Source organism: Ambystoma mexicanum, chromosome 10, assembly GCF_040938575.1.
Source record: "Ambystoma mexicanum isolate Mex_15411 chromosome 10, UKY_AmexF1_1, whole genome shotgun sequence".
Lineage (NCBI taxonomy): Eukaryota > Metazoa > Chordata > Amphibia > Caudata > Ambystomatidae > Ambystoma > Ambystoma mexicanum.
Window position 1 is genome coordinate 987,941,282 of NC_090932.1, and position 144,179 is coordinate 988,085,460.

Genomic DNA, 144,179 nt, shown 5'->3' on the forward strand with positions numbered 1-144,179 from the left:
TGCTCCATTAACTAGTCCTTGATCCATGTCAAGGTTACGTTTAAGCATTACTCTGCAATTTAAGGATAATATTAACATCTTTTCAAAGCCTGATGTGTTTGAGATTGATTTTTCTAAATTATTTAGTCTTGTTGTGGCTTGGTCACACATGGGTAGTGTCATACCATGTACATCTAGTTTGTCTGTGGCGCTAATTTCCATTATTGGTTGCATTTCTTTACTTAGCATGATTTCATTGAATTTGAAACAGCTTGCAGAGTTGGCATTAAGGCCATACAATTGACATTTTTGTGGGCTAATTGTTCCATAACATCTGTAGCACATGCATTATCGCCATAAAGTGCATTAATGTGCCGGGTTTTCAATGTTGCTTCTGCTTCTTTAGAAAGTATACCAACTCTCAAACTTTTTAAAATGTTGGCATAAGTTAGATCTGCAGATTGGCACATGTTTTCTGTTAATTCTCTGTATTGGAAATGTTGCCAAAGGTTGACATTTCCAATGCTGCCAACAGTTTTACGGCAGAGTGTGTGCCCTAATCTTTTTAAAAATAGGTTCACTTTTACTGGTGTTAATTGAAGCAGATCTCCAAAAACAATAATGTGTTTTCCTGCAAAGAGCTCTTCATAGTCTGTTTTGAGTACTTCTTATAATCTGAGGTGAATCAAAGCTAACATCAGGTTGGAGACCATGCTCACTTCATCTATTAGTAGCATTTTCATTTGTTTCAATACTCAGCGTAATTCCATTGCAGCTTCTGCATAAAGTTTGTAATAGTCTAATTTGTTCTGGTGTTCTACTGGTAATAGTAGTAATCGGTGTAATGTAACACCACCTATGTTGTAGGCAGCTAAACCTGTGGGGGCAGTGACAACAGCTGACAGTTTGTTGTTTGTCAATTGTTGAAGGAACTTACTAATGATTTTGATTAGGAATGTTTTGCCAAACCAGCTTCACCACTGATGTACAGTAGTATAGGTTTATAATTATGGCAGGAACATTCTTTAGTTTCATGTTTTACACCATGTGCAATTTGTTTTGTTACTTCTTGAAAAATGCTACTTTGCTCATTGTTTAGTTTTGATTGTAGTATAGGTAAGTCTTCCTTATCTTCATACTGACAAATGGTGTTTTCTACTTCTATCATAGCTAATTCTGCCTCATTTGTTATTAGTGGTTCTCCCAGTGGTTCTTGGCTTCCTGTTACAGAAGGTTGACTACTGTCAGGAGTATCCTTATCTAGTTGAGCTTGGAGTTCTTCTTCATTTTGCTGTTCATTGTGCAACATTGTTTTGTACTGTGTAAAGTTTACATCAGTTATAGTGCTTTCATTTGCTTTGAAAGGATCCTCATATGAGTCATAGTTATCTAGTAATTGTTCTTCTTTTCTCCATGGTTTGAAGAGTTGTAGCAGGGACATGTAATATACTTCTTTATGTTGAGGAGTCTTCTATGACAATTTGATATGATTAATTAAATTTGGTTTAGTGAGTTTAACTAAGCTGCCTTCACAGTCTGTCACTCTATATTTACCTTTTTTTTTATCGGTTTCCATATTATTTTTGTATGTGTAGTTTTGGGCTATTTGGTATAGACACATGTTTTCCAAAGTATTACTTCTGTTTGGGTAGTATGTGTCCAATAAATTGTTTTTTAAAATGTCTTGGCTGTTGGGATCATGTTTGGCTATTGTTTCTATATCTTCATATGATTTTAGAACTCTTTTTCTAGATTTAGCTGGACCAAGACTTAGCCATACTATATTTTCAGATTTACCATACAATGAAGTACCAGTTAAACGATCAGCTGCTTCATAACATCTGCATTCTCTATGGGTGAGCATTTTTATGCCCAAGCTGTATAATTTCTGAGATACTGTTTTATCTGATGACAGGTCATTCCAGAGGTCTCGGAGCTCTGTCTTTTCTGCTTTAGTTAAGTATGCTGTGACATATCGTGCAACTGCAGTAGAATTGTCTGCAATGTACTGCACATCTATGTTTGCATTCCATAAGTGGGCAATGATTGCATTATAATCATTGATATATTTTTCTTCTTCTTTTCTTTTTATGTAATATGTATTTTTAGGTGACTTTCCTTTAACAGTCTGTCTAACTGAAGACATGAGGTTGTTTACTTGACCTGTATTTGTAACTGGTCTAGGGAAACCAAATCGGCATTTGGTGTAGTATTTGCCTTTGTTTTTGTATTTGCGACGACAATATTTTCCACATTTGTGTCTTTGAAATTGTAAAATTTGTGCACAAAGATCACTATTTGTGGCTTCTGATGGAATTTCACAAGTGACATATTTTTCAATAAACTGTAAAACAGTGGCATCACTGTCTTGACCAAATTTAGGAGCATCTTTAATCCATAAAAGCATGTGGATATGTGGTGCTCCTCTGGCTTGGTATTCTTTTCTCCAAAAGAAGTGTTGCACTCCTCCAAGGGGAGGAAAAGTTTTATTACAAATAAAATGTGGCATAGCAATGAAGTGATGGTGAAAATATCTTGAAACATTAACAGGATCCAAAGAACAAAGTTCTCCATGTGTTAGAATATCTATGTTTGTTTTGTTTTTATTTGATATGCGTAGGAAATCATGTAAATCTTCCCATGCATATTCTGCACAACTTAATGTAACAAACCAAGTGGGTGGGCCAAGGTTTCTGATCATACAACGTACATCTCCATGACGTCGAAACCAGTACTCTTTAATACCATGCATATTTGCTAATAGATTTGTAATATTTGATTGTAAAACCTCATCCTTTTGTTGCACTTTCTCTAATAATTGTGTAGCTGTCATATTTTGAAAGCGTGATCCTGATTTTAATATGTGTGCAACTCCGTAACATAAAGTTGCTAGTTCACTTTCAAAGAGTAGGTGGAATATGTATTCCACATTTTGTCTAAATCTGGGATCTTCAGAATACATCCGTAATGAGCGGTATTCTGAAGATGATATTTGAATAGGTCTATCATCATACCTTCCTCCTTTGCCAGTTGGAAAGAGTAGAGGAAAAGCACGTGCTTCTATACTTTTTTCCCATATACTGATTGGCGATCCTTTTGTTTGATGCATTTGGTAAGTTTCCAGTACATCTTGTACGGTGTCATTACAGTGCAAAGGATGAATTGTATACTGGTCTAAAGTATTTGATATTGTAGCAGGATCTAGTAGCTCAAATTGACCAGCTTCTTGTGTTTCTTGAATTATTTCAGTTGTATCTTTCAAGTTTTCTTCAATATTAATTTCTTTGTAATATTCATTATTCTCTTTAAAATATTGGAAGGCTTTTCTAACTTTATATAAATCTACCAGCTGTTGCCATATTTTTTTATCTTTTGTAAGTACACCATTTACTAATATAATTAAAGATTGCTGCATTGGACGTTGCACTCCTAGAGTATGTACATTTTCTTTTAGATTTAATGGTAAATAAACTACTTTTCCACGAATGCCTTTTACCAATTCAGAGGGAGGTAATTTTGCTGTTTTTGGTTGAAGGCGTATTATTGCTTGAAATGGGTGTACTGTTTGAATTATGATGCTCTCATATAAATTAAGTTGTTTTAGAGGTTTTGGTACTGGGTATAATTCCAAATTATTTGTGATAGAACGTGAAGGAGTTTGGTTGTTGTCAAGTTTTGTAGTGCAATAACTGCAAAGTATTAAGGGCTCAGTTATTTCATATTTGTTTTCTGCTAGAAGGTAGAGAGCTAATTCAAACCATTTAGAATCTTCATTGTCTTCTATTTTGTATGATAGGTCCACAGTTTTTGTGTTACTTTTATAAAAAATTCTACGGCAACATACACATACATGGTTTGGTACTTCAGCTGATGTACTTTTAAATTTTAGTATTTCTTTTTTGTATGTGTTTAACAAAAGGTTGCCATGTGTAGAATTGTTGCTTAATTGGTTTAAAGCTATTTCATTCTGTAAATGGCTTTCACTTCCAAAATATTTTTTCTGGATATAGTGAATTTCTTCAAGTAGGTCTTTTGCTGTACCATGTAGAAGGATGTTATTTAACTTTGCTAGTGCTAAAGCAGGACTTTTAGCATAGTACAGTTTATAGACTAGATTTCTTATAGTTGAATGATGTGTTGATATCCTTTTGATATCATGGAAAGTGGTTTTACAAGTAGGTCCTGTAATGCAGGCCAATGAATGTCCTTGTAGTCCTGTGTACTTGCACACTGGTATCTATATTTTGCAGTAATTTAATTTTGATTTTGTCTTTGCTTTTTACATATTTATTGAGGAATTGGTGTAAAGATTTGAAACATTGTTTGGGAATGTTACACATTGACGTGCATGGCCATTTGTACACTAGACGTTCTGATTCAGTTGAATGGAGGGGTAATTCTAAGTTTTCAGTACTTCTTGTTCCATTATGGTATTATTCACTTTTTCATAACCTCGACCACTGCTATTTATGGCAATTGTATTCGTTTGCTTTTGGATAAACGCTTCTTCATTAAAATATGGTTTTCTGCTCGTAGTGTGATCAATTCACCTCCGCAGATACTTAAGAAGTTCTTTCTGTTGACATTTCGCTTATTGAGAAGTCTTTTTTGTAATTTAGTTATTAGTTTTGTTAATGGTTTCATTTTGTTTAACAGTAAAATAAATACATTTCTTTTGAGAAGAATTGCACTGTCCATCAATGCTTCTAAGATTAATTTCCTACGATAGGTTTTAAGCTTTGAACCTGATTTCTCTCCTGTTTTTATAAGATTTTGAAGGACTTTGTGATGGTATATTTTGGCTAAAATACTTTTCTTGGTATGCTTACTTTGCACTATATTAAAATTTGAAGAAGTAGTTTTATCTGTACTGATAGCTGATTTTCTGTTAATTGTTTTTTGGTTTGTTTTACATTTTGATAGAGGAACCGAAGTTGTTGTACTTGAAACTTCTTGTGTTTCACTAAATGATTGTATTAGCTGTTTTGTTTCAACTTTTTTTACAAATTCTGCTAGAGATGGAGGCTTATGTTGGACACCTTTATTTTCATTTGCTCTAATTTTGCGTTGCTTTCTACAGAGTTGTCTTTTGGTAGGCATTCTTTAGGGTCTGTTGAAATAAATAAAGAAGATATGGGTTGGGGTGTTCTGGAATGTATGTGTGCTGTGTGCATGAGTGTTTGAGTAAGATGATAAAGATGTATGTAATGGTGTGTGATTGTGCATTGGGAACTAAAACTAGTAGGGATAGGTATTCTTGAATTTATGTGTCACTAAACTGGGGTTCAGATGACAAAAAAAAGTAAGCTAGTGGTGTGGAAAAGTACAAATAGTAAATGTAATGTATACAATTAAAACAGTTGTTTGTTCTATAATATGAAAATTGTAGTGGTTCAGTTGGCTAATTTGTGTGTCCAAAAATAGAAATTTGTGGGCCATTCTGGTTGTAAATCGCTGTTTACGACATGGAAATTTTTCGTCAAAATGGTACAAAATCTCTATTTTAAGAAACCAAAATAGCTGGTATTAATGTTACAGTATATTTGATTAATAATATAAATAATATGGTGATATTTTAATTACTTTTTTTTTTAAATTAACAGGTAACTTCTTAGTTTTTCTTTCTTCTTCGAATTCGGCTGCTTCTTTTCAGGAAACTGGTCTTCACTGCATCTGTGAAAGCTTCAAATTAGTAACTTTGTTTGTATATAGCACTGTTTTTAATTTAGATATTGATTTTTTTAATTGAAATCCTCAGTGCCTTCTGTAAAACCATTCAACTAATTTATTTACATAAGATACATTGCATCAGTTCAGTACATATGATATGTTCTTAATGAACAAATTGTATTGAATGACTAACTGTAGCAAAAATAAAATATCTTTACTATGTCTTGTGAAATTTATAATATATTAGTGAATACCACTATTTCTGTAAGTAAAATGTTCTAGGTAATAGCGCCTCAATGTCATGTCTAATTTAAAGTAATTGAGTAAATAAATAAATAAAAACAAAAAATATGAAATTGTATAAGTATTTTTATAAAGGTTTAAACATAGATTGTGTTTGCATGCAATTTTGTTTGAATATATGTAGTCTATATATTTCATTTAAAATTTTTTAGTTTAACATGATTTGAGTGTGTGTGTATAAAGAAAGTAAAAAGTATAAAGGTGTATAAGTGGTAGTTGATTTTAGGAAATTGAAAAAAGTACAGTAAATTCATTTTACAGATTTTACAAGGTAAAAGTCTGTTTGAAAATGTGTTCATCTACCGTAGCTCTCAACTCACACGCTTTTGGAGGGTGTCACACGCCTTGTAAAGGGTAGACTCACCCGGCAAGCCTCCTGCACGGCCATTCATTCCAATGGGCGTCTCACCCGCTAAAAACAAAATCGGGTGATTTCACCCGCCTGTAAAACAAAAATGGTTGAGAGCTATGTCATGTACTATACAGAAAATATGCATACCTGAAGTTTGTGTTCATGCATATGGATATACATGGAGCTGCAAGTAGAAATCTTGAAGACTTGTACAGTATTTGTGGTAGATGCTGCTTGCCAATGATATGACACTTGTACTCAGAGAGATTCAGAGTACATTTGCAGTGCTGATCTGTAATGATGCAGTTAGATGTAGAGGTCTTAAATGTGATTGGTGCATGGTCATGTGATTTTTGAGGTACATCCAATGAGGGAATGGCAGAGAGAGTGTAGTGGAAATGGTAGAAGGGCTGTTCATGTTACGATATGTCCGCGGACATGGCGGTAGTTCCCGGACATCGGGAGTTACATCCGGGGATTTTTGGGTTCAGAAGTCATGCAAATGAGAATAAGCACTGAAAGGGATTGGTCAGGAAAGTTTGGTGGGTGTGTTGTGCCAGGAGAGATTTTCTGAGATACTCTTTTTGCTGAGAGAACAAAAGATAGCTATGGCTGTGTGTTTCAGAAAACAGATTGTTTGGATTTTAGGAGATTCGTGGATACATTGGTTAAAGGTGCATGCAGAAAGCTGTGGAGTAGCTGTAGATCTTGGATTCCCACATGTGGAAGAACACTGGCATGGAGTATGTGGAATGAAGTGGTTGGATTTTCTACCTCTCTGTGCTACTTTGGAGACAGAGCAACATCCAGACATACTTGTAATTCATTGTGGAGGGAACAGTTTAGGGCATGTGACTTGAATTTCTTTGCAATTTGCTATGAAAGAAGGACTGAGGAAGGTTATGGACATGTTTCCTAATTCTCAAGTGATATTTTCACGGATTGCGCAGAGACAAATGTGGCTTCGTTCTTCTTCATTTGTTCCACAAATGGAAAAAGCAAGGCGCAATGTTAATAAGGCTGTTTGTGGCTTTCTAAGAGATTTTGGCATGTCTTCTTTTCACAATGAAAATATTATGTTTTGTAGTACATACATTTTTTGCAGAGATGGAGTCCATCTTACTTATGCTGGCAATCAGATTTTTCTGAGAAATGTACAAAATGCATTGCAACCTTTTTTTGGAATTACAACAACGATTTTGAAGTAGATGTTAAGCATTTACAATTTTTGACTTACAAACACCACCCAAAGGCTCTTTTCAGAGCCACCACTTCTTTCCAGAGAAAATTACAATGTTTGTGATGGAGTAGTAACCCAATTTTTTTAATGTTCGCGAACTGTTTGCGGACTTCTAAAAAATACAAAGAGCCCTGCTTCATTTATTTTCACTTCTATTTTTTAACTGGGAAAGGCGGCTCTGAAAAGAGCCTTATTTATTTTTGATTTTTGTAATTTTGTACTTTTTTTGGTTTTTCAGACACGACACACTAGGAGAGGAGGGTAAAGGAGGGTAAAGGGGGGGACACCAACCACATGGATAAGAAAGGGCGAGCTGATTGAGGAAGATGTAGAGTGGGTTTTATTTGGGTAGTGAGCAGGTCTTCTCGTGCTCTGAGACGATAGTCTCAAAAGCACTCCGAAGTCGCCCCCCCTGCAGAGTACTGTGTCACAGTACATACATACAACTGTGACCCTCGAAAGGTCATCAGCATTCTGTATGGCCTGTGAGGCAGCTTGAGAAAGACGCTGTCCCACAGAGGTGGACCTTGTGGTGATAGGATCAGAAACAGAGGATGAAGTAGAGGAAATAAACCTGCTATGTTCTTCGCAAGGTACAAACCTGCGAATAGCCCCAGAGTGAAATGACCTCAGGTGTCGCTTCATAGTAGTGGTCTCAAAGCTGTAGTTACCGTGCTTCCCGCGACTGAGTATCATTTTGCACTCATTGCAGGTAACATGGTTCGCACAAGCCTTAGGACCATTCCCATGAATGGTAAATAACCGCCACACCCAAGACTCACGCCTAGTGCGGGTAGTAGGGATTTCCTCTACCTCATTCTCATCATCCTCTTCTTCCTCCTCCGCATCCTCAGTCCTGTTCCCCTCTTCAGGCCCTTGGGGAGGTGGTGGTGGTGCTGAAGCAGGTGCAGCACCAAGTGGCAGTTCAGCAGCCAAGGATGCCATGTCGATGATGGTGTAGTCTGCAGGTGGCAGCAAAAATCACTGTGTTATGAAGAATAGCCAGAAACACAATGGGAATAAGCTCTTGGGCGTGGTCTTTTATAGGGGTGCTTGTGCGCGGTCCGTGGACATGCGCACTGTGCGCGGACAGATCGAACACAAAAAAAGGATCGGAAAGTTTCAAAAGGTATATAGAAACTCAAGATTGCTATGTGGGACTTGTGGCATGGTGAGATTTTATTGAAAAATATTATGGATTAACTGAAAATGTACTTTTAAATTGTTCGGGGACACGAACAGTGTCCGCATTTCAGGACACACGATGAGCGTGGGCGCGGTCATATGATCTGTTTGCGAACTAGTCTGCGAAGGAAGCGCCTGTCCGCAGGACACCAAGTGCACAGAGATTGGTTAGCGCATGCGCATTGATGTCCTACGGACACTGTTCGGGTTCTGAAGTAATTAAAAGTGCGTCACACGTGAAACGAACATTTCAGGACACCGCGTGTGTTCTTAGAACAGTTTAAACTTGGTAGCGAACAGTAAGGACACATATAGTGTTCTTCAGGACACGTGTAATTTAGTTTATGTACGAACATTTCAGGACACCAATTGTGTTCTTAGAACACTTTCAATTGCGTAGCGAACACTACGAACAGTTGTACTGTTGTTCAGGACACATCATTTTTGTTTATTTACGAACATTTCAGGGCACCAATTGTGTTCTTAGGACAGTTTTAAGTTGATAGCGAACATTACGGACAGATATAGGGTTCTTTAGAACACTTTAATTTTTGTTTCTTTACGAACATTTCAGAACACTCGCACTGTCCGCGGACACTTTTATTGTTTTTAAAAAAAAAAAAACGAAACTATTCACAATACAATATAAAAATTAAACTTTATTGAACATATATTAATAATTTATGACAGAGAAGGTGAGGCAGAAACAGAAACAAAAACAGGAGAATTTGGGGTTTCAACATGATTGGTATTAGGTGAGGAAGGGATGGAAATCTCATCAAAACGTTTTGGATTATGGAGAGGGTTTGGGGATAATTGACTGGGATATGGTGAGGAGGGACAAGTACATGTGGGGCAATGGTATGAAGTTTTTGTTTTAAAATGATCTTCAACAAAAGTTTTCAAATTATTAAAATTGGTCAACAATAAATCAATTTTTTCTTTTATGTTGTCAAGCGTGTTTGCCATAACAGCTTCTTCAGAGGTAGTTTCTATTTTGTTATGCTCTGTATAAAAAAAATATATATATGTTAAATGTATACAAAATAATAATATTTAAATGGTTTATATTATAAAGTGTTTACCATTAGTTTCACTATCTTGTGACATTTCTTCATGTGGGAAATTGTACTCTAGCCATTCCAGAGTACTAGACATTTCTGTGAGAAAAAAAAAGAAAAGATAATATATTTTTTAATCTAATACAGAAAGTTTATAAATATATGAGTAAAATGAAGTACGCTTACTATTTCTGGTAAGATAAGTCCTATGTATTCAGTGGGTCTGGTCTTGTTCTCAGTTCTGTTGTGTCTGTGAGGTAATTATGTTGGAAGCCAATTTATGTTCTTGTGGTATATTCCATTTAAGAACATATTGTATTTAAATGAATGGTTAGTGTGTTACATATATGGGTTACATTTCTTATGTATTACTATATATAATGTGTTTGTGTGCTGCTTTTTGAATTTGTTAATTGTTCTTATATTATGATATAACAATCAAACATACCCCCCCAACCCCCTCCCCCTCCCACAGTTTTTAGGTAGTGGTACTGTTCTCCAAACATGTCCGCGAACATTAAATAAGTTCGCGGACATCAAGTTCATAAGAAGAGATCTAGTCAGTTCCATATGACATGTATATAAAGTCAAAGTCATTATTGTTATGTTTTGCTACTAAAAACCTATGAAATTCAGTGAAAAAACTTTGTTAAAGGGACGTTATGGTTAAGTTGCGCTACTAAAAACCTATGAAATTCAGTGAAAAAAACTTTGTTAAAGGGACGTTATGGTTAAGTTGCGCTACTAAAAACCTATGCAATTCAGTGAAAAAAACTTTGTTAAAGGGACGTTATGGTTAAGTTGCGCTACTAAAAACCTATTAAATTCAGTGAAAAAACTTTGTTAAAGGGACGTTATGGTTCCAAGTAAAACCGAAAAACCCTTGAAATTCGGCAGTTATGGTAAGCTAAGCAACCATAACTCGCGCCGCCACCGTGCACTGCTAAGACTAACACCCAGGACATCAAAGATGACATCACAAATGTCATTGATGACATCACTGATGACAGAAGGAGGGACATCTCATTAGTCCTAAAGATAAATTACTGAAATAAAAAAGGATTCAAAGAGAGATAAAAACAAAATCGTTTTTTTCCCTCCATTTCTAGCTTTTGGATGGAAAGGAAGGAAGAATTAAAAGGTCCTGGTTCTTCTCCATTATAGAGACGTGTTAATCGATTTTTTTTTTTTTTATATGGATCTCATGAATATTTTTAAACATGTGTGATATTATGAGTTACGTTTGGGCATATTCTTTAAAAATAATGTGAGGGGAATAATTTATTTCTAACCACCTTTCTAAATAGGTGCTCGCTAGGGATTTACACTCACAAGTAAGGATAGTTTAGATTTTCTCTAGGGTCAGATCTTTCAGAAACCATTAGAAGTGATTCTTTCATTGATGTGATACTACAGATAAGTTATGGTAGCAGCTTCATGCGTATGATTTAACGTGACGATTACTGGAATAGATAGGACAACCTATCTATGCCAGTAATGGTCACTTTAAAGCACATGCATGAAGGCTGAATCACTTCATGCACACCTATGTATGCCATTAATGGACACTTAAAAACACATTCATGAAGGCTGAAGCAATTCATGCATAGGCTTTAAAGTGACCATTACTATCATAAATTGGGCTACCGATCTATGCCAGTATTGGTCACTTTAAATCAAATGCATGACGCTGGTGTCACAAACAGTGGAAGATGATGAATATTTAAATTATAGGGTCGTTAATATTTTTCATAAAAAAAACAGAGCTACTGAGGGTTAGCTAGGGAGCTCGAGCCAACCACAAATGGATCGGGGTGGTGCAGGGCTGTGGTACCCTGAGAATTCCACAGAAGCATGCTAGCAAAAAAAGCATTACGCTGCTACCACAACTTATCTATGCTAGCAATGTTCAGGTTAAATCACATGCATGAATGTTGAAGAGGCTCATGCACATGATTTAAAGAGGCAAGTAGTCGCATAGATAGGACAACACAACAAATCACACACCTGACACACTTAATGCATCTGATGTTGATTGACCATTGTTGGCATAGATAGGTTGGCCTATCATAAGACACCCTATCAATGCCAGTAATGGTCACTTTAAAACACATGCATGTGACCATTAATGGCATTGATAGGTTGTGGCAACATCTTCATGCATGTTATTTAATGTGACCATTACTGACATAGATAGGTTGTGGCCAGTTGTCCTGTTTTTACTTTCAAGTAAAAATGGAAAAACATATTTGAAGTTCAAAGCCCAGACTATATTCTTTGAAAAGCAGTGCCCGAGACCAGAAGTAGTCCATCTGGTACAATAAAGGACTATTATAAATGAGCAACTAATCCATTAAACCAAAGTGAACAAACAGATGAGGAGTCCAGATCGCATGGTTGTTCTAGGATGAATACATATTTGCATTAAGGAATTGTAGTTTCTGCCTTGTAGGAACAGTTTTATAAACTTGGTCCGGTCATAAAACATGAATCTTGTTTTTCAGAAATCAATGCCTCAAACTGATTGTGTCCCAGCCCAGCCTCAACTTCTGACGTATGACTTGGTTATAAACGCCCATCAGCGTATGTCTGTTTTTTATGGTATGGCATCTCAAAGAGCCTAGGCCTTAGGCAGCCTTTTAAGTTAATATTAATCTTAGAGGGGACCTCTAATACACATAAATAAAACAAAAACAAATTGCAATACATGGATTAATTTAACGTGGCACACTAATGAAGTCAACCTATTGCTCATTATTTCTCAATGTTTTATTTGATGTAAAAAGTGAAAAGAGATTGGGATACAGAGAAGAACTCCTAGACAGTAAAAGCATAATATATCTGAACTAGGGAAAAAAATATATAAAATACATATATATATATATATATATATATATGTATATATATATATATATATATATATATATATATGCAAATATATATTATATAATATATATATATATATATATATATATATATATATATATATTATATATATTTGCATATATACATTTACATATATAAATATCTTTATTTTCATATGACATGTTATTTATACATATAACATATCTCTGGATTCTGGACTGTTGTATGGTTTCAAACATACATACCTCAATAATACAGTAAGTTCAGTACATAAATGACAGTGAAAAATGGATTTCATTCCCAATCTGACCGGAACCTCCCATTGCACATGACAAAATACATGGGACCTATCATAATCAAGAGCGGGATACTTCGGGTGTCAGTAATTGAATGGAGCCAATGGTAAAACCCATCCAATGAGAGACAGCACCATCAAATGAGGCTTCATGGTTCAAATGTATCAAGTATTTCAGCCCAAAAATACAGTAAATAGTGAAAAGTGCTAGGCATACTGGCAGATGGGGAGATCATGTTGTAAACGAGAAGTACTAAAGTGGAATTATATGTTGCAAGTACCTGATATGGATCCCCTTTATAAAGCCTCTTTTAGAGAGAGACTGATGCAGAAGCCTTGTCCAAAATGGAACCAAATTTCATGAGACAGAACCTGAACGCAGAGGAAAGACTAGGGGCTGAACTGACTGGGTGAATTTGGCTTATATATGCATGTCCTTAAATTCCAGGGAAACCCATGTAAGACATTTAAACTCCTTTAAGGGAATAATTTACATTTATGACTGGATTTGTGTAATGGTGTACACCATGTTTACAGATCTGCAAGATATTATTTAAATGTTGAACTGTGGAAACCATAGTACATACAAAGAGACATCCTGACTGAAGCAATATTCTTAAATTTTAGGGGGAAGGAGGTTATTTTGTACACTTTAGTATCAAGAACATGACTCTGCATTAAGAGGCCTTCTAATGCCCAATACATACAAAGTGTTGATCTGAGTCCTTTTGCAAAGTTATATTTTCATGTATGTGCGATACTTCAAATAAATATAGATTATTTTCACTCCAGAAATTAAAAGCTTCTATTTTAAAGCCACACCTGTAGAGAAAGCAGCTCAACATCACACACTGTATCAAAACCGTGTATTGTAAATACATTCCCACATTAGAATGCCAGCAATCACACCATTCAGAGTAGGATTGTTTTGTGATAAAGCACGTTATATATGATGCCAATGTATGTGTCTCTCAGATGCAAACATTTGTAAATGGGGTTAGAGAAACTGAATGGAAATGTACATGATAAAGTGTTTCTCTGATCACATCAATTGTCAATGGTGTTAGAGAAAATAATGTACACTATATATATATTGTCAAATGCTGATGAAAATACTAGATGGCATGGTGGCCGACAAGTGTTGAAAATGTCCATTGCAAATGATTGTCTAGAAGAGTAATGTTCAGATTTGATTTCAAAAGACTGCATTTCTTTGTGAATTGTTACTTAGTAGGAAGGCTATTTTTAGGGGGCATCTCAATCCGTGAATATGCAAATTAGACAGGTTTCTCTGCCACCAGAAACTACCTGAAAGTGCCATGTTTAGCATCACATGCTATGGTTAAACAATCGGTGTCCTGTTACTTCACTCGAATTCCATATTCTCTCTCACACGTCCAGGACTGATCATATATGGCCATCAACAACCAGAAAACGCAAGGTTCAGCTTCAAATGGTTGAAGATGTCCAAGTTCATCCATCAAGGCCAATTTGTCACCAGCTAATGGCAGGTTCAGCCATATGTGTGCAGGAAATAGCAGCGCAAGTGCGGACTCATCTGTCCAGATTGTTTCATGTAAATAATGTTTCTTTAGGCTTAAATTCACGTATGCAAATGATATCATAAATGCACATTTGCAATGAATATAAAAAAAAGAAGAAAACTATTAGAACCTTTTGGATGCACAGGGCGCTATCAGTGATAATAACCAAATACTGGGGACGGCTTGGGAGATTACGGGCCGAGCGCTCGTACAGGAATTCATTTCACTCTGACCTACTTTGGCACAGGCTGGTGGGGTCATTAACGATACATTAGCAACTGGTACATAACTGCATTTCAAGCAGCAAGTCGGCTTCTCCAGTCCTCCCCTTGCCCACTGCCTCCAGGTTGTGCCACCTGCTCTCTGGCACTGGCTTCTACTCACATCCTTTCCTTATCCTGCCAAAGGGCTGACATACCGACCTACCGAGCGAACTCTGCTCCTCGCTGCTATCCTCTGCCCCAACAGCCTGCATGACTGCCATGGAAGTGGAAGACACCCCTCCACTTGCACATCCATGGTAGTAATATGACTTGTGTAGTGTATTTATTTAAGTATTGTTTTATATGAAAAAGAATTGCTCTTCGTTGCTGCTCTGTTGTCTCTCTTGAAGGACTCTTAGCACCCTAACATTGTGCTTGTTTGCTAATGACAATAATGCTGAATTGTGCGGGCTATACCAGGAGCATAATGACAGATGGCTTGCCAAACACAGTGCTGTTGTCTAATTGGATAACACGTGTTACAAAACATTGTTTGGTCAATTAAAGCCGAGGCAGGGTTAAGCTCTATAGTGATAGGTCAATCTTTCATATAGCAATCCAAAGCATTCCTGAAGCTTAATATTGCTGTTATAATTGTCCAATTTACGGGTCTCAGAAAGACGAAGAGCCAAGTTGTCCTGACGTGATTCGAGCATTGATTTGCAAGTCGCATGCAGATATGAAAGGGACGTTTTTAACTTACCGCACTATCATACCAGCTGTAGTGGCTATGTATAGTACCACACTTTAGTTTTTCTATTAAAAGTGATGGGACATGTGATACACTGATACAGTTGTCCAATGCCTCTGGAGATGCGTGTGAGAACGGTCTGCTCCTTGTGGCGTTCATAGGAGATGGCCTGAGATACAATATCTGCTTTGATGCATGGACATGCGCACAGTTTATTAATCTTAGCTGGATGTGACATTCTGAAAACCCATGGTCTATTTTGTGGCGAAAATAGAGAACCAAGGACTATTTTTGGGTTGATATTTTAAGATGTTTTCTGTACAGATTATTTAAGAGTGAAGGAAGACCACGGATAACGAAAATCATCTCAAGTTTTTAAATAATATATTTTTTTAAATATAGTTTTTATTGGCATTTTTTAAGGTTATTACAACAAACATATCATTTCAATTTGGTTCCATTCCCAGAAAAAATGTTCAGTCAATAATAGATCTGGATTCATCCAGGACATGGGCTAGTAATTCCATATCGTATATCGCCCGAACCTTCGCAACCCATTCCTTCTCAGGCATGTGCAGGTTCCTCCATTTAAGGGCCAAGCAGCTCCTGGCTGCCACGAGCATGACCTGCAACATGTGGCCCTGGGTGTCCTCCTGGTCATCTCCCACCTCAATGCCAAATAGAAGCATCCAGGGACAGAGGGGCATAGTAACTCTGTCAACACCCCTGATCCAGGATAGGACCTCTCCCCAATATGACTGCACCCTTGGGCAAGACCACCACATGTGCATGTAGTCCCCCTTTTCCTTTTGGCATTTCCAACAGTGAGGGTCGTAACCCGGGCTCATTCTGGCTATGAACTGTGGGGGGTAGTGCCATCTGTGTAAAACCTTTAGAGCTTGGTGTCTGTACTGGGGGGAGGTTGTTGAGCGGTGGGCCCAGATGCGCATTTTAGACCACCTTTTGTCATCTATTGCCGTGCCCAAATCTTTTTCCCATTGTGTCCGTGCTGGCGGGGGATCCCTAGGTATCGAGAGCAAGAGGAGCTTGTACAAATGGGATATGATCCCCCTGGAGCCTTGTGTGGAGATGATCGTTTTCTCGAAGTCCATGAGGACCCTCCTGAGGGTGTCACCCACCCCATGAGGGTTCGGAGAGGACTCCCTTCAGTTGAAGGTAGCGGAAAGGTGATAGCTTTCCCAGCCCCAGGGCTTCCTCCAGATCCAGAAGGGGCATGAAAGAGGTGCTCACCCATAAGTGGCATGCCCTAACAAGGTCCGCCTCGTACCACCTCTGATATGCGACAGGCTCCGCTACTTTGGCCAGGAATGGTGGCGCCATAATACAACTCAACGGAGATGGCCAGGTTGTTAGCCATCTGTAGTAGCTCCCCTCCTTCCAGACGACCACAGAACACCCAGTACCGGGTGGTCCAGAACCCGCCTGGGGATGTGTGTTCTACGGACCTAGAGCCACTCGTCGAGTGTGACCGGGGCGAGTAGCCTATTATCCAGTGCCACCCATTGCTTTTCTGACCCAGGGTTGAAATGGTCGACCAGAATCCTCAGCTGGAAGGCCCTGTAGTATGTGTCAAAATCTGGGAATCCCACCCCTCCATCTTCCTTGGGCCTCGTTAGGATGTCGTAGGAAATCCTATGTTTCTTTCCCGCCCAGAGGAACCTGAGCAGGGTGCGTTTCATTGACTGTAGGAACGCAGTGGGGACCTGAGTGGGGAGCATCTGGAAGAGGAATAGAAATTTGGGAAGTACCACCATTTTCATCAGGTTGAGTCGTGCCATCCATGAGAACCCCAAGACTGTCCACATCTCTACATCTCTCTTGACCTCTGTCCACAAAGGGGTGAAATTGCTCAGGAAGAGGTCCTTTGGGTCAGGTGTGATTTGAATTCCCAAGTGTCGGAACCCCTCTCTCTGCAGTTGGAAGGGGAGACCCTCCACATACTCCTTCTCGGTTTCCGATAGTCGACCCCCCATAAAAGCCACAGATTTTCCCAGGTTAACCTTGTACCCCAAGAGTTTCCCATAACGCTCCAGTGCCCGCAACACATCAGGGATCGTCTGTGACGGTTTAGTGACATAGAGGAGAGCGTCATCGGCGAACAAGCTGATCTTACAGTAGGAGCCACCCATCTGAACTTCGGTGATAGCCTCATTGTTACGCATTGAGATCGACCAGGGTTCCATGACAAGGGTGTATATCAGGGGGGATAGTGGACAACCCTGTGTCGTTCCTCGCCCTAGGGGGAAGGCCTCTGATTCCATCCCATTGGCGGCCACCCTGGCCATGGGGGTGGAATATAGTGCTGCCATCCATCCCAACAACCTCTGGCCCATCCCTATTGCCAAGAGGACCTCCCCCATGAAGGCCCAACTTACCCGGTTGAAGGCCTTTTCTGCGTCCAGGGACAGCAGGAGGACCCCCTCGTCTCGGGTTTCCCTTGAATGCAGCACATGGAGGGTTTTGCACATGTTATCCGAGGCTTGTCTATTTAATATGAAGCCCGTCTGATCTGGGTGAACCAGGCGGGGCAAGCATTTCTCCAGGTGAGTGGCCAGGATCCTGGCAAAGATTTTAGCATCGAGGTTCAAGAGGGAGATGGATCTATAGGAACCGCACTCTGTCGGGTCTTTTCCTGGCTTGGGGATTACCGAGATGAGGGCCTGTAGGAATGTGGGGGGGATCGTCCCTTTGTTACGGATTTGGTTAAACAATTTGGCCAAGGGTTCCAGCAATATGGGCCGGAATTGTTTGTAGAAATCAGCTGTATACCCATCTCCCCCCGGGGCCTTGCCTGCTTTAAGAGTCTTGATGGCTGCCTCCACCTCCTCCACCGCTATATCCCCCTCCAAGCCCTGCTATTCGGCCTCCGTTAAAGGGGGCAGCCGGTGTTCCTCCAGATAAGCCCGGATCTCCCCCAACGATTCCCCCTCTTGTTTTTTGTACAGGTCCCTATAAAAGTTTGCAAAGGAGCCCACTATCTCTGCCTTTTTATTGAAGACCATACCCTCCACATCTTTAATAGGCCCAACCCGCCTCTCCAGTCTGCAACCCCAGGCTATACGTGCCAGTAAGGTCCCCACCCTATCCCCCTTTTCGTAGTACCTTTGTCGTGTATATCTCAGTTTGTTGACCACCTCTCCTATGAGGACCGTGTGTAGAGCCTGGCGCTTCTCACGCATTTCTGATAGGAGGGACTCCCTGTCAGCCCCCTCCTGGGTAAGCCTACTCCGCAGGCTCTTGAGCTCCATCCGTATCTTGGCCTCAATGAGCCCTCTTTCCCGCTTACGCCTCGAACCCTCAGCTATGAGGAGACCACGAAAGGTGGCCTTCGCCGCCTCCCACACTGTGACCATATCCGTCACCCCATTGTCGTTCGTCTCGAAATATGCCTCCATTTCGCCTCTCAGGAAGTCCCTGAAGACCGGATCCCTCAGGAGCGTATCATTGGACCGCCACCGGGCTGACCTGGGGGACAGGGGGAGCGACCAGTCTGCCACAAGAAACTCATGGTCGGACCACGTTATTGCCTCAACCCTTGGGGCTGTAGCTAGCCCACTCCCCTCTTTAGAGGTTAAAAGGAAATCAATTCTGGTGTAGGTGTAGTGTGGGGGTAGAAGAATGTGTATCCCCCGGGCTCCGGGTGTGCCACTCGCCAGACGTCCTCCCAGTAATGTTCCCTCAGAAGGGTCTGGAACGTTAGGTTATCTTTAGTTATCCCTTTTGGTTCAGTTGCCCTTGCCGTCCACCAGTCCAGCCCGGGGTCTATTATAAGGTTGAAGTCGCCCCCCAGTATCATGGCCCCTTCAGCCCATTCATCCATTACCCCTAGGATCTGGGTCAGAAAACCTATCTGGCCTGAGTTGGGAGCGTAGAGGGTGGCCCGGGTTATGCGTCCCCCTTCGTAAGTACCCTTAATCCCCAGGAACCTCCCCCCAAAGCCTCTCTTGGTTTCTGTATTAGTAAGGTGGAATGTTTTGCTCAAGAGAATCCCCACCCCTTCCTTCTTCGAGCTTCTGTGGGAGGCCCAGAAGTTGGCTCCAATTTCCCTCCCCCTGATGGGTGATTCCCTCCCCTGTCTGTAATGGGTTTCATTGAGGAACAGCACCATTAGCTGTTGTTTGCGGAACATATTACTGGTCAGTGACCTCTTGTTTTGAGAGTTGAGGCCCTTGACATTGAGTGTGCCTATCTTGCCTTCAACCATTGTCGTCTAGGTAGTCCATCTCTAACTTCACCGTAGTGTAATGCTTGCGTGCGGCCTGCTGTAAAATAGAAGATTCTTGTTCGACTGGCTAGTCCCCCCACCCCCCCGTAAACCCCTCTAGGTGTTACCATTTCGACCTTGATGATGGTCATCATCCCCCCTCCTCCCTTGTCCCTTTCCCCCTCCCCCCTCCCCCTGGTCTTGAGGCGTTCGTCCATGTCTCCCGATCTCCTTCGGGGACGGTCAACGAACCACCAAGGACTCTACCCCAGCCCCGGGTAGTGTGAACATGTGGATAACCCATTCTCTTCAAATCAGAATGTACGTGTGTGAACCTTTAAGCAAACATGTGGGGCGTGACCTTTCTCCCGAGGTCCCCCAATAACCCCCGTGTCCCCAGGCGCGGACCCGACGCGCAGGTCCATCGAACAAGACAATAAACATTGTGGAAAGAAAAACAGTGAACAGACCCAAAACCCCCCGTGGGCCCAGCTCGGCGCCAACGTGGTGCTCCTCCATGTGGCCCCTAGTCACCGGCCCTAGAGAGCCAGCGGCGTAACCCCCAGCAACCGTGGTCACTGGGAAATCTCATGCTCAAGTGATGTTGCTGTCATTTCAGGTGGTCCTCAGAGGCCGATGATGGGTGCCTGGTTTTTTGGAACTTGCGCGCCCCCTTGACCTTGGTCTTGCCACTGGGTTGCCCCAGTCTGTCGGAGCCCCGCGGCGGGTTCCTGGCCTCACCCCCTGATCCGCCAGACGGACCGGCACGGTCTCCCACCAGGTCACCAGTGGCCCGCAGAATGTCCTCCTCCATCACCAGGTGGTGTCTTTCCCCCGACCACTCGAATGCCAAGTAGAAGGGGTGGCCTCAGTGATACCTGACCCCCTTACCCTGTGACCATCTGGTGAGGGCTCCGCATTTCTTTCTCATTGTGAGGGTGAGGGCTGAGAGGTCCTGGTAGATTACCACCTTAGAGTCTCCATATTGGATATCACTGAAGTTCCTCGCTATCTCCAGGAGCCTGGCTTTGTCCTTGTAGTAATGCAGTCGGGCCAGCACCGACCTCGGGCCCCTACCTCCTCCGCCGGCTCGATGCACCCTGTCGAGTTTAATCTCGGTGTCGGCCTCCACCCCCATGACGACTCTTATGATATCGTGAACCTTGCCTTCCAGTGCCTGTGGCCTCTCCCCTTCGTATTCCACAAGGCCAAAAATATGCAAGTTGTTCCTACTTTCCCTGTTCTCCATGTCGTCCACCTTGAACCGTAATTCCTCCTCCCTACGATGTACCTCTTGGAACCTGGCCTCCATTTTCATCTCCCGGATCGCCGTGGAGAGCTGGTTGTTCTCGACTCCCTCCACGCAGTCTTCCAGGGTGGTGACTTTAGTGGTAAGGTCGGCCAATTTAGCACCCATGTCAGTCTGAATCCCACGTATCTCCTCCAAGATCATCTGGATGTTATTTTGGATGGCTCCCAGGTCGGGAGGCCGCACTGATGGAGACCCGGCGGCCATTTTGTCCCCTCCGGCCGCAAACTGGTACTTGGAAAGGGCCTCCTTCCAACTCATGGGGTGCTGGTTGCGGCAGAGTATGGCAACTGTCTGCCGCGGGGCCCACAGCCATGATAGGACTCGTGTAGGGGGAGAGACCGGGAGAATCTGGAGCTATCCACGGTGGGGAGGTGCCCTCGGAGTGACTGTCTATGGATGTGCCAGCCGAGTAACTCAAGGGTTTCAGCACCAGAGGGAGAGCGGGTTTATCCCCCCTGTGGTTAGGGAAACCACTAGATGGCTGGTCATGGTCGGTGGGGTCCCCTGTGGCGGGGTATGGGGGGACCCTTTAGTCAAGCGGCGCTTGTGGGGGCCAATTCATGAAGTCCTGGCCCAAGGGCCTCTCACCTGGAACGTGCCATCTCCAATGTCCCAATGTCCCCCAGTCGGATGTAGTGGTGGCGCGCTCCCGCGACGGCCCGGGCTGGTGAGCTCTGGTGTGCGGATAGGCGGGCCCGTTCAACTCTGCCTGTGGTTGGGTAGAGTGCCGGGGTGATGTGGGTCTGTGTTCAGCTCCTCAGTCGTCTTCGTTCAGTGTCGAGCGTGTCCTCACGTCGGTCCCGCACTGCCTCGCCGCACCCGGGAGCGGGGCGCCAGAGGCCTCGGGGCGCGGCGGAACCTCTAGGGTCCCCTGTCCCCGACTTCTCCTCGCTCCAAGTGGGTACACCCCCCCAGGCGGCCGCGTTGTTTCCCCAATCCTGTACTCTGCTGCGGCCTTGGTGTGCCTTGGCGCAGAGACCCCGGTGGCCGAACTCGGCCCGTGGGTGTCGTAGAAACTCCTGTTTTGACCCCCTTGGGAGGCAAGGGTTCACAAAGCCTTTTTTGAGAGGCTTGTGAGGATTGGGCTCCTTCTTCCTGCTCAACTCCGCAGGTTTCCCGGGGCTGGGTGCGGAGCTATCGGCTCAGGCGGCCATCTTGCCTGCACCCCCTGGTGGCCTCTCTTAAATAATATTTTATCATAGATTCCTTCCACTTCCAAACGCAGACAAGTGTTATTGGCACTCAGTTAAATTAACTCTCCCACAATGAACAATACCTAAAGTAAAGAGGCAGAAATAGCTAAAGGCAACTAAACTAAAAAATGTATTCTACATGCAAGCTGAATGTATAATATATGCTCAATTATGAACTAGATTAGTATAAAAAGGAACACTTCAGCCAAGAAGAGCTATGTTTAGGGCAGGTGAGGAATGTGGAGAAGGTCTGAAAAGATTTTTGGGAGGTTGGGGGGGAGGTGTCCCACGCTTTAGAAAATTACCCATCATGGATATATGAGCTGGTGAGCATTTACCCCTTTTACTGCAAATACATGAATTTGAAAATACTCCTGTTGATTTTGTACACACAAGGATTGGCGTCCCACGACTGGGAACAAAGGACCCACTTTGCGGAAGGCAGGCTGTAGAGGCAATCCCCTTACCCCCCCCCACCCCCAATTCCCCCCAAAGATGCTCTTTTGTTTCCGCCCAACTCTCCCGGTCCTTTTCTGGGGTGAGGTTGGAGATTTGTTCCGGGGAAGCACTCCAGAGACCGCGTATAGAGCAGCAATACATTCTGTTACTTTCATCTTTTTCATTTATACTTTTATTTTTGCTGCTTACAAGAATTTTGATCTGCAATTAGTTCGTTTTACCTTTGAAATGATACTGCTTCATGTCAAGTCTGGGTTCTTATTCGTGAGATAGTAGAACATAAAGGAGGACGGGGCGTTTTACCCCTGGAGGAATTCAACACCTGTGAATGCACACACATCTCTCACTCACTTGCTTAAACCTCTGAGCTATCTTATCAGAAACGCGAGTGACGGGGAGAAACAGAAGCAATGGTGCAGGTATGCGCTAAGGGAACGATGCTAAATAGTGTGACTGCTGCTAACTTTAGGCCAGTGCAATTACTCTGCTGACGGCCGGCCTCTTCTCTCTCGTTCCCTCAAATCTGAATTATGTAACTTTTAAGTGCCATTCTTTTAATGAGAAAAAGTGCAAAAGAACTTGCTGGTTTTGATTCAATAGGGACATTTTCATTGCAAAATATTTCCTTAAATGAAAGTAAAGGCACCACATGAAGCAATAACAAATTAAACTGAATATACCTTTATTTTTTCAGCGATCCCTACTTCGCTTCATTCTATTATATTATAGCCATGGGGGCTCATTATGAGTTCCCCAATTTGGATAAAATTCGGGTAATTCTTGCATGCCGTTATTTCCGGACCGGGCAAACACAAGTTTGCTGGTGAGCAGTGAACTACTGCCAAGCCTGACCTACCGGAAGGTCATTTCCCTACCAGCAAATAATTGCCAGAATCACTGGCACCGCTAGTACCGGTGCTGGTGATTCTGGCAATCTCATCCCATGGAGGAATGGGAACTTACTGTCATCTCCAGTGCATGTAATATCCTAGTAATATCAGGATATTGGGCGGCGGAAACTATAAGGCAGTTTTGCCAGTTTCCCATCGGAATTTCAAGTGGGAAACCGACACAACTGTAACGAGGGCTTAGTCCTTTTAGTAGATGCTGCTGAGTATGGTTTATATGCAGAAAAGTGAGTTTGGCAGCATTCTGTCACGGTATATGATAAGACTAGCCTTTCCTGAGCCTGTTACCAAGTGTTTATAACTTGGAGAAGAGCATCTTAACTTTGAGACCTGGCTAAAATAATGCAGGGAAAGGAAACCTTATAACAGAAGAGCGCTTTGCTCCCAGTGTAGCTGATGTCACAGCCATTCCACCCTTGCATCCACTCTCCGAATCAGTATGCATGGCTCCATGTTACAAACATTGTAACAGTAGGATAAGTATTGCAAAAATTGAAACACATACTAAGACCAGTGGAAATGATTTACATAGTGATCAAAACTTACAACCCTTTTATCACAGACATATTTGTCAAATATTAAGACCTGTCATCGTCCTTTTGTTCTGAAAATATGCTTTGATATGAAGCAAAGCCGGCTGGTAACCTCACTGGTTATTTGTGCCTTTCCCCTTTTTCATAGGGGTATTTTGTGAAATAGTCATGCCTGCATTTCCGTCTTAAAGAAAAGATAACCTCTATCAGAAAATAATTTACATGGGAAGTCTAGCTTTTGTAATTCTGTTGTGTTTGTTATTTATATAGCACCTGTTCCCCATTTTTATGGCCTCCATGCGCTTTGTGGCGGGAACGCCCTCAGTCAACTCAGTCCATGTGTAGTAGGTTCCAAGTGTTTGAATTAAAAGATGCATGTGTGCATTTTGCCAGGTTAGGACTTAGGTGGGCTGGCTAGGCTCCAGTAAACTGCCCGGGGGTCAGGCACATGGGTGGGTTCTGTTGGTGGTTTAGGATAACATGCTGGTGCTGAAGATTCGATGTGTGCCCAGCTAGACCGAAATTGTTTGTAGGTTGTTGCTGTATACTAATTTATATTTTATTAAATGTATAGATCACCTTTCGCCAAAGGCGCTGTATAATAAAAGAATCAAAGAAACAATACAATCATAAATGAAACAGACAAATACTGATGTACATCAACAGAGAAAAGCTAATCATTTTGTTTATACTTTTAAGAAACTAAAGACGCAAGTAGATACAGTTTAAGATTATTCTGGAAAATAGAAAGAGATGGAGAAGAACAAAGCGAAATGGGGAGGGCATTCCAATGCTTAGTAGCTAAAAGAGAAAAATAACAAAAACGAGATGAAGCACAAGGTGGGTTAAGAAAAGTCAAAGAAATAGGTTCTGAGATTGCAAGGAGCGCAAGGGAGCATAGAACGAAAGTAGAGGACATATGGAGGCCATGAGTAGACTTAAAAACAATTGAGAGAAAATTATACAAAAGACGAGATTCAAAGGGAAGTAATGAGAATGAGAGTAAACAAGAAGTAATAGAGGAACGGTGAGGTAGAGAAACAAGAAGACAAACAGAAGAATTATAGATAGAACAAAGAGGGACAAGATGACAGGTAGGAAGGCCAAGTAATAAAGATGAGCAGTAATCAATACTAAAGAAAACCAAGGAAAAAATAAAAAAAATTAGTGCCGTAAAAAGATAGATAGGCACGAGCGAGACAAATGTTAAACAAAGCATAACGAGAGGAACGAGCAATAGAGACACTATGGAGGGAAACAGATAGAGAAGAATCAAAGATAATGCTCAGATTGCGCTCTGAAAGAGAACAGGAAAGATTAGATGGAGGAATGGAAAGGAAAGAGGGGGGAGATGAGTGAGAGAAATGGTAGACAGGAAAAGAACAGTACCTCAGTTTCTGCAGGATTTAAATGTAGGAAGTGAGAACACATCCAATACTGGATGGCTACAAGACAATTTGAAACAGTGGAGTGCAGGTCAGAATCAAAAGAAAAAAGAGAGAAAGATCTGTGTATCTTCAGCGTAAAGTTGAAAGGAAAGGTTAAAAGAAAAGATAAGGCTGAAAGAGGAGCAGTGTTGAGAAGAGGGAGTGAAGAAGATGAATGTAAAGCCCAGGTAACAGAGTAAGTCAGTTGCTAGAGATAAGAATGGACCAGTTAAGAACAGACCCAGAAATACCCATAGTGGAAAGAGAGGCAATAAGGAGGGAATGATCCACAGTATCAGAAGCTGCAGATACGTTGAGAAGAATAAGGATAGAAGAAAGCTTAGAGTGGAGAGCTGTGAGTAGGGAATTAGAAACACAAAGAAGTTCAGTTTCAGTCGAGTGAGAGGGACAAAAGCCAGATTGCAAGGGGAGTCGGGGGGAGAGTGAAGACTGAGATAACCGGTTACCTGGGAGTAGGCTGTCTGGTCAAGAATTTAGGAGAAAAAGGGTAAGAGAGAAATAGGCTGAAAGTTAGTAGGAGAAGATGGATCAAGAGAAGATTTTTTAAGAATCGGAAGAATAAGTGCATGTCTATAAGCCACAGAGAAACAACATTGTAGAAAAGAAGAGTTAATAAGGGAAGTAAGATAAGGAAGGAGATGGGGTTAGACTTTGGGAATAAGAGAAGAAGGAAGAGGGTCAGAAGCTCTAAGATGAGCATGAGCTGTAGGATGAGCTGTAGGATGAGCATGAGTTAAAAGAGCAGAAGTGTTGAGGTCTGTAACAGGAGAAAATGATGAAAAACAGTACAGAGAAGAAGAAGAAGAAGAAGAAGAAGAAGAAGAAGAAGAAGAAGAAGAAGAAGAAGAAGAAGAAGAAGAAGAAAGAGAAGAAGAGGATGGAGAAGGAACAAAAGCTAGTCAAAGATTTGCTACTTTAGATGTATACTACTTAGCGAAATTAGATGAAGAAAGAGAAGAAAAAGCTGAAGGATCAGGAGCTTTGGGAGAGATGATAATGTGAAGAAGCTGGTAGATACATCGAGTGTGATGAGTGTGAGTTCAGAAAAATAGGATTTATTTATAGTGAGTAGGGCAGAATCAAAGGAAGAGTGTAACATTGTGAGTGAAGTAAGATGAGAGGAAGAATGAGAGCTTTTCCAAAGCTGTTCCTCTTTACGCAAATTACGACAGAGAGAAATGAGGCTTGGAGTAAGCCAAGGTTGTGAAGTTTTGTGAGTAGGAGAACAAGAATGGGAAAGTGGAGCCAAGGATAGATTATAAAGAAGAGTGAATAGTATTAGCAGTGGAGTCAGGAGAAAGGGAGGAAACTAAAACAATTGGAGGAGGGAGAAGCACTCAATGAATAGAGAAAGGAAGGAGAGTCGAAGGAGGGGAGATTATGGTGCATACACTTAGTAGAAGAGGGAACAAGGGGGACAAAAAGGAAAGAGAAAAAGAAAGAAGTAAGTGATCAGGGGCATAGAAAGGAGAAGAAAAAACAGAAGAAGAAGAAGAAGAAGAAGAAGAAGAAGAAGTAGAAGAAGAAGAAGAAGAAGAAGAAGAAGAAGAAGAAGAAGAAGAAGAAGAAGAAGAATTATTATTAAGGCAAGAGCCAGACTGATGAGAAGAAGGAGAAGGAAGAATGTGCAAGTGATAAGAATCCACTGGACAGAGTAATAACGGAAGTGAAGAATTATCACCAGGGAAGTTAAAATCCCCAAGGAGAAGAAAAGGAGACGAAAACAGGAGAAGATAAGACAAGAGAAGAGCAAGATGTTTAACAAAATCAATAGATAGGCCAGAGGGGTGGTAGACTACAAGATGAGAATCAGGGAAAGGATTAGAGAAAGAAGATATTTTTTTTGACAGAAAGCTAAGAAGATTAGAGCAACAAGATAGAAGAATCCAAAAGGAATCAAAGAGAATTCCAGTGCCCTCCTAACCCGCACTTGACTGGGTGGGGTGGAGGTGGGAGAAGGAAATTTAAGAATCATGAAGAAAGGCTGAAGTTACAGAGTTATCCGGAAGTGATCCAAGTCTCTGTAAAACAGAGGAAATGAAGATTACAACGTTGAAAAAGATCAAGAATAGAATGTGATTTAATGCATACAGAACAAGCATTTAAAAGACCAAAATAGAATTGCAGAGGAGCCTCAAAGGAAATAGAAGGGCAAGACAAGTTAGAGGCATTACGAGAACGGACAGAAGATAGCACTGGAGAGGTGTGATGGTTTATCGTAGATCGGAGAAAATTAGACCTAAGTAGAGAGAAAAAGAATGGCAGAGGTGTGGAGGTCCCTCAGGGGTTTCAGTGTGGATGGATATGTGAGCTGCTAGACCAGAATAGCATAGCCATAGCTGCATTCTAGGGTGCATTGATGGGTGGCCATGCCTGTGACCTGTGTCCACAGATGTGGTGTAACATGGGCTTAGATGGAGTTCTACTGCAATGTTATTTTTCGCAGTCCAATGCGATTGGCTGGTCTTGCTATTCGTGGTCTACCTGGAATGAAAGTCTGAAAGTCTGAGCAGTGAGAGAGGGCCCCAGTGAGACAGAGAGGTGAGGAGAGGATGATAGTTTGCCATGGTGTGCCGCTGCGAATGGTGCCAGCATCCATGGGGCATTGGTGGATAGGAGTGTTGTTGTGTTTGGGTCAGTATTTCTGTGTGCCTATTGATAGTGTAGAGTGCAAGAGTGTTTCAAAGGAGGGCGGGACAAGCCAGGTTTTAGGTCCTTTCTGAATGCCAGGTGATAGTCAATATTGTGAATATCCAGGGGTAGGGAGTTCCAGATGATCGACTCTTGGACAGAGAAGGAGGATCAACCCAGTCTGGAGGAGTTGCAATTTGGGACAACCAGGAGAGATGCTGTGCAAGATCTGAGAGTCTTTGAGGGGTGTTAGTGAATTATTTGGGCTTGAAGGAATTCGGGTTTGGTGATGTCGATGGCCCGGTGGATGATGCACATAGCTTTAAAGGTAGTGCGTCGACCAATAGTGAGCCAATGGATGACTCTTAGTGTAGGGCTTAGTGTATATGTTCTCTGGGAGGTAGGTTAATAAGCAGGCAGGCTGCAGTGTTTTGGATTCTTTGCAGTTTCCTTAGCTGAAACGCTAGTGCGCCTAGGTAAAGGCAGTTTGCCTAGTCTAAGTGGAGAGGATGATGGAGATGATGGTGTAGAAATAGTGAGGATAGGTGAGGTAAGGGACGATGCATGTCATTGGAAGAAACAGGTTCTGGAAATGGAGTTGATGTGTTGGGAGAGGGATAAATCTATGTACATTGTGCATCTGAGGTTTTTCACCAAGGTGGAAGTTGTCGGTGGGGTCCTAGGTATTTCAGCCAGGGAATACGTTGGGGGAGGAGTGCTGTTTTCCATCAGACCTGGATTTCAGTTTCCTCAGGATTGAGGATGAGGTGCTTGGTCATCATCCAGTAGTCAATATCAGAGAGGCATGATGACAGATCTAGGTTGTTGGAGCCTGGCGATTTTGGGATTTTAAGGATGATCTTGGTGTGGTCTGCATTGTTGTAGCAGGTAAGATTGTGGGAGTGGGTGAGAGCAGGCAGAGGGTTTAGATAGATGTTGAAGAGCAGGGGAGATAGGGATGCTCCTTGAGGACCCCTTTTGTTAGTGGTCATGAGGTGGAGGTGAACGGGTGGAGGAGCATTATTTGTGAGCGATTAGAGATGAAAGAGCAGATTCAAGAGAGGGCAGTGTCTTTGATTCCTAATGAGTGTAGAATGTCTAGGAGGATGGTGTGAAAGTTTGTATCGAAGGCGACAGAGAGGTCAGGAAGGATGGGTACAGTGCAACCTTCTGTAACCACTATTCTTTTTAGGTCATCCCAGATGGACAGTAGGGAGGATTCTGTTCCTCTGAGCTGTCTGAAGCCAGATTGAGCAATGTCCAGGAGGTTGTTGGCTTCAGTGAAAAGGCCACTCTGCTTGTATGTTGTGCTATCCATATCATTGGTCATGAAGCGTGTGTTGGAGATGGGCTGTTAGTTCTGGGAAGGAGTGGGTTGTGTGTAGGTTTTTGAGGAGGGGTTTGATATAGGAGGTTTTTAGGGCTTCTGGAAAGGTTCCCATTTTAGGAAGTGGTTGAGAATTGAACATGCAATACGTCCTGCAGTGGTTGAGGCTAGGATGATTGTGAGGAGAGTGGGTGGGCAGAGGTCCTCAGGGTAGCCTGATGGGTGGCTTTTTGATAGGAGTGAGCAGAACTCCTGCTGTGAGATTGGAGAGAAAGAGGTGAAGGTTTGTATTGAAGGGGGGGTACGATGGGGGTCAGGCTGTGGGTTGGTAGGGGCAGTCATGTATTCCAATTTAGAGATGATGGCATAGTGTGTGTTGATAGCAACATTGTGGAAGTGTTCTGATAAGGTGTCACATAGGGATTGGGAGATGGGTTGGGGGTGTTAGAGCTGGCCAGGGAGTTGAATTCGAAAAGTATTCTATGCAGTTCCATGCTTGGGTTGCAAGAGTTTAAGATTCTGTTCCCATAGAACAAAACTTTAAGAAGTAGTTTTCCTTGGAGATCAAGGAGCTCAAGTGAGCTAAGAGGGGAAAAGATGAGGGGGGTTAAAAGCATTCCAGAATGACTATCTATTTTACCAAGAACCCCCAACAATCCCTACAGTACGCCTTTTAGTGACATGTCGTTATCTTCTATTCTTTCACCTGTTCTATGTCAAAACAGTCTTCAGCATCAGACATTCAGCAAACACAAATAGAAATCACTCAGATTCTTAGATGTGCGTATATACATCCAACCCAAAGGCTGGGGAAAAAAACATGAGGAGGGTGAAGGATCATTGGTCCCTATACATATTGGATAGGGATAGTATGACTGGTATGCTGCCCCTAGTCAAAAGGATATTCTTCTTAAATTTCGAAAAATGTATATTACTTCACACAAACCACTACAATGCGGCCTATGCTAAGCACATGAATCTAAGCAGAATCGCAAACCTCAGAAATAAATACAAATAGAATATTGGTTTAGAGAATTTCTGAACTACATCTGTTCTATTCGAAATCTCAAGTTTACGCATGTGCCAAACAGATGTAGGAAATTGTGGGACTTAACGGAAAAGTAAAGTGGGATAATCTTGTTCCCAGAGAAATCTGCATTTCGGGAACAAGACGATCGACTGAGAGAACATTTTAACCCTACAAAAAAGCCTCCTTCAAAGAAACAATTTGCTTGCTTCATTAGAGGCATTTCTCCCAGTCCCAGGTACTGTGAGTACCACGTCATTACAAAAATTATTTTGTACAATAAAAAAAGGCAATTTACAAAATGATTACAATGGCATAATATCCTTTTGTAATAGCTAATTTTGCAAAGAAACACAGACAACCTCCCCAACCTAACCCCCAAGATATTTATTTTCCCATCCATATAGTGGTGTAGCTGTCCTCACTGGCTGTAGTGGCAATAGGAAACGCAAAGCTGGCACTCCCTCACGCAAAGCGGGAACAGCCAGGAACCGCTACCGTTGCATGCTTCCCAGGCGCTAATACATGCACCCTCAAAGCAGTGTGTTTTACCCCCCCCCCCAAGAAGGCTTGTATCCCGAGGACCCTGCATGTGGTCCCCCATAACTGTTACTGGTGCCCCAACAACTTGTGTATGAATTTTTGAAACTCGGGTGAAACTCAGAAAATCTGCGTTCGAACCCCCATAAACCATTCATGCACCCCACTACACTGTGTATGCTCACCCCCTCATTTAGTTTAGAGCGCCGGCTGCGTACACACAACCCGATCTTACCTCTGCGTGGTGAATCCTATGTGCAAGTGTCTGTACGCCTGCTTTGGGTGGTGGATAGTATGTGAACTTTCCTGGCCATTTCCCCGCCGAGAGGTTGCACTCTCGGATCAATGAATACGTATTGTTCCATGCATTAGTGGCGTACGATGGACTGCCTGTGGGAGATCCCTCTTCATGCCCAGATTTTTCTTTGTTCTTCCTCATTTTCAACCCCCTACCCTGCCCTCTGTGCAAGCCACGCCCATGCTCTGTGTGGTGTCTCACGCAAGGCACTCGGACTCTCGCAGTGTCATTCCGAGCCTGCCTGAAGTCCCCGCAAAGTACGAAAAAGTGCTGAGTAGTCAGTTCCATGAATCACCAAAAAGGATTTTGCATGCAGTTAGGCATGCGAAGTCCTGATTTTCCATTCAGATAATTCCAGGAATCGGGCCCATATGGTGTAAAATAGAGAGAAAGAGAAACTGAGAGAGAGAGAGAGAGAGAGAGAGAGAGAGAGAGAGAGAGAGAGAGAGAGAGAAAGAGAGAGAGAGAGGGGGACAAGGAGTAGAGCAAATGTGAAAGAGACACAGTGATCGCTAAAATGCCGCATGATGCACTTGGCACAGCTAGTTGTTCTTATTTTAGTTATCTCTAATCTGTCATAAAGTGCATATCTTAGCCTCAGAGAGCCTTACTTAAATGTTGAAACGATGGCTGTCCAGTACTATAAGAGAAGGCAGTAGTCTAGCAAATGCCCCTGTGTAGCGAAACGCAATGGGGGGAGGTGTCTTTGCTCCTGCTCTCTATACGGCAGACGAGAGGCACAGACACCCCAGCCAAGATTCTCTATTGTTGGTAGCAATGGACGAGCAATGAAGGCCTAGCTTCTCAGGAGGTGATGTGGGCTGGTTCCTAAGAACAGTGTAGTCCCCAAGCACCCACAAAGGAATGTCCACACACTGTATTAGTTAACGCAGTCTTTATATAAATAAGGTTCAATGTTATATACACTATCACGATAATACACTTTGTGCTCCGACAATTCTAAAATGGTAAATATATACAGTTCTATGTGGTACCACGATTACTCTGATTCCATTAAAATGCATCAACTGTACTCTGTTTAAATAGCATATGAATCAACACAGGAAAACAATATCAATCATGAATTTAGGAGGAAGACAAGTTGGTTAGACAATTGGCAGAATACTGACCCTGTTTACCTAGGCACAGTTCCGTATGAGGATCCCCCCACCTGGGCAACCTGTAAATGAAGATGCACTACAAGCCCAGTCCATATATTGTCTATGAAAGTCTTATCTTCTTCTAAAGTTCTGCAACCCAAATGTACCTTACGTTGTAGAGTTCTTTGTCGGGGAATCAACGGGTCCTTCTTGAGTGCACTCCCTTTCAAGCGGCAGCCAAGGGTGGTCAAAATTCTGAGATGAAAAAAGGGTGAATGTTGTCATTGAGGCAGCAGCTTCGGTCCTTGCAGTGCAGTGATAGATTGAAAACGGGAGGGGTGTGGTGCACCTCGACGACGATGGTTTGTTGCCGTAAAGAGTTAGTGCAGAAGTTTGGCCCAGCAAGGGCATCGGGTCATCGGCGTCTGGCGTCAGAGAACGGGACGTGACCATGCCTGGCTTCAGTAGCTTCGTTGACGTCTCTGAGGACTTCGGGTGGTGGGAAACACACCAGCAGATTTTCCTCGGTTGTCGGTAGCCTTGACTTTCTCCGGCAGGACGAAAGCGGTCAACGATGATGAACAAGGGAGTCCTTGGATCAAATGTTCTTAGGTAAACGGGTGCACAGCGGCTCCAGTCGGCGATGGCGGTCATCGACGGTGGATGGCTGCCTGGTGCTTTTCTTCATTCTCCTCGGTGGTCCCTTTCTCCGGTCGGCAGCCTTTCATATGTCTGTCTGCCAGGGAGCTTTGGCAAAGATCAGCTAGTGCACTATGGTCCCTCATAGCTCGGGGAGAGGTCTTCTTACCAGGTCCTCTCTTGGATCAGTTCTTGAAGACACAGCAGCTTTCAGACTACACATAAGGGACCAGCGGTTCACCTTCTTCTTCTGGATCGGCTTCAAGAGTAAGCATAAAGTATCAACTTCAGCTTCTGAACCATTTCTAGCAGTGAGAGGCCCCCAGATATACTGTTGATCTCCCATTCATTCTGCTGGGTCACATTCAGGCAACCAATCATTCAGAAGGTCATTCAGGCAGTTAATCAGGCGCACAGTGTATTCAGGCCATTCTTCTCCATCCAGAAACTCACAACCCAGAATGTGGATTAGGACAAGTACCATTCAGCACTACACACTGCATTCATACCAGTTTTGGGCAGGGCTGTCTCAGTACATTGTGTCAACCAGCAGATACTAGACACCCATAACACAGAATACATATTGGTGACACACTCCATTCACCCAGGTCCCACCACACGGGTGTACCCACAACATACGGTTGTTGGGAAGGCTCCAGCCAGTCTGGTCGGCACTTCCCCACACTACCATATATGGAACTTCCACCCAACAGCCAGTCAGAGGGAAGGGACAGAGTCAGGGCTTCCCGGGACTCCGGGAAAACCAAGGTAACAGGCGATGGGAGGCAAGAGGCAACGGGGGTCATCTTGTCTCCATCAGGAATCCAGTGATTCCAATGACAGGGCCTGGGCATCCCAAAATGGAGGACGCTCAGGGCCCAGGTCGATTCAGCACGGAGCTGCCACCAGCCCTTACTCTGCTCTGTGCACCACACACAGGTGCCCAAAAACATACACTAGTTGTACAGGGTTGTACTCCCACCCATGGGTGCCATAAGGGTATCCCAAGGGTCTGTTCACCAAACCAAATACAGGAAGAGCCGCACCGCCAAGAGTCCCACATGAACTTCTGCACGGAAAACAAGTCAGAATACATAATAAAAAGCAATAAAGGACAAGGTTTCAGAGGCCCTGTCCCTCTGATGCATTCCAGCATCACACTCTGCTAAAATGGATGCCACGTAGCTACAGCATATAAACACAAACACAAGTGCAAAATACTACCGGTAGCTGTCAAGTCCTTGTAGAGGATCAGATGTATACATCAGCAGGAGATCCCGCCCCCTTATCTCATTTGTATTGGAGACATGAGACCGTGCCTTGTCTGACACCAGCTGTGTACCAATACTGCAGCGAGTATTTGGAAGGAGATATCCATTGAGACAACCGTATTGAATGTACACATGAGGTTATGACGGCCTGCAGGAATAGATACCTGAAGAAATATGAGAACGAACTAAGATGGATGGATGACATCACAAGAAAGTGTGCAGGAGGTTCTGAAGTATCAAATGAAGACAATGTATGGATCCCAGAAAAAAATAACAAAGTAAAGAATTAAGTAAACCTTAAAAGTATAAAGAAGAAATGTAAATGGCCGAAAATGCTGAAGAATGCAGAAGCATGAAGAATGTATAGTACCTGAAAAGCAAGGTAGTCATCGTATCAGATAGCTATAAGGAGTAAATAGAATGCAGGCAAAGCCACCATTGTGTAGAAACTGGACATTGGTATCATCAAATAGTAAGCCAAAGGATCATTGAGAATTATTGAAAAGCTATGTTGCAGTTGAATAGCAGGCTAGTAGAGCTGCGTGGATAGGCTGTATTTGTAATTGTTTATTTTTAGAGCGCTTATGCACAGGTTAAGTGCTTCAAAGTGTTTCAAGTCTGGAAGGGAACATGGGAGTACAGTTATCATTCTTAGGCCTTGAAGATTCTGAATGATTTACAACATTAGCTAGCATGCTATGACAAAGGCATATATATTCATGAAGTGCTTGACACTGAGTGAGGGAGCAAGGGGAGCGGGGAAAAGACCAACCTGGCCAACATTTAGGGATTGCTTTGTAGTTGGTCATCAATGTGCCTATGCATGAGTAATTCAAGCAAGGCCCAGCTAGGGAGGGGAGACAGAGGGATCACCGTACAGACCGACTTGCACAGCCTAGAACATTCAAGGTCAAGGAATGTGCAAGTGCGCATGAAAGGAAGTGCAAAGGAGGGGAAGTGGGACAAGTGTGCCCTGTCTAGCAGGGGCCCGGGTTAAGTGCAGAGTGGGAGAACCTCTCATGGAGCATATTGCAGTAGTGCCAGGCTAAGTTCAGACGGTCGCAGACAAGTGCAGGACTGGCAGGTGAGCCTGGGACGTGTGAGGTTCTGGAGGTGCAAAAAACACACCCTGGACGTTGCCGACCAGGAACCCAAAGCTGCACTCCTTGTGGGATAATATCCCAGATCGAATATCTCATCTAGAACAGAAGTTATGAGTCACATATCCATAACAGTTGAGGCTTTAGATTTGTAATTTAGATGGCGAGCAGCATACAACTGTGCTCAATAGTTTAACACAATACGTAATCATTAAAGTGTGTATTTCAATATTTCTGTCCACCTGCTGGAGTAAGAAAAGGAAAAGGACCAAACTGACTCAAAACAGGTTAAAACAGGAAGTATACAGGTTTTATATAAACAAAAGCCTCTGTCTGTTGCACTGTTAGCTTCCACAGTGCACCATGAAGAGTGTCGTAAAACACAGTAATTCAAAATACAACAATGGTACGGTTTGAGCTATAAAAAGTTTGGGTAAACCAAAAAGAAGGTGAATCAAATGAGTATGACAAGTTGGGTCTCAATTATATCATTGGTGATAACATGTACAGTTTCCAACATAAATCCTTTTGAAATTTTCAACATAAAAAAGCACTCCTAGTTGGTATGAGGTGCCAACGCGTTTCAGATTCCATTAATCCATCTTCAGGGCCGGATGTGCTCATATTTCATAATGTATTCAAGTAGAATCTCTTTCGTTGGGTCCTAAGAATAATTCAAATGAACTCATCAAAGGGTATAGTGTATTGTGTTTCAAAGTAACTAATAGGCTTAGTAAATACACTAACCTAGTGATTCGAGGGAATTGGACTCAAAAGGTGTTGTCGGGTCTGGAGAGAGTCGCCTCCCATCTAGATCATTGGTAAATGGTGGCGGGATTCAGGTCTCATGCAGGTATCTGCAGGTAAAAGGGAAAAGCCCCGATCAGAGCTGATGGCAGATTCATACTAAAGCAATTTAGAAGTCGCACTGACAGACTGTTCTGCCGCGCGAAAATATCGCCCCTGTGTACTAGCGTGATAAGCTAGTTCGAGCGCGTATATTAATAGGAATGAGAATCTCTCCATAGGGAGTATCGTATTGGTTTGAAATTCAATTGTACTTATTGGATCTCTGCAGGGAGGATAAACCGAGCGGCCCGTCGCCAAGACGAGTCGCTCGTAAGTGAACATAGATAAGGTGGTTATCACGGACGTCACGCATGCGCGTTGGAGCTTAAGCCACCATGTTGGTGTGGGCAGTAAGCCGTACAGAGCCGTATTGTGAGCGGCGCTGCAATAGTGCCAATCAGGAGAAGAATCAAATTGTACTCGCGCATCTGTATGTGTAAGTAAAAACGTCTGCAAGGGCAAAAAATTGGGTCATCTTTAATATGAGTAGTGGGACGCAGGAGGGGGGGCGTCACAGTTCCAGTCGGACTGTGGGGCGCCCGCCCTCCTGCCGGTTAGCTGGCACCCAGAGGGAGGAGCTAGCAAGCATACCGGCTCCTATCAAAAACTGGGTCGAACTGAAGAGAAGTGATCAATGGTCAATCTACATGGGTACTTACAGCTTTTCTCTGCATGGAATACCCCTAAAGAGTTTGTCATGCTGAAGGTCTCTAAGCCGTTTACATTCTATAGAGGCATACATATTCACATATATCTGGCAGATTGGCATATACACATATTGGCACATTCGGTTTATATGGCATCTCTGTGTGCCCTGTAAATTCAAGCTTATGTATGTAAAGTCCCGATTCAACATTTATAGCAGTAAAGGAGGAACAAAGCCTCAACTTCTAAATTCACATCTGTAACATCAAAGGAAGCACATAAGATCAAATTCACAGTTCATACCGCGAGGGGTGATACAGTCTAACAGATCTATCCATATGATTTCTCTCTTTAGCAGTTTTCTATGGATATCACCTCCTCTAGGGCCAGCCTTCAACTGTTCAAGTATTAGACATTTCAGTTGAGCTATCGAGTGCCTATACTCCAGAAAATGCACCGATACTGGGGATTTAAGGCTCTTTGTCCTTATATTCGACTTATGCTCTGTCCATCTTAGCTTGGCCTTTCTCATAGTGATGCCTACATAGTAAAAACCGCAAGGGCATTTTAAGGCATAGACCACATTTGTGGAGTCGCAAGTACAGGAATGTTTTAGTGTGATTGGCTTCCCAGTGTGTGGATGTGAGATGGTATTGCCAGGTAAGATGTTGCTGCAATGTTGGCAATTAAAGCAAGGTTGTGTCCCCTTAAATGTCTTTGCCATGGGTAGATGTGTGGGTGTTTCAGCTCTGATCAAACTGTTTCTAAGTGCTTTGCTATTGATGTACACGAAGGTAGGTAGTTGTCGAAGGAGAGGCTGAGTTTGAGGGTCCATCTGGAGCATCGGCCAGTTTTTTTGGATAATGTTCCTAATTTTCTTGCTTTGGGTCGAATATGTTGTTACATAGACCAAATGTTCATCCTTTGGTTGGTTTTTCGAGGTTAGTAGAGTGTCCCGCTTCATCAGAGATACTTTTTCCTCAATGCCAGTGATTGTGGCCGGATTGTATCTCCTGTTTTTGAATTTTTGTCGTAATGTGACAGATTGTTTTATGTATTCTGTGTCTTAAGAGATGTTTCTGCGATAGCGCATAAATTGGCTAGGTGGAACACTGTCCATTGTTCGATGTGGATGAAAGCTTGTAGCTAATAGTAGACTGTTTCTGTCTGTGGCTTTTGTGAAAATCCTGGTCTTTTTATTGAACTTATATTTGTCTAATTCAGTAGTGCCGCCCACCCCCCAATCTCCTCAGGCTCTGGAGGTGCACCAGGGACCAGTCAGGTAACTGAGCAGGTTGGGGAAGAGAAGGAGGGAGGGAAGGAAACAAGTAGAAAGGAGGTTAGCAGGGGTGTGGGAGAGAGAAGGAGGAGGAGAAGAGGTAGGTCCTAAGGAGTTTCTGGAACTTAAGGAGGTCAGGCTCAAGGCAGAGGGAGGTAGGTAGGCTGTTCCAGAGGTCTGAAGTCAAGAACTTAGAAGCCAAGGTCAGCTATCTGCTCTGAAGAAGAACAAGTGTGCAGAGGATAAATCCTCTCATGTTAACGTGCAAGAAAGAACACAAAGGATGACAAGTTTGAATTCATTTAAAGCTTTTAAAAAGCAGCATAATGAACCAAATCGTGGTCTTTTGTCACGCGAGTCAAGGATGGAAATAGAGTTTTAACTTGGATTTCCATATATAATAGCGAGAGCCCTCACTCCTTTGCATTCCCAGAACGAGAATAATCTGCAAGACCAAGTACAAAGACATTTTCATGGCAGAAGGCATGGGTATGAGAGATGTTGGGCTAATTTGCTGGTGAGATAGCTTTGTGTGCCCTGCAATTGCGTCTTGGCTTACGTGTTGAAAATAGAAAACCAAATGTTCCAGACACAGCACAAGCATGCCAAACCAATTGTATTAGTCCATAAAACAAAGGGCCTTATAGCTTGAGAAACCAATGAAACATGGTGTAACTGATTTGTCTTAAAATGACATGTATGAAGAGGTAGGCACAAGTTGTCCACCTGATAAAGGACAGCTAATAACAATCCTAGCTCCTATATGACTGTATATCTAGATGTCTCCCTTAACCAATCCCGACCCTTGATAGGTTTTACACTATTGCCACATAGTATGACATCACTCTTACGCATAATGAAGTATATAAATTATATTTTTTGTGAAAATCATTGAGAGACTGAGCCTACGTACGTGGATGATCATTGTAACCTTTTTGTTTTATATACTTGTTAATAAAACAGTAACTTGCCGTCTTCTTGAGTTTGTCAGATTATTTGGACTGGATTATTCTATTGTAATCCCATCCAATAACAGATGCAAGGGCCATATTCACAACCTTAAGACACTGTCAAGAGTTTCATTCATCACGTTTCAGTCATGTCATGATAAACTAGTGCAAGCAGAGTGAGCATTGAGCTGCTTCACCAGGTAAGTATGATCCGAGAGAGTGAGGGCATAGAAGCTAAAGGATGGGTAAAAGGTATTAAAAAAGGACAGGAGAGTAAAGAGGAGGAGGATGGATGTAGCAAGAAAAGCAACTTGTGTCTCAGGGTGAGTGAGGTGGAGAATGTTAGCCGAGACTACCAGCATTTAAGGGAGCGTAGGTCATGGATGTCATTTAAAGGTCACTAGGGGTAGCAGGAGATTACCCTAGCTGCCCTTTTGGTCCCCCTGGCACTGCCCTTGTACCCCTGGCACAGTGGGTGCAAGAACAGTGTCAGGAAATAAAGTAAACATGGCATGAGCCTGTTGTATTTCCTGTTGCGTGCGAACAGGCCAGCGTGGAAGACCTGACTGAACACCACATCACTCCTTCTTTATCTTTGGAACACAAGACATAACGGTGTCTTGTCATTATGAATTTTTCCTTACAATTGTCAAATCCGTTGGATACAAGAAAGTTACAAACAATGGCATACCATGGTTTATGACCAAATGTTATGCGTTCCAAACATCCACAGGTACTCGAGGCACAGAAAAGAGGTAAGGTTGGTTGTATGTAGTTCGTTAGTGGCTCCACAAATATTAAGTTGGGTCTATGGATTCAAAAACCTCATTTATGTCACTGTAGGATAGACCAAGACATATGTTCAAATAAACCAGCTAACCCAGCAGTGGGTAGCGTGTTTGTCAATATGGCATTGGCTGGAAGGTTTGTAAAGCAGCATGGAAATTGCTGTCCAGGTAAGGAGTTGCGGAGCTATTCAGAATCGAATGCCATATGTTAGCTCGTTCTCCAATGTTCCTCCGCGCCATTCTGTGAATTTAAATAAAGCCATACAGGACTGTCACTAACTTACGGGGCTAAATGGTTCTATGATTTCCTTTTAAACTAGCAAGGAACAAAGGTACAGGTTAAAATCTACTTACATCTGCGTGTATGTTATTCCTGCAAAATTACCAAACGCCAACCTAATTCCACTCTTCCTGTTCATTCGAACGTTGTGCAGTGATGAAACCAACTAGGTTTGTTTTATGAAGACTAGACAGTCTGCATGGAGCCACCGTCTTGGAGTAAAAAATAGGCATGTAGTGAACTCAATATTATTAAAGTGGTACTACTTCAATTCAAGGATGCGTTGTTCAGTAACCATTATTAATCGTTTCTCTGATTATTAGTGAGTCAGATCTCTGTTCCTCCTTGTTGGAAGAATGTTGGTTGTTCAATATGCATAGGCCAACCACCTAAGCCTAGTCAAATAGGACTACATCCAGGCTCCCTATTTTTCCTTGTTGCTTTCATGTAATGTACAGAATATTTGACAAATGGTGACCTCAATTTAGTTTACACAGATTCAGAGTGATCAACAAAATAACATATATCACATTCATGTCATGTGGAGAATATACAACACATTGATAATCTCAATTACAATTGCACAGATTCAGAATGATCAGAGAAATACCATATGGGTTCTAAAACATAACGATCAGTAGAACATCTCTGGAATTTCTGGACGTATTGGTCTATTTGGAACAACATAAATTGGAAACCACCGTTTTCACAAAGAAAACCGACAGGAACAGCCTTCTGAAAGAAGGTGGCTACATGGCAATGAAAAGGTGGTTCTCAGAATGTTAGCCAATCAATGTGATTACAAGATAAAGTCCCCTATTTCTTGGAGCTCTTTCTGGAAGATGAGAAGAGATGGTTCTCAAAGCAGCTCTAGAGGCGAGCGTGCCAGATCCTTGCAGTGCCTTTCAAGAAACACAGTTTCAGGGTTTGGTGTTTTTGTAGAAGTGGATTTGCAGCAAAGTTTCTCTTTGCTGCACTCTGATCTACTTCATCTCTGCACCCGATTCGATTCAAATTGAGCTTGCTCCTTTGATTTCAAGGTCAATAAACAAGTATTTAAGCACTGGCTACATTCCATCATCTTTGAAGCATGCACTTGTTACTCCAATGCTTGTGAAGCCAGCACTGGACACATTTGTCGCTGCCACTATTAGAAGCGGTTGGTACTCCGCAGGTCAGAGACTTTTTGAAAAAAGAAAACACATTAGATTACCATCAATCGGGTGTCATGCTGGATATGAGCAGTGGATCAGTGCTGGTGGTAGTCTCTGATGATTTGGACAAGGCTTGCTGACAGGTCTTAGACAACTGTTCCAATACTCTTAGACTTATCAGCTGCGTTTAATACTATCAACCATGGTCTTTTGGGCAAACGCCTAAAAGAGAGTGGTGTTTCGGGGTTTAACCCTGTTGTGGCTGAAATAAATTCTCTCTAGTTGATCCCACATTGTGTCCCTGCCTTCTTATAAGGCAGGGTACGTCTCTGTGGGATGGGATGTGCCACATGGCTCGGCCCTGTTGCCTTTTTTATTTATTGTATACATAATGTATGCATAAAACCTTTGATGGCTATCATCAATTCTTTTTGATTTTTCTTTTATTTATATGCAGATAATACTCAATTGTTTTTTCTTACTGATCAGGATCTCACTACATCTGCTGCAGGTTTCAGGAATAGTTTATTTGATATTGGCCAATGGACTAAACAGAACCAACGTTTTGATTGTCAGTCCCCTGGCCTCAAAAGGTTTCTGGTCTGCGGATTGTGGGGCATCAGAACTTGGCCCTTTGTCGACACTGGTTAAATCGGTAAAACATCTAGTCCTAGTCCCCGGCACTTCACATGAGTGCCAGATGCAGTGCGGGCCACATGAAATTTAAAACATTACGGAAAATTCTTCCTTTTTTATCCCAGAAACTTTGTGCCCCCTTTATCTCGACATCTATGGGGCAATACATAACTGTAATGGGTCATTGCTGGTGCAGCCGAAATATGTTAACCGCCTGCAAGTCCTACAGGATTCAGCAGTGAGGCTGGCAACTAATTCTCCCAAATTGGCTCCTGCTTCCCCACTGCTTAGAAATCTGCATTGACTTCCAGTTGATTGCAGAATTAAATTCAATACCCTGTGCCTAGCACATTAGACCTACTATGGTAAAGGTGCAAGGTACCTTCAGGTAAAGCTTTGTAAATATAAACCATCTTGAGCACTGCACTCTGCAGACAGGCTCTTCTTGACTGTCCCTCGATTTCAAAAGAGTATGGTGCGCACGCATGCTTTCTCTGTGGCAGCACCTAAATTCTGGAATAGCCTCCCATTGCCTCATAGGTTAACTGAAAGTTACCTCGCATTTAGGAAATCTTTTAAAACGTTCCTGTGTCCACCTAGCAGGTAGTTATCTGGGTGCCTTTTTTAGCTGCTTTGCTAATTTCGTTGCTCATTTCATCCAATTTCCCCACTGCTGTTTTTCATGTTTGCCTAGCGCCAGGATACCATTGGGTCTCAGTTGTGCTTTGTAAGTTCTCATACCATACCAAACCATACCATACCATAGATTTGCTTCTTCCTGAGACAGGTTAGTCCACCAAGCAGTTCAGCAAGTTTAGATGGTGGGTCTTGAATGTATGCACACCTGTTTGAAAAGGCATCAATCTTCATTTGGAATCTGATGCAGTGCGATGAGGATGGGGGTGATGTGGTGAAAGTGGCAAGTGCGCTAGATTACATGACCAACTGCATGATGTGCCGGTTTCGTTCCTGCAATGTGATTTTCAAGAGGTCATTTAGGATCTGACTTCCATAGACCAGTTCAGATATAAGGGGTGCTTCTACCAATGAATGAACATAGTGTAGAGGGATTCATGGAATTATTTGCATGTAAAATGGGGATTTGCGGGCAGAATGGCACGCAAATCCCTGTTTTACATGCAAATAATTCCATCAATTGGGCCCTAGGTGTCTACTGTTCATCAGAATACAAATTTGGATTTGATCACCTTTATCCACATGCATGATGTCATGTTGCTTTGAAACAGCACTAAACCATAGTGGTCACAGAGAACCTGACTTGTCCGGGAAGTAGGAGTATTGTGTCCCCACCATGGATGACCAAACCAGGTTGCAAATACTGTACTGTATTGGCAATCTCTGTTAAGGAATGGCACTTCTAGCAGGAGCCTGCCACCAACCTATGGTCGCAACGCTAGCAGTAGTTTGAAACTGAACAGTGGACCCCCTTACGCCGAAGGGGGTGAAGAGGACTAGGGCTTTGCTGAATGCATGGAATGGGAAAACAGGGAAAAATAAATAGGATTAATGTTGTGCTCTAGCACCTTGAAGCATCTCATGTGCTAGATGGAATCACCAATAATGATCTCAGACCCAAATAACTGGACAGACTCAAAGAATATGGTAAAGTATTACTTTGTCAGCTTGAACAAAGTAGGGCACTCTAGCGAACAACAAACTTTAGTCTGCACACTCACCCTTCACTTTTGATTACACAAAGGTTTTATACCTCAACGTACATCATCTCTGATGTCATCCTGCATAACAAACTGCAAAAACTATTGAAGGGAGGGATTGGTTAAGGGAACATATGTACCTATATATCATATATGAATTAGTAATATTACAAGATGCCCCTTATCTAGTCGGCAGGCCTTGAACCACCTCTAAATACATATCATATAAATGATACCAGATTAACAGCAGCAGTTTGGTCTTTGCTACATCAGTGCTCTGATTTGTTGGCATTCTCTCCCAACCTTGAACATTCCACTTGTTAGCAGCACGTAAGCAAAACAAAACTCTGGTGCAGAAAGCAACATCAGACTACTACCCAATTGCCCAATTAGTCCATCATTTCTCATTGGTCAGGCCCCAAGACAAGGCTTCTTCTTTAGAGTTGACTTTGAAGCCTGTTCTCTGTTCTGTGAAGTTCGAGGGAGTGCAGGTGCACCATATCTTCAGCTTGATGAATAGCCTTTTTTTTCCTTCTTCTGAATCACAGATGTGGAGACCACAGTTTTGAAAAAAAAAATCATTCTATTTACTGCTATTTGATTTATATAAGCTGGATGTCATTACTCCTCTTGGCCTCTGGAGACTTGCTCACTCCATCTTCCATAGGCTTTTCACAACTTTGATTGTCCAATACATGGCTATTACAGATGTTTTTTTTCTTTACCAAATCCAAGAGAAATATGTCTTACGTACATGGATTATCCTTTTGATTCCCCTTGTGCCTTACAATTATTGCTTGATATGGCATCCTTGATCCCAGGACAATAGACTCCTCTGTATTCCTCACACAAATCTGTTCTTTCCAGCGCCACTTGACACTGCAGCCCATGTCTGTCTCTTAGGTAGCTTGATTGGTTTTAACATGAGTCTGGTGTCCATCTTTTTCTAATGGCCACCTTAGCCACATTATGTTTTCTTCTGGCGCAAGCTAAATGTCTCAACTACCTTACGTTTCTGCATATATACATTCACTTCATCTCTCCTCACTTATTTCTTTAGTGTATATGATTCGTAGTCTTCAATTAAATGTTTCTCTTATTACTTCACTTACATCTTTATTCTTTAAATATTGTCATATTGTTTCAGTGTGTATTTGTGCCTTTCCCTCATGAGGTCACTCTAAATTCATCCAATTTCACTTATAGCTCTTCGATGCCTGATTGTGCGTGCAGACATATTTTCAATGCGAGGGCACATTCAATACAGTTGTCTGAGTGCTTATCGTCACTCATACACTCAATGCATAATTGGGATACTGCCTGGTGTCCCACATAGGGCTCTTCTATTATGTTCCAATATGATGGAGGTAAGGGGGAGGGAGCTAGAGATAACATGTACACCTGCTTTACTACAAAGTTCTTAAAGAGGATGTAGAAAAGGAAAACTGGGCAAAGTTGTGCCCCTCTGCTGTCTAGCACATTATGGATTTAGTTCTGCAATTTTGTCTGCTTCATTTAGCACTTAGTAGTAAGAGTGAGTGAACACATGCCTTGCTGATCTCACAGATTGAATAGAGTCAATTGTCTGGGATTCATTGGATCCGAAATATCCCACTGGAGTTTTGCACTAATCTCCATCACGTGAGCTTCGAGGGGTGCATTTAACTTTGGTCGGCCAATCAGAACTAATACATCTTTTTTCAGAGTGTTGTCTGCTCTGTGGAAGTGTGGTGGCCCTATCGACTTCCCAGCTCACTTTAATTTTCCATTAATGTATTTTGTTTTACTGTAAGAGTGTAAGAATGCAGACTCAATCAACACTTGTTGTCTATAGGAATTTTAGTGGAATGTATTATAGTTCAGTGGAATTTTTTTAGAGGTATCTTCGTTTTTTATTGGCCATGTGTGCTTATTGTCCCTCTTGTCCCTCTTTTTGCAGTCTTTGTGTTGATCAAACTCCCTGTGTCTTCTTTTACTCTCACTAGCCACATAAAAGTTATTCCCGCCTGTGTCATCCAATAATAATAATAATCCTCTTCTTATTTTACTTCAAAACAATTTAACAAATTAAATAAATGCCTTCTCTTCTTTGGGGGTGGGCTATTAATACCATTTAGCTGTGAGTTACTGCTACAATGCCTTGTGTTACTTCTTCCATTTTTTCAGCTTACCTTGCCTTTTAGCCCATCAGCACCCACCAGATTCCTGCTAGGAAAGTGAACATCAATCCTTTTCTCCCTCACTTGGACCCTGCCCACAGCCACTTACAGACAAACTAGTCTCTCACATTCTCTGAGCGGTATACTATCCTGAGTATTTATTTCTTGGCCATATGTTTTCCTCAATTGTACCAAAGTCATCTGGGTTATGCTTGGACTCTCCAAACAGGTTCCCTCGCGTGGCACACTTACGCCTTCTGACAGGGATAAGGCATCCGACAGTATGGTTTATGTCACTGAAACCTTTCCCCCTCCACATGCTTTGGAGTACAGCTCTCATCAGCACTAACCAGCATAGCCAATGGTTATGGATAATGGGAGCTGTAGTCTGAAGCCTCTGGGTAACTATGAGTGTCAGACTCCTGAGCTAGGTGGAGCAAAGGCTACGTTTCCCCAGCAGGTTGGACAATGCAAAAAAGTGTCATCCTGGCTATATTGTATTGTTAGTTCTTATTCAGGCTCTTCCTTCGGTATGTCAGAAAGGTCCTTCTGGTGCAGGTTGTTATAGCTTCCTCTAATATTCATCATCCCTTCTCTTGACTCTCTCTCTCTGTCACCTCCCCCCTCCTCCACTACTCTCTCCATCTCATCTCCTCCATCTCCATTTTACTCCCACTACTAAACCTCTAGTCTTCTTCTTCCTCTCTGTTCTCCCTCCTTCTCCTCTCCTCTTCATCTAGACTCTCCCCTCTTCACCTCTCCTTCTCACTGCATTCTCTATCCTTCTGCTGCTCTTCTCAGCCACTAAACTCTCTCTCTCAGTCTCGTCCCTGCCACTCAATTATGCTCTAAATTCCACACCATTTGCACTGCTTTTTTCACTTAGATACTCTAGAAATTCGGAGTCACGTGAAAGTGGGATTTGTGTCAGCTGTGTGTTCATTGCAAGCATATTTGGTGAATGGATAATTGGGTAATCCCTGCGGGAACTAACATTTACCCCAGTGGGTTGAATTGTGACAGAGTGTTATCAGCTCTGCACAAAATCGATAGAAAGTAGTTGTACCCCATCTTGTAATGACCTCTTTCTTGGGATCATCTGCTTCCCTACGCGCGCCTGTGGGTTTTGTGGTTGGCTTCTCTCAGATATAGGGAGATGATTTTCTTTCAGCAAGCAAAGGGTCCACTGGTCAGAGAGAAGCATGTTATGTGGCTATCCATGTAAACAAGTGTTTCAATCATGCCTCACTCCACCATACTCATTATTATTGATGCTTGGTTTTTGGAGTTCCATGGTCGTGGTTCCACAATCAGTTTCCAACTCAATCTCCTGGCTTCCCTTTTCAGAATCTGCTATATGCTCCTCCAGGTACTGGTGCACCTTCTGTTTCTGTGGCTAGGAATAGGAAGGATGAGCTGAGGGGTCACCTGTTTTCCTCCTCTAGGTCTTGCATCATATATGGTGCTGTGGTCCAATGGCCCCTGTGTCACCCCACTTCAATCCCCTAGCCTCTGGTAGGTGCCGTTTTCACAGGTAACAATGCAGGACTTGTTGGAGAATACCAATTAGTGGATTGACCTTGTAGTTGTAGAGGAGGTCATGGGAACTCAGCAAGGAGTGATACAAATGGGGAGAGGATGCAGCCTGTTGTGCTTTTAGGAGACTGAAGCAGTATCATGGGGAAAGAAAACTCCTCATGTTCACAAATACAGTTTATTTCTTTGTTACTTTATTGACACGTGAACACTAGTTGGCCATTTGTTACGGTTGTGTGGTCACGATGTGTAGGGTGCAATCTACTGTGATTGCACCCCCACCCCAGTCGAGCACACAACACGGCTATGCGCTTTATGCTTTATTTGTGGCTATGTAAAATAATTTTGAATGGATTGAAATAGCTTTGTGCATGCATATTGTAGTGTGATTTATGTATATCTATGTGTAATCAATAACATGGTATGTGTATATCACAGTTTGGCCTGTTATATTGTGAACTTGAGGAGTTTGTTTCCCGTGATGAAAATCACTTGCTGATTTATGTCTAAATTAGACCTATGAAGTTGTGTGTTGATACTGCTATGTTTGAGCTGATTTTCATAGGAGAATCAGGGACCATGGTGTAGTGTTTTACAGTTAGGAGACTGAAGAGCAACAGGTGGAGAAGACATTTTCTGGTCCCCATCCAAAGGGTCAGGATGCGAAAAAGGCTTTGGATGTTGCGTCTGTTCTTACTGTGACTAAGTCACTTTTAGCATGCCCATTGAGGGGAATATGGGAATTCAGGAGGCCAAGGGGAGCTACCAGCTATTAGATGAAACCTCAGGTGATGAAACCTATTGGCTCGAATAGACCACCACCAGAATTTCCTCAGGGTCCCATTATGAGTCCTACATTGGACGCTCATAATTACAGGACACAGAATTACAGAACACAAATCCAGGATTCAAACAAAGAGCTTAATGTCCCCTTTAGTTGCCCGTTTTCTGGAAGAATATCATGGACCTGAAGAATTTAAATGGTGGGCAATTAACAAAGTATGGGGCAATGATGGACAAAACAAAGCGGTTAGACAATCCCAAAGAGAAACATGATGGCTCTATCATACACAGAGCTATCTTAATGGGTTAAATACCCAAGAAGAATGGCACCAAGTTGTATAATTGCACACAAAGGGATAATATACCAGATGGCAGATATAATTGGGGACAACGTTTGCAAGGCATCTATACCACTGTCCATACTAATTCAATAAAGATTGACCTAACGGAACCACACACACATATTATCTGCTGTTGTATTTAGGTATACTATTGTGGGACAGAGTGATATAGTGCCCAGGGAATATGGTATTCAATGTAGGTACATAATTGAGGGTTAGAATGATATAGGTGTCCTAGGTAGGCAATATAGGTCCCAATTGGGTGAAGACAGAGGGTTAAGTTACCATGAGATTAGTGGCCTTTAAAAAGCTATGTGGCAGCGAGAATGCTGGAATTGTTCATTATGGCATTGACTATTATAAGCATCTAATGCAAACATGGGCTTGGCAACTCTGTGTTAAAACATCGGCACTTGATCTTGCCATACAGTATGTTCTGGGTACACATCAAACTGTATATAGTGGTTAGATGTGAGCCAAAAGGTTTTGTTGCCTTCATATTGGTATGCAAACCTTAGATGAAGCTTTTGTGGCGTTTTTAAAAACAAACTGAAAAATATAGGACAATGAATGGAAATATCTTTATTTTGAAAACCAAGAAAAAATGAAAGGAAAACAAACAGAAAGATAATTATTTTGTGCACGATGTCTAGTCACTATAGTATTGTGTTTGCAGTGAGGATGCATAGATTTCAGCTACAGGTTGAGAAATGGACTCAGAGATATTCCAACATGGCCCTCTCAATTGAGAGGCGGTTTGAAACATATTATGAAAAGTGTTAGTCCTTCTTCTCTTGTGATGGGGAAAAAACTTTTAATGCCATTTTTTCGAGCAAAGTGGCTGTTTTTGCCCTGAAAGACACTGATTTGGGTGTTTCACACTATAGAAACAGATAAGTTTCATTCTTGCTTTGAAAAAACTCCATTTCTGGTCAAATGTAAAAAGTGATAAAATATATGAAATATATAATACATTTAATGGACCAAAAGGGACTTGTGATTTGCCCTTTGAGACCATCATATTGTTAGTCTACATATTTCTATGGTAGTTATTATGTGAGTAATTTATCTATTAAATCATCCATTGACCATGTATTCATGTATGCATTACACTAGAAATAGTCCTTATTAACACTATGGGTTTGCTTAAGCTTTAATGGTTCCATGTTTACTTGAAAGCCATGTGAATCATGTGCACTTGTCATTTTCATATAGCAATGAGTAGTGCTTTTAGGTGCTAGAGAAAGATGTTCTCCTTCTGTCCATTGTGAATTGTGCGCTGCAAGGCAATGTCTCAATTTGAGAATGTTAGTGATAGCTTGTTCTTAGAAAGAGACATGTCACTGTGACTGGTACAGTCCCTGCCATAGCATATGTCTGCACGCACAAAGTGTAGAAGTGTACACAGGCCGACATGCCGTCTCCTATGAAAACGCTTCCTGTGCAATGTATAACTGTGGGGGTCTCTGTTGAGTAGATTCTGGCTGTCTGTCAGGAGAGCAGGAGACTGTGAGAGGCTGATTGAGTATTTGCAGAGATCAGAGGGGGAGTTCTGCATTACGAGAGAGTGTCAGACGACTCAATAGACCAGAGGGGAGTCTCTGTTTTTTGGATGAATGAGGACTCTGATGGGTGGGAGTCATGATGTGTGTGGCTGGGGAACTGCTGATAGAGAGAGCTAGTTGGAAGAGGAGCTGTCCCATTAGGGGTTAAGAGAGTTGTGTGTGGAAAGGGAAATGCTGAGAAATTATATGTTTTGCTATTTGCTAATGCTAGATAGGCAGTAGGCTCAGCTGAGTGCTTGAGAAGTAGAGAGGCCAGAGGGGCTGGAGAAGTTGCAGTAGTTCAGCACCCATGTTTAGAGGTTGCAGATTTTCTTGCTTATTTAGTAAATTGCAGTATTTATATCATACAATGCAAGGCATGAATAAAGTGTATTGTGTTTGGAATTGAACCGATTTCTGTGTCTTCTTTTTGTGTCTCATTTTGTGTCTCTTTTCCCGGTGTGTTTGTTAGTTCCACAGCAGAGCAATGTTGCTGTAGTTTCTCAAATGTATTTCAGTAACAGAGTGCACCGTTATTTTTTAATTTTCACAAAATGTCTGTCACAAGAATTCCTGAAGACTGGCAATTAAGTAAGGATAAAACCTGCTGGCATAAAGGAATGAATTGAAAAGAAAAATGCATACATCTGACCACCATGAGACTTGTGTTTGCGGTGGAGGTTAGTGGCCCTGCTGTACCTAACTAGGTGGTGTATACTTTATTATGGCACCACATATACAAATTAGAGGTTAGTACCCTAATTTGCACCATGTTGTTGCAGGTATGTTTTTTTTTTTTTTGATTGAAGAAGGAGGTGTCCACGCTATGCAATCAGCAATGAGCACACGGTAAAAGCTCTAACATTTGAATAACGGGAGCAAATGAGATAGTGTGGTGGTTTGTGGACAGGCAGTGTGGATTTTAATAGTTTATATATGTGTTTATGTCATTTTAGAATGTATAAAAACAACAGAGGATGGTGTAAGAGAACTAGAAACATATAAGAAAACATCTTATGCTACATTTATGCCCTGAGGAAGGCGGACACCAGCTCTAATACTGAAATAGATGTTTAACCGTCAAAACTAAGAAAATGTGAAACTTACATACTAAGGATTGAGTAGCTTGTTCATCTGTGTTTGTACTCCCCCCCCTTTACCTTTAGTTGACAAATGTTGAAAATAAGATAAGTTTTGATTGCAAATTTTAAGAATAGTGGTGGTTTCAACAGTTTGTGTATATTGGCATAATGTTATAGATGCCTTTGGTTCTTACTATTTAAGACCGGCGGCACAGATGAATTGGGAATTTGCACAATTTAAACTTGTGGATTTGCACACACGTTTTTTGTAATTTGCACAATATATTAACAACGTGGATGCGCACACATTGTTGACAATGTTAGATGAATTGAAAATGGTTTGAATTGAAATAAAACAATTTTAATTTAAAAAGATACAATAAAAATATATAAATAAATCAATTCTTATTGAGCATTTTCCTGCTGTATTCCTCTATCACTGCTTCAGCCCCAAATTAATTAATTAAATTGTGTTCCGCAAGGCATCACATCTTGTGGTTTACTACAATGGAATGAAATATCCATTGTGTCTCCCAGCAGGTTATATCTTTCAATGAAGAATGAGGGTGAGCGCCCACTAATGTTATCATGTGGGGGAAATCATGTTGGGGGGGAAACCCTAGGAATATTAGCCCACATATATGCAAAGAATGTTGAGTCCTGACCGCGGATTGACAAGTGAAATTGGACTTTGTGGAGAGTTCACTAACAATGTGCAAGCCACAGAGCAGTGCATGATGATGAATACATGGCAGAAGGAAAAAGGACAGAGGCTCAATATCCCACAGTGGCCAAATTAGTTGTACATGTCCAGTTAATAAGCAAATCAACTACTTTTAAAATGCTGGACAATTTGTGCATCCTTAAAACCAGTGGAGATATCCTGTACACGCGCTAACTCACAATTCTATACTCACTCATTAATAGCTCAATACCTCTCTCATTTGCATCCTGTAGAGATCAGAACTCTTAGCAAGTCCACTACCAGCCTCTGTCAGCCATTTCAAGATCAGATGCAGGTTTAGCAATACATTAAACATTACTAATAAAGCTCATCTAACTCTAAAATCTACTTTAAAGCTGTCATCCATTTCACATTCGGATACTGGAATTGGTGTTTCCTCATTTGTCTAATCTCTGAAAGCAGCTAATCTGGCTGCTCTGGCAACACCATACTTTGGGTTAATAATGAATCCCATTTGACTTATTATTGGGATTATCAAAGAGGCCTGCAGCGTGAATCTCAAATCTACTCTCTAACACCAACCCTATATATGAGGAAACATTATGAGTCACCAATATATTATCTCACCTTTGTGTACTATTTGATAAAAGACATGTTTAAACACAGTAGGATTTACCTATGCATTACTAACTATGGATCCTCCAGTAAGCAATATCAAAATTTAGAAAAACATCACAATCATTGTTCTTTGGCCATCTACAAGTACTCACAGTCAGCATGATTATTTCTGCTTACTTTGCACCACAAAGGGCTTCGCACTATACCATTCACTTGTCAATCTTCATTGAATTCAAAAGTGCAAAGAAGAAATTACACATGCCCAATTATTTGAGCACCTTGAGAGCCTTGCTCTTAGCATCTCCTTCCTTAAATTGTCTTGAATTTCTGGAGTGTTATGTTGGCTGTGCAGTCCTCAATTTCACACTTGCCCTCTAACACAAAGGAAATATGGCGATTCAGGGCAACTAGTGCAACCTGATTTCCAACGTAATGCAGATAAGCTTGCTGCATCCTCACAAGGCCTCTGGTAGGGTTCACCAGCCTTTGCTCCTCATGGAGTTTCAGAGACTTGCTTTAGCACATCCCCGGCCCAATTTGAAAAAACACATTCACACTCTATGTCTCGTCAGGCTAACCACCTTCTTCTCCCTAGCATCATCATTCAAGGCCAACACGAAGATTTTCGCAACTCAGGCCCAGATGAAAATAGCGTCTACTACTTGTCTGGTCCCTCTACCAGTTACAGCACTTAGCACAATTCTGCATCACCAAAATAGATTAACATTGGCGCCTTTGTCACAATATCAGTATCTAGAACCTAATTCGTATGTGTATGGGGCCAAACACAAAGTCTGACATGACAACACAACAAATAACATCCATAGTCGATATTGATGTATTCCCTCCTTTTGCTAGCTATCACTGAAATTTAGTTCACAGGTATGATGTACAATGTTGTACTCCCCTTGAACACACTATTCTTTACTAGAATAAAAACTCAGAAGGAGGCAGAAGACTGGCACTCATGTACACCAAGCCAATCTCTATCAAAGTTAAAAAGCACCCAGTTTCACTTCATTCAACAAACGGTTAGTGACATTTTCACTGACACTTCAGCAATCTGACCTGGTCCTATGTATGCTCATCATGTCTGACCTCGCCTGCATCTTAGCTGATTTCAGAGTACGGGACAAGAACTTCATTTCTAAATCTTCCCAAGGACTAACTGCAGATTAGGTTGCTGAGACTTTGTCCAACTTCTCTAGCAACCTACCTATGCAGCATGGAGAAAACTAGACTGACATTTCTGCAAAAAAGACCTATATTGAGTGAATGTATCTAGTATCAAAGCCCCATCCGGCTATCAATATTTGAAAATTATCCCACCAATATCCCCGAACCCACTTGAAAACCAAGTCCACCTAGATGATTCAGAAGTCCCCACAACTATTCAGGCGATGCTTCAACCCAAAACCCAATCCCTTCCTATAAGCGGGAAACTCTCCCGGGATAAAAAAAAAATACAAATAAAAAAATAAATCAAAGCCGACTTTGCCGTTCTGAACTTATATTTCAACAAAGATCTCCACTCAGTAAGGAGTCCAGACAGAACTTTGAGAAGACTTCAGATTGTGTTGTTTGTGCAATATATATGGAGGATTAAGAAAGTCATTCACGGCAATCAAAACAGCCTGTATATTATATATGTACTTATGCATCTATTTAATATTGTATTATTGTTTGTGTGAACATAGATTTCATGATTTCATGATTCGGAGGCAGTCAATTTCTCTGTCACGCCAATCCTTATCTTGAAAGACCTAACACCGACATCCAAGACTACACAGTCCTGTCTCCCCTTGCCACAATTATGTAAGGACCAGAGGCAGTGTTCCCAAACAAAGATATTATTCCTTCACAGGCATCATCTAGCTACTTTATTGGACAAGGTAATGTTCTGGACACACACTATCCTGGCACCTATTCATTCTAAACCTCAAGGAGATGTTGGGGGGCATCGCAGGGGCGAGCCCTCTTGCTGAAATTGTAAAACATATCCATAGCTCTGTTGGAATAATTAGTATTGCAACATTATATTTCAGATGTGTGCTGGCAACATCCAGCTACACTGTTTGACGATTATCCCCAGTAGGTGGATTGCCTCTTGATTTTGCACAAAGGTATGCTAGGTAATTGACTTTACTCAAACTTCTTGGTGATAGAGATCCTACTGTTTAGCCCATTCAAGCTGATCACTTTAACTTTCCATTAGCCGAATGCATTAGGATTGCATCCCACCCCATTTTTCAAACTCATAATCTGGGGGAAATCTGACAGATAAATGGATTAATGAACTCTGCATTTCATCATATGAGATTATTGACACACACGCCATCTTTTTTTTTTTAATGCCTCAAATAATTGGATTTTTTATTATAGTAACTTCATCACAACTTGACTGTTCAATTGCAATCTACGCCTGTCTCCCAGTAAAGACAACTCATAAATTCCAAATAGCCCAGAAATATGACGGTCATCTAATTTTCTTTCATGAAAAGATTGCATCACATTGACATGTGATTTACACATATAAAACAAGAATTTACTTTAAGACACAATGCCTAATGCACAAAGTCATCTATGGTCATGAAGCCTTCAATTTTCAAAGGCACCACCACTCTGTGAGCCAACCAGACAATTAAGATCAGACACATGATCTGTTGGTCTGGCACCCTTGAAATAGGCACATCATGGCTACTATATCCTTCAACATCAAGGCTCCTCCCTTCAGATCTCATTGCCACCACATCTTGGCTTATACCCTCCCAAACGAAGTTCAGACAAGCACTAAATACTCTGATCCCTGTAGCTTATTGTCCATAGGCAATCCACGCCTGCCATACAATCCTTTGCTCCTTCATCTCATTTTCTACATAAAGTGTTCTAAAATGGCAGCAAGGGGGCCTTTATTAATATACAGAAAACACACGATACATGTATTAGGATGTTCACTGTATCTGCAACATATAAGCAGAACCTAGGTTTTGCCCCACGTGGCTTAGCAATAATTTCCTCACCTGTTCAAGGGTTCCAGTTAGCAATAAGCACAATAACACATATACAAGTATACAGTTATTTCCATTAACTTATAAAACAAGACTATTATTATAAATTGATTAGTTGGAAGGTTAATCCGAAAACAAAAAATAACATAATAGAACCATACTAGCTTCTGAAACAACTTCACCAGCTTGTGCCAGTTGGACTACAACCCTGAGTCGTCAAAGTGGCCCCAGCAATATGGGCACAGAATGAACCTCCATGTCAAACCACAACTTCAACATGGAACCTTGATAGCACCTCACAAAGTACTAACACAACACTTTTCTGAGGCGCACCTTCATGTAACCCACACCGATCGGATGCATCTGATTAGGATGGTCTTTTTGCTGCATTTTCACACCAGTGTCCTTTCCCCTCCGGCCCCCCAACCCTAACACACACTCTCACCACACTAAAATAACGTTCCAATGAACCCTGCAATGAAAAGCTGCCACCAATGTGGAAAAACGTCTTTCACCAAATGCGGTGAAACCGTTGCATGGACATGTGCAGATACCAACACACAGGGCAGCACTGGCATAGCACGTAGAATGCACATCCCTTTTCTTCTCTGCTGAACGTGTGGGGCCCTCTAGCTGTGGCACTAGAGTATCATTGTAAGCACAACACCACTTTTCTGTCAGGAGTCCCTGTGAGGAACACTTCATGCTGTGCTTTTGTAGTACTTTAGCGACAATACCACTTTTCTCTCAGGGGCACGCATGTATTGCTCTGGATTTAGTGCTAGATTGGTGCTTCAGTGACAACAACACTTTTATCTCAGGGGCACCGGTAGGATACTTTGGATACAGCCCTAGCGCAGTGCTCTAATGATAACAACATGTTTCTGTCATGGGTACTCTGTCTGCAGCACTGTGTACTTTTGTGGCAGCACCACTTTCTCTCAGGGGCTCTCGTTAGGCACTACGGAAACAGAGCTATACAAAATTGCCAGTGGATGGCAGAGATGACAAGCAAGGCCTCACCCCTGGGTAAATAAGACACCATCTTCTAATGCTGTCTATGCCTACTGTAACCCACAAGGAATTGTTTTTGTATTACAGGTGTGGGCTTGCTCCCCCAACAAATTCAAAGAAGGCAAGGAGTTTCTAAATGGGGACACTTCTGCTCTGGGATATTATTTGAGCTCCCCTTACCATGACCTCTGATCAGCCTTGGTTCCAGTCACTAACTCCACCCTCTCAGAGAGTGATTTCATGATCAGCTGTCAAATGATGGTACTATGTTCTTACATCGACTGTTAAAAAAAAGAAACATAGTTGAATTTGTTTCTGATCGTTTTTTGATGAAAGAAGTAATTGCATTTTTTTTTTGGTTTTGGGGGTGTTCCCCCATGCAACCACGGTTGGGTTGCACCCAAACACACCCTCCCCTATTATTTACTTCTTCTTTATCACCCCCTACCCTTTCTGTCCCCTTACTCACACCCCCACCACATTTTTTTTAATTTTTTTGGGCGGGCACAAAACTGTCAAAATAAATCTCATAAAAACAAAACGGGTGATGCAAGAACGTCCTACCCACATTCGAGAAAAAACGTGCCTCTATTGGTTCTTTTAACTGTTGCTCAAACGTGAGCCCTCTCATATACATTTCAGAGCATGGCAGTGCGTACTGAAATCAATAATTGTTCACCACAGTGGCAGCAGCTGGCCAATGGAATGCAGTGATGTTACATCTAAAACAAGGGAGCCAATACAATTCACTGTTCGTCGGCTGCAGCAGAAATCGCATAAATACACAAGGCACACAGGTTGCTAATAACCACAATGTGAGCGTTGTAAACGGGAAACCCTTGAGCCGCTTTTGTATATATTGCAATTGACACTCACGCGTGTCTCTGGTGATCACAACTTCTAAGCAGAGTGGGATGGCAGGCTGTCTGTCATTCGTGCCATTTGCATTAGTTGACGCTTGCAGGAATACTATGCACCTTCTCTTCAATACACACCTCGATGTGGTTAACGAGCCAAATGTCGTTTGCGCAAGCACAGGGAATTTGGAGTTTGCAGACTCCACAAAAACAGGACTATTAACGCAAAGAGATAGCATAGAATCGATTTGAGTGCACATTAACTGAACGCAAGTAATATGTAACACAGAAGTTAGAAGATACCAAGATATATAACAACCTAAATTATTTCACAACACCTAAATATTTCTTACAAAAAGTGCAGCAATTACTGGCAGTTCAAGTTATAAAGAAAGAAAACTATTACCAGATCAAATTTGGATGTGACTAAATGAGATCCATATGCGGGATATATAGGGAGACTCCAGGACATTGAGCATTTGAAAAGTACACCAGAAGTGATAATGCATATCAAATGCCCTGATTAGAGAGCTTGGGTTTAAAACACTGATTTAATCAGAAGGTATGGTTTGTTCAAACTGTTTTTGGTTTAAAAATACATTTCCTTAATGATGGGTCATCACATTAACTAATTACATCTTTATGACCAGTTTCTGAGAGTAAAGAAGTTATTTAAGCTTATCTGAGACAACATTGAGTAGTCTGCTCCACCCACCAGCAGTTTTCATACCTTCCAGGCATCTACTTATGCACCCTAGGACAGCTCCAAGCAGACAGCATTGAGAAGGTTGCTCGTCACTTGACCAGGCCCTGCCACTCAGTTGCTCCGCCCACCACCTATTTCACCAATCATCCTGAGGCATCGACATTGCCGGCATCCTCAGCATAGGATGCATGAAGACAAGGCCCTCACCTGTTTGTGTCTGTTCATGCCTGATGGGGTCAAGGGCCAGCCTCACTATCCTGCTTTCCACCTACAAAGCAGTTGCTACTACGGCTACTTGCTAAAAGACATCACCATGTGTCTCCTTCATCCACACCCCATCCCCACTCTGACTAGGGGACGAATGGCCAAGTGGCCTGGTAATCCTGGAAAGCTACCCCAGCAAACCTCATCAATATCACCTTTGCCCCCATCAAACACCCATTGACCACACACCTTCTCATGTTGATCAATGCTTGCTCAGCAGTCAACTACGCTGCAGTGTTTGCAAAACTCATCTCATATAACAACCTTGATGAACTGGTCATCCCACGAGCTGGCCAGGGTCGTTTGCTCCTTCACCCTTCAACACTGCCTTGCGGGAAGAATTACATTGAAGATTGTCTGATGCATTGTTACACCAGCATCAGGTAATCCCTGTTGGCTACTGGCTATCTCTGGTGCACTTTTACCAATCTAATATTGCCGCCGCCATTTGTCTCACTATCCTTCTTTGTGGCTTTGGCCTGGAGCCTGCCTTGCAAATTCCCAATTGGCTGCCTGTGCATTTCTAAGGCCAATGGAGGGATCCCTGTTTCAAGTTCCACGTTTAAAGGCCCTCTTCTACCCTGTCTGGCCTATCCAGCCTTGGCCCCAGTGCTGCTCTATGCTCTTGCCCTTCCTGACCTGCTCCACCTTTATCCATTTGCCTATTTTCCAGTGCACGGATCTCTGCCCCTCTGGCAGCTCCCCATTCAAGCTACTGGCCCTGAAGGTAAGCGCTGCCCTGGAGGGTTTCTCCCGCGTCCGTTTGTCTGGTTCCACTTTTACACCCGACTGAGCACAGCATGCTGGCACCATGATCCAGGCCTCTCCCTGCAACCTCTCTGTTTGTTTCTTTGTTTATTATTTATAATGCACGCCAGACCGAGTATATCAGGGCGCAGAAGGTTCAAGAAGTTTTCAGCTTGGTTACAGTGCTGTACAATTATATACAAAATCAATACAGAACAACATACATAGTCGGAAGTATATACAGCGTGGAAAGCATATACAGGGGTAACTACAGCAATGGGCGAAAGTGCAGAACAGTCTTGGCAACAGTGCTGTGCAAATGTATGCAAGATCGATACAGGTACAAAATCCAGAGTCCGAAGTCAGAGGTATATCGGGAAAGGGGGGCATGTGCAGGAGTCAGTGGTAGTTACAGAGAGGAAAACATGTGCAGGTGGTGCTGTTCACATCAGATTGGCCTCCTACATGCTCTGAACCGCTAACCTGTTACGTTCAATTTACATCCTAACTTTCTACTCAAAACTTGAGGTCCTGCCCCACTCTGTGCTCATATCGGACCGCACTGAACTTTTAACTTCTCACCTGACAGTATGCAACCTCTTTATCCCATTGTCTTCAATGGTGGCGATGCTGCATACTGCTCCAGTCTCTCACCTGCCTAATGTCAGCAGTTACTTGATAAATTATGTCTGCAAAACCCAGTGTTTCACGACAACTGCCGGCTTGTGTAATTTGTGAGGCTTTTCACCTCCGTCCTAGAAAGTTCACTTCTGAGTGCTGTCATCTACTCTTTATTCTTAATGATAGACCTTTCACATTACCCTTGAATCTAGATGCCTAGAATCTGCCGACTTTACCAAAATGTTGCATTTTGGCCGTGTTCCTGGGTGATTTGTATATTTTGGTTTCACTCAAATGTGGGCATTTTGGCTGTATTTATTTTTTCAATTCGATCCTGGGTGTTTTGCATATGTTGGTTTCACTCAACTGTTGGCAATTGACTGTATTTTGGAAAATCAAATCCTGTTGCTCTAAAACCTTGGGCTGAGCTAAATTGCTAGGCTTTTGCTTATCTACTTGCGAAATTCAAGTCAGACTACTACTTGTAAAATACTACTGTGTCAATTACTAGACCGTTTACCTTCACCTTAACTATCATTCCAGATGCTTACATTGCTGGCTGTGCCTCCATATTTACCAATTGCTCTTGCGCCCCACTGCCTATTGTATCCCCCATCTCTCTTTATTTACTGCTTAACTTGTATATGACCCTTCTTCGCCTGACTTGCTGCTAGCGTCTCCCTGCAACTATGGTGCTCTCCATCTCTCCTATGTACTCTAATTGCTACACTATCACCTTTCCTACCTCTCTCTTGAAGCATGGATGGAAACACATTTTCTCCAGTCCAGACCCACTCTTCTGGGCAGACCTTGGAAGTACTCATCTCAGCTGATATCTCCTTCTCTAACCCACTCATTACTCCACCCTCCTGTTCTAACCATACACTCCTCTCCTCCCATCTTGAGCGCCTGGGCTCCCGGATAAGCCTTTGCCCTCACTACCAGTCTCCTTCACTGTCATTGGACCGATGAGGCAAGTGTCAGTAGCTGCCTTTGCTGCCTCCTTCATTCCCTTCAATCCTGCTATTGACTCTCACAATGACTCAGCCCTTGCTGACCTTCACCTCTCCAACTCCAACTGCCTGGACATCCTCGCCCCTGCCATGAGGGTCTGCATGAAGCCTGCTTCCAAGTACAATAGTCGGTATGACTCCAACCTAGCCTTGCTGAAACAAAGTTGCAAGAATGGAAATACGGAATGGAAGTGGCTGGCTTCTAGCACATCCTCTGACAAACTGGTAATACAGTCTTTCCATCCACTCCAAGAAACAGGCCCATATCCAATCCGGCATCTCTGGAGCCATGAACAACATGGCTAAACTGTTCAAAATCTGTAAGGATCTTGCCAATCCTACTGCAGTCTTCACTTCTCCTCTTCCTTCCCATGCCATCTGCATGGCATTGGCCTTCCATTTCACAACCAAAACTCAGGACATCCAGCCCTCTCTCTCATCTACACCCTCCCTCCTCATCCTGCACACAAGCCTCTCTTGGCCCCCTCTCTCCTCCCTTTCTCCCCCCCCCCTACTCTCCTCCTTCTCACCCATAGCACTGGAGGAGGTCACCAAGATAGATTGTTCCATGAATGTCTCCTCCAAGTAGGTCCTTCGCTGCTCCTCTAGAACCATCAATGACAACATTGCCTCTCCTGCTCCCTCCTTGGATGAGTTCTGTAACCACTCTTTTGCCACTGGATCCTTCCCTTCAACCCTCGGGCACTCACATTTGCATCCCCTCATAAAAAGGCTGTCTGTGGCCCCTTCTAGGCCACCTAACTACAGCTGCATCTCCACTACCACCTTTTTGAGCAAACTCTTGGAAAAGAAGTTATCTTCAAATGATCCTCCACTCTGAATATGTTGACTTTCTCCACAACCACCAGTATGTCTTCTGATCACCCAAAGGAACGGAAACTGCTGTCCTGAACACCTGTGACGACTTGCTCTCAAACCTCAACTCCAATTCTCCTTCCGCTCTCATCCTCCTCGATCTGTCCTCTGCATTTGACATGGTCAATTATTCCATCCATATAAATGTGTTCCATGATACCCTGGGCATCACAAACAGGGCACTGGATTGGTTGATCTCTTTCCTTTTGGACTGGCCCTCCCAAGTGCATCTGGGCCCTTATCTCTTCTCTACCTCACTCTCAACCTTCAGCGTCCCTCAGGGCTCTATCCTCTCGCCATGGCTTTTCAATATTTACCTTGCCCACTTGATCTCCACCTTCTCTCCTCATTTTAAATGCTATGCTGATGGCACACATCATGCCTTTATGCAGCCCTCCTCCTCCTCTCCTTCCTCTCTCATTCCTGACTCTCCGAATGCTATTCAGGCATGGTGTGCTGCTAATGATCGCTGCCTTAATGCCAGTAAGACGGAGAGCCTTCACATTGGGACTCCAGCCCCCTCATTCCCTCCTAAACTCTGGCTGCCCTCCTTGGGCCCCATCCCCTCACCCTCATGCAAGGTTAAAAACCTGGGTGTCATCTTGACTCCTCTCGCTCCTTCTCACCTCATATCGCTGACCTTGCCAAGAAGGCCCCATTTCAACTTCATCTCCTCAGACGCATTCTCCATTTCCTCACATTACCCTAGAAACTCAATGTCTTCAGACACCTGATTCTCTCCAGGGTGGATTACTGCAACAGCCACTTCCTTAATCTGCCTCTTTCCTCCCTAAACCCTCTTCAACTAATCCAGAATAGGACTGTGAGACTTATCCTTGACCTCAAGGCCAGCGACTGCATCTCTCCTGCCCTAGAATCTATCCATTGTCTCCCAGTGGCTGCAAGGATCAAATTCAAGGCCCTCTGCATCATCCACAATGCTTTCTGGGGCCTGGCACCTCGCCACATCCAGCTCTCTCTCCCTGAATACCTCCCAGCCAGAGTCCTTCAGTCCTCTAGCTCCACCTCCCTGCAGATAATATGTTTCTTCAAACAGAGATTGGGGGTAGATCTCTTTCCTAGGTAGGATCCTCCCTCTGAAATGGGCTCCCTGCTCCTCTTTGACTTAAGCTAGATCTCCTCAAGTTCCGGAAGCTTCTCAAGACCTTTTCGCCTCCTCCTTCCCTCTCTCCCTCCCTTGCTAGTCTCCAACTGCCGCTGTGACTGGTTGCCTGTGTCCCTTATGAGTCTTTTAGGGGCCAGGCAATCCTCTGGCCAGTCTTCCCTCACCTCCCCTTTTGTCATCACTTGCCCTCGTGCACCCTTCCCTGTCTAGCCTCCTGAGTGTGGTCCAGTCCCGTCCTCGCACTAGCTGTCCTCCTCCCCTGGATCGCAGGTGAACTTGCCTTCCTCGGACCCCCTTAGCACTTGCCCAGCCCCTGGGGCTCCCTCTCCCGTGCACTTCTCCCTATTGTAATTTTAAATGGTTATTTATAACATGCTTAATACCCAGAGATTTCTAAGTGTCGGCCCAGGGATCGAACCTGTGTTGCTCTGTGTGGTCCTGCTTCCAAGGCGAGTGCATTGCCCCTGAGCTATGATATGGTATTGATATGACATTTATAACGCACCTGTGCACAAGTGGTTCTAGGTGAGACAAGACAAGGAGGGGAAACAAAGGGAGGACGAAAACAACAATCTTACTAGGCCTTGTGTCATTCAGATTGTGCAAGTGTGGGAAAGAGGGAGGGGAGAAGTGCCAATGGACGAGGGGAGGGGAGAAGTCCAGGTAACTCAATAAGTGCAGCCAAGATTGATTTAGAAAGACCGCTCTGTGACCACACACCCCCTGTGGCAGACACGGGTGCACACAGGAGCTGACAGACACGGCGAGCCACAGAGGAGGAGTCGCGGGAGAATCAGGTGATTGAGTGTCAGTCTGTCTGTGTATGAGCTTAGGAATGGTTAATAAAGGGCGGGTCAGAGGGGAAATTAAACTGGTTGTGTGTTTGTGTGTGTATGTTGTGGGGGAGCAAAGAGGAAAGGAGGCCCGGAGGGTTGAAACCCACAAATAATGATATTTATTTTTTCTTTTTTTGAGCCCTGCACAAAATCGACCAAAATAAATAGGTCTTTAGTATGTGCGGCCTTCAAAAAGTGGATAAATCGCATAGAACAAGCCAGAACTTGTATGTCTCTTCTGCCTCAATGGGAGGGAGAACATCCTGATTTTTTACATTTCTCCTGTCTCACTGGGGTGAGGGCATACTCTGAAATTGGATGTTTCTCCTGCCTTCAAGGGGTGAGAGGAGAGCCTGAATATATATATAGTAGTATGGTAGTGGCCATGTAGTTATGGTTAAGTTGCTGTTTCCATAGGAAGAGCACTTTTTGGGCGGCTTATAACTTCGCTCCCACTGGACGAATCCTCACCAAACTTTGGAAAAAAAGTATATGCAAAGTTTGGTGATGTCTCGTCCAGGGGGGGGGAAATTTACAGGGGGGGTCCCAAAACATCTTTTTTTCCCATATATTGAATGGGGGAAAAACCTTGCGCACGGCTACAGGCCAAACCGTTGGACGGATTTTCACCAATTTTGTACTAGGGGCAAGGGCTTGGACCCCAAAGCGTGATTTAGTAAATTTGGTGACAATCCGTCCAGTACTTTCCTTTAAAACAACCAAAAAATATGTCTCAATAAATTAGTGATACCTATGTCCGCTCCGTGGTCACATTTCCCTGTTCGCTCCGTGGACATGATACCGATTGGCCAGGGGGTTTGCGTCATCACCGCGGACATGCAACATCTTCACCGATTGGCTACAGTGAGCCGTGATGTACGTCAGTATGTGTAGATGTGCACAACATCTTGGATCCGAAGACAGCTCGCTACTTACCTGAGGCAAAATGCTGTTTTCAAAACTGTTTTGCTCTTTTACGGTGCATGGGGAGGAGCACAGAGTAAGAGATGGGTTAACTACTGTATTTGTTTTGCCGGTAGATGTTAATGATGTATTCACCATGGGAAATGGTATTTGGGCAATTATTTTGATTTCCTACATTGCTTGGGGAGGTTTAAACAGTAAGAGACAGATGAAATACTGTACTTGTTTAGGTGGCAATTGTCTATTATATATCATTCATTGGTGCCTTCTTCAGGATGTTTGTACGTGCAAAAAATGAGGGATCTAATAAGGCTACTATTTGAGTCTGTGCTGTGTACAGGCACCTTGAAAATGTTCGCAGGACACCCATGGCGTTAGTCACCATTGCTTTTGAGTGTATTTCCCTATCACGTTACATTTTCCTATGCGTGTATTATTGCTTAGTACGCCACCTGCAGCATGTCACGCCACCATGGATGTGACATGCTGCACTGGTTGTGGGCAGGGCCTAGAGTCTTGGATGCATGGCCGTAGGCTATTTGTGATGTCATCTTTGATGTCCTGGGTGTTAGTCTTAGCAGTGCCCGTTGGTGGCGCGAGTTATGGTTGCTTAGCTGGTGTTAGCAGTGCACAGTGGTGCAGGCATTTATTGTTGCTTAGGCTACCATAACTGGCGAATTTCAGGGGTATTTTGGTTTTACCGCAAACCATAATGTCATGATGATAACGTTTTTTTTAGGGAATTTCACAGGTTTTTAGTAGCGCAACTTAACCATAACGTCCCCTTAACAAAGTTTGTTTTGTGTGAATATATATATACTTCACTAAAACAACTTTTCCTTGGTTCATTCAAATCTCTATGAGCGGGTGCTTTTGCAGGATGGAAAAACCTCACAATTCAAACTAAGCTGTATCTCTAAAGTGCACTTGTATGTCAAAAAACACACTCCCACCATACAGCTTGAAGCAAAAGCACTCAATCCCAAAATAGTGCTAAAATGTAACTTTTATTCAATAAAAAAAAAACATTAAAAGAAACACAAGCCAGCATGGAGTTACAAATTTTTGCTTGGCTTCATAGCCGTAGTGTTAGCGCCACTCCTTCCGTCCCAGTTGTCGTGTGTCCCAGGGGTGAGGGTGCATCTTGAATTTGTATGCCTCTCCTCTCTTGGGGTTCAGACACTGGTTGTATTTTTAAATCTCTCCAACCTTGCAGTGATGAGGGCATGCACTAAGGGCCTGATTAATGGAAGTGTTTTATAATGGCGCAATCCCATAGGAAAACGTTCTGTGATAAATGTCAGCTGCTCTCCTGTGTCATATGGATGGGCACACAGTCTTCACTTTTAAGCCTCTTCTGTTTCGCTAGGATGAAAGCATAGCTTGCATTTCTATGTCTCAACTGCCTCTCGGTTTAGGGGCAGAGCTTGACGTTTTACATACCTCCTGTGTCCTGTGTCACAGGGGTGAAGGTACACACTACATTTTTACATCCCTCCATTTTTGCATGAAAAAGGGAGCACATTCAGTTACTATGTCTCTCCATTCCTGCAGGGCTGAGAGCATACACCATATGTGTGGCTCTTTCCGGTTCTGCAGGGATAATGGCACACACTACATGTTTACATCTCTCTTGTCCCTCAAGATTGAGTGCATAATCTTGATCATTAAGTCTCTCCTGACACACTGGGGTGTGGGCAAAGCCTTATTTTTTATGTTTGTTCTGTCTTGCAGGGATGAGGGCACATACAACATTTTACAGCCCTCCTCTCTCGCTTAGGTGGGTGTACAGACTGATTTTCTTTTACTTCTCCTTTCTTTCAGAGGTGAGGTAAAGACAGAATGGGCCTCATTCAGAGTTGGGCGCAAAGGGATTACCCGCACCGGTAAGGACACCGGTGCCGGTAAACCCTTTGCGCCCTATTCAATTGAGTTAAACAAAGTGCATTAAGTCTACGGTGCTTTGAGTCAACTACAAATAGTGTTGACCATAAAGAAATGGCATAAAGGTCATCCAAAAATACTTTGATTAGTAGTTTCGACGGCCAAATGACTCTAGTCAAAGAGGACTGAGTCCCGTCTTCCTCAGGACAAAGCATTCAAAGTAATAGACAAAAAAACTACAAAATAATGCATTTCCCATTGCAAATGGTGATTGGTAGTGCTGAAGTGTTGCACCTTGTTCTTGTAATGCTCTCTTCTTCAAGCAGTCATTTAATGATGAAACAGAAGCAGATGTTCTACAAAATATACAAACGTGGGGCATTGACAAAATATATATATATACATATATATAAAGCCCCTGACCCAGGCGACCTCCCAACACGACCAACCAGAAATTCAATGAATTGCATAATAGGATAGGAGGGGAGAACAATATATACCTCATAATCTCAACCCGGAAGGGAGAACTCGGCAAACATTTCTTTGAGTGTCGAGCTCTATCCCAATGAAACAGACGTGAATGAATCAGTCTGTGGAGACAAAAAGGACAGAAAAGAAAACTTTGATAAATACAGTCCCTAGTTAAACAGGGGGGAATGCTCAACAATGACCACACCTTCAGCGCGAGGCTGCTAGCATAGAAACAACCAGACAAAAAGAAATCGATATCTGCAGAGAGCCAAGCAGAGCCAGGACATAGCCAAAAATAAGGTAAAGGGAAGTATACACTAATTACCCTTGCATGTCTTGATGCAGCACACTCTCTCAACACAGGCGTCTGGGGATCATCGCAATTGTAAGCAGAGGGCTCAGGGCCCACTATGTGTGACAGAATATATCTTAAGGGTCCAATCAGCAGACAAACGTTAGATGGAAATGCGTAACGTCTAGCTGAACTTGTGGCGCAGGGAGATGACCATAGGTGCAACATATACCCGCCTTCCTATTCGAATAGACAAATAGGAAATAGAAAGAGGACTAGACCATTAGTAGTCCGATGCTGCATGTAGTCAGATGCTGCATGTATGCAAAGCAAGACTACAAGTCCCGACATATCAATGAAAAGGGATATAGTTGATAATTAAATAAAATCGTGAGGTAATAAAATTGCGTGATGTAGATATCATCTGGTTCCTCACTGAACCAATAAGTATCAATGGCTGCCATAGTAAAAGGCTAATGATCAAAATAAAAGTAGCCAACCACTAAAGGGAGGAAGTAAGCCGAGAAATTCCCAAGTGCCCACAATATGTCTCCTAATATATGAACCCATGCAACGGTTGGTTGCGCTTGGACTGTAACAGAAGGATGGGTGTCCCCTTCATCGCGGACATGGGGGAAGCTACTACTGAAACGTAAGTACAAGGGGGTGTTTATGTCATGGGGAACTCTGCAATTGATGATGTTTCCTAGGCATTGTAGACCTCTAGTGGTTGGTTGGGAGGGAGGTTGTGTCAAAATGACAAAGAGGCACACACATGTACAATTTACAAATATGTATTCACATGATGAACATAAAAAATAATCATTATAAATCTACTAGCTATAATGCATGTAAAACATCAATTATTGATTAAAAAGCACAATACATCATGAAAACTCATTCTTGAGGTCTAACTGTGCAAAATTGTTGTACAATATATGCCAATGTAAAATAACAGAGGGACAGAATTCCCCCCGCGTGAACCAAGCGTCACGGGGAATGAGGTTGTGGCTCTCCAAGGCATCTACTAAGATTTCCCACAAATATAGGAAAGGTCAAACAAATCTAAAATACATAGGATCAATTAAAATACATTGATCATAAAGTGCATTAAATTCAGTCAAACGAAGTGCATTAAGTCTATGGTGCATTGAGTCAACTACAAATAGTGGTGACCAAAAAGAAATGGCATAAAGGTCACCCAAAAATACTTTGATTAGTAGTTTCGACGACCAAATGACTCTAGTCAAAGAGGACTGAGTCTCGTCTTCCTCAGGACAAAGCATTCAAAGTAATAGACAAAAAACAATACAATAATGCACATCCCATTGCGAATGGTGATTGGTACTGCTGAAGTGTTGCACCTTGTTCTTGTAAAGCTCTCTTCTTCAAGCAGTCATTTAATGATGAAACAGAAGCAGACGTTCTACAAAATATACAAACATGGAACATTGAAAAAATATATATACATATAAAGCCCCTGACCCAGGCGACCTCCCAGAAATTCAATGAATTGCATAATAGGATAGGAGGGGAGAACAATATATACCATAATCTCAACCCAAAAGGGAGAACTCGGCAATGATTTCTTTGAGTGTCAAGCCCTATCCCAAAGAAAAAGACGTGAATGAATCGGTCTGTGGAGACAAAAAGGACAGAAAAGAAAACTGGGATAAATAAGGTCCCTAATTAAACAAGGGGGAATGCTCGACAATGACCACACCTTCAGCGCAAGGCTGCCAGCATAGAAACAAGCAGACAGAAAGAAATCGATATCTGCAGAGAGCCAAGCAGAGCCAGGACATAGCCAAAAATAAGGTAAAAGGAAGTATACACTAATTACCCTTGCCTGTCTTCATGCAGCACACTATCTCAACACGGGCGTCTGGGGATCGTCGCAGTTGTAAGCAGAGGGCTCAGGGCCCGCTAAGCGTGACTGAATATAACTAAATTGGCACAATGTCACGATCTGCCGGGCAACAGTGTCTAGCATACACATTGTGTACGTTAGCATATGAAGTGATAATTTAGCAAATTGTGTGTACATTTGGCTATATAATGATAATGTTCGGCATTTGACCATGAGTAAATGATGACAATAGCTGCCAAAGGGCTAAATTATGACACACCAGACCGTATTGATTGGGCATCTGAGTATATCATACCAGTTTGTGGAAAGAAGTGGTAATGGCCTGCAAATGGTGCAAGTACCTGCCACATGATGGCACAGCCTCTTAAATATTGAGAGTATATGAGCCAATAAATGGCAACACAGAGACAATGTACCTAATAGCAAAATGATGGTCCAACATGTTTAAATTCGTGCACAAGTTTATGAATAGCCAAAATAAGTACTGGGTTGCCTACATTGTACCCTAGGACTGTGGCCCAGTGCAGTTCTATGCTGAGCAGTACTGTACTCAAATACACAAAAATAGCAATTAAGCTAAAAGAAACAGTTTCTATATTGTATAAACTAACCTGGCCTTGTGTTGGCTATTGTACAGAGATACGTAGTTGTTCAGCTCTTTGCTTCCAAATGAGTATGGCCCTATACAAAAAAAAAATAAGAAAATACTGATTGCATACTTCATAAAACAAACTCTGTTAATTGTGTCTAATTGTTGCTCTTGTGCAGCACTTACAATGCATGGCTCATTATTGCAAAAATAGCAGGTTATGCTAAGAATACCCATTCCATTTTTGATAAAGCGCTGCATAAACCTAGCTTCTTTAATTTGCTCACTTGTGAAGTGCTGAATACATGCACAGTACTTTTTAATTCGCTGATTAGTTCCACTCCTGTGCACTCACTTGCTTATGATGTCTGAAAAGCCAGCGATTAGCAGATGGAAACTCATCATCAACTATAATCGTGCTTGATGCATTTATTGAATGAGTTCGGAAGTGGAATATTCTAAGAGCTGGCAGAGGAGGCCATGAAGAACCGATCAAAGCCAACATTCTGACCCCAGTAGATTCTGTTGTTCCCACTTATCACACTGCATTAGTGTGCATATAAATCATCCGCTAACGTAACATTAAATTCCCTAATGATTCAGATGGCACGTGTATATCGTGATTTGCAAATATGTAATGTCATATATGATGTTGATGATCCCATTGATATTAACAGAGGCAAACAAATGCGAAGACTATTGTAGAGTTGCTGGGAGGATGCCCTTTGAAGTCTATTAGATATATGCATTTTCCTGGGGAGACATATGAATCCAAAGAGGGGGACACACATGAAGTTAAGGTACATTTAGAGTTTTGCTTGGATAGCATCACCATTCCGCCCAAATACATCGCGAGGAAAAAGTACACATATCATTGGGGTTCTCATAACACGTATGGTCGCACTTCCTTGGCCTCAGAAGGTGGTAGTTTCCTCAAATAAGAAGTGGTTATGTATCCTTTTAGTGGAGTTCACATTTTCACTCAATCTACATTTTGAGAAGAATTGAGTTTGATTTGGAATGCATTCTGGTGGCAGTTATGTTACAGGCCTTGGTGCAGCTGAGACAGCACACTTATGATTTGTACATATATAATTTGCCCTAAATGAGGTTAACAATTCTCTCTTCCTCACCATCACACCCCTTGGAAGAACCATAATTCAAAATTCCTGATATACTCGTGCACATAGGTGTGTGGATTATTTGTAAATATGGATATAGTATACCAGATGGGGCCCATTCACAAAGATGTTACTATGAATAACTTTGACCTACTCTGACTTACTAGTGCAAGTCAATAGTATGTCTGGATTGCTCACAGTAACTTCGTGGTTAATGACATGTTCCTTGCCTGTTTTAAGTCAAGAATAAGGCCCTCTTTACGAGTGAGCAGGTCCGGAAATAAGGTGCCGGCAACAATGTTTCCAGACCGGGCTGTTTTCAGGCCACTAATGGCAGAAAAATCACTGAAGCACCAGCATCGTTAGCAATGGTGCCGGTGTTTCATGTTCCCATTCTCGTGGAGTCCTCAGGGACTTACCGTTCCTCCGCCACCTGTAATGTACGGTTATCACCGGAATATCGGGTGGGAAAACAGTAAGCAGAGGTTGCCAGTAGGCTGCCAGTACTACCAGCGGTCTACTGGAAACCTCGTACTGGGGGGCCGTAAGCAGAGGCGTAGGCAGGGTAGGGCCTGAGGGGCAAGGCCCACCCAAAATCTGTAAATGCCCACTCAGCATGGCTGAGTGGGCATTTACAACTGCCAATGTGCAGCCTGAGCAGCAGGGTTTGCTCTCTGGGAAATCTGTGTCTGGGAAATCTGTGCATTGCGCAGATGAGCCGGAGAACGGACCCTACTGCGTGTTTCCGGGTTTCTGTCTGTGCAGGAGCTGGAGGCTTATGGAGCAGCTGAGGAGGCAGTGGTGTGACGAGTCTGGAGGGAAACAGGTAATGGAAGAAAAGGGTTTTTTTTTGTGTGAGGATTGTATGTGGGTATGAATGGTATGCAGTGATAAAAATCGTGGCAAAAATGTCGCCAGTGTCAAAAATGCTGTGGTTTGACCCGGTAAAGGTGTTCCCATTATACCATTTAAGGGGAGAGGGGGTTTGCGGGGGTGTCCCCCCTCCCCTTAAATTGGATAATGGGTCTGGGGTTTGCGGGGGTGTCCCCTGAATCCTTTTCATGGATTGCAGCGGCAAAACCCTAGCCTTTTTGCCGGGATATTTTGTGTCCACAGCCATTTTTGCTGCGATTTTAACATATGGAACCGGTATGAATGTATGTGTGCATGCTTCAGAGGGTCTGTCTAAGTGCACGTGTGTGTGTGTATGTACATATGTATGAATTTAAGGGGGTGGCTGTAAATGCATTCATATGTATTAATGCAGTGTGAACGGTGTACATTGGTACGCAAACGGGTGTGAATGAGAATGCAGTATAAATGTTCTGGGTGCATGTGTGAATGACAGAGAAACTGTATGGGTATGTGGATGAATGTGTACAAATGTGCATGAGCTTGTGTGGCAGTATGTGTCTATATGTATGTGTGTGTGTGTGTGTGTGTGTATGTGTGTCTTTGTATGTGTATGTGTGTGTGTGGGTCTGTGTGTGTGTATTTGTGTCTGTGTGTGTCTGTGTATGAGAGGCTGGGCCAGGAAAATTGTTAAAATGTTTAACTGATGTTTATGTGTGCGATAAAGCCAAATTGAGTGTTATCATTTAAAGGAGAGGTTGGTGTAGGGAGGAGGTACTACACTATGAAAATACATTGGAAACTTCTTCTGTGCATTGTATGTGACTTGGCTCTTCTAATGACCCCCCTTTAATGGTTTGGGTCCCCTATCTATGTGTTGTTGCTCCTGTGCAAATGCACGTCCCTCTGCAGGCTCCCCTTAGGATTGGCCCTACTACACTAGCTCCAGGCCCTACTTGTTACACAATCCTGGCTTCGCCTCTGGCCTTAAGTCTGTGTAACATATTTGTGAACTGGCCCGAGTGTGCAAATCAAAATGGGAAAAGGCAATTCATGATATTAAATTGCAGATCTTCAACAAGTCTGCTTTAACTTTGTGGTGAGTAGATTAAAGAAAGTGTGCTACGGTCAAATCAGGCCTGAATCCAAAATACTACAGTTGATACATAACCAGCTGTTCCTCACCATAGGTATATATTCCTGTGGTTCTCTAAATTTACAGGCAGTGATCCTAACCCCTCTAGATTAAACATTCATTTATTCAGCAGAATACAACAGGAGGCTAACAAAATGGCAGAGGTGTTGCTATATAAAACCTCTGTACATGACTACTTCCTCTGATCTTTAACCTCCTTTCCACCCCACACTCCTGGTTAAAGCATTAGAACAAAAGGGCTCAACAAACTCAAACAACCAAACACCACTAGGATAAAATAATTCTAATTTTTTCTTTCAACTATCTTTATTTAACCACTTTCTATGTACCTTGCTACTTTCACATTATGTTTTTGCTCATTCCTTCTTGCATAAGCGTTCCCCTGACATTGGTTATACTTGGTTCTACCCTTTTCCCTCAAAATGCCGTTAAAACATACATATTACTATTTGGTCATTATTATTTTGACTGTTCTTTCGGAAGAATATGCTGGTTTTATTGAGATAGGAGAAGGGTAACTAGTAATTGCTCTACATGGCTGCATTGGAGGGTGTGCATTATAAGATGCAACCTTGACTGAAACGTTTTTTTTTAGACCTTGAGGAACTTTTCTTGTGAAGATATCTTCTGTTTGTACCTGCACGACTTATGTTGTTTGTTCTTTGTGATTATCGTACTTTCTTTATATATTTGTAGTTCTTCCTATATTACCCAATTGTTTGTCGCATGGGTGAAGGCTACGACGGAGACAATGAGTCCCTCAACTCCGTCTGTAAATAATACGGGAAGTATGCTTGTGCCCGCTCAGGGGAGAATGATCCTGACACTTGGAGCAGGAGCACTTGACATTTGAAGTGGGATTGAACCCAAGAATTGCCTGACAAGATATAAAAAATTGTACAGTTTAAGCGGAAACCACAACATCATACGAATGCCCGTTGAGAAAGGCACAGTATATATGCCAAAACACATGTCATCCGCAAGGGGCTAAGGAACAGAATAAACTGAATAAATGAAAATTGTACTACAACGGCTGTTTCAATCTTGTTACTTATCTATCTTGGCCAAGCAAGGTGCGGGCACAAGCATACTTCCCGTATTCTTGACTGAAACATGGTAGATGTACTTTTCTGGGAAACGTTCACTACATACCTACTTTGCAAAACATAGCAAAATGCATCAATTTATAATGTGGCATACAACACCTCATAACCCCTAATTATTTCACCGCAGTTTGTTTGTTGTGCTGTTCTTTGCTTAGCTAACTTCATTAATATAGTCAGACAAATGAAAACACCCTCATTTGGGGAGGTGCGCTGTGATCAGAGCAAGTCATGTACATATTATAATGCTGTCATTAGAAAAATCATTTCAAAGATATTTCTTTAAATCAGCACTTTTTTAAAACTTCCTTTGTACATCATGTTACAATACGAACAACAATCCGACCTTAACAAAACTGGTGCATGTGAAAATGTTTCACCAATACAGGCTTTGCCTGGGCTATGTTGAGCATAATTCAAATATAGTAACCACGTGCTCAAAGTAAATGTTTTTTTTTTCTGTGGAAGACAACATGAAGAACACAGAAAGAGATGGCAATGCTAAATCAGTATGTGTCTGATTCAAAGAAACAATAATACATGAACATCATCATGAAATCACCCTATCGAACTGACATTTACCCATGCCCATCTGAAGATTGTGAAGCATAAACAGATGATTCCTAACGATGATTAGTTGTCTTGAACTAAGATCCAGTCTGAGATTGTGCTGTTCTGATCACCTATGTAATTATTGAATTATCCTCTGCAATCAGTTAACTCTTCTACTCCTTGTAAAACCTCAATAGAAAGTGCAACACTGTGCTTGATTCTCCAATAAACCAACATTTCATGAAATTGAGTCAAGAAAGAAGATAAGAAGAGCAGCATAAAGGTATTACAATATCTCTGTCTAATTTTGACTGTGTGAATGTTATGTAAATTCGAATAAATCAAATGATTTTTTTTCTAATTTGCGTGTGCTTTAGTCCAAAAATGGTTATTGAGATGAACTATGATAGATTAGTTAAGTGAGTTCTGAAAATAAAGGATATCTTAATGTTAGAGGAAAACTCATTGAATCAATTCATTCTAGATTGTGATACATTATGTTAGTGTCATCATACCTGAAAAATGTATTTGAAGGGATACACAATTCTTCCTTTAATAGGACTCAATGTGCGTATCAATGTGCTCCCTGTTGCCTCTCCACATGAAAATTAAAATGTCACTTCCAAGGGAAGGACCTCAGATGGCTGGAAGCAGCAGGTGGAGAATGTGTATTCTTGCCCGCTGTTCCAGCCACCGGATTGGCTAAGCACCCTTCCCTGGGTGTGGGTATAATTTACAATATTGTGTTCCATAGAGAAGGGACACACTCACTCTGCAAATCAAGGCCACCACATCCCAGAGAGTCTCAGGTATGATATTGCGGCCCCATGGACAAGAGGCAGTGTCTGATTTACAAAAGCATTTTACAATGGCACAAGCCCATTGAAAAATGCATTGTGAGGTGTCCATGGTCTTTTGCATGCACGTGGTTGTACAGACTAGCATTACCTCAGGGAAGAAGGTTTACTAGTCGGGGTCAGCAATGGACATAGAAATAGAAGAACAAGGGACAAAGTAAAACGGCTAAAGATGGGAACCACAAGAAATAAAGGAAGGGTTATAAAAATGAGGGAAGATATGGATGGGATGGTGATAGGGATTGTAGAAATAGAACAAGAAAGGACAGACTGAAGAAAGAAAAGAAATAGAGGTAGGAGATATGGTAAAGAGTCCAAGAAACAAATGCAAAATTGGAGTGAGTGGAAGAGAATGGATGTGTATTATACATTCCCTGTGGAGTTTCTGCACAAGAACCTAAATTACATCCAGGCATGTGGCCGTTTACATGATGCAGATAGAACACACTATGTATTAGACATGTGTTTTAATGTTTCATGGTAGTTTGTATTATATTGTCTGTTGTGGCCCGCCGTTGAATTACCCAATGTTGGTCCTTACACATAATATGTGTGACTCCTTCCTCCCCCCAATGGAGTTATAACGATTTAGGGATGCACTCTATGAAGACAAAGCTTCTCTGTAATTTTATGTACCCTAAGGGATGGGTGTTGACTAGAAAGACATGTGTTCTTTGTTGGTCTCCTTAATATTTTGTCCAGGTAGGCTTTACAAACAATGTATTAGCATACCAGAGAGAACACACATTATGGAATAATGTTCCCTGCTCCCCCTGCCGCCCCTCCTGCCTACTTCTGCAGGAGTCTTCCTGATAGTTTCAGTTTCACCATCACCATCTTGTGGCCAATGCTGGATTGTACTTTTATGGACTTCATTGATTCACAGTGCTTCACCCTTTCTCAACTCTCATGCTGACTTCCTTTGGATCTTGTACTAATGGTGGCTTGAATCATGCTGTTCCCATCTTCATGTTATGTCCTGGCTTGCAACATTATGTGTTACTACTGACTTCTGCAATTGTATTTGCTCTCCCCTCTTGCTTCTGCACTCTTTTTGACTGTTTACTCTCCGTTCTCTCCTCCTCTCCCTTTCTCCCTGTTCCCATCTCCTCCCCTTACTTTCTTCTATGCACTTACTCTATTAGAATTGTCCCTGGACCTAGTATGATAGCAACCTCGCCTGCCTCCTCCCACCTCCCTTAATTTTTTCCCCTCCCCCATCCCCATCCAGCACTATCTGAAATGTCATCAAGCCTAGAACGATAGTCACTTGTTTTGTTCCTCCCCTCCCTTTCTGCACCCCTCTCCCTCAACCTTTGTTTTTCTCCGGCTCTACAAGAAATGTCATCAGGCCTAGTATGGTAGTTGCCTGTCTGTTTCCATTTGTTCCCACTCTCCCCTTCCCTTCCTTTTCTATGTTTTAGCTCTTGCACTATCTGAAATATCATCAGGCCGAGTACAAATGTTAATTTCCCATCCTTACTGTTCATGGGCTGTAAGAATGTCATTGTATTTTTCCTTGTTCCCTACCTTGCCTTGAAGCGCTTTGAAACACATTGTGTATAGGTGCTATATAAATAAGCTATCATATCATATCATATATCATATCAAATGCACTAATTAACACAAACACATCACACAAAACATACATTTAAGGTGATAAGCTCCGAAAAAAATGTGCATCACCATTCTGAAGTGGAAAATGCCAACAGGAACCTTGCCATCAGCAAATGAACCCAGGAGGAAGGAATCAGCTGCATTATTTCTTATGTTGCTTCTTCCCACCAGGCTTTTCTAGGACTATATTCTGCTGCTTCCATTGCTGCTTGTTGTTTACATCCTCCTAACAAAAACAAACAGCACTGCTGCACATGCTGTATAATAGCCATTCGGTACTACCATAGGTTTGAGCATTTATTGTGTGGCAAAGGACTAATGTTACTGTTTCCAAAGCCCAATGGTCCGCATTGTATCAACCTCCGGCGGATGAAAAGCAGAGTCTTCCCTGCTGCAATTAGAATGTGTACAAGCCACTGCACACATACAAAGACCTTCTTATGGAGTATAACTTGCCACAGGGGATGAACACACTCCATCATCAGTAGAACACGTTGTCTTCTCTGTCACAGAAGAGAATTCTGCATGCAAAGTATCTACAAAGTAAGGATATGCTGAAGCCCATTAAAGCCAATGATGCTTACAAGTCATGTCCGGCTGTCCCCATCTAATATTACGTATGATTGTACAACGAGATATTCAGCAATTCATATGTTTAAATCCATTCATTTGCATTTATATAATGTACTAGCTGATATTAGCAAAACGAAAAGGTGATGGCTGGAAGGTTTTGAATAAATCATAACCACGGGCAAAGCTCTGGGCAACCCTCCAGACCATCGTTTTTCAGTCTGCCAAGCCATTACAGAAGGGGAAAAACCATATGCAAATCAGGCATGATCCTACCCCAAAAGGGGCAGTCCAGCCCGAACTGCTAGGTCACATCCCTTCTGCACGAGACCACAAGCATCCCCAGACATGTTTCAGCCTTGTTGGGCGTCATCAGTGAGGAGTAGCTTGGGTCTCTAGGTCCGGCAGACTCGGGACCCACGTCTGGGCATACCCGTCCCACTCGGGGTGACTTTAGCAAAACGAAAAGGTGATGGCTGGAAGGTTTTGAATAAATCATAACCACGGGCAAAGCTCTGGGCAACCCTCCAGACCATCGTTTTTCAGTCTGCCAAGCCATTACAGAAGGGGAAAAACCATATGCAGATCAGGCATGATCCTACCCCAAAAGGGGCAGTCCAGCCCGAACTGCTAGGTCACATCCCTTCTGCACGAGACCACAAGCATCCCCAGACATGTTTCAGCCTTGTTGGGCGTCATCAGTGAGGAGTAGCTTGGGTCTCTAGGTCCGGCAGACTCGGGACCCACGTCTGGGCATACCCGTCCCACTCGGGGTGACTTTAGCAAAACGAAAAGGTGATGGCTGGAAGGTTTTGAATAAATCATAACCACGGGCAAAGCTCTGGGCAACCCTCCAGACCATCGTTTTTCAGTCTGCCAAGCCATTACAGAAGGGGAAAAACCATATGCAAATCAGGCATGATCCTACCCCAAAAGGGGCAGTCCAGCCCGAACTGCTAGGTCACATCCCTTCTGCACGAGACCACAAGCATCCCCAGACATGTTTCAGCCTTGTTGGGCGTCATCAGTGAGGAGTAGCTTGGGTCTCTAGGTCCGGCAGACTCGGGACCCACGTCTGGGCATACCCGTCCCACTCGGGGTGACTTTAGCAAAACGAAAAGGTGATGGCTGGAAGGTTTTGAATAAATCATAACCACGGGCAAAGCTCTGGGCAACCCTCCAGACCATCGTTTTTCAGTCTGCCAAGCCATTACAGAAGGGGAAAAACCATATGCAAATCAGGCATGATCCTACCCCAAAAGGGGCAGTCCAGCCCGAACTGCTAGGTCACATCCCTTCTGCACGAGACCACAAGCATCCCCAGACATGTTTCAGCCTTGTTGGGCGTCATCAGTGAGGAGTAGCTTGGGTCTCTAGGTCCGGCAGACTCGGGACCCACGTCTGGGCATACCCGTCCCACTCGGGGTGACTTTAGCAAAACGAAAAGGTGATGGCTGGAAGGTTTTGAATAAATCATAACCACGGGCAAAGCTCTGGGCAACCCTCCAGACCATCGTTTTTCAGTCTGCCAAGCCATTACAGAAGGGGAAAAACCATATGCAAATCAGGCATGATCCTACCCCAAAAGGGGCAGTCCAGCCCGAACTGCTAGGTCACATCCCTTCTGCACGAGACCACAAGCATCCCCAGACATGTTTCAGCCTTGTTGGGCGTCATCAGTGAGGAGTAGCTTGGGTCTCTAGGTCCGGCAGACTCGGGACCCACGTCTGGGCATACCCGTCCCACTCGGGGTGACTTTAGCAAAACGAAAAGGTGATGGCTGGAAGGTTTTGAATAAATCATAACCACGGGCAAAGCTCTGGGCAACCCTCCAGACCATCGTTTTTCAGTCTGCCAAGCCATTACAGAAGGGGAAAAACCATATGCAAATCAGGCATGATCCTACCCCAAAAGGGGCAGTCCAGCCCGAACTGCTAGGTCACATCCCTTCTGCACGAGACCACAAGCATCCCCAGACATGTTTCAGCCTTGTTGGGCGTCATCAGTGAGGAGTAGCTTGGGTCTCTAGGTCCGGCAGACTCGGGACCCACGTCTGGGCATACCCGTCCCACTCGGGGTGACTTTAGCAAAACGAAAAGGTGATGGCTGGAAGGTTTTGAATAAATCATAACCACGGGCAAAGCTCTGGGCAACCCTCCAGACCATCGTTTTTCAGTCTGCCAAGCCATTACAGAAGGGGAAAAACCATATGCAAATCAGGCATGATCCTACCCCAAAAGGGGCAGTCCAGCCCGAACTGCTAGGTCACATCCCTTCTGCACGAGACCACAAGCATCCCCAGACATGTTTCAGCCTTGTTGGGCGTCATCAGTGAGGAGTAGCTTGGGTCTCTAGGTCCGGCAGACTCGGGACCCACGTCTGGGCATACCCGTCCCACTCGGGGTGACTTTAGCAAAACGAAAAGGTGATGGCTGGAAGGTTTTGAATAAATCATAACCACGGGCAAAGCTCTGGGCAACCCTCCAGACCATCGTTTTTCAGTCTGCCAAGCCATTACAGAAGGGGAAAAACCATATGCAAATCAGGCATGATCCTACCCCAAAAGGGGCAGTCCAGCCCGAACTTCTAGGTCACATCCCTTCTGCACGAGACCACAAGCATCCCCAGACATGTTTCAGCCTTGTTGGGCGTCATCAGTGAGGAGTAGCTTGGGTCTCTAGGTCCGGCAGACTCGGGACCCACGTCTGGGCATACCCGTCCCACTCGGGGTGACTTTAGCAAAACGAAAAGGTGATGGCTGGAAGGTTTTGAATAAATCATAACCACGGGCAAAGCTCTGGGCAACCCTCCAGACCATCGTTTTTCAGTCTGCCAAGCCATTACAGAAGGGGAAAAACCATATGCAAATCAGGCATGATCCTACCCCAAAAGGGGCAGTCCAGCCCGAACTGCTAGGTCACATCCCTTCTGCACGAGACCACAAGTATCCCCAGACATGTTTCAGCCTTGTTGGGCGTCATCAGTGAGGAGTAGCTTGGGTCTCTAGGTCCGGCAGACTCGGGACCCACGTCTGGGCATACCCGTCCCACTCGGGGTGACTTTAGCAAAACGAAAAGGTGATGGCTGGAAGGTTTTGAATAAATCATAACCACGGGCAAAGCTCTGGGCAACCCTCCAGACCATCGTTTTTCAGTCTGCCAAGCCATTACAGAAGGGGAAAAACCATATGCAAATCAGGCATGATCCTACCCCAAAAGGGGCAGTCCAGCCCGAACTGCTAGGTCACATCCCTTCTGCACGAGACCACAAGCATCCCCAGACATGTTTCAGCCTTGTTGGGCGTCATCAGTGAGGAGTAGCTTGGGTCTCTAGGTCCGGCAGACTCGGGACCCACGTCTGGGCATACCCGTCCCACTCGGGGTGACTTTAGCAAAACGAAAAGGTGATGGCTGGAAGGTTTTGAATAAATCATAACCACGGGCAAAGCTCTGGGCAACCCTCCAGACCATCGTTTTTCAGTCTGCCAAGCCATTACAGAAGGGGAAAAACCATATGCAAATCAGGCATGATCCTACCCCAAAAGGGGCAGTCCAGCCCGAACTGCTAGGTCACATCCCTTCTGCACGAGACCACAAGCATCCCCAGACATGTTTCAGCCTTGTTGGGCGTCATCAGTGAGGAGTAGCTTGGGTCTCTAGGTCCGGCAGACTCGGGGAAGGAATCAGCTGCATTATTTCTTATGTTGCTTCTTCCCACCAGGCTTTTCTAGGACTATATTCTGCTGCTTCCATTGCTGCTTGTTGTTTACATCCTCCTAACAAAAACAAACAGCACTGCTGCACATGCTGTATAATAGCCATTCGGTACTACCATAGGTTTGAGCATTTATTGTGTGGCAAAGGACTAATGTTACTGTTTCCAAAGCCCAATGGTCCGCATTGTATCAACCTCCAGCGGATGAAAAGCAGAGTCTTCCCTGCTGCAATTAGAATGTGTACAAGCCACTGCACACATACAAAGACCTTCTTATGGAGTATAACTTGCCACAGGGGATGAACACACTCCATCATCAGTAGAACACGTTGTCTTCTCTGTCACAGAAGAGAATTCTGCATGCAAAGTATCTACAAAGTAAGGATATGCTGAAGCCCATTAAAGCCAATGATGCTTACAAGTCATGTCCGGCTGTCCCCATCTAATATTACGTATGATTGTACAACGAGATATTCAGCAATTCATATGTTTAAATCCATTCATTTGCATTTATATAATGTACTAGCTGATATACCTGACGTTGCCTGGGATTCCATTTCCTCATAGGTCCGATTTGGTAGAAATCCCTTAAGGTAGCTTTACACTTTTCAGAAAGGCTCCATAAGAAAGGTGAAAAGAAATATTCACTTCTTTTTTAATTTATTTTATATTTTATAAATGTTTTCTTAGAAAGTCTACACAACACAATGTTTTGTTCTTCTTAGAAACTCATTCTGAAACGTATAACTGTACGTGAGAATAATATTAGGGTTCCTGAGCAGCATGAAGGGTGACATGGTGCCGATGGTGCCAACAACTATGGGCTTAAAGTTTAATTTTACCAAAGTACAGGTTCATTGTAAGGCTTGTTTATAAAGACCATTTTTTGTTTTGCCAGTTGGAGCAAAGCTATGCATCTGATTCAGGGAACCAACTCTAGAACTTGTGACATATAACTGCCCGTGGGAGAAACAAGGAGATTCCAAGTTGGTACCAGTGCACTTGATGGACTGGCCCTGTGCCTTGTTGATCGTGATACCGATTACCAGCCTGACCAGGAACTGTAGGCGCTAGCAACTGAACGGCATGTCTGTCGGAATGAGTGGAAGGCAGGGGATGAATTCATCTTCCCCTTTTCCTTTCCCGGTTAAAACTGTCACTTCAATTACATTGGGCAGCAATTTTTTGATGCACAGCCTTGTGCCATCACACAGCCTAGGTGGGTCGAGGTTGCGAAGCAGCATGATGGATGACCCAACTTTCAGTCGAAGTTGATGTGGTTGCTTTCCTGGGGAGTTGAGTGAGTTGAGGAATTATGTTAAATAGTTTACGTCTTTCACGGTATCCACCACTGTATCAATTCAGTTGGACTCAGTAACTGTGCCCCGAAGCATATCCTATATCTGATTATTCATTTCATTCACAGAATAATCTTTAGCAGCAAGGTTGGCTCATTCACACAGCCACTCATGAAATAACACTTTAGCACTATTTGTAAGAGTAACAGAAATGCCTGTCACACCTCTTTATATAGCAACAATTTAGAAACTACAAAAAAAAACTTTGTTAAAGGGACATTATGGTTAAGTTGCCCTATCAAAAACCTATGCCATTCTACACAAAAACTTTGTACAAAAACACCTTATGATTACAAGTAACATCTAAAAACCCCTGAAATTCGGAAGTCATCTTTGATATCTTGGGTTTTAGTCTTAGCAGTGCACGGAGGTGGTGCGAGTTATGGTTGCTTAGCTGACATAAAAGAAAGGGGCTAATTATGTGATGGCGTCAGTGATGGCATCAATGACATGTGTTGTGGCATCTTTTATGTTTGGGGTGGTAGTGGTAGCTGTGGAGAGTGCTGATCGGAAAAATGGGTGATTAGCCTACCATAACTTCCAAATTTCTGGGGTTTTTAGATGTTACTTGTAATCATAAGGTGTTTTGTACAAAATCTATGTGCAGAATGGCATAGGTTTTTGATAGGGCAACTTAACCATAACGTCCCTTTAACAAAGTTTTTTTGTAGTGAATTATGGACGTTTTTAGTAGGGCAACGTAACTGTAATGGCCCTTTGAGAAATATTTTTTCAATGATTTGCACTGTAAGTGATCCATAACATTAGGTAACCCAAATTTTTATTGATTATTTACAAGGGTTCCAATAGTAACACAAAAGCATACTGTAAAGCAACATTTGACTTCACTGCCCATCTTTCTACGAATTGCACAGTAGCATATGCAGTTGCACAGCATCGCCACATGGTGAGAACTCATACACACTTCACAAGGGTACGGGTGAGTCGTTGATAGTGCGGAAGGACATTGTATATTGTTGTACGAACTTGTAACTGAAACAATTCCTGTGCACAATTGAACAGTGCAAGTTTACACGACAATAGAAGCAAGAGTGCATACCAAGGTATTTTATTCAGTGAACCCCATTGCACCTTAAAAAAATGGGGACTGAATGCCATTGCCAATACAGATTTTGCAGCAATTACCCATTGCACCAAAAAAACAAGGATTTTTTATCTTCAACCAGAGCACCTCCGGTGTTCCCGATTGAAGAAAATAAATCCTTTTCCAAGATGGCCACCATTGAAAGGGAAGGCGGACGTTGCATACAAAGTCTTTTTTCGCTTTCCATGACAGATGCCAGAAAGTGAAAAAGGGAAACGTGTGACCGTAGTGGGCGAAGAAGATTTGTATTTGTTCTAAAATGTGAGGTTATCAGCAACACCTGTAACAGCAAGCCAGTGCCTGGTGGACATGGCGACTGCAAAACAATGTTTTATCTCAACTAGTAAATGGCAGTATTTATCTCCGTGACATTGTGGTCAGTAAGCATACCTACAGCGTACCCTTCAGGGACGAAAGGCATACCGTTGATTTCTTATGTACATGACAACACTTAGGAAATATGAAAATGGTACCACATGCAAAACACAAAAGGTGTGTTTTCGTGCGCAATGAACTGTACATAAATATGTGGAATATACAGGGATTATGCTTGGCAAAAATGCAGTAATGGCAGAAATATTGCAATCAACACCATTACCACTGACCTGTGCACACATTTTTGTGTAAGTGTCTCAAGGTGAAATGGGTGAAGAAAGGTGTACTGAAAAATTATAAGGAAGCATTGCTTTTCAAACGTTTCTGTACAGCAAACACTTTCACTGCCCCTGATCTCATTTTTCCACTTACAGAAAGATACCAAATCTGACAACATAGCGTCTTCATGCAAAACTGATTTCTGTAATTGGGGCATTTGGGTTTCAGAAAGTACCCTAACGGCACAAAAGCATAATAGATGGCCCTGAGCCTAACGTTGCCAAAGCAAGTGGTGTCCAATAGCGCTCTGGATAACGTACCTTGGCAGCGTAAAGAAATTATTCCATAAAGGCTCACGTAGTGTCATACGCCACCTATTAAAGGACATACTACAACCTGCAACGTTGCATGGCAGAATATGAAGGGGAACATGAAATGGTTAAAAAACACACTACCATGTGAGCAGTAGTAAGGGAATTTTATTTCACAATGCACAGTATTAAATCATCGGCCTGTTCTCAGTTGCAAAGAAATTGGAAGTTTGTGTCCCAGCAGCAAAATTAAAATGATACTTTTGACAGTTACGTAGAAGTTTTCCCCACATAGTCAACATGCGTTGGGGCCACAGAGTTTAACACACACACATTATGCAGTGGCGACACAGTAGTCGGTTTCCTCTCACATTCATTGTCAAGACGATGTCAATTCCTGTGATGAAGTCCATCAGAAAGTATGGTATGTTACTTATAAATTACTGCCAATGGTGACGTTGTTGTTTAACTGCACTGAAATTATGTGTTGTTGACACAGAAGGCGTATTCCTGTCACACTGATTTAGAAGGCGACGTGAATGGCTGCGAACTATGACACCAGAAAGGATGGTATGTTGGTTCTTACTGCTACAACCGCGTATGGACATAGAGGTCCGATGCGGTCATCCCACTCAATGATGACGCACATACAACCGGTGACGAAAAGCTGCACTTGACGATTAAAAAAAATGTCAGTCGGATGCTGAAGGCCATGGCATTCGCAGTATGGAAGGAAGTAGCTGCAGGTAAAATGAAAAAAAAAAATCTATCAATACAAAGCCTTTGCGGAAATGTAAAGGGTAAGACATTACATTTTTATAAACAATTGTTTTTATATGGGGAAAAGTATTGATTCCTTAGCAAAAGCGACAATGTACAATATAAATAGTAGGCAAAAAAAAATTGATTGTCACATAAATGTCATAGGTAATAATGGAAATTGTAGTGACATTGTACAGACGGCCCTAATGTGTGATATGAAATTTGAATGGCACACAAACTTCCAAAAGTGCGGTAATGTGCAATATGAAATTTCAACAGCCACAAACTTCCAAAAGCATTACTAGTAATACATTTGTTTTTTTTCAGACTAAGTAAACAATGGCAGGTTGGTATACAGGCCTCTAAAAAAAGCTTACATAATATGCACAGGCTCCATTTCGACCTCCGCAGTCACACGGTAGTTCTTTGCTAGAAGACTTCCCCGGGAACTGCTATTTCATGTGCCTCACAAACCTTTTTGAAGCATAAGTTATCAAAGGGAATGCTTCTCAAACTGTGACTCGCTACATTCTTTCTGTCTCTGGTCCCTGTATGTCAAGGTCGAAAAACAATTGACCCTTATGAGGTTTGGTGCATCCGCGACCATACTGACCGCCTACTGAAAAAATGAAATGAGATGAATTGACCTTCACTCCGAACGTAAATACATTCTCTTTTTGCAACTACATATCAGCAGTCACTCATGAGAACCGTTTCTCCCGACCACGTGCAGATGCGCTCTGTTTATGAAACCGTGCAGGTGGCTGCCTCACATTCCAAAATATAGGACGGCAGTCTAACCGCAGTAATTGTGATGTTGGCTTCTTACATAGACGCAGTAAATAATTGTAGTACATTGTCTACCAAGTTGCAGTGCACGGTACAATAGTGGTAACAAGATTAAAGTATTGTTTCACTTTCTACTGCCACTTATAAGTAATGCTTACCTTTCGACACAAGGTTCCAAAAGGGTTTTTTTGCAGTGATTTTGGCATACAACTCAAAAACTAAGTGACCATGGCGGCCGTATCAAAAGAATGCTACACACTTGACGCTACGGCAGACCCAAAGGGTGAAGGCACAACATCTTGACATACAGCATGCATGGATTAGCCAATAGAAATATTCGCCACTGAGCGAACAGGGAAGTGTGTCCGCGGAGCGGAGATAGATATCACAAATTTTTAGAGTGCTATTTTTTGATCATTTTAAAGGAAACTACAATAAGAATTATCACAAACGTTCCAAAAGCACGCTTTGGGGAACAAGCCCCCGCCCCTGCCGCAAAATTGATGACAATCCGTCCAGTGGTTTGGCCTGTAGCTGTGCGCAAAGTTTTTGCCCCATTCAGTCTATGGGAAAAAAAGATGTTTTGGGACCCCCCTATAGGTTTGGCCCCACCTAGAGGAATCCTTTCCAAACTTTGGAAAAAAAATTCAGAGTGGCCCATATGCTTTTTTTGCAAAGTTTGGTGAGGATTCGTCCAGGGAGAGCGAAGTTATAAGCCGCCCAAAAAGTGCTCTTCCTATGGAAACAGCAACTTAACCATAACTACATGGCCACTACCGTGGCCATGTAAATATATATATATATACATATATATATATATATATTACATAGATATAAATATTACATGGCCACGGTAGTGGCCATGTAGTTATGGTTAAGTTGCTGTTTCCACAAGAGCCTTCTTCTCCCCCCCACTCATGCTCCGTGTCTCCCCTGTTCCTCCAGGCCCCCGCTCATGCCATCGGCACACGGTGGCCAGCGGAGGGCCGAGGAGCAGGATCTGCCACCTGCACACGAACGCTGTGTGTCTCTCTCCCTCCCCCCCACCCCCCGCTCATGCTGCGTGTGTCTCTCTCCCTCCCCCACCCCCCACTCATGCCCCGTGTGTCTCTCTCCCCTTTTCATGCCCCGTGTGTCTCTCTCCCACCCCCCGTCCCCGCTCATGCTCCGTGTGTCTCTCTCCCTCCCCCCACCCCCCGCTCATGCCCCGTGTGTCTCTCTCCCCTTCCCCCCACCCCCGCTCATGCCCCGTGTGTCTCTCTCCGTCCCCCCACCCCCGCTCATGCCACGTGTGTCTCTCTCCCTCCCCCCCACCCCCGCTCATGCCCGTGTGTCTATCCCCCTCTCGCCCACCCCCCGCTCATGCCCCGTGTCTCTCTCCCCTTCCCCCAACCCCCGCTCATGCCCCGTGTGTCTCTCTCCCTCCCCCCCACCCCCGCTCATGCCCCGTGTCTGTCTCCTGTTCTCCCCACCCCCGCTCATGCCCTGTGTCTGTCACCTGTTCTCCCCACTCCCGCTCATGCTCTGTGTCTGTCTCCTGTTCCCCCCACCCCAGCTCATGCCCCGTGTCTGTCTCCTGTTGCCCCCCACCCCCCGCTCATGCCCTGTGTCTGTCTCCTGTTACCCCCCACCCCCTGCTCATACCCCGTGTCTGTCTCCTGTTGCCCCCCACTCATGCCCCGTGTCTGTCTCCTGTTGCCCCCCACCCCCTGCTCATGCCCCGTGTCTGTCTCTGTTGTTCCCCCCGCTCATGCCCCGTGTCTGTCTCCTGTTCCCCCACCCCCTGCTCATACCCCGTGTCTCTCTCCTGTTGCCCCACCCCCTGCTCATGCCCTCCACCCCCTGCTCATGCCCCGTGTCTGTCTCCTCTACCCCCCATCCCCCGCTCATGCCCCGTGTCTCTCTCCTGTTGCCCCCCACTCCCCCGCTCATGCCCCGTGTCTGTCTCCTGTTGCCCCCACCCATGCCCTGTGTCTGTCTCCTGTACCCCCCACTAAGCGCTCATGCCCCGTGTCTCTCTCCTGTTGCCCCCCACCCCCCCGCTCATGCCCAGTGTCTGTCTCCTGTTGCCTCCCACCCCCCCACTCATGCCCCGTGTCTGTCTCCTGTTCTCCCCACCCCCGCTCATGCCCGTATGTCTCCTGTTCCCCCCATCCCCCGCTCATGCCCCGTGTCTCTCTCCTGTTCTCCCCACCGCCCCCGCTCATGCCCCGTGTCAGTCTCCTTTTCTCCCCACCCCTCGCTCATGCACCGTGTCTCTCTCCTGTTGGCCCCACCCCCTGCACATGCCCCGTGTCTGTCTCCTGTTGCCTCTTACCCCCCGCTCATGCCCCGTGTCTCCCTCGTGTTCCCCCCACCCCCGCTCATGCCCCGTGTTTCCCTCTTGTTACCCCCCCACCCCCCGCTCATGCCCCGTGTGTCTCTCTCCCCTTCCCCCCACCCCCGCTCATGCCCCGTGTGTCTCTCTCCCTCCCCCCACCCCCGCTCATGTCCCGTGTGCCTCTCTCCCTCCCCCCCACCCCTGCTCATGCCCCGTGTGTCTCTCCCCCTCTCGCCCACCCCCTGCTCATGCCCCGTGTCTCTCTCCCCTTCCCCCACCCCCCGCTCATGCCCCGTGTGTCTCTCTCCCTGCCCCCCACCCCCGCTCATGCCCCGTGTCTGTCTCCTGTTCTCCCCACCCCCGCTCATGCCCTGTGTCTGTCTCCTGTTCTCCCCAATCCCGCTCATGCTCTGTGTCTGTCTCCTGTTCCCCCCACCCCCCGCTCATGCCCCGTGTCTGTCTCCTGTTGCCCCCCACCCCCCGCTCATGCCCTGTGTCTGTCTCCTGTTACCCCCCACCCCCCGCTCATACCCCGTGTCTGTCTCCTGTTGCCCCCCACCCCCCACTCATGCCCCGTGTCTGTCTCCTGTTGCCCCCCACCCCCCGCTCATGCCCCGTGTCTGTCTCTGTTGTTCCCCCCGCTCATGCCCCGTGTCTGTCTCCTGTTCCCCCACCCCCTGCTCATGCCCCGTGTCTCTCTCCTGTTGCCCCCCACCCCCTGCTCATGCCCTCCACCCCCTGCTCATGCCCCGTGTCTGTCTCCTCTACCCCCCATCCCCCGCTCATGCCCCATGTCTGTCTCCTGTTGCCCCCACCCATGCCCCGTGTCTGTCTCCTGTACCCCCCACTCCGCGCTCATGCCCCGTGTCTCTCTCCTGTTGCCCCCCACCCCCCGCTCATGCCCAGTGTCTGTCTCCTGTTGCCTCCCACCCCCCCACTCATGCCCCGTGTCTGTCTCCTGTTCTCCCCACCCCCGCTTATGCCCCGTATCTGTCTCCTGTTCTCCCCATCCCCCGCTCATGCCCCGTGTCTGTCTCCTGTTCTCCCCACCGCCCCCGCTCATGCCCCGTGTCAGTCTCCTGTTCTCCCCACCCCTCGCTCATGCCCCGTGTCTCTCTCCTGTTGGCCCCACCCCCTGCTCATGCCCCGTGTCTGTCTCCTGTTGCCTCCCAACCCCCCGCTCATGCCCCGTGTCTCCCTCGTGTTCCCCCCACCCCCGCTCATGCCCCATCTTTCCCTCTTGTTACCCCCCAACCCCCCGCTCATGCCCTGTGTCTCCCTCGTGTTCCCCCACCCCCCGTCCATGCCCCTTGTCTCTCTCCTTTCCCCCCCAACCCCGCTCATGCCCCGTGTCTCCCTCGTGTTCCTCCCCACCCCCGCTCATACCCCGTGTCTCCCTCATGTTCCTCCCCACCCGCTGCTCATGCCCCGTGTCTCTCTCGTGTTCCCCCCACCACCGCTCATGCCCCGTGTTTCCTTCTTTTTCCCCCCTCCCCCTGCTCATGCCCCATTTGTACCCTGTTCCCTCTCACCCCCCGATCATGCCCATGTGTCGCCCATGTGTCTCCTCTGTTCCCCCTCACCCCCCGCTCATGCCCTGTTGTGTTCTTTATACACCCCACCTTCCCTTTCCATGGTGGCCATCTTGGTAAAAGATTTTCCTTCCTACGCCGGGACGCCGCAGGCGTCCCGGCGTAGGAAGGAAAATCTTTTTGTTTTTTTTACCACCCGGCGTTCCCACTTTGAGGACATAAGATGTTAGTGGTCTTCATCTATTGAAAAGGATGTTATGGTGACGTTGCACTAATAAAAACCTTTAAAATGTAGTTACAAAAAAATGTTACAGGGACGTTATGGTTAAGTTGCACTAATAAAAACCTATGAAATTCAATGAAAAAACTTTGTTAAAGGGACGTTATGGTTAAGTTGCGCTACTAAAAACCTATGAAATTTAGTGAAAAAAATGTGTTAAAGGGACGTTATGGTTAAGTTGCGCTACTAAAAACCTATGAAATTCAGTGAAAAAACGTTGTCAAAGGGACGTTATGGTTCCAAGTAAAACCGAAAAACCCTTGAAATTTGCCAGTTATGGTAAGCTAAGCAACCATAACTCGCGCCACCACCGTGCACTGCTAAGACTAACACCCAGGACATCAAAGATGACATCACAATTGTCATTGATGACATCACTGATGACATCACATGTCTGGCTCACTTTTTTTTCTTTTGCTGACATATCTAGGCCACATGGTTTTCTTCAGTAACAGTCAGAAACTAAACATTTTATTTTATTTGTAGACGTATCCTTCAAGTAGGTTCTTACAGTAATTCCCTTAGAGTCCAGTCACATCATATGAAACATATACATAAGGGAAGACACAAGCTTGAAAGACAGCAATCCTTTTTGTGCATAAAGATAATCAATAGACTTATGAGCACTTTCTGATAGTTCTGTTTTTTTTTTATGGCTGTACTTTCCCTGTATATGGTCATATTTGTATACATTGTACTCACACTACTTTCCTTAGGGTCCAATCACTTCAAGTGATACATATACCTAGGGTAAATAGCAGCTTTGAAACAGAGCAATCATTAATTTGCATGAAAATAATCAGTTCAATTATGAATTGTTTCTGCTACTACTTGTGCTTTTTTGCTAACTTCACTTTCCCTGTATATACCCATATTGGTATGTGTTCTTGTGTTTTTGTGTTTTGTCTATAGTGATGCAATTATGTTATACATGTGTTTTATTAGCTACTTATTACAGATTTCACAGTACACAAAAATCTATTAAGAAAACAATTATCATTTCATTATTCAACATATTAACATTACGAATATTATACCTTCATCTTGTACACTGCACACAATGTTATGTTTCTGTATGAGTAGCTTAGTATACTAGATAGAACCCCATAATAGAATGCTATTTATATCAATGCATCGTTCAATGCACTAATTAGGGTATGATATTTATTGCAATGATCCTTGACACCTGTTTCACAACATAAGAATTCCTTGTACACATATTTCATGAAAAGAACATACATATGTGATGTCATCAGTGATGTCATCAATGACATTTGTGATGTCATCTTTGATGTCCTGGGTGTTAGTCTTAGCAGTGCACGGTGGTGGCGCGAGATATGGTTGCTTAGCTTACCATAACTGGCGAATTTCAAGGGTTTTTTCGGTTTTACTTGGAACCATAACGTCCCTTTGAAAAAGTTTTTTCACTGAATTTCATAGGTTTTTAGTAGCGCAACTTAACCATAACGTCCCTTTAACAAAGTTTTTTCACTGAATATATATATATATATATAGATAAATATCTTTATTGTACATACGATAAGAGGAAAACAAGTACCAGAATGTAAAGTGATGTACACCTAAATAAAAATAAATCTCAGTGTTTTAGTACTGCACTTTAAAACCCACAAAAAATAAACAGTGTGATACAATCTCCTGCTTGCTTGTAGTTGTCGTGTCACATGGGCATGTTGCTGTGTATAATGTGACAAAAATGTGGGGATCCACGAGAACATACTAACCATTTTTTCATGATTTTACAGTAAACTAGACAGTGTAATTCAAAAAGTGGGGGTCATTTTACAATTAGGCTTGTTGTTTTCTGGAAATTGGATAGCTAGCTGGGACTATGTAGATGCATAGGTGCTGAAGCCATTGTGAATCATTCTATTGTTCACACTTATGTGAAAGACTTGTCACAAACCGTAGTCACTCCAATCACCCTTGCTCCACATATTGTTGTGTACCTTGCAGTCATTCTGATCTGCTCAGAAAAAGGGGTGTGATAAAAGAGAGTTTTACCATTGAAAGGTGCATCAGGCCATGTGTACTCTGGCATTCTCCTCATCATAGCTGTGGTAGTAGAACACGGGGTTGGTGGGAAGGATGCAGGACACCAATAAGCACAATGCACAATGTCACTGTGGAGGCTGCCCACGCAAAATGTTAGTCCTGATCAGCAACATACACACCACCCAGCATTGTTTTCCAGGGAGCAGTGGACCGCGAGGCTGAACTATACCAATGCTTTACCTCACCTTCTTATCTCTGTCTTCTCTTTGTAGCAATAGGGCTGCTGACTGCCCACTGCCTGCCTTAGTTGGATTATGTCATGGTGGCATGCTTGTGGTGTGAATGGCTGTGGATAGTCAGAGGTCAGACTGGTCCAGGATGAGCAGTGGCCCACCCCTCGCCTTCAAAAAGTGACCCACCCCTCACATCTCGACCCTTGACCTCTGATAACATCAACGGAAGTGATGTCATTTGACCCCACCCAAAGTGACATACTGGGAAGCGATGAAACACGACCTTTCACCGCTTGACAAAACAGGAAGTGGCATCAAATAGCATTGTTCCTAAGTACACTAAATTACTGTGAATCCAAGCAGACGTCCAAGGCCAAATGATAATGTTATTGTATAGCACTTGTTTATAGAACAAATATGCATACAATATCACCCAACCTGTGTTGGTACTCATGTATCAACCTAAGGATTAAAGGCTTTTTTTGACAAAAAAGAAAACAAAATTTGAATGTTTTTGTTTTATTTTGTTTTTCAATTTCTGTTCTTCAAAACCAGCCCAGGCATGGCCAGAAACCGGCCCACACTCCCCAGGGACGATTGAGGAGCTAATCCGACCCTGATCATATGGTTGGAGATGCCCATTATCAGGGGACCGGGCATGCTTCCTTCTCCTCATGCCACCACCACGATCATCACAATAACCATTATCATAGGGGTGGTGCACATGCCCCATCTCATTAGTTTATGACTCTGGACTCCACCACTACACACCAAGGTAATGTAGGCTGCCAGAATAGTACGAAGCACGCTGGGGGAACAAGAGGGCAGGACTTGTCCCTGATGGCACACCCTTTTTGCACCAGTGCAGGCAGCATTTTACGCAAACGTGTACATTGGGTCTTAAAACTATGCACTATGCCACAATGATCAGAGACACAAACAATGTATTTAGTTTTTACATGTGTATAGTGGGTGTACAGCTAAGGGTTTCAGAGATCTGTTCTTAAAAGGAAACATGCACATTACAAAACAGGCATTGGCAATGTCAACAGTTTGTGTTTGGGACAGGAACTTGCCAGGCACCGCCGTAGTGGTATTAACTGGCTATTGATGGTAGCAGTTGCAAAATGGTGCGAATTGCTGGGCATCTAATAGCAATGCCTGCCAAATGCCTAATATCAGGGGCGTTGCTAGGGGGGGGCTAAGGGGGCTATAGCCCCCAATCTTTTGGTTGTAGCCCCGGATAGAATCTCAGGAGCTACAGCCAAAAGACTAGCTAGCCCCCAGTCCCAACAGTTCCAACATCAGAGTAGCCCCGGGTCTTTTCCAGACCTAGCAACTCCACTGCCTAATATGTATACACAAGCCAAAAGTGTTGGCTTTGCTAATGCATGCTATTAACATGACTTCAGTGAAGGACACTCAGAGTGCTTTCAAATCGGTTGGATGAAGGCAATCTGGTTAAGACAATTGTATTACACCCGTAATGCGCTGACAATTCCAGTGGAGTCATTAACTCTCAGAAGACTGCTTTAAAAAATACTTCAGGCACTTTGAGTGCCAAGCAAGGCTTCAATAAAGCAAGCTCAAAAGAGTTGCCACAAGTTGGGTGGGGAGGGGCAGAAACTGGGTGGAAATGTCCATAGAGATTAGCAAGGCCATGGGCAGTCAATGGGTGGGAAAATAATCAAATAACACCTTCAAGTTGGGTTCCCCTCATCATACTCATTTATCCCTATTTGTACTCTAATGCAATAGTTCAAGCCAGAAGTGTTCAAACTATGGGGCGGCCGCATTCCCAGTGACAGTGCAAGGGTGCGAGACCCCAGCTTAAAAAGTAAAAGAAAAGAGGATATTTGTTTAATTATTTTATTTTTTAAGGGCAGAAAGAAAAAGCAGGTCTGGGAGAGCCCAGGGCAAGTGTGGCACATCCATAATTGGTGAGGGGGCATTGACCCTGTGGTCCCCTCACCCACTATGGAGGATCCAGCCCAGCGAAACACTGAGCGCTCCCTCGACTGCTTTTTCCAGTTGGGCTGGATGAACTGTCAAAGGGAAACACGGTTTCTCTTTGACAGTTCAGTTCCCCTGTCACATATGCATAATGGGCCATGCAAGGCTTGGGGCGCTTTGCTTCGCCAGTCTTCCATAGCTCATTGAAAATTCTGGCTGGAGAACTGCATATCTGTATGTGTGAGGGGAGCTCATGCACCACCTCACACATACAGACAGGCCAGGCTGGAGCAGGTCATTTCAGCACCCACAATGAGGCCACTGCACGCATACGCAGGAACCAGGAAGCTTTTGGTTCCCAATTCCTGTTCATGATGCAGGAAACTTCAGGACCGCGGCAGAAGGTATGTTCATGTTCATTTTGTTTTGATTATTTATGTGTATTAGTGAGTGTATGATGATGGGTGTTAATGAAAGAGTGATTGCTGTGTGAATGTGTTTGTGTTGGTCCGTGGAGCTGATTTTGGCAAGTGGGGGGTGGAGGGGTGTACAACAAAGGCATTTTAAAAATGCCTTTGCTGCACAATCGCACCTTGGAGAGGAAGGATAGCACAGGGACAACACATTTGTCTTGGAAGCAAGACAATGCAGCACAACACTTTTTGAATCCCATTTCCATGCTTAGAAACCACATGCTGGTATTAAGCATATTGTTAAAGAACACTTATAATTATAATTACCCTCCTTTTAAGGTGCTGTGGAGCCCAGGGCACAGTGATATCATCGTTTTAATGTACATATATCATAAATGTCCAAAATCACTATTTTCCAAACTAAATGATCAGGCAAAGAAGGATGTAGAGCTTTAAGAGCGTATTAGAGACGTGTTCAAAAGAATCCCCAAACCAAGGGAAAGTCTGTGCTGTTGTTTTACACTTGTTTCAGTTTCTGGAATTGCCAGGCTGCATGGATCAGCCCGGTTAGAGATGTCTGTCAGTGTCTAGGTGAGAATGGGCTAGGAGTGTAACCAAAGTTTGACAATCAGAATTGGTAAAAAAAATGAGATACCGCGTGAATATTAATTCCAATTTACGCAGGAGATCAGTGAAGTCCCGCACTTAAACCGTTAATACCTTTGAGAGCTAAACCATGATATATTGCCAATGCAACTAGGACATCAATGTAAAGGATAAAAGAAAGAATAATATAAAATGTAATGCCTAACGGTTATAAGCAAGACACTGTCGAATAGGTAGGCCAGTAACAAATGCAACCAAGTGAATCCATGAAGATGTTCTACGGGGCAAAAGAAACGGCCCACACCCGGTTTCAGAAGTGTAACATTTCAGAAAGTGTGAAGCCATCTAACTCGCAACCATATCAAGGCAGCACTTAAAGAGATGGAAATATTTGTGTGATGACCCTTGAAAGTACAACTGGGTTTCCTCCATCTATTGATGGATAGGTATGACCATGCAGACAACCAGATTTCCCAGAAGCTCCATGTATAGATTAAATAACATGGTTGACTGGATCATCCCATGGGAAGGGGTATCTTAAGATCAGGAGGGGCCACGATAGGGGGAGTTAACACGGAAAATCTCCAACCAACCAAACAATTAGTGGCCAGTCAGTAAAAGGGATAAACAGTTAAGAACTTGTTCTTGATGCTCATTTTATGGTAGAGGATATATATATATATATATATATATATATATATATATATATATATATATATATATATATATATATATATGTATATATATATATATATATATATATATATATATAAGTAGGAAAGTCCATTTGAGCCAAGTCACACATTCCACAATGCCACCTATTCGCCATCGCTGTAAATTCACCTCCAGTTCTGAGCAACAACAGCAAGGCATTGTAGGTATGCAAATTAGCTCAAATGCAAACCTTTTTCTCCAGGAAATTGTCTTTGTCTAAGAGGGCAGCGCTACTTTACACATAATTGTATATATTCAATTCAGTTCTGAGTCTGCTTTTTAAGTCAGTTCTGAGTCAGCCTGACATGTGTTTCGTGCAACTGCTCTTCTTCTGAGGCTTATGCGCTATTGTATTCAACACTGTATCTTGAGTGTAGAATTGCATAACTAGCATAACTATTTCATGAACTCTATTTTCCCACTTCTCCAGTTGTATCTGACTCCCCTATCTATCTCTAATTCCGTCATACATTCTTAATAATCCCACTCACTCCTATCCCACTTCTGCTCATTGCCTTCAGACCAGCTGGCAACCTACACACCATCAATGCCAATTTAAATATTTAATTGTATTGTTCAAATCAATGCCTGGAATTAAACTACTGCCCTAGCCGCCAATCTGGCTACATCAGATCCCACTATTTCACAGCATGCAATAATCACCCCTAATCCCTGTCGTCTTAACCTCTCCTGCTCCCACACACTCAGAGCTAACTATCTCTTTTCCAATTCTTCAGCCGTTTTGCTTTTTTTCCACTGGATCTCTTTGTCCACTGTGAACAAGAACATCATTTGTCGTCCTGTTTTTTAAATATTTGAAAATGCGTCTGCTCTCCCTTGGAAGGTCTACAGCAGTTACCCATTAAATAATCCCTCCCCACTTACCATCCCATCTCTAGATCTGCAGATAATGTGCTGAAATGCTACATGACAGCTATTTTGTTACTTATTGTATACACTTTTATTAAGTTGTTCTGTATTATCCCCAGTACTTGTGCAATTATGCTCACAGGACCAACTGGGCCATAATCTATTAAAGTCCCCTCCTTCCTCTCCTTTCCCCCCTCTTCTTTGTTCTCTTGTATCTTATCTCTCCCCTCGTCTCTCTCCCTTTCCTCTCCTCCTCGTTAGATATGTTCCAGGCAGTGCTCAGGCCATCTCTTATGAAGTGACTGGCTCCCCCTCTGCTCAAGTTGCCAATCACTTGCAGCCCAAAACATGGCCCTTGCGTTACCTGCTTGGGGAGCAAAAAAGAAATCCTGGCTGAGGGTAGATACCATCTGCCTGACTTCCTGTGCCACCCCAGCTCAGAACCATCCACCACTAAGTCACATTCCCCTTGCAATGTTCTCTCTCAGCCACTCTAAGTTGCACTGGTAGGAGGCGCACAGAGTAGGCTACCTTCCCCATTCATTCTCGCAGAAGTCATGCACAGTCTGGTCTGCAAATGCTTTTCACTGGGCGTGTCTTACCAGTAGCACATTTCGATGGGACACATAGTGGGCCTCATTTTGAATTGGGCAGTGTGCGTTAAATGTGACAGTAATACCGCTACTGTCGCATTACCGCAAATGGAAACTAACGATGCCACCACCACTTGTAATCTGACGGTAATACCGCCAGACTAAGTGATGTAATGGTATTACAGTTTGGTGGTATCTCGGTGTATTTACCGCTGAGATTCCACCAAACTCACAATGAGCCTCACTGTGTGTGCATGCGAGGAGATGGCTGAACATATAACCATTGTTTGTGGGCCAATAGTGAACATTAGCTGATAAAAACGTGATGGCGAGATTTGTAACTGAAAGCTCACCCACCACTAAGAGCGCCTACCCTGTACCTTCATCCAAGACAGTGCCAATAGTCGCAAATAAACCCCCTGTTTAAACAGCACAGGTTTTCCTTTCTTCCATGTCATCAGTAGGTTTGACACGAACAGGAGATGTTTTATTGTATTGTGGAATCTCGCAATGTCCTTCCATCATGCACAATAAATAGCCGAAAGCATATGTCAAACAATGACAACACCCACGTGATCTTGTTGGGCTTTTTGTTGTTGTTGTGGGTCTGAATGCCTTGAAAGTCCAGTTGCAAAGCCAAGAGAACCCAGAGTTGTTATGGTTGCATTACTGTGCTTTCTTGTATCTGTAGTGTTCCATTCAGGATGGTGAAAGTAGTGCTACGAAAAACAAGAGAATCATCTTTTTTAAGCAAACCACACGTGTTTCAGCTAGAGGGGGAAGATATGTGGTCAAGTATCTAAATTGCGGATTAGAATTAAATCCTCACATCAGCTCTTTCAAAAGTGTGTGATCCTTGGTATATCATCATATTTGATGTGACATGACACAAAAAATTGGGATGTCAGGTATGAATGTTTTGGCTGTGGGGAAGAGAGACAGAATGCTTCGTATGGATACAAGCCCTTCCATTTGGGAGGCGGTAGTCCTGTTTTTTTTCTTCTTTTTTTCTTTTCTTTGCCTTCTAGGGTTGGTAGATTTATAATAGGGAATCCGGGACTAAAAGGCCCAGAATGCAGACAAAAAATCACAAGTGGACTTCCATCACCAAAATGGAATGTGGTATGATGGCATAAATAGAGACCAATTATCAATCTTTTCACCAGTCCAGTAATGTTAAGCCTTAGATCCAAGCCAGACCTCCTGACACTAACTTTACTGATCCCCTTCTTCTACTCTCTATCGTCACGTCCATCACGTGTGTGTTACTCTCTCCCTAATCTCTATCTTGTCCTCATGTTTTCATCTCATTCTCATTTATTTAAATGCAAATTACATCTACTGTGTATTAACCATCCATTGATGGCACTATTTTTTGCCTATTCATGGACAGGTGTATATAAAAAAAAACACAACATGCGCTTTCTATTTGGTGAAGTTAGGAACATCTTTTAATATATTGCTGACCTATTAACTCTTTTATAATCTTTTTTCTTTTTACATATTCATGGAGTAACACAAATATTTCAATCTGTGTAGAAGTACAATTATTCTACACAGCAACAATTGTGGACAATGAGTACATAAACTATATTACAAGCATAAACCAAGTTAGACGAATTCATACAGGGATATACTTCATAGTCAAATGAAAAGAACAGAGAAACACATACATGAATATTCTTCTAGTACATGTTGGTGCCCTAATTGTACATCATGTTTTTTAACAAATTTTACCAACCAGATAGAGCTTAACTGTTGTTAATACTCTAGGTGGAAGACCTTGGGTGGGTCTATCATAGCCAGGCTAGAGGGTGACCAAATGGTAGGTCGACATCACTGAGATAGATCAACAAACATATTTTAGCAATTGGGACCATGGGACACCTATGGGTGCACTGGTCCTTGGACGTTTCGGCTTTCTGTGGGTCACAGCCTTCTTCTGGAGCCAAGGCGTGGTCTCCCCTATAAAGAATAAAAGGGAGGAGAGTTAAAAAACGGGTTTAGGGGAGTAGAGGGCTGCAAAGCGCACTAGGTTTAGTAACATGTACTAAACATGTGTACACAGAAAAATAGGACTAACTATTAAAAACACTAGTTGTCACGGATGAATGGTCATACACTGCCCTTGCATAGGGCTAGGTCCTGGGTAGATTCCCAATGGCTGGTGTTTAAGAGTTGGGTAGAACCATCAGCGGGGTGACATGGGTTCACATGCGTTCTCAATGTAGGGCTGTATATAAGGACAGAAAGAAAGAATTGTATCTATTTGTGTATGCCTTAAGCAAGCAGCAGAAGACATTGGAGAATCCAATGAGAGTATGTTAAATAACAAGAATGTACCTTTAAGCCATTGTCTGAAGTACACTGAGGGCAGTGTTATAGTCTGGACGGCACTTGTGGTCGGCATACTGGAAGCTGTACTCAGCTTGCCTCGTGTATGGTTCTAGTGCTGAAAGTACGAAGTAAATCTAAATGGGAAGTTAAGGAGGGTATTACCATGTTAATGCAGGTACACTAACTAGGAGGCCATGAAAAAGCTAAAAAGTCGGGGGTGCAGTTACCTTCGTCTTGGATCAGCCGAGAGTAGAGAGTCTGGTGAAGGTCCAGAAGCTACAGAGTGGTCGGAGTGGAGCTGTATGTGAAAAAGCGTACTGCGCATGTGCAGATAGGCAATACTGCATTTGCGGTGTGAATGCGTAGTGCTAGGCCCCTCGTCCCGTAGTCATGGGGATGAATGGAAGCTTACTGGAATACAAAGCAAAAAGTGTGATCCTTTGAAAAATACAAGGCCTTACACTACTACGTGCAAAGTAAGCTGCCTGATGGCGGCAGGAAGGCAAATAGTAATGCTAGAGAAAAATGTGAATAGGTGGTGTACAAGTCTAAATGACTATATAGCGCGCCAAGGATCGGTAAGCAGTGGGGGATAGGAAACACTGCTCTTGAAGTGTGCATGTGTGGTACTAAGCCCCTAGTCCCGTAGTCATGGGGGCGAATGGACGCTAACTGAGGTAGAAAGTGAAAAAACACGAAAAAAGTGAAAAGGGTGATCCAGTTAATGGAAGCTGACTGAAGTAAAAGGCAAAGAGTGCGATCCAGAAAATATAAGCCATAGGTGGCTACATGCAAAGTAAGCTGTGTGATGGTGGCGGAGAGGCAGTCAGAAGTGCCTAATAAGGAATGAATGGATAGTGTACAAGAAGGAATGTCTATGTAGTGTGCCATAGATAGGGAGGCTTTGGAAATTGTAAAATGTAGGTGAGACGCGTGTTGATTGCAAAGTGGCTAGCAACACGGTAGATAATGGCTGCATGTGGACTAATGGCAGGCTATGACCCTCATCTAATAGTGAAGTGGGCCCCAAGGCGTTGAGGTTATATACAAGAGTGGAAAAAGCTGAATAGTTGAAAGTGGGAGTACATGTAGGTACAAGGAGTGAAAAGGCCAAATGATATGTTAGGCGCTGTAGAGCATGTTGCATAGGGGTACCCTCAAAGTGAAAATACTTGTGGATAAAATGAAGATGCTCGTAGATGGAGTCTGCTGTGACAAGGAATCAGGAAGTCAGGACAAATGGTTGTGCTTCATTGAGACCTGTGGATATTGATTGGAGTTTAAACATCCACCAAGATTCCTTAAAGTCGAAAGAGTTTGTGATATTACTGGTGTTAAACACTTTATCGACCACCCACCAGGTGAAGTCATCTGGACTGTGCTGGAATTGAAGGAAGTATGGCACAAATGGGGCTGAAAGAGTTTTGCATCGAATCCTTGACCTGTGTTCGCCAATTCTTTTCTGGACGGGTCTGGAGGTCTGCCCCACATAACGTAAGCCACAAGGACATTCAATGATGTAAATAATGTTGCAGGATTTGCAATTCGAAAAGTAACATAGTTTCCATTCCTTACTACCTATATGGAAGGTGATAATTTTTTTCGTCAATTTGCATACTGCGCAGTTACCGCATGGGTGATGTCCATTGATTTCTCTGAGGTTCCACACGGATGATCTGATGTTACTTTTGCTCATCCTAGCATGGGTGAGCATGTCATTAAGATTTTTGGATCTTTTCAATGCCATTCTGGGTATTGGTTCATTAGGCAGACTAAGTTGAACCAAGGGCCAGAATTTTCTTATTATGCCTTTAAGTTTGGTAGTGCTTGGTCCAAATGTAGTAACACATGCCATGATGTCTTCTTTGTTGGTGTCCTGTGTTTTGGGTGAGAGTAATGTTTCTCTCAGCATGAATCTTGCCCTCTTTTGAGTGTCCTTATGCAGTTTTGTGGGGTAGCCTCTTGATTTTACCTTGTCTTGGAGTGCTGACACATTCATTTTGAATTCCATGATGTCTGTACAGTTCCTCGGCACTCTTAAAAACTGGCCATAAGGGAGGTTATTCCTCAGATTACGTGGATGATTGATTTTTTAGTGCAGCACAGTATTACGGTCTGTCTCCTTTTTGAACATGGTATATTCCAGTTTGTTATTTTTGGGTCTGATAGTGAGGTCCAGGAAATGTATGCCCATGTTACTGCTGTTAATGGTAAACGTGATCTCTTCAGTACAGTTGTTGATCCAGTTGAAGAAATCTGTTAGGGTGTTGTTCTCTCCTTTCCAAATATAGATAATGTCATCGATATATCTATGCCATAACACGATGCTGTCATGGAATGAGTTTGAGGTGTTGAGAACATAGTTATATTCGTATTCTGCCATAAACATTACGGCCATTCTCAGGGCAAAGGCCGCCCCCATTGCTGTGCCTCGAATTTGTAGATATAAGGTGTCCTCAAATTCAAAGAAATTATTAGTGAGTGCCAATTCCAATACTTCCACTATGAAGTTAGTGGGGACTCTTTTTTGTGTCATGTAATGAGTGAGATGGTGTCTAATACATTCAACTGCAGAGTCTTATGGAATGCTAGTATAAAGGCTATTGTTGTCCATGGTGACTAGTAGATCTTCTGATGGATTAAAGGGTTGATGTTCAAACTTGTTTATGGTGGACATGGTGTCTCTCAGGTACGTCAGTGTTTTCTGGCTCAGAGGTTTGGGGAAATGGTCATTAAACTTCCGGACTGGTTCTAGAACTGAGCCACCTCCCGAAACTGTGGGTCTTCCTGGTGGTGTTGTCCGGTTCTTATGAAGTTTGGGTAAGGTGTAGAAAGCAGGAGCGCGTCCCTCAGAGCTATTCAAGAAGACTTCTTCTGTGTCTGAAATGCAGTTGTTGCCAGCGGCAAATTCAGTTACCTCCTGTGTTTTTCTCTTGATTGCCACCGTTTGGTCTTTGCATAATTTTTTGTAATCACCCTCTTCATTCAAAAGTGCCATCACCATTTTCTTGTATTGATCTTTCCTTTGTACTACCATTCCACCACCCTTATCTGCCGCTTTTATTACAAGTGATTTTTTCTCCATTAGTGTCTTAAGGGATTTTTGTTCACCTAAAGTGAGATTATGCCTTTTTTGGGGTGCTCTATCTTGAACTTTTTTTCATTACTTGTTTGATACGCTTCTCGAAAGTAAGGAGAGATGCAGGCATTTCATTATCTCTTGGAAAGAAATCAGATTTGGTCCTCAGTCCTGAATATTCAAGTTCGATAGGGCTTTCCTTCTCGTTGAAATAGATTTTTCTTCTGATGGTCCTATAGAAGTTTGCTAGTTCTTGGTCCAATCTAAACCAATCAGTGTGGTTGTTAGGGACAAATGACAGTCCTTTGGATAGCAGGGAATTCTCATCTTTTGTCAGCATGATACCAGATAGGTTGACAATCAGTATTTCCTCTCTCAGCGTTCTTGTCTCCCTCTCCACATGCTCCCACGGTCCCAGCATTCTTCTTTCCCCACGTGTGCCCCTGTTCAGTTGCCTTTCCAGGTGATCTCTTCTTCCCAATTCCCCCTCTAATGTCTCTCCTCTTATCCTTCTTTTTGATGTTTCCTCTCCCTGCTTGCACCCTTGAAATGTGTGTTTCACTCCTCTCCCTTCTCTTGCCCGTCCCCTCTGCTTTTTCTCTATCTCCCCTCTTCTATGCCTGTAGATGTGCACTATATATTTTTTCCCTCTCCTCACACCTTGAAACACTTGTGTTTAGGCGTGTTATAAATGCCATGGGCCTTCTTATAAGTTTGCTGGTACGGTAGTAATCATGCCTGTAAACTACCAGCGCCGTTACTACCAGACCTGTAAAATATGAGTTGTGCTTGCAGGTGCCTTTCTGCCCGCCAGGTCTGACGTGGCAGGCAGAGTGGCACCCGCGAGCACAGCTCGTCGGATGCACCAGCACCATTCATGAATGGTTCCGGTGCATCCGACCTCCCCATTCCCATTGAGCCCTATGGGGCTCAATGGGAATGGGAAGTAATGAATACCGGCACCCGGCAATGGGGACGGACCGGGTCCACTGGGGTCAGAATGCCCCCGTACATCCCCATTGTTGGGTGCCTGTAATTTCACAAGTTTTGTGACAGCCGTGCCGGTTTTACCAGCACAGCTGCCGCCAAACTCGTAATGAGGCCAATATCATATGATATCATATCCTCTGAATTGTCTCCTGTTTCCTCCCCACTCGTTCCTCCTTCCATCGCCTTCTCTACTCTCATATACTCACATAATGTCCTTGTTTTCTTCCTCGTCTCTTTTATTGTCTCATTCTTCCTCCTTGATCCCTACATTCCCTGTAGTGAAAACGTCCTCCATCACCCACAGCAGTCATGGGCATATTAGCTACTGATACGTTTTTAAAGGTAGAACAGCCTTATTCTCCCATGACACATAGACATGCTCGTTCCCTAATGCTCGCGCCTCCACAGTGCTGTATCCCTTCTGGAAGCTGTCTGAGGAGATTGACAGGTTAACACGCTCTGCAGCAGCTGTGCCCTGCGTATGTCTGTGCAACCTTATAGTGTCATGGGTACTTATCTGTTAATTCCTAAACAGCCACAGCGGCGCGAGACACACTAAACTGCAAGCACATTATCCTGTAACATTTCTGCTGCTGCAACCCCGTCATCTCTGCTGGCAGGCGGCTATCCTCGGTCTGTCCTGCTCTCTGAGCACCCCACGAACTACTCTCTGCTCTCCCTTCTTATTCCAATGGCCAGCCTTGCACACACTGCCATGTTTACCCTTTTGACGCTCTCCCATATTTGCTTTCTCAAACAACTCCTCCTCGCTTTATGCTTTAATGGTACTAACTTACTTTATTCGAAGTCTGGGCAAATACATTGAGCTGAAACTCAAAGCACCCAAAGTTTCACTGTATTTAGGATTCGGAGGGTTTGCCACATTTGTAAGGAACCGGGCAACAAATTTGGGTTACGTTCATGCGCAGTTTCCTGCTGATTAAATGTTTTCTGTAAACCGTGGGATGACCTTTCCTTTCAACACAAGTTCACAGCACACTAAGCAAAGTATAAACCTAATGGAAACAATCAGAATCTGGGAGGCTAGCTCAGGGGCAACGAGTTTGTCTTGAAGCAAGACAAGCAGAGCAACACAGGTTCGAACCCTGATCTTGCGTTATAAAGATTAATTCATTTTAGTAATCGTTCCTGCCATTGATGTCCAAAGAAAACAAAGGGCCTCATTCCGAGGAGCACTGTGGTGTGGGAAGAAAATGGTGGCAATGCAGTGCTAACTCCATTACCACTGGAGTACTGCAACTTTTTTGGTAAGGTGGAGGATTTTCCTCCAGCAAAATGCTAGAGGTAAATCCTCCACCTTACCGCCAAAAAACAGGAATATTGGTGGAATTATTGCCAGCAAATATTCTGCCAAAGTCCCCATGGAGTCTTACGGACTCCCAAACAAATTGGGATTTACAACACCTACCACCATTTGTAATCCTGTGGTAAATCCACAGGACCAAGTGGTGTTAACTGTAAGTCCGTTTTGGTGGTATTTTGGTGGATTTACCACCAAAATGCAGCCCAACTTGTAATCATGCCCTAAATTCCTAATTAAAAATCTCCTAGCACTGGGCTGTTTCTTGAAAAGTGAAACCAAAGTTAACTCTTTGTTTTAAACTGGCAAAATATCTTTAAAAATACTCTACTGTAGAGATAGATTATGTGGTTCCCCAGGTAGAGAGCCCGTCACTGTGTAATGCCACCAAACTAAATGGTGTTCATTTAAGCAACTTCGTAGGGATGACGGTCTGCATGCATCATGCATTCTTGACAAGTGACGGACTCTGCTTCTGCCCTACTGGTCTTTCAAAGATTATTAACTTGCATCTATGGACTCTCACTGTTAACGTCAGTGGTCCTTGTAAAAGTAAATGCAGCAAGAGACTTCATGCATATATAAAACATGACTAACACTTACCCAGCCAACTGGGCTTTTCAGAGGAGCATATCTATTAGGAATTCCCAATATTGTAATGTGTACCTTAATATTACTCAATGCATCGACATCTGAACAATGAACAGCAGACTCAAACGAGTGTGACATGAGATTGGGTCTAGTGGCCTGACATGAAATCTTACAATGACCCATGGCCCTTTTTACTAAATGTATTTCCTTCCTATGGATGAAAGAATGAGTTGATCCTATCCTGATTCACCTGAGACTTCAAGATAACACAATGATGCCTGCAGCAGATGCATTAACCTACTGAGGTACTTTACATTAGAGTTTAACGTGCTGCACGTTCTCGGACATTCACTGATGCAAAGGTTTCTGTTTCCTCTTGATAAACACACCTTGCCAGACTCTCCCCATCCCCTCACCTTTATCACCTTTCCAGCGGCCCTTGAAGTTATTTTGTGAATGTTTTGTTTTCCCCAGGATTCAACATGAACCAGCCTGAACTTCAGCCGAATTGCCCTTTAGATATATCTTCAGGACTCCTAAAGGAGTTATGGGCAGATACCTAGATTAATGTCACATAGAGAACCCCAGATCTATGTTGAGATCATTCACAGAAGCCTACTTCATGTCATATTGGGGGGGCAGGGGTGTGTGTGTGTGTGTGTGTGCGCGCACATGCGTGTGCGCGCGTGCGCATGGGGCAGGGTGAGGGGTTAGTCATTACAGGTACTTTACATCATCTTTCCTACACTGTGCAAGCTTCACAAGATCCCTCTATTAGCAAGAATCATATTCAAAACTGCCTGTCTCAAACTGAACACCAGCATACTTAGCATCTAAACTTCACACCTCTGGATACCCTTCTACCTCCAGTAGCAGAACCATCAAAAGGTTGGAGTCTAATCTAGCCCTTCAAGAGAAGACGTACAAGCAGTCTTTTCCTAGCCACACCCAGACCACCTGGGACTCAATCTCAGCAGAGGTTTGAAACACCCCAACCAACCTCAAATTCCAAACCATTCTAAATAATGTGGCTCCTTCAGCAATACCTGTCACACAAAAACAAATCCTGCCCTCCCTTCACCAAAAGTACTGTACTACTGCATAAAATGCCAAGCTCAATGCTGGGCCCATCCTGGTTTGAAGTGCTATAAGCAAGAAAATAAATACATACATGTTTGTATGTTTGAATGACCAAGGGGAGGGTCTTAGAGGGGTGGAAGTGAACGTAGGGCCCTTTAAGAACGTGCATATGTAATGGATGGGATTATACAGAATAATTCAGAGTCTAAATAACCGAACCACCTCAGGAAGACATCAAAGTACTGTTTTATTAACAATTACCTAAAACAGGGAGTTTTACAACCAACATCAACAGGTGTACATTCGGTCTCTCTGCGATCTTTACACAAAGCATAGATTTTATACCAAAAATTCATCCGAGGTGATGTCATACTACGTGGCAATAATGAAAAACCTATCAATGGTTGGAATTAGCTAAGGGGAACATCTGAGTATATTTTTCTATGGGGACTAGGATTGTGATTGGTTGTCCACTATCAGGTGTTCAGTATTTCCCTACCTCTAAAACTTGTCATTTTCAGAAACATTAGATACACAGTTTCTCATTGGTCTTCAAACTATAAGGTCCTACTTTATATGGACTAATACAATTGTTTGGTATGCTTGTGCCATGTCTGGAACATTCGGTTCATTTAGCAGCACATAAGCCGAGACCCAGGTGCAAGGAGATGGAGCATGACACAACTCTGCCACCCAATTAGCCCTGCATCTCTCATCGCCCATGCCTTCTGACATGAAGATTGTCTATGAACTTGACCTTGCAGAGTATCCTTGTCTTTCAGTATTACACGGGAGTGAGAGCACTCACTATCGTGTTCTGGGACTCCAAGTTCGAACTCTTATTTAATCCTAGGCTCACGTGACAGGAGACCACAATTTGGTCCATTTTACAGGTTTCCAATGCTCTAAATGAATTAAACTTGCCACTCTTGGTGTTCTTTCTTTGTACCTTGTCAAGGGATGATTCATCCTCCGCACGTTCACTCATTTCCAGAATAGATAGCTGACCGTGGCTGTTTCAGTCTTGACACCAGGCCAGGTAGCCTCGTCTTGCAACTTCACAATTTTGCTTATTCTTGCTGCGACACAGTTGTCCCTTCCCACTTCATGGTTCCTGGCTTACTAAATTCATGATACTGATGTCCAGTTTCTATATAATGGTGGCTTCCCCTGCGTCTATTCACTACATATAGACAGCTTCTATGATGTCTTGGTCTACCTTGCGTTTCAGCATCTGTACATTTATTGAACGGTTGATTTTCTGCAGCACTTTGTGGATGTGTAATTTTTTTCGTATTGAAAAGTTGACTTGATTCTTTACATCCTCTTCAGCCAGTATCTTGGACGTCATGCACAGTTTTTGTGATGTCACTGGCTTCTTTTCTTTACTCTTTCTCATATTCCTTCAGGGATTTCCTCCCTTAGGTTGTCAACGGCAGGTGTTAAACACAGCACAGTCTCAGGTCTCCAACGTATGGGAGGCAGGTCTCCTGCAGAGGTATAAAGCTGCTCCTCTATAAAAGGTTCAGCATTGTTTTATAGTTCAAGAAATTAGCATCTCCAATCAGTAACATGTCCCAAGTTAGGAACCGTTGCCCATGCACATTCAGTGGCCCATTTATATTCCCATTACAAATCTTGCTCAATAGTAATAAGCCTGGACATCAGAGAGAATTTGTCAACCTAGCTCTACACTTTGAGCTAAACCACCTTTGAAAACATCTGGCAGTACAGAATTGGCACTTTATTTTAGTTGCTCTATAGCACTTACTTTTTACAGTGATCTCATTTTATGCACACCAAATTCTTCCAGATGAGAGACTGAGGCACTGCAGAGTAGAAAACTCTGCCAGAACAACACACTTTTTTGTGTTGTGTGAAACGCAGGCTTGGAACCAGGTCACCAGATTTCCTAAATCTGCAAACACCATTTCTAATATACATTTGACACACATATAAGCTGTCAGAGCAATCACAATCAATACCAACACTCCCTCCCAAAAATGTGTACTGTGCTTCATGTATTCATGATTCTTGATTCATTGTGTTGCCACCAAGCATTCTAGTTTTTATAGTTGATTTTTATGTTGAAAAGACAACTGTGTCCCAAGTGAAGTTCCCATGAATGATCCAAGTGACTATTCAGCCACTGTTGTGAACTCTATAAATCTTCGATTTAACCATAATACATGGAACAACAAAATAGCCAACGATACCATTTATGTGTGGGTATTTTAGATTAGTGCACGCTTAACAGAATTACTTCTAGGATAGTCCAGTTTGCAGATAACGAAATTATGCACAGTGAGGTAATGATAGGACCAAGATCATATTATTCTGCAAGAATGTGAAGGTGCATTTGATCTCAGGTTTCTTAGTTCACCAACGTGCACTTTGTCAGAAGACCAGATCTCTCCTCCTGTCCCACCAACTGTTTTGTACCAACAAACAAGACTTACTGCACAGTAATCCTTCAAGATATTTCTCTGTTCAATAAGAGTGGCTTGTAAAGCTCTAAGTCCAAAAGCATATTTATTTATTTTCATTTTATCAGTGATTTATTTTGCACCCATCATAGATAGGCTGCTTCATGGTGAACGGCGGATAGCACAGGGGCAACGTGCTGGTCTAGGAAACAAGACCACACAGAGCAACAGTTGTTTGAATCCTGGATCCATGCTTAGAAATTGAACTCAAGTATGGTATTAGATGTGTTACAATAACACAATTGAATTAAAGTTAAAATGGTCCCGGGGGCCAGCGAGAGTACATTAGAGCATGTTGTAGAGATAAGAGTTTGGTGGGCTGCAATAACTCATCATCAGCCAATAACAGTAATCGTAATCACATTCCAGGTTATGAAATTGCGATGAAGTAGTCAATATCACATACTATTAGGAACAATGGATAAGGCACATATCAGTGGGGAGCAATAGTGGTGCAGGAAACCCAGATAGATGGTGACTTCCAGTTTTAGATACAGGGTAAGCCTGACCAATCTGTTAAGCATTAGTCAAGATTGTTGGTTGATTTATTTAGTAGGCCCATGTAGAGGCAAAATTAACCTGAACAAATGCAAGAAATATTTAAAGAAACATATTAGTATGACATGTTCTGAACAATTGAATGAACACAACAGAGAATGTGCGTCTGTAAAAAACAAAAAACAAAATTCAACAAACTACCCGCACAAAAAAACAAAAGAAGGATGACCACCCCACTGACATTAATATGTTCACTCTTCTTCAAAAGTCATTGGTGAACCTTTGTAGTCAGTAAATGCAGTGATCATTGCATGTAGTTTCCAAAGGATACTATGGGAGTAGATTGTTAAATACACGTTGGCAGTCTACCATGTGGTAGAAAAAGCAATGAACACAAGGGCATTGTTCTGGGTGACTCATGGATTGGGGTCATCTGAATATCCAGCCAGAGACGCTGTCATAAGGTGTGCAAACCTTGAGGAGAAGGTCAAATAGATGTTGGGCCCACAGTTCAATTTTAGAACATGGCTGTATTTTCTGCATACTGGAATCAAGCTAGCAGCCCTGGAGCTTGTGTACGGGTATAAAAGAAGCCAAAAAATGTTTTCTGTTGCATGGCTCTCACAGCAAACTGCTCAGATGCCTCTTTCAGAGGGGTCTGCAATTTACTGCTCTTCAGATATTTTAGACTACAACTTCAATGACCCCTCAACATTGACTACGCTGACTAGTGCTGATTGTTTTTGTAGTGAACAATATCTGGAGGGCTAAGGTTGCCTAACCTGTAATGGGTGCATGGAACTAAATCCTTAAATGTATCACTGGATCACCATTAGAGAGTGGGAGCCAAGCCCAAAGCTTACTCCAGTGAACTGGGTATCGTAACCATAATCTAGTTAAAAGAACAAACCTTGTAAAGTGGAACTGAAGTTCATTTAAACGAAGAAAAAGGCATTCACAACTTAACAGAAACAAATATAATTAATGAAGATGCCATCTCAGGTTATATTCCATTTCCAGCATGAGGTAAAATGTTTAATTAATCTATTTAACACCTCAGATTGGCTGCATGTTTACTGAATCAGATCAACTTCTCCAGGTTCATGAAGTGTTTAATAAATCAGGTTCACAACTTTGGAAGAGAGTTTATTGAAGCAGGTGAACACCTGAAGGTTGAGAGAATGTTTAATGAATCACGTCAAACATCTCCAGGTTGGAAACAAGTTTAATTAATCAGGACAACAACTCCATGTTGATAAAGCGTTTAATGAATCAGGTCAACACATCCAGTTTGTAAGCCTCTCCCTGTTGCCTCCCCACCTCCTCCACCACCGAAAACCAATAAACCCCCTTCTCCACCCCCTGGCCTCCTTCCAACTGCGGAACCGTAGCTTTGAGCGGCCCTAGAAATGTTCCCTATGGTGGCATCTTCTGAGGGTGAAAAAAAAAAACATTTGCAACTCGAATGAACCCCGTGGTCTGAATGGCTTTCACCCCCATAGCGGGGGTGCAGACATGGCCTACACTCTGGCCTACTATGGTTGCCCACAGTTTTGCGATAAATGATGTTGAACTTTGGTGCTGTGAACAACTTATTTACTTGTATGCTAACGTGACATGGTGTTGATGGCAGTGTGGAGTGCTTGCATATTTCGAAAAGCAAGGGAGCTATATCACTTTAATAGCCTATTGACATCTGATTTCAAATCAAGCCCTATTTTTCACAAGGCACCAGTCAACATTATCTTCTACAGCACATCCAGTAGATTACGGATGGCTTGAGATATTGTTATTGTATTGTATTGTATTGCATTGTATTTGATTATTTTTATAGCGCTCTTTCCCCACTTGTAACAAATGTACCAGAATGACTCATTGAGGAAAGCATATGTGCACCTTTAAAGCACTCAGTCATGCAGTCACCACACTAATGTGTTATGAATCCACAAGTTAAATCTCAGGAAGATTGATGTTCTCGCTTGATCCTTAAATAGTCCTCCTTTGATTTCAAGCATGCTGCTCCCAAAATGTCCGATTTGTCACACTTCAAACTATCCAGTGAAGTCATGCTGCTTGTTGCACTGAGCAGATTATGAGGGTCTATGGACATTAGCATTTTGAAAGCATCATGTACCCAATATTGTGTAGGCTTAAAAATAGACATGTGTTGTTGTAGTGTGTAATGATGAGTTTTCATCTCTCACCTAATGCTAATCATTTGCAAAATAGGCAGCAAATGTATTTATCTCCATTTTGGACAAATGGAAGATCCTTGCAGGGCCCTTCTTTTATGCTCTAGAAGCAAGCATAGTAACTGAACCATTCATTCAGTCAATGTTCTGACACTATTCTATTCTTATTCCACCTGTTTTGAAAAAACGTTTAACACAAACAACATAAACTCTTAGGAGAGCGCCAACCAGGATTCCGTCCCCAACACGGCACAGAGGCTGCCCTCATTGACTTAAAGGCACAAATAGACAAACTAAGAGATGAAGGAAAAATGGCTCTCCTCTTGCTGTTGGACCTCTCAGCGGCATTCGACCTCGTGGACCATGGGGTACTTTGCAGCCACTTAGACTCTGCCGCACATTTCTCCAGAGATGTCATAACTTGGATTGAATAATTTCTTAGCGACAGAACCATGAGGGTGTTCTCCCCATCGGCAGCGGCCTACCCTATCCCCATCCGGTGTGGAGTTCCTCAGGGCTCGTGTGTCTCCCCGACTCTTTACAACATATTTACTAAGCCCCTTTTTGATGATCTGGACCATCTCGGCATCACGTGCACTAACTATGCAGATGATACCCAGATTCTCCTCTCACTTTCCGGGGATTACAATAAGGATTTGGCCTTGGTAAATAAGGTATATATCATCGTCCAGGCATGGATGGCAACCCACGGTCTATGCCTGAACGATGATAAAACAGAGTTGATCATTCTAGGGACGCATTCTAACCTTAAAAAAGTTAGGCAGGACTATAACTCATTTGAAATTGATGGGAATATCATCAAGGTATCTAAAGACGTGAAGACACTTGGCTTCTGTCTGGATGCCACCCTTTCTTTCGACAGATGAAGTCATTGGCTTTCGGACACTGCCTACACATGTAAACTCATTAGAGCAGGCAAGCACTTTCTCTCTGACAACAACTGCCTTATCCTAGTGAGAGCACTAATCCTCTCGAGGCTCGACTATTGTAATGCCCTCTACATTGGAGCAAATAAATCCATCTCCCACCAAATTCAAATTATACAAAACAACGCCCTACGAGCCGCCCTCGAGGTCTCTAAAAGATTGCATATTTCAAAGATCAGGCGTCAAAACAAGTGGCTGTCCACCCAAAATAAAATCCACTTAAAAGTGGCGTCCCTGGTTCACAAAGCCTTGAAGAATGCCGCACCGAGCTATCTCTGTAATAAACTCACTAAAAGAAACCACACGCGCCCTGCCAGAACTTCTAATGCCAATAGCCTCATCATTCCAAGATTCAGGCTAATGTGGGGGGTAGCAGCTTCCAGGTTCAAGCGGCCCAATTATGGAACTCACTGCCAAACCATCTACGTGAGGAGCAACCCTTTATGAAATTCAGAAGCAACTACATTAATCTGCTGAGGTCTGCCAATGATTAGCCCATTGGTGCCCACTTATCCTCACGCAACCCTAACATATACACATCACTATCCTGTTCTCCTTTGATTTTATGGACCTCCTTACTCTGCCCACCAGGCTTATGAGCTAACGTCCATCTAGTGCCTGTGTTATATACTGTCCTTATTGTACTTTGTACTAATTTTGTGTGTATTTTGTGTGTGAATTGCAATTGCCGCCCACCTGTTATATATTGTATTTTGTATTTCGTACTCTCTATGCAACCCATGACCCTACCCTGTAACTTAAGCTTTGCATTTTCTGTACTGCTGCGCCCGGCTACCCTTGGGTCTGGTGCGCATTATAAGTGAATAAAACAAACAAACAAACAAACATTAAAATGAATAACACTGATCAGTTTGGGATGAATGATCAAAAGTACATTCTCAATGTGTATTGCTTGGTCTATTTTGCCAGCTCCTAAAAGCTGCAATCTTCTATGGTTAAACAGTACAGGGACACCATCACATTTTATCTCTCTATTTTTTTTTAATACATTTTTAAAGTGCTTATTTTCTTATTGTTTTAATTATACATTTACAAGTATTTACAATATTAACAGTAGACAACTCATACCAATATCATGTACCAGCTAATATTAACTAAGAATGATAGACAGAAAGGAAGAGAAAAAAAAAACATCTGTTTCACTTCACAGTATTGATAGTTAACCTACAGATTACACATTTCTATATATAGATCTCCTCCAAATCTTCTCGAACACATGAAACCTATTTTGCTGGCAATGTAGGACATTTTCAATAAGAGATAACCTGACAAGCTCATTAGTACAATCATTCACCATTGGAGGCTGCACAGTTGTCCAACCCCTAAGGATCAATCTCTTTGCTACCATTGTGGCTCTAAACAGCCACTTCTTCTCTGGATTAGGTCATTCAAAAGATTATTAACCCCTAATAGCAGGGTATCAAAATCAGACATCCAATCCTACCTTAGAACTTGGTTCATTAACATGCACCATGCACACCTCACCCCAGAAAGTTTTCACCCTAGCACAGTCTCAAATCATGTGCTTCAGTGTCCCATTGAAGTGCCCACAACCCCAACACATCTCCGAATCACACATACCCATATCAAACATTCAAACAGGTGCCAAAAATATGTGATGTAACATCTTAATACCCCTTGCATGCTCACCTCCATTCCAGAATATCAGGAGCATGTTACTCCAAATACTCTCCCACTCCATACTGGTTGTAAGGTTCTGGGAGCATGTTTCTATCAATTTTGGGTAACCTTTCCTGGCATCTAACACAAGCTTATAAACCAATGAGGCCAAATGTTCCTGTCTCATCAGTTCTCTAACAGTTTAACCTAAATCCTTCTCACTAATGCAATTAGCATCACTCAACATCATGTTTAGAGTGTGATAGTCCTGTTTCCAATTCTCTTCCAAATTGTATTTTCCTTCAGTTTGGATAAAGTAATCCATTTCCCTTCCTTCAGGAGGTCACCTATCTATCTCACACCTCCCAGAAACCATGTGGGCCAGAATAGAATGCGCCCATTCAGTTTCACCTTTCTATTTAACCGGATTGATGCACTAGAGGAGCTCAGCGCATCCAGCCCAAAGGTTTGGTAAATTCAACCCAACAGCTTCTCAGGAAATCAGTGAGAGGTGATGCAGTCAGCGTTGGATGTGTTTTGGAATTCAGAACTGCCCTTGGTTCCAGCGGGCCTACCATACTAGCTTCAGATCTACACCAGTCATCAGGTTCCAGGAACGGTGCCATGTAATGCACTACAAACGCAAGTTGATAAACTGCAACATTAGGTACATTCATGCCGCCCCTCTTCAGTGGCAGCTGTAACTTCCATAACTTCATCCTTGGCTTGTTCTCCCAGATGCTCTTCTGCAAAATTGTATCCAGTCTAACCCAGAATCCTTTTTCAACATGGAGCGGAAACATCTCTACTATGTAGTTTATTCTTGGAGCCGGCATCATTTAGATTTTATTCACCATTGCCCACAGGGTTAGATTAAGCACAGACCATCTCCCCACATCTCATTCAAATCTTTCAATTGCCCATGGCATATTCACATCCATTAAATGATCCAAACCCTTTATGAGACAAATTCACAAATATTTCATTTTATCCAGGCACCATTGAAAACCATCCTCAACCAGACTTGCCTTGAAGCAGGTAATTCCTCTGATTTCTTCAAATTCACCTTTTAACCTGAAACCCTTCCAAAGCAATCTATAATCTCCATTATAGCTGGAAGCGAGCTTCTGAAGTCTTGTACTATCAGCATCAGATCATCTTCATACAACCATACCTTCTGTTCAGTAAAACCACAGTTAATGCTCTTGATTATGCATTCTTCTATCAAGGCCATGGCAAGTGGTTCCATTGTCAGGACAAAAAGCAGAGGTGACAGAGGACAGCCTTGTCTCGTTCCTCTCTTCCACTCAAATGGTTCAGAAATATAACCAGTGGTAATGACTGCAGATGTTGGCCTACTATATAACAGTTTAACCGAACAATGAGCTCATCAACCAGACCAAATCTGTTTAACTCTTTAAAGAGGTAGTTCCAATCAATATGATCAAACGCTTTCTTTGTGTCAAGCAAAAGGGCCACCACATCTCTCCTCAATTTGCTCCCTTCTTGTAAGGTCAACAAGAGCTGTCTCATAGTGATAGAAGTGTGTCTCCCCATCACAAAACCTGTTTGATTAGGGTTGATCAAAGTTGGGGAGAATCTTCTCTAGATGCTGAGCTAACAGTTTGGCCAAACTTTTTCTAACCGTGTTTATCACGTGACCTACCTGTCTGCTGTACGGAATGGTTGCTTGGCTACCCTCAGAGTCTCACTGGCTACTAGTCTTATCAGTCGCTCTTGCACTGTCTCTGGGCCTATCACACACTTAGGTGCTGTAACTGTAACCCTACAGTGCCTTGTTCTCCTTGCACTACCCAGAAACACACTGCCGTGGCTGCACTTTCTCATAGAATTGCTGCCCTGTTTTACACTCCCCTCTCCCTTGCGCCCTCCACCCCTTCCCCTTGCACTTCTCATTTTCGCTCTTGTACAATCTGAATGACACATGGCCTAGTAAGATCGTTCTTGTCCTCCCTCTGTCTTCCCTCCCTTGGCTTGTCATGCCTAGAAACACTTGTGTACAGGCGCGTTATAAATTACTTATCATATCATTATCATGTCAAGCCAATTGGTCTATAACTAGCCGATAGAAAGGGATCTTTGTCCTTCTTAAGCAAGACTGATTTATGTGGATGACAAATAGTTTCCAGACGAAGAATTTATTCAAGGGATGTTCTGAACATATCTAACATCAGCAAATAGAATCTCCCGGGATTAAGTTTATATAATTCAATTGGAAGACCATCTGGACCTGGAGTCTTCCCACTGTTTAAACTGTGAACTGCCTTTCTCAAATCATCTGTAGAGAATTCCACAGCCAGTGAGTATGCTTCTTCAATATTTGCCCTAGGAATAGTAATAAAATTCAACCAAGAAGTCTTCTCTTCCAACACATCAGCGGACGCCCAAACACTCGGGTATCACAGTGTTGTTACAGCATCTTGCAAATATTTCGGCCATTGTCCAATACATACATATGAGAGTAACGGTTGCAGATGGTTGCATAGGTAAATATATTACATAATCGTGATCACTATTAACAATTTCTAGTACTGGTCTACAATGGGTGGTCATCAGTCTAGGTCTGATGGGGGTGAGTTTCATAGGTTGTGTTACACTAGAATTGGTTGAATAACCAGGTTTTTAGTAATTTTTTGAAACAGTGGAAGGAATCTTCATTTTTAATGTTAAGTGGAAGAGTGTTCCACAGTTTCGGGGCCATCACTGGGAAGCTGCTGCCCATCCTTAGGACAAGATGTACCTATTAGGAAGATGATGAGACATGTAGTAGACTTCTGACTCATCGCTTAAGGAAAATGGAGAGTGAGAAAACCATTAATGCAGTTGATATGGGCAACAGATCAAGATCCTCCGTTCCTGAGAATATCAATACAGGCTTCAGGTAATTTTACATTTGACATTTCACGTTTCAAAATCCTTAAATATCAGCACCATTTTGTTCAATTAACGAATATAAATCAATATCCTGAATGCGGAGTACAATAAGGCAAATATTATTGCTACTCCCATTATTACGAGCTAGTAAAATTATACCATAGATCAAAAACAAACATTTTTCCAGAATATGCAGCATTACATCATGCACCAAAATCATGACATCATGAGAATTGAGGCATGTTAAAAATGTATTAAATGGTATAACACTTCATATGACCGTTTAACTCATGTTTCTGCTAGTCACAATTAGGCACCTTTCTCCATTTGCATCAAAGTGTTCAACTGGGAAAATTGGTATTCTGCAGTGCTCTTCTCCCAAACCCTCCAAATTGAATCTTGATGCATGTCATATGGCAGTAACACAGGCAGAGACTGACTTTGGTGCAGGGTGGAGTGTAGTGGTGGATGGTTTTAATTTTAGCAGACGGGCATTAACGTGTACACTGAGTTAGCCTGCCTGACCAGGCACAGCTAGGACTCCCTAGGTAATGTTAGCCAGGTTCGGGGGGGAGGGGGAGGTTCGCAACCCTGATAACATGTTTTAAAACATGGATTGTAATGGTTTATTTTAAAAGCTATACAATGTACTTAACACATGAAGAAGCCTAATAGATTCCAGGTCACCAAAAGTATATAGAGTAATTTTAGCAACTACTCATGATATACACAGTGTCCACAATGCATGCCAGAATGACAATGTAAATCCCCTCCATGCTTTTGTTTGTAGGACATAAGCCAATATTGTCACTGTAAAAACATTCATGAATATGTGCCCATATAGCAAATTTAGCAAAGATGAGGTACTGCCCGTGAATATACTGATACAGCTGGAATGGGCAGCAAATCAATGACAATACAACAACTGTGGGTTGCAATCAATGATTGGTTGGGGAAAATGCATAGGAAACAACTATTTGATGTGCATATCTCATATGATGTTGATACATCTCCTCAGCATATACTGTTCAGATACACGTGAATCAGCAGTATTTAAATGTACTCATGACACAATCTGTCAAAAATAGACATTTTCACAACATGTAAGAAAACAGTACATCACTTGTTAAAACACATACAATCAATAGTTGAAGCAGATACCATACAAAGTAAGTATTCAAAAAAGTATCATACACATCACAACATACAGAATAGTATACCTAATGATATACACATCTAGTACCAAAGAAACTTAAATAATGAGGCAATGTTGAATAATATTCTTCAACAAGGGCCATGAAGACTTTTAATTTGTCTTTAAGTGTTTCATAGTATGAACAACCCGTTATTCTCAAGCCTGACATGTTTTGATCCCTCCGAAGTATTGGATCTTCTTCAGAGGCAAACGTTGATGTGTACAAATAAGGACACCTGAGGTGAAAACATCAAGAAGGGAAACTAGTCACTTCCCATGTAAACCTTTTAACTTGTGATAAATAACAGAAAGTACGACATACTTACTTTCAACTAACCTCATCCGATAAGGATTGGTTGACATGATGTAAGAAACATGATTAGTATGTATGTAGGAGAGTTCTATTTTCCAAGTAAACACCAATCTCAGATTGTTGCTGAATCTAGTATAAAACAAACGCATAACTTTGAACCCTATTCACACCATGTTTCATGAAAATATTGAATCAGTTAAACATATTCTACTTACCTCAGCGTCGATGTATACTTATTGAGACACAAAAAAATGTTGAGCAATGAGCAGTAAATAGTGTTGTAAGGCGAATACGTGTATGCAATTAGACATGTGGTATGTTAAAAAGTAATAATGCTACAAGGTTTAATTGCCAATTACTCTTACTCTGATAGATGATAGCCTAATCTCTGTTGGTAAGATGTAGGTGGATGAAGTGGAGTCATAGTCGTGTTCCGTATTCGATAATAAATAACCACGCATGACGACTCAGCATATCAGGCAAGTCTCCAAAGACTAGACCGTGTTTAGCGTTATTCTGAAAAGTAACATGGCATTGATGGAAGCAAAGGTTCTAGATATTCATCTATGAAGGACTCCATATTGGAATGGAGTAAAGTATCATCTGACCACATAGAGACTAAGACATACAAAGCCTCCAAGGTACACAGTGGGCCTCATTACAAGTTTGGTAGTATTTTAGAGGCAAATCCACCGAGATACTATCAGCCGGAAATACTGTTACCACCACTTGGTCTGGTGGTATTACCACTGTATTACAAGTGGTGATAGGCAGTGTGTATCTGCATTAATTGGAGTCCATAGGACTCCATGGGGATTTCGACAGAATTACTGTCAGAGGTAATTCCACCGAAATTGCCATTTTTGACAGAAAGGGGATTGATTTACCTCAAGCTCTAAAATGGAGGTGAATCCTTCACCTCTCTGCTAAACTTGTATTTGGGCAGTGTGGTAATGTTTATGTTATATTGTGCCGGAGCCCGCAGGCATCAGGGCGCAAACACAGAACAAGAAAACAACAGTACAAACACATTGCAATCTAGAAAAACAGTAGTGTTTTAAGACTTTTCCTAAACACTGAATTGTTTACCTCCTGACACATCTCCAATGGGAGTTTATTCCACATCACTCAAGCCTGTGAGGTGAAGGAAGGTCCATTACCTCAGACTCTTTTGCATCTTGGCTGAGCCAGGCGCAAAGTGTCCTTTGACCGAGTGACTTTGGTAATGTGTTCCACGACCAATCTTTCCTGTAAATATTGATGTGTTTTTCCGTAGAGGCACTTATGTACAATTGTGTTTTGTTTGAAGCATATTCTAGCCTCCATTTGCAGCCAATGAAGGTCTCTCCTGTGTATGGATACTGGGTCTTGTCTTGTAGTGCCCTTAATAATCTGGACTGCATCATTCTCGGGAATCTGAAGTCTTTTGATGCATCCCTTGCTTGCTCCAGCAAGAAGGGCACTGAAGTAGTCCAGCCTTGGCATAATCACAGCTCTCACTAGTATTGTGCAGTTTGTTGGCAATAAATACAGCTTCACTAGTCTGAGCAGCCTTAAGTGGTATTGGGCCTTCTGGACTACACTGTTTAAGTGGGCTTCAGCACCCAATGATGATTCCAAAATCACTCCCAGGCTCTTCACCTCGGGAACAACTTCTATCTAATGACTTTTTATAGTGAAACCCTCATACCGGCTTGTAAGTTGAGTGTGTGCCTGAGAGGAGCCAAATATTAGGAACTCTGTTTTATTTGTGTTAAGGCAGAGAACATTCATTATCATCCAGACCTGGATGGCCTCATATACTTTTTCTATGTTCTCCAGATCGTTCTCATAGACCCTGCTCAACTCTATAATGAACCGTGTGTCATCGGCGTAGTTTGAAAAAGGCACCCCCAATGTGTCCAAAACATCACATAGGGTGTGACAAAATATGTTAAATAAAACAATGGAAAATACACACTCTCTGTGGAACACCACACTAAATTAACTCTGACTCCAAGCAAACCTGGCCCCAAACTATTATAGACTTCCTATCCAATAGAAAGGACCCAATCCAGTCAACGGTTCCATTAGAGCACCCTTCATAATCTGCAAGCTTAATTAATAGTTTTTCCTGGTCTACAAGATCAAAGGCTGCCGATGGGTCCAATAACATCAGCAGCCCTGACTTTCTCCTATCTATGATGTCCAGCATTTCTGACTTTAGAGCCAAGAGGGTGGTTTCTGTACCATGGGAGGATCTAAAACCCAATTGCTTGGGGTGGAGAATTTTAGGACTCCCCACATATTCTTGCAGCTGGATAGTTGCCAATTTATCTACCAATTTTAATAAAAAGGTACATTAGTTATGGGCCAGAGGAGTGACAGTCTTCACAATGGCTGCCACATAATTGTGAGCAAACATGGCATTAACAAAGCGTAATAGGAAGGGAGCAAACATTTCCCAATGTTGCAAGACCATGTTTGCTGGAATAATATCCTAATGTGGCAGTAATGGAATTACTGCACCACCCAACTTATAAAGAGGCCCAATGTCCTCAGTTACACCATTAACATGACATTTGGTCTTATAAATCAAACGTTGTTCCATTTTCAACAGCTCATGTTCTACTTCTGAGCTACCACTTATGGGTAATAGTACTGACCAAACAGAATCCGTTTCTTTGTGACCCATATTCGAAAAGTGTGAAACTAAAGGAGTTGTGAGATTTTGATTTTGAATGCATCTGCAGGGTTCAAGGATTCTGGCCTTTTTTATTTTTATAATTACTATTATGGTATTTATTGAGCGCAGACCTAGCTTTGAGAAGCAACAGAGTGCTTTGCAGAGGTATACACCTATGCAGATGCATAACGGAGAGCTGTACAGAGTTGTACAAAATTACAGTTACATAATGGAGCGCTTTTCAGAGATAACAACAGAACAAATATACAGCGGGGGGGGGTGATACAAAGGGGCACAGAGGAGGTGTACAGCTGTACCGGTTGATGGGGAGGAGAGGGGTGAGTGGCATCTAGCGAGTCAGGTGGTGCAGGGGTCAATGTGAAGGCCTAGGTGTTGCGCAGGAGGTATTGACCTTGATTTTTCTCACAGTAATTGCAATGTATTAGAGCCAGCAAGGCCAGATAATTACTTATACAACCTGGCTGGTGTTTCAATCTGAGAGTTGTTTTTGTTTCCAAAACTCACAAAAAGATCCAAATCCAAGCTTGTAGTGATTTTGCAGTGCATTTACCGACAGGGATAATATCCAAATGGACATGGTAAGCCCCATAAATCTGTTATAGTAGGGTTTTTTTTTTATCGGAAAATGTGTGCAAATATCAATATGTGCAAACATTTCCTTGAGATTGGGACTATGTTTGAATGCAAACATAGGATGTGACACATGAGAAGGACCTTTCCTCAAGATGTTCCAGTTTTTCTGGATAATTTTCTTAATTGTGTGCGAGTGATTGGAATACATGTTGAAACATACTAATTGGGGCTTGAGGCTTCAGGGGATAACCCACACAACATAAAAGTAAATGTATGCGTTCCAAATGGAGATAAATGCCATAAGAGGCATTGACTCTTTATTTAAACTAATCAGATGGTATACATCTCTCATGTCTACGTTTGAAAAGGAGAGTTAATTGATGATGGGTCAGTGACCACGTCAAGGTTTTAGCTGTGTATATCAAATCAAATCTTCAACACCTTTGAGTGTGTGTGTTTTTTTTTTCTCATAAGGACCACCAGGACTAACCATTTTGATGATTCCACAGGTTCAGTGGTGCCTTCACATGTCGTGTTCTATTATTGTTCTTGTAAAGTTTCTGGGTGGTAGCTGTGACTGGGCAAAATGTTGTGTACAACTGGGCTGGCTCCTATTCTCATTCTCTTGTGTATGTAATTTATGAAGCAGCATAGTTATTTGGAAAACTCCTCTGAACAGTCTTACATTGAAAAGGGATTGACCTCACTCTTTACTGACAATATTTGATCAGTTGTATTGGGGTCTAGTTTAATGTCCGGTTTGGCATTATGTCCAACCCCAGAATATCCTGTTCCTTCTCTTATAAGTACATCTTGATTCTGGGTTTCCTTCCATTGAACTCTACCTAGCACAACAAATGCCCTAAAAACTGGATTTTGAATCTGCCAAAAACGTTCAGTTGTTCCTTGGTATTGTGAACAGCATCAGTCTGCTTTCCTACCATCCCTTCATAGGAGTTAAATGGCAAAATGGTTAGGTCAGATCCCGAATCAACCATTAAACATATTTTAGCAAATAATCAATGAATCAGGGCTTAAGTGTGTTTGTTTCTCGCATTACATGGAAAATTCCATTAATCATCCTAAATAACTTTTTAAAGTTGTTAGTTTTTTTATCTGCAATTTCTTCTGAGCCAATTCCTTCTGCTCAATGTTTCAGTGATTCTCTTTCATCTTATTTCACCAAAAATAATATCAAACTTCCAGAAAATATCTGCTCCTCTTGATCTTGGTCCATGGTCCCTCAGGTTGTGGTCATTTCTCCCCCACCCGCTTATTCTTGGTCTGCATTTCCTGTGTTTACCCCTGAAGAAATAGCAACACTCAAATTGAAATCTACATCTCCCACAGATCCTATTCCTTTATCAGTTCTGAAAGAGATGTTTCCCCAGATTGCTCCTTTGGTTACACAAGTGGTTAATATATCATTTCTTACTTGTCAGATCCCTGCTTCTCTAAAACACGCATTGGTGGTCCCCCTTTTGAAAAAACCCTTTATAGATCCTTTTGTCCCTGCTAATTTTTGTCCCATTTCCCTTGTACGCATTCTAATGAAGCTTCTCAAAGCTCTAGTCTATCATCTTCTCAGTTCTTATGATGAAAAATCTTCTTTTTTTCGTGCATTGCAATCTGGTTTCCATGCGGGACGCAGCGCAAGAGTGTGCTGGTCTCAGTCGTTGATGATCTGGCTTGGCTGCATGACCAAAACGGTGTTGTTGCTTTAGTGTTGCTCAATTTATCCCCCACCTTTGAGACAATTGATTATGCTGTCCTGCTCCATCACCTTGCTGGAGCCAGCCTCTCTGGTGCTGTTTTGTCCTGTGTTTCCTCGTTTCTCTTTAACTGCACCCAATCTCTTTTGTTTCCTGCTTTTCGCTCTACTCCTACTGGCTTCATGTGTGGTGTCCCTCATGGGGCCTCCAACTCACTGGCATTGTTTACCATCAACATTCAGTCTCTGATCAAATTCATATTCTCTCATGGCTTCTGTTGTTATTCTTAAGTAGATGATATTCAAATCTTGGGTCGCTTAGACCACTATCGTGATGGTGTCCAGATTTAGGGCCAGCCTTGAAGCCGTGGGAGAATGAATGTGTAATAAATGGCTTAAGCTGAATTGTGATAAGGCTGGGGTGCTTGTGGTGGGGTCCCCTTCTTTTACTTATTTTTGGAGCCCCTCTTCTTGACCACTTCTCTTGTCTCTTTTCCCTCTCCCGTTCCACTAGTGAAGAACTTGGGGGTGAAGATATACTTGTCCTTATCTGCAGAATCTGATTTTAGTGCTGCCTGTCAGAGGGGTTACTTTCAACTCAAAGTATACGTTTCTTCCTTTTTGACCACCTTGTTACATGCTCCCTTGGTGTCTGCTTTGGTCAACTACATGGATTATTGCAACTCTTTATTTCTGGCACAACCCACCTATCTTCATCGGCGGCTTCAAGTTTTATAGAACTCTGCGGCCAGAGTAGACACCTCTATGCCTAGATGTGTGCATATTTCTCCTGTTGTGCACCATCTACACTGGCTTCCTGTGACAAAGTGTATCCAGTTCAGGGTCCTCTGTCTGGTTCATATTGCCTTTCATGGGGCAGAATGTTCAGTTCAAGTTTTGTCCTTACATCCTGGACCAGACTCTCCACACACACTGCAGATGACTGTCTTGTTTCTGTCCCTCGATTTAAAGGCACCTGTATTGGTAGTCACAGTTTTTCTGCAGCTGCAACTCATAATGCGGCGGTAAGGGGTTAACGGCACTGGCATCCTTACCGGTGCCGTTAACCCCTTACCACTGCACTCTGTGTGTGTATTTCACTGCCTAGCAGGTTTTCTGCCATTTTGTTGTGTGTTAATATGGTTTATTGCACACACATGGTAATTCTGAATCACCTTGTCCAGTGTGTGTTCCTTCAGCAGGATGCATTGATGCTGCACCTTTTGTTCTTGGTGTGCACCATTAACATGTTTCTGATCATGTTATCGGCAGTGTTCCCAAACTCTCACAAGACCACCAGTTCATGCAATCTGATCACATAGTGATTTTCATGTTCTGACCTGTCTTATAGTCTCATTTTGAGCCTCAGCCTGTGCAACACAATGTTTTCGTTCTTGGAAATCCTTGTTATTATCCTCCTGATTGCTTCCTCATAGACATCATCATCATCATCATCATCTGCACCTAGCACAAGTTCTGAGTTTGGCCTTGAAAACAATCTTTGCCCGTCTACCCTCATAGCAATGAACATCTTTGCGTCCTTCCTCCTTGGAGAGTAATTTGCTCCTCCAAGTGCAACTATGTTTGTAGTAAAGAGTGACTCCCACTAGGGCCATGGTATCTCTGGCCTACAATGTGTCGATAGGAAGGGTGGTGGAGGTGTTGCTCCTTGCATTTCGTTTGGTTCTGCGTCTGTTTCAAAGATGTAGAGAATCCCATCTTCACCACCTATTATGTAGTGGTGAAGTTTTCCAAATAAGGTACATTAACAATTATGACATAACAAATATATGAGGTTACTATAGTGAAGCAATTCTATAATGTTCTGAAGTGTGAAGGGGGCAGCTGGCCTTTCTCTGTACTTCACTCGTAGTGATAATCCTTGTCAAGTGGTTCTCATGCTGCCCGCTAGCACTTCTATTTTCCTTTGGTCCCGTTCTGGTGAAAAGTTGCATGTTCCACACAGTGACTCCCTGACAAGGAGCCCTCAGAATTTCTCTCCTCCACCTGTTCCTCCCTGGTTTGAAGATCAAGCAGGGCGACATGTATTATTCGCATGGCATGTATCTTGCTTACTGTCACTTAGACCCAGAATCACTGGTTCATCGAGCATCTCCCAGTGTCTTGCACAGTAACACAAGATGTTCTGGGTCACAGTCATTACTTCTGCCTGAACACATACCAGATTGTAATGATGTTGTTTGCCAACTTCAAATCACTAAACTAGTGTAACGCTCACCTCTCACCTGGCTCCCACGGAAGCGCTGCTCTAGTCTGGGTTGCTGTGGCCTCTTCAAGCGTGATGCGCAGAACTCGGACCACTGATTGAATAGGACCCCCAAATCTTGCTTGTCTGGCCCGTAGGAATATCCTTCTGCAGATGAGAAAGGGGGATTAACTGTCTGCAGAATAGTGTGCTTGCTTCCCCTTTTCCCCCTTCGTTCTTCTCTGACTTCCTCCAAAACCCCCGGTTTAAGCTCACCTTATGGTTTGGAAGGATGAACTCTCCATCCTGCTTCTGGTGCAGGGGCGCGCGTTCGTCCAGTTACTTCACTGATTTTCAGAATGGCGCTGGCAAAATCCACTTGACTTTTCGGAGCGATCCGCCGTAAGTATGAAGATTCAAAAGTTCAAGTGTGAGCCTCTTTTTATGTTGTCTTCCTAACCTGTGATCTGTCCTTTATTTCAGGGGCAGAACTAAGGCGATGAGTTGAGGGGTTAAATTGCCGGTGGTAAAATCAGGTGAGTTAGTGATGAGGGCGACCCCTCTAAATGTCTTTATAATTCCCCCAGTAATGTCTTTTGTCTTAGGTGCAGAGATGTGGCGACCGGTGCTGACAGCCGCGATGGAGCCGGGAGATGTCTCGAGGACAGGTGAGTGAAGCACGGCGCTGCAGCGAGCAACGCAATGCTTTTAAATGGAAGTCTCTCTTCAAGAATGCTGGCGTGAAGATTCCGAATGCAGGTAAGAAGTTTGAAAAAGTTCTTGGTTTTCACCTTTCTCTTCTCTTCTTTCCTTACAGGTGTTCCAGGTTCGAGGCGGGCGTGGCTGGAGTCCAGGTGCAGGAGCAGACACGGTGAGCGTTCAGCTGCTGGGATGCAGAACAACGCGAAGCACGTGTGGCTGTACGGGCGTGGCTTAAATAGCCTTGAAAGAAGTCCCAGGTAAGTATTCTTCCACAGCCCCACCCAAGTAAGAAAATAGTCCCTTCAGTAAAATAGTCCCTCCTAAGCCTCATTTGGCTTGGGTCTTCATGCAGCATGGTCTGCATCAGGTGAGTATGCAGCATGGTCTGCATCAGTTAAGTGCACCAAACACTTTCCTTTATGAGCCTGGCGCCTATGGCGCCAGGACTGATGTCCAACATGAGCCTGGCGCCAAAGGCGCCAGGACAGAGTCCAAAGAGCCCCTATAAGGGGCCGCTGGGCTTTTACCCGGGGGCATGATGCCTGCTCCCGGGGGTGCTGGGCCTGGCCTGGTGCTCCGGGGGTAGGCATCATGACAGCACTCCCCCCCAAGGCCCCTCCCAAGGTCGTTCCCTCTGGAGGTTTCGGTTTGTTTGGGAAATTCCGATGGAACCTTTTTACTAGCCGAGGTGCATGTACATGGTCGCTGGGTTCCCAAGACCTTTCCTGAGGCCCGTACCCCTTCCAATCAATTAGATAGAAAAGTTTTGATTTTGAGATCGTAGAATCCAAAATGTTCTTCACCTTGAATTCAGGCTCCCCATCTATCTGGATTGGTTCTGGTGGCTTTATTAATCTGGTTCCTGGTTGCACTGGTTTCAAAAGTGACACATGAAAAACGGGGTGAATCCGCATGTTAGCTGGTAGATCTAGCTTGACTGCCACTGGGTTAATTATAGCTTTGATCGAGTAAGGGCCTAAATACCTTGGATTAAAAGTCTGAGGTCCCTTGAGCGATAAGTGTTTGGTAGCCAACCATACTTGATCCCCTATTTGGTATGGAGGCGCCTCTCTTCGATGCAGATCCGCATTCTTTTTGTATTTCCCTTTCGCATGTTGTAAGTGTGCAGTTGCATCCTTGAAGGCTTGAGTAATCGTAGAATGCAAATGGTCCACTGCGGGCATTTCAAGGCTCAAAGGTGAGTCCAAGTCTGAAGTACGAGGGTGATGTCCATATAGGGTATAAAAGGGGCTCTGACCAGTTCCATAGTGTATCGAGTTATTGTATGCATATTCAGCCACCCATAAAATATCCTTCCAATTACCCTCCGATTGGTGCAACATACATCGTAAATATTGTTCAAGGGTCTGGTTCGTTCTCTCCGTCTGACCATCGGTCTGTGGGTGGTGGCTGGTTGAGAGTCTTACGTCGATTTGTGCCAGTTGACAACACTTTTTCCAAAAATGAGAAATAAACTGGCTTCCCCGATCGGAGACTAGTATGGACGGGAATCCATGCAAACGGATGATATTTTCGAGGAATTCCTTGGCAAGAACAAAAGCTGAAGGTAATCCTTTCAACTGAATAAAATGGGCCAACTTGGAAAATAAATCCACCACAACCAGAATAGTATTGTATCCATTACAAGAGGGCAGGTCCGTGATAAAATCTAGTGACAAGGTGTGCCAAGGTGCTGGTGGAATGTCTAAGGGTTGATAAGACCGGCGGGTGTTGTTTTTTTACCTTTGTTTTGGGCGCAAACTCCACAGGACATCACGAAAGATTTAATATCCTTTCGCCAGGAAGGCCACCAGAATTGTCGTTTAATTTTTTCCTCTGTTTTGGCAATGCCAGGATGTCCTTAAATCAGAGTATCATGATGACGGGAAATAACCAATTCTTGCAATTCCTTTTCTGGCAAAAATAAGCGTCCTTGGAAGTAAGGTAAGCCATCGTTGACTGAAAAGTAAGACCCCCTTTTGATCCAATCCTCCAAGGCTGAAGAGTCCAGGAATTGTTTTACCCGTGCTTGAATGTCTTCAAGGGTTTGTAAAGTGGTTATCCCCAAAATTCTTTGTTCGGGAATTATCGGCACGGGTTCTGAGTTTGTGTCCATTTCTCCCATTCCAATTCGAGATAGCGCGTCCGCTTTGCCATTCTTACAGCCGGGACGGTAAGTGATTAAAAAATCGAACTCAGCAAAGAACAAAGCCCATCGGAGCTGTCGTGAAGACTGAGCCTTGGCAGTTTTTAAATATTGTAAATTTCGGTGATCAGTGATCACGGTGATGGTATGCCTGGCACCAAGAAGATAATGCCGCCAAGCCTTAAAGGCGGACTTAATGGCTAATAATTCCTTATCAGTGATTGCATAATTTATCTCCGGCGGCGAGAACTTTCTGGACCAAAATGCTACGGGGTGCAGTCGGTTGGTTTCGGGGTCTCTCTGAGACAGGACAGCTCCCATGGCTAAGCTGGATGCGTCGGTTTCGACTACATATGGGAGATCGGGACGTGGGTGTTTCAGAATAGGTGCGGACGTAAATTTAGCTTTCAATTCCTGAAAGGCCTGTTCAGCCTCCTCGGTCCATTCAAAACGTTTATTTTTCCGCAAGAGTGAAGTGATGGTTTGCACCACCCGTGAAAATTCCGGGATAAACCTACGATAAAAATTGGCAAAACCAAGCATGCTTTGGACACCTTTCACCGAACTAGGTGATGGCCATTTGAGGATGGCATCCACTTTCCGTGAGTCCATTCGGACCCCTTTAGATGTCAGGATGAATCCAAGAAACTCAACCTTGGTGGTATGGAAAACGCATTTTTCCAGCTTTGCAAACAGTTTGTGCTGGCGCAATTTCTCTAGGACGGCCCTGACATGTTTTCTGTGATCTGATTCCGAAGAGGAGTACACCAGAATGTCATCGATATACAAGACAACACAGACATCGATGAGTTCCCGAAGGACATCGTTCATGAAGAATTGGAAGGCAGCAGGTGCGTTGCACAACCCGAAAGGCATCACCTGGTATTTGAATAGTCCATATTTTGTACGGAAGGCCGTTTTCCATTCGTCGCCACCTTTTACTCGTACCAGATGATAAGCCCCCCGGAGATCTAACTTGGTGTATACGCAAGCGTCCTTCACCTGGTCAAGGAGTTCAGGGATCAAAGGCAGAGGGTAACGATTTTTAACAGTTATCTGGTTCAATGCGCGGTAATCGATACAAGTTCTAATGTCGCCTTCTTTTTTTGGCACGAAGAACAAAGCCGAAGATGCCGGAGACTTTGACGGGCGAATGAAACCATTGGCTAGGTATTGATCTAAATATTGTCTCAAATGCAGATTCTCCGGTTCAGTAAGGGCATAAATCCTGCTACGAGGGGGTTGTGCACCGGGCACCAGATCGATTTGGCAATCGTACGATCTGTGAGGAGGTAACGTGTTGGCCTGTTCCTTTTGGAAGACGTCCTGAAAGTCTTGGTATTCCGGAGGTAGTTGCATGGAGACAGAGGTTACTGATGCTAGACTGATCTTCAGATTTTCTGGGTAGCAGGTTTGTGCACACTCTGGGAAGGTTATTCTCTTCGCTCGCCAATCAATTCGAGGATTATGTGTCTCTAACCAAGGGATTCCGAGAATAACCTGAAACTGTGGAGCCTTGATTACATCAAACACAACTGCCTCCCGATGGCCGTCCGGACCTACAAGTGTCACCTCAGCTGTGGAATGTGTTACCGGTCCAGAGGCAATTTCGGTTCCATCAACTGTGGTGATGACATCTTTGCTGGTTTTAGGACGCAGAGGGAGGTTAATCCTGGAGACCAACTCACGATCCACATAGTTTCCTATAGCCCCACTATCGATGTATGCCTTTATTGCATGCAACCGCTTAGGCTGCTTCGGATCTACGAGGACCATTGGCACAATGAAATGCGAGGTCTGAGAGTTCGTTTTCAAGCTCGGCAAGCAGACCCCTACGCTTGTCGGGCATGGTCGTTTCCCGATACAGAGTTTTTATGGATTTTATCAGCGGCTCCTACCACCTTCTTGGGCGGCTTTGCCGGGCAATCTCGTAGAAAGTGTCCAGAGGACCCACAATAAAGACATAAGTGCATCTGCCGTCTTCTTTCATGTTCCTTTTGAGTTAGAGGTCCTTTAACCCCTCCGATTTGCATTGGCTTAGAGGCTTCAGCCCCCTTGAGGTTAGCGTGGGTCTTGACCAACACCCGGGTCTCAAACTTGGACCAATCTGCTTTTCTGTTTTGCAGTCTGTGATCCAATTGGACCACTAAGTCTATATATTCTGAGCATTCTTGGGGCGGATTTACAACCTGGGCCAGGACATCTTTAAGTTCTCCGCGTAGACCTCGATAAAATAACGTGATTCTTTTATCCTCTGGCCACCCAGTTTCCACAATTAGTCTATTAAAGGTTGCAATGTAGGATAGGAGGTCTTGATTGCCCTGTCGAAGAGATATAAGTTCGTCATCCAGAGCCTGCCCCTGGGAGTGACGAGCAAATAACCTTTCCATGCTTGCTTGAAATCCTTGAAAATCACGAAGAATCGGGTCATCTTGAGTTACCAGTGGAACTGACCAATCGGCAGCACTGCCGCTGAGATATGACAATACAAAGGCTACCTTGGTCGATTGAACAGGACCCCCAAATCTTGCTTGTCTGGCCCGTAGGAATATCCTTCTGCAGATGAGAAAGGGGGATTAACTGTCTGCAGAATAGTGTGCTTGCTTCCCCTTTTCTCCCTTCGTTCTTCTCTGACTTCCTCCAAAACCCCCGGTTTAAGCTCACCTTATGGTTTGGAAGGATGAACTCTCCATCCTGCTTCTGGTGCAGGGGCGCACGTTCGTCCAGTTTTACTTCACTGGTTTTCAGAATGGCGCTGGCAAAATCCACTTGACTTTTCGGAGCGATACGTCGTAAGTATGAAGATTCAAAAGTTCAAGTGTGAGCCTCTTTTTATGTTGTCTTCCTAACCTGTGATCTGTCCTTTATTTCAGGTGCAGAACGAAGGCGATGCGTTGAGGGGTTAAATTGCCGGTGGTAAAATCAGGTGAGTTAGTGATGAGGGCGACCCCTCTAAATGTCTTTATAATTCCCCCAGTAATGTCTTTTGTCTTAGGTGCAGAGATGTGGCGACCGGTGCTGACAGCCGCGATGGAGCCGGGAGATGTCTCGAGGACAGGTGAGTGAAGCACGGCGCTGCAGCGAGCAACGCAATGCTTTTAAATGGAAGTCTCTCTTCAAGAATGCTGGCGTGAAGATTCCGAATGCAGGTAAGAAGTTTGAAAAAGTTCTTGGTTTTCACCTTTCTCTTCTCTTCTTTCCTTACAGGTGTTCCAGGTTCGAGGCGGGCGTGGCTGGAGTCCAGGTGCAGGAGCAGACACGGTGAGCGTTCAGCTGCTGGGATGCAGAACAACGCGAAGCACGTGTGGCTGTACGGGCGTGGCTTAAATAGCCTTGAAAGAAGTCCCAGGTAAGTATTCTTCCACAGCCCCACCCAAGTAAGAAAATAGTCCCTTCAGTAAAATAGTCCCTCCTAAGCCTCATTTGGCTTGGGTCTTCATGCAGCATGGTCTGCATCAGGTGAGTATGCAGCATGGTCTGCATCAGTTAAGTGCACCAAACACTTTCCTTTATGAGCCTGGCGCCTATGGCGCCAGGACTGATGTCCAACATGAGCCTGGCGCCAAAGGCGCCAGGACAGAGTCCAAAGAGCCCCTATAAGGGGCCGCTGGGCTTTTACCCGGGGGCATGATGCCTGCTCCCGGGGGTGCTGGGCCTGGCCTGGTGCTCCGGGGGTAGGCATCATGACAGCACTCCCCCCCAAGGCCCCTCCCAAGGTCGTTCCCTCTGGAGGTTTCGGTTTGTTTGGGAAATTCCGATGGAACCTTTTTACTAGCCGAGGTGCATGTACATGGTCGCTGGGTTCCCAAGACCTTTCCTGAGGCCCGTACCCCTTCCAATCAATTAGATAGAAAAGTTTTGATTTTGAGATCTTAGAATCCAAAATGTTCTTCACCTTGAATTCAGGCTCCCCATCTATCTGGATTGGTTCTGGTGGCTTTATTAATCTGGTTCCTGGTTGCACTGGTTTCAAAAGTGACACATGAAAAACGGGGTGAATCCGCATGTTAGCTGGTAGATCTAGCTTGACTGCCACTGGGTTAATTATAGCTTTGATCGAGTAAGGGCCTAAATACCTTGGATTAAAAGTCTGAGGTCCCTTGAGCGATAAGTGTTTGGTAGCCAACCATACTTGATCCCCTATTTGGTATGGAGGCGCCTCTCTTCGATGCAGATCCGCATTCTTTTTGTATTTCCCTTTCGCATGTTGTAAGTGTGCAGTTGCATCCTTGAAGGCTTGAGTAATCGTAGAATGCAAATGGTCCACTGCGGGCATTTCAAGGCTCAAAGGTGAGTCCAAGTCTGAAGTACGAGGGTGATGTCCATATAGGGTATAAAAGGGGCTCTGACCAGTTCCATAGTGTATCGAGTTATTGTATGCATATTCAGCCACCCATAAAATATCCTTCCAATTACCCTCCGATTGGTGCAACATACATCGTAAATATTGTTCAAGGGTCTGGTTCGTTCTCTCCGTCTGACCATCGGTCTGTGGGTGGTGGCTGGTTGAGAGTCTTACGTCGATTTGTGCCAGTTGACAACACTTTTTCCAAAAATGAGAAATAAACTGGCTTCCCCGATCGGAGACTAGTATGGACGGGAATCCATGCAAACGGATGATATTTTCGAGGAATTCCTTGGCAAGAACAAAAGCTGAAGGTAATCCTTTCAACTGAATAAAATGGGCCAACTTGGAAAATAAATCCACCACAACCAGAATAGTATTGTATCCATTACAAGAGGGCAGGTCCGTGATAAAATCTAGTGACAAGGTGTGCCAAGGTGCTGGTGGAATGTCTAAGGGTTGATAAGACCGGCGGGTGTTGTTTTTTTACCTTTGTTTTGGGCGCAAACTCCACAGGACATCACGAAAGATTTAATATCCTTTCGCCAGGAAGGCCACCAGAATTGTCGTTTAATTTTTTCCTCTGTTTTGGCAATGCCAGGATGTCCTTAAATCAGAGTATCATGATGACGGGAAATAACCAATTCTTGCAATTCCTTTTCTGGCAAAAATAAGCGTCCTTGGAAGTAAGGTAAGCCATCGTTGACTGAAAAGTAAGACCCCCTTTTGATCCAATCCTCCAAGGCTGAAGAGTCCAGGAATTGTTTTACCCGTGCTTGAATGTCTTCAAGGGTTTGTAAAGTGGTTATCCCCAAAATTCTTTGTTCGGGAATTATCGGCACGGGTTCTGAGTTTGTGTCCATTTCTCCCATTCCAATTCGAGATAGCGCGTCCGCTTTGCCATTCTTACAGCCGGGACGGTAAGTGATTAAAAAATCGAACTCGGCAAAGAACAAAGCCCATCGGAGCTGTCGTGAAGACTGAGCCTTGGCAGTTTTTAAATATTGTAAATTTCGGTGATCAGTGATCACGGTGATGGTATGCCTGGCACCAAGAAGATAATGCCGCCAAGCCTTAAAGGCGGACTTAATGGCTAATAATTCCTTATCAGTGATTGCATAATTTATCTCCGGCGGCGAGAACTTTCTGGACCAAAATGCTACGGGGTGCAGTCGGTTGGTTTCGGGGTCTCTCTGAGACAGGACAGCTCCCATGGCTAAGCTGGATGCGTCGGTTTCGACTACATATGGGAGATCGGGACGTGGGTGTTTCAGAATAGGTGCGGACGTAAATTTAGCTTTCAATTCCTGAAAGGCCTGTTCAGCCTCCTCGGTCCATTCAAAACGTTTATTTTTCCGCAAGAGTGAAGTGATGGTTTGCACCACCCGTGAAAATTCCGGGATAAACCTACGATACAAATTGGCAAAACCAAGCATGCTTTGGACACCTTTCACCGAACTAGGTGATGGCCATTTGAGGATGGCATCCACTTTCCGTGAGTCCATTCGGACCCCTTTAGATGTCAGGATGAATCCAAGAAACTCAACCTTGGTGGTATGGAAAACGCATTTTTCCAGCTTTGCAAACAGTTTGTGCTGGCGCAATTTCTCTAGGACGGCCCTGACATGTTTTCTGTGATCTGATTCCGAAGAGGAGTACACCAGAATGTCATCGATATACAAGACAACACAGACATCGATGAGTTCCCGAAGGACATCGTTCATGAAGAATTGGAAGGCAGCAGGTGCGTTGCACAACCCGAAAGGCATCACCTGGTATTTGAATAGTCCATATTTTGTACGGAAGGCCGTTTTCCATTCGTCGCCACCTTTTACTCGTACCAGATGATAAGCCCCCCGGAGATCTAACTTGGTGTATATGCAAGCGTCCTTCACCTGGTCAAGGAGTTCAGGGATCAAAGGCAGAGGGTAACGATTTTTAACAGTTATCTGGTTCAATGCGCGGTAATCGATACAAGTTCTAATGTCGCCTTCTTTTTTTGGCACGAAGAACAAAGCCGAAGATGCCGGAGACTTTGACGGGCGAATGAAACCATTGGCTAGGTATTGATCTAAATATTGTCTCAAATGCAGATTCTCCGGTTCAGTAAGGGCATAAATCCTGCTACGAGGGGGTTGTGCACCGGGCACCAGATCGATTTGGCAATCGTACGATCTGTGAGGAGGTAACGTGTTGGCCTGTTCCTTTTGGAAGACGTCCTGAAAGTCTTGGTATTCCGGAGGTAGTTGCATGGAGACAGAGGTTACTGATGCTAGACTGATCTTCAGATTTTCTGGGTAGCAGGTTTGTGCACACTCTGGGAAGGTTATTCTCTTCGCTCGCCAATCAATTCGAGGATTATGTGTCTCTAACCAAGGGATTCCGAGAATAACCTGAAACTGTGGAGCCTTGATTACATCAAACACAACTGCCTCCCGATGGCCGTCCGGACCTACAAGTGTCACCTCAGCTGTGGAATGTGTTACCGGTCCAGAGGCAATTTCGGTTCCATCAACTGTGGTGATGACATCTTTGCTGGTTTTAGGACGCAGAGGGAGGTTAATCCTGGAGACCAACTCACGATCCACATAGTTTCCTATAGCCCCACTATCGATGTATGCCTTTATTGCATGCAACCGCTTAGGCTGCTTCGGATCTACGAGGACCATTGGCACAATGAAATGCGAGGTCTGAGAGTTCGTTTTCAAGCTCGGCAAGCAGACCCCTACGCTTGTCGGGCATGGTCGTTTCCCGATACAGAGTTTTTATGGATTTTATCAGCGGCTCCTACCACCTTCTTGGGCGGCTTTGCCGGGCAATCTCGTAGAAAGTGTCCAGAGGACCCACAATAAAGACATAAGTGCATCTGCCGTCTTTTTTCATGTTCCTTTTGAGTTAGAGGTCCTTTAACCCCTCCGATTTGCATTGGCTTAGAGGCTTCAGCCCCCTTGAGGTTAGCGTGGGTCTTGACCAACACCCGGGTCTCAAACTTGGACCAATCTGCTTTTCTGTTTTGCAGTCTGTGATCCAATTGGACCACTAAGTCTATATATTCTGAGCATTCTTGGGGCGGATTTACAACCTGGGCCAGGACATCTTTAAGTTCTCCGCGTAGACCTCGATAAAATAACGTGATTCTTTTATCCTCTGGCCACCCAGTTTCCACAATTAGTCTATTAAAGGTTGCAATGTAGGATAGGAGGTCTTGATTGCCCTGTCGAAGAGATATAAGTTCGTCATCCAGAGCCTGCCCCTGGGAGTGACGAGCAAATAACCTTTCCATGCTTGCTTGAAATCCTTGAAAATCACGAAGAATCGGGTCATCTTGAGTTACCAGTGGAACTGACCAATCGGCAGCACTGCCGCTGAGATATGACAATACAAAGGCTACCTTGGTCGATTGAACAGGACCCCCAAATCTTGCTTGTCTGGCCCGTAGGAATATCCTTCTGCAGATGAGAAAGGGGGATTAACTGTCTGCAGAATAGTGTGCTTGCTTCCCCTTTTCTCCCTTCGTTCTTCTCTGACTTCCTCCAAAACCCCCGGTTTAAGCTCACCTTATGGTTTGGAAGGATGAACTCTCCATCCTGCTTCTGGTGCAGGGGCGCACGTTCGTCCAGTTTTACTTCACTGGTTTTCAGAATGGCGCTGGCAAAATCCACTTGACTTTTCGGAGCGATACGTCGTAAGTATGAAGATTCAAAAGTTCAAGTGTGAGCCTCTTTTTATGTTGTCTTCCTAACCTGTGATCTGTCCTTTATTTCAGGTGCAGAACGAAGGCGATGCGTTGAGGGGTTAAATTGCTGATGGTAAAATCAGGTGAGTTAGTGATGAGGGCGACCCCTCTAAATGTCTTTATAATTCCCCAATAATGTCTTTTGTCCTTTCCCCATAGGGGCCGGGGTGCGGTACCTGCCAGAGAAGCAGCGCCGATCCGAAATGTGGAATGGTTCACCAAGAAAAGCCGGAAAGTATTATGGCTGAAAATTCGGCTTTCCTCCTGTGTTCCCTCTGCTCACCTTTTGTCTCTTCTTCTCTCCCCTAGGTGCAGAGATGTGGCGACCGGTGCTGACAGCCACGATGGAGCCGGGAGATGTCTCGAGGACAGGTGAGTGAAGCGCGGCGCTGTAGCGAGCAACGCGATGCTTTTAAATGGAAGTCTCTCTTCAAGAATGCTGGCGTGAAGATTCCGAATGCAGGTAAGAAGTTTGAATAAGTTCTTGGTTTTCACCTTTCTCTTCTCTTCTTTCACTACAGGTGTTCCAGGTTTGAGGCGGGCGTGGCTGGAGTCCAGGTGCAGGAGCAGACACGGTGAGCGTTCAGCTGCTGGGATGTAGAACAACGCGAAGCACGTGTGGCTGTCCGGGCGTGGCTTAAATAGCCTTGGAAGAAGTCCCAGGTAAGTATTCTTCCACAGCCCCACCCAAGTAACAAAATAGTCCCTTCAGTAAAATAGTCCCTCCTAATCCTCATTTGACTTGGGTCTTCATGCAGCATGGTCTGCATCAGGTGAGTATGCAGCATGGTCTGCATCAGGTAAGTGCACCAAACACTTTCCTTTATGAGCCTGGCGCCTATGGCCTGGTGCTCCGGGGGTAGGCATCATGACAACTAGTCACACAAACCTGCATAAAGACAACTTTACCCCACACTCATTCTCACTCTCTGACTCGACAGCCGTGCATTATATATTCAGGCACTTCTTCCAGCTCAGCAACCATAGCTCACTCCAGTTTATTCCACACTCTACATTTCCGAACTCCGTCTCCACAACGACCTCCTGCAGCCCTGAGTGCTGAGTAAGACGGGGAAAGAGCTCCAGTATTGTGCCCTTTCCTATGCCACACATAATGCCACTTGGCAAGTTCACCGGAGACTTGTTTTTTTTTTTTTTTTTTTTTTAATTCTTTATTTTAATTTTAGTACTTAGAACAGAACTGAACAATAAATCTCAAAATATCATAGCACAGCATAAAGCATATATACATGTAAGAATAGAAAAAGAAAGAATTAAGCGATGAACTAGTACCTACTCAAAAAAGCTCCCCAGACCTTTGTATGTAAACTCAATTTCCCCATTTTTCTGTATATAAATTTCTCAATATTCGCTAAGCAGTTCATTTCTGTAATCCAATCTTCCAATATTGGTGAGACACACGATTTCCAGCTCCTCAAAATCATTTTTTTGCAAATAGAAGCACCTCTGAACAAAAATTTCTTTTCCGATAGTGAAAGGTCGTCCAGTAAATCATCACAGCCCAGCACATAGTCTTAAAATCCAAGTCAACATTTTGGTTCAGAACCCCGAGACAAATAATACAAACCTCATGCCAAAAGCCACGAACCCTCACACAGTCCCACAGCAAATGTTCCATACTGCCTTTCTCACTCCAACAACACCAACAAACATCAGAATCAGACAAACCTCTATTTTTAAGCCTTTCCGGGCTCCAAAAAACTCTATTGAGAATTTTGATCTGTCTCGACCGTTCAGTCAAACTTATCGAACAAAGCTTCACATTCGCACACATCACAAGCCACAGGTCAGAATTGATTTCACAGCCCAGTCTTCTGCTCCATTCATTAAGTAATTCAGTATTCTCCTTATAGTTCGATACAATTCGATGATATACCCTACTCGCAAGCGACTGAACGCCAGAAGTGAAAAGTTCAACATTCGCAACCCCGTCACAATGCACTTCACCAATACATCTCTTCAATTTCCTGAAGTCCAAGATAGAAAAATTCTCAACAGTAAAAGTAGCACTTAACTCAGCATAGTCAATCCATTTTCCATCTTTAAAAACATCACTAATCCACTGAATTCCGCCAAGAAAACACTCCGGCCAAAACAACAACTTGCCATTGTCCGTTATAGCTTTATTCAACCACAGAGATGCATCAGGCGATTTCAGAGCAACCGAGCCACACATATCATAGATATTCTTCCAAACGTCTCTTAGAAACTCTGTCAAGGGGCATCTACTACCACGTTTGCTAACAGTCGTGAATATCGCTCTTGGGGCGAGTGGGCCCATCACACTTGCCTCTGCCATTGCCCACACACTAGGAGAATCCTTCAAAAAAGGAAGAAAAAATTGGCACGAGAAGGCCAAATGATATGCCTTAAAGTTTGGGACACCTAGTCCCCCCTTCTCAACCGGAAGCTGGAGTTTCCAAAGCTTCAGTCTTGGCGGTTTCTCATCCCAAAGAAAGGACTGGAGAGTGGTATCAATCAACTTCCAAAAATATTGACCAATTTTCAGGGGAAGCATACTCAGAATATAATTAATTTTTGGTGCAGAATTCATCTTAAGCGCATTTACCTTACACCACAGAGATAGATGCAATACCGACCACCTTTGGACGTTCAATTTCAGTTCCTTACAAACCATACCCATGTTCTCTTCAACCATATCACTGACATCCGGAGTCAACCAAACCCCCAAGTACTTCAGTTTTTTCTCACACCATTGAAATCCAAACCCCACCACCAAAGACTTATCACAATGTGCAGTCACCGGCATTACCTCCGATTTAGACCAGTTAATCTTATATCCAGCCACTTCATGAAACCAATTAAGTGTATTCATCAACGAATGCAAAGACAAATCCAAGTTCCTCAACACTAATAAAAGATCATCTGCGTAGAACCAAATCTTCTGTTCAACACCGTGAAAGGAAACACCTTGCAAATTCAAATCACCTCTCAATGCAATAGCCAGCGGTTCAATGGCTAGGACAAACAGCAAAGGGGACAATGGACAACCTTGCCTAGTGCCCCTATGTAAATCAAAAGATTCCGACAATAAGCCTTTAGTTTTAACATTGGCTGTGGGGCGAGCATATAAAAGGGCCACCCACGCAATGTATTCTTCTCCCATGTTCATATTACGTAAAACCATAAACAAATATTGCCAGTTAATTCGATCAAATGCTTTCTCAGCATCTAGGGAGAAAATTGCCACGTCTTCATCTAAATCCTGTGCATGTGACATGGTCAATAACAAATTCCTGATATTACTGGAAGTCCTACGGCCTTTAACAAACCCAGATTGGTCAGTGTGAATAAGCTTCGGCATGAGTTGTTCAATCCGTAAAGCAAGTAATTTAGCCAAAATCTTATTGTCAGTGTTTATCAAACTAATTGGTCGATAGTTTGACGGCAAATTACCATCCTTGCCCTTCTTTAAAAAGACTGAAATAGTAGCATGGTTTGTAGACGACGGGAGAAGTCCAGCTTCCTTGGATTCAGTATACATATCCTTCAGAAGATCCAACACACTTTCTGGCAGAATTTTATAGAACTCAACCGGTAAACCATCAGGTCCCGGAGTCTTCCCAGAATTCAATTTACCAATGGCAAACCTGATTTCATCAATTGTGACCTGTCTGTTCAACTCTTCCTCCTCATCACAATTAACCTTTGGAACATCCAACCTGTGTATAAAATGCTCACCTTGACCAGTAACATCAGATTCATCTCTATATAAATCAGCATAAAAGGTCTTAAAGACTGCATTAATCTCACGCGGATCAAAAGTGGTCACACCATTTCCATCCTGAACTGAAGTAATGGCACCCTCAGAGTGTTGTTGTCTCAATCTGTAAGCTAGCCACTTATCACATTTTTCGCCTCGTTCGAAATAAGTACACTTGATCCTATACAAATCGTTATTAGCTTTCATACTCAAAATGTCATCCAGTTCCCTCTTCAGCTTCCTTAATTCATTCCTCTTACCATCATCATTCGGAGCACACACCAATTCCCTCGTCACCCCAATAATACGAGCATCAATATCCGAAGTCAACCTATCCATTTTCTTCCTTTTGCTGCTAGACAAACTTAGAGCAAGACCTCGCATTGTACATTTAAAGGCCTCCCATATAGTTCTTTTACTGAGTTCTTCCGAAGTATTTTCCAACACAAATAATTCAGCTTCAGTCCGAAGCTTCTCCAAAAGGACATCATCATATAAAATTGATGTATTCATTTTCCATTGAAACGATCTACAGCACTCAAAGTGCAGAGCTACCCTCATAAAGACAGGAGCATGATCAGTAACAGCAATAGAGCCAATACTGCTGTCTAATAAATTCGCGGTCACTCCACCCGCCGTGAGTAGCATATCAATTCTCGAATAACTCGAATGCGAGCCAGAATAAAAGGTAAATTCCCTTACATTAGGGTGTTGCAGCCTCCAGCAATCTTTCAAATCAAAATCCTCAATAAGATTCCTAAATGAACGATAATGAATATCTTTCCTCTGAATCATCCTCTGAGTTGAACGATCAATAGAAGGATCATAAACCAAATTAAAATCGCCTCCAATCAAAATATTGGAACAATCCAGATCAAGCAATAACTGCGACATATCCCTATAGAAGGAGCCATCATCCATGGATGGAGCATAAATACTGCAAAACACATTCTTAGTCCCCTGAATATCCATCAAAAGAGCAATCATCCTGCCTGCTTTATCACTGCAAGTTTTCAAAATCTTAATCAGCGAACCTTTTCGAACAAGAATTGCAACACCCCTGCTTCTACTGGAATAACATGAGGTGAAGGCACTCCCAACCCACCTCTTCTGTAAGACACTTACATCCTCTTTCAATAGGTGAGTTTCCTGCAAAAAACAAACATCACATTTCATATCCTCAATACAATTAAGAATCTTCTGCCGTTTCACCGGATTATTCATACCATTAATATTCCATGAGGTGATCGAAAGACACGATTCCCTGCTAGCAGACATAGTGAAAGGACCGAAATGAAACCAAAAAGCAAGCACTAGTTCAAAAAACAAAATAACCCAAGAAAAACCTAACCCCCTAAAACAGAAATATGACGCCAATGTTACAAGCGCTCAGAAAAGAAAAAAAAAAACAATACCCCTGGCACCCTCCCGAATAAGATTACAAATGTCCATTCATGAACACAAGCATCACTGCTGAAAACCAAGAACCAAATTGCAATCCCTACATCCATATACATACCTCAACAAGAAAAAAAAACAACCACAAAGCAATTAGCCAAACCATCTGTAAATAAATAAATAAACAATACATGTCCCCTCAGCCTAGCAGTCAAAACAAGCCGATACATGTAGCTCACAACAAAAGGCCCAACCAGATTACGGCAGCAAAGTCACAGTACCCCAATAGTGCCAATAAAATCTCCCCAGACATAGCAGATAGTGCACATCCGCAAACAATCAACACAAGGTGTGCAGTATGATACAATGAAGAGCTGCAAATTCCCCATATCTTTAACATGAACCAACAGCCAACCAAACACCTACCACACCACATGCCAGGAAAACATGGAGCACTCAACTCAAGAACGAGTAATTATCAATCAGAACCCCCCCATGTAGCAATGAAACACTATACAGGTCGAATGGCAGCCACAATCAAGTACTAAATGCAGTATATCAGTTAACTAACACACTAAATAACATACTTATTAATGTCCCCATCATTACTAAAGCCCAATGATGGAAACGGTATATAGCATTTGGCCCTGGCCACATTGTGCTAGTATAGATTATTGTACATATATAATAAGCAATATCACTTTTTGAAAATAAAACCATAGCAAACAATAACTAACCCGCTACCCCCCTCAAATTAATACAAACACAGGCAGCCATTGAAGGAACCGCAAGGGCACTGCAAGGAGGTGAAATATATCCACCAAAACGATGTTTGTCACTAAAACCACCCTAACAAGACCTGTGTCACTCAAAATGCACTTGAGCTGGCAAGGGCCTCTTTCCAAGTCTAATCGAGCACCTTCAGTCCCTGCAGTCCCCGCAGCCCCCCACCCCCCACCCCTCCAGCAGCCGAAAATGGGCCCGAGAGAACAGTGCAAAACATAGTCACGAAAACGAAGGAGGGGAAGTTATCCATCGGGTTCAGAAAGTGGTCAGTTGCAAAACTTGTCCGTGAAAAGATGAACAAGCCGTGAACACAATCACAACCCAGAAGAGACTTGTTCGAATCACCATACTGCCGGGTCTTTTGGGGTTCTAGAAAAAAGGTTCTTCTATGTCTAATACCCTGTCATTTTAGTGATTTCTAAACTGTTTCCACACCTGCAGGCATTATGTCCGAGTGAAGGAGGAAAACAAGACAAACACATCATTTTGGGATCGGATGATGAAGACATTTACACTTTATTTGCAGACCCATCAAGGAATCTTCAGTCCATCTACTCGAAAATGTTCTCTGTGCGATATCAGCATTCAGCTCAGGTGGTCGATTGATGTTGGTATTGTATCCCATGGCTGCCTCCTGCACGCCAGGCATGCCCTCCATCTGTCAATTGAATCTGTAACGCTACACGGACACCGAGGCCTGCGCCAAGGCACAATCTCACTTAGTCTACTGATGGCATTGCAATCGCATTCTCTGTTTTATAGCATCGTGGACAACATAGATGAAAGATCCGCCTCAGGTGTCCAGGCCACCTTCGGGTTAAATGTACTCCCTTCCCGACCCCTTTGATGCTTAATACCTCATCCCGGCTGAGGGCTCAAAGGTTAGACAGGAAGTGAGGTGACGAGTGTTCGCGAGTAGAAGATGGAGGAAGTATAGCGGGAGATAACCTCCCCACGTCGTCGTAGAACGTTTATTGTAGATTATTGACACAGTTTAAGTCAAATATAGCGATCTAACTGTAAAATGCCA